The 144,179-nt window shown below is 35.5% G+C and overlaps 8 protein-coding genes and 3 long non-coding RNA genes across 13 annotated transcripts; 6 read left to right on the top strand and 5 right to left on the bottom strand.

Moving 5' to 3' along the window:
- Window positions 1-4,802: 4,802 nt before the first annotated feature.
- LOC146953695 (uncharacterized) lies at window positions 4,803-12,305 on the bottom strand. Its single transcript, XR_015011142.1, has 2 exons — window positions 11,650-12,305; window positions 4,803-10,797 (listed from the first exon to the last, which is right to left on the bottom strand). It is a non-coding gene; the product is annotated as an uncharacterized LOC146953695 (long non-coding RNA).
- A 14,207-nt stretch (window positions 12,306-26,512) lies between these two features.
- LOC146953696 (uncharacterized) lies at window positions 26,513-51,940 on the top strand. Its single transcript, XM_085742291.1, has 3 exons — window positions 26,513-26,953; window positions 27,068-28,784; window positions 51,573-51,940. The coding sequence occupies exons 1-3, from the start codon at window positions 26,615-26,617 to the stop codon at window positions 51,938-51,940; spliced, it is 2,424 nt and encodes an 807-aa protein (XP_085598417.1). The 5' UTR covers window positions 26,513-26,614.
- An 11,965-nt stretch (window positions 51,941-63,905) lies between these two features.
- Window positions 63,906-65,558, bottom strand: LOC146953697 (uncharacterized). Its single transcript, XM_085742315.1, has one exon. The coding sequence runs from the start codon at window positions 65,556-65,558 to the stop codon at window positions 63,906-63,908; it is 1,653 nt and encodes a 550-aa protein (XP_085598441.1).
- Window positions 65,559-66,790: 1,232 nt separating this feature from the next.
- LOC146953698 (uncharacterized) lies at window positions 66,791-68,005 on the bottom strand. The gene is made up of 3 exons (XR_015029969.1): window positions 67,721-68,005; window positions 67,181-67,281; window positions 66,791-67,074 (listed from the first exon to the last, which is right to left on the bottom strand). It is a non-coding gene; the product is annotated as an uncharacterized LOC146953698 (long non-coding RNA).
- A 31,020-nt stretch (window positions 68,006-99,025) lies between these two features.
- Window positions 99,026-101,634, top strand: LOC146953699 (geraniol 8-hydroxylase-like). Its single transcript, XM_085711501.1, has 2 exons — window positions 99,026-100,029; window positions 100,826-101,634. The coding sequence occupies exons 1-2, from the start codon at window positions 99,151-99,153 to the stop codon at window positions 101,438-101,440; spliced, it is 1,494 nt and encodes a 497-aa protein (XP_085567627.1). The 5' UTR covers window positions 99,026-99,150; the 3' UTR covers window positions 101,441-101,634.
- A 3,843-nt stretch (window positions 101,635-105,477) lies between these two features.
- LOC146953700 (uncharacterized) lies at window positions 105,478-106,523 on the top strand. The gene is made up of 3 exons (XM_085711504.1): window positions 105,478-105,571; window positions 105,655-106,074; window positions 106,159-106,523. Exons 1-3 carry the CDS (start codon window positions 105,503-105,505, stop codon window positions 106,411-106,413), a joined length of 744 nt encoding a protein of 247 aa, XP_085567630.1. The 5' UTR covers window positions 105,478-105,502; the 3' UTR covers window positions 106,414-106,523.
- A 1,070-nt stretch (window positions 106,524-107,593) lies between these two features.
- On the top strand, window positions 107,594-110,038 carry LOC146953701 (uncharacterized). Its single transcript, XM_085742330.1, has 9 exons — window positions 107,594-107,743; window positions 107,835-108,099; window positions 108,242-108,338; window positions 108,427-108,639; window positions 108,731-108,860; window positions 108,948-109,102; window positions 109,216-109,330; window positions 109,447-109,695; window positions 109,796-110,038. The coding sequence occupies exons 1-9, from the start codon at window positions 107,594-107,596 to the stop codon at window positions 110,036-110,038; spliced, it is 1,617 nt and encodes a 538-aa protein (XP_085598456.1).
- A 1,098-nt stretch (window positions 110,039-111,136) lies between these two features.
- LOC146953702 (uncharacterized) lies at window positions 111,137-115,827 on the bottom strand. Of its 2 annotated transcripts, XM_085711512.1 has the most exons (4): window positions 115,552-115,827; window positions 114,304-114,393; window positions 113,563-113,909; window positions 111,137-111,634 (listed from the first exon to the last, which is right to left on the bottom strand). In XM_085711512.1, exons 3-4 carry the CDS (start codon window positions 113,674-113,676, stop codon window positions 111,380-111,382), a joined length of 369 nt encoding a protein of 122 aa, XP_085567638.1. In that variant the 5' UTR covers window positions 113,677-113,909; window positions 114,304-114,393; window positions 115,552-115,827; the 3' UTR covers window positions 111,137-111,379. The 2 variants fall into 2 exon arrangements, with proteins under 2 accessions (XP_085567638.1, XP_085567635.1); XM_085711509.1 differs by lacking the exons at window positions 113,563-113,909; window positions 114,304-114,393; window positions 115,552-115,827 and adding an exon at window positions 112,555-113,531.
- Window positions 115,828-116,898: 1,071 nt separating this feature from the next.
- LOC146953703 (uncharacterized) lies at window positions 116,899-124,996 on the top strand. Its single transcript, XM_085742346.1, has 9 exons — window positions 116,899-117,060; window positions 119,042-119,252; window positions 119,604-119,717; window positions 119,803-119,865; window positions 119,972-120,410; window positions 120,503-121,428; window positions 121,540-122,395; window positions 122,508-122,854; window positions 123,333-124,996. Exons 1-9 carry the CDS (start codon window positions 116,899-116,901, stop codon window positions 124,994-124,996), a joined length of 4,782 nt encoding a protein of 1,593 aa, XP_085598472.1.
- Window positions 124,997-126,816: 1,820 nt separating this feature from the next.
- LOC146953704 (geraniol 8-hydroxylase-like) lies at window positions 126,817-129,639 on the top strand. Its single transcript, XM_085711519.1, has 2 exons — window positions 126,817-127,921; window positions 128,824-129,639. The coding sequence occupies exons 1-2, from the start codon at window positions 127,043-127,045 to the stop codon at window positions 129,436-129,438; spliced, it is 1,494 nt and encodes a 497-aa protein (XP_085567645.1). The 5' UTR covers window positions 126,817-127,042; the 3' UTR covers window positions 129,439-129,639.
- Window positions 129,640-130,871: 1,232 nt separating this feature from the next.
- Window positions 130,872-135,798, bottom strand: LOC146953705 (uncharacterized). 2 transcript variants are annotated; one of them, XR_015029980.1, is made up of 3 exons: window positions 135,673-135,798; window positions 131,262-131,362; window positions 130,872-131,155 (listed from the first exon to the last, which is right to left on the bottom strand). It is a non-coding gene; the product is annotated as an uncharacterized LOC146953705 (long non-coding RNA). The 2 variants fall into 2 exon arrangements; XR_015029977.1 differs by lacking the exon at window positions 135,673-135,798 and adding an exon at window positions 131,799-132,096.
- Between the last annotated feature and the right edge of the window lie 8,381 nt (window positions 135,799-144,179).

The following is a 144,179-nucleotide window of genomic DNA, read 5'->3' on the forward strand; positions in this document are numbered from 1 at the left end:
AAGGCATGTGCATTCAAAGGTGGCAATTTCACAACTAATATTTGTTTCAAAGGTGTTCTTCATAGGACAACAACCAAATCAGGCAAAAGATCATTGGTGAAAGATCAAGCTTCAACAACGAATCTTTTGATGCGCTGACAATTTCACAACGTCTCTTTCACACCTCTATATAAAGGAGTGAAGACTTAGAGTTTTGGTAATGCTGAACGAAAGACTCACAACATTTTTACAAGTGCCAAACCTCTGCTGAAATTGTTCTGCATTCACTTATAATTTCTGTGTCTCAAAGTTTCATCTTAGAAATTCTTAAGTTATTGAGTCTGTATCTAATTTGTATTGTGAGCACCTCTGATTGTATATCAAGTGTTCAACCTTAAACAATTTTCTGTGTAATTTTGTTTAGCTAGAAGTCTCTTGCAGTTGTGCTTGAGAAGGGAAGTCTCTTGATTGTGTTCTTGAGCATAGGAAGACTCTTGCAAAGTGTGCTTGAGCAAAGGAAGTCTCTTGCAGGTGTGCTTGAGCAATTGTAATCAGATATTACATTATAGTGAAATCTCCTTGGAAGTGCAAGGGGACTGGACTACTTCTGGATTGTGGAAGGAACCAGTATAATTGATTTGTGTCTTTCTTCTTCTCTCTCTGTTTTATTTCGCTGCGTTCAGATTCTGATTATCACTTCAGAAGCTGTTTCACTTAGCTTTTGATCAGTGTGTTCAGTTTTTAGAGAAATGAAGAATTTTTCAAAATACAATTCAACCCCCCTTCTTGTGTTTTTCTCACCTTCAATTGGTATCTAGAGCCTTGGTTCTGTTGATAACACCTAACAGTGTAACAGTCCAAAATCTGAGAAAAACATGTCTACTCCTACTCCTACTGGATCTGGTCATACTAGCTATAATAATCTCTCACATGATTATAGTGACAGTAAGAAATCTAGTGTTGGAAAGATTCCAAAGTTCAACGGAGATGCTGAAGAATTTTCTTGGTGGAAAACCAACTTCTATAGTAATATCATGAGCTTAGATGAAGAACTATGGGATATACTAGAATATGGTGTTGGTGACTTAGTTCTTGATGAAGAAGGAGCTGCTGTGGATAGAAAGAAACATACTCCTGAGTTGAAGAAACTCTACAAGAAGCATCATATTATTAGAGGAGCTCTTGTCACTGCCATACCCAAAGCAGAGTACATGAAAATGAGTGACAAATCCACTGCTAAAGCTATGTTTGCTTCTCTCTGTTCAAACTACGAAGGCAGCAAGAAGGTCAAAGAAGCTAAAGCTCTCATGCTTGTACATCAGTACGAGTTATTCAAGATGAAGGATGATGAAACTATTGAGGAGATGTACTCAAGGTTTCAAACCTTAGTCTCTGGGCTACAAATTCTAAAGAAGAGCTATGTTGCTTCTGACCATGTGAGCAAGATACTCAGAAGCTTGCCTGCTAGATGGAGACCAAAGGTGACTGCCATTGAGGAAGCTAAATATTTAAACACTTTAAGTGTCGAAGATCTTGTTAGTTCTCTCAAAGTTCATGAGTTAAGTCTTAATGAACATTAGTCTACTAAGAAGAGTAAATCAATAGCTCTTCCATCCAAAGGCAAGTCATCAAAAGCTCTCAAAGTGGTTGAATCTAAAGAAGAAGAACAATCAAGTTCAGATTCTGAACCAGATGCTGCTGAAATGGCCATGCTCTCCAACAGACTTCAGTATCTGGCCAAGAAGAACAGAAAGCTTCTAGCTAGAAGGAGTAACTCCAGAAGCTCAAGGAGAGAAGATCAGAAGGGATGCTTCAACTGTAAGAAGCCTGGACACTTCATTGCTGAATGCCCTGATCTTCAGAAGGAGAAGTCAAAGGACAAGTCAAAGAAGTCAACATTCAAACCAAGCAAATTCAAGAAGCAGATTAAGCAGAGTTTAATGGCAACCTGGGATGATTTGGGAAGTGAATCTAGATCTGATAAAGAGGAAGCTGATGAAGATGCAAAGGTAGCTGTTGGGTTAGTTGCCACAACAACTTCAGAAACTGGATCAGAATCAGATGCTGAAGATGAAAATGAGGTATATTCTAAGATTCCCAGAGATGAACTTGTTGAGTCACTTAAAGAACTTCTTACACATTTTGAAGTAAGAACCAATGAGTTGAAGGATTTAAAAGAAAAATATGTTGATTTGGTAAAACAGCAAAAATCAACTCTATTGGATCTGAAAGCTTCTGAACAAGGACTTAGGGGCATTGAATTCATGTGTAAAACTTATGAAGATCAGCTCAGGTTCTTATGTCAGAAGCTACAAGAAAAGTGTAATGAAAAACCTTTAAGCAACCATGAAATTGCTCTTGAAGATTTTATCATATCTGGAATTGACAGAAGCAGATTGGCTTCTATGATCTATAGCATTTACAGAAACAATGGCAAAGGGATTGGTTTTTCAGGAGGGAAACCAAATGAAATCAGTCTCAAAGCATGTTGTGAATGCATCAAGGAAGGATTGAAAACCTTCTTTGTACCTGAAGGTGCTGAGTTGGAAACTGTTATTCAATCAGAACCTGAAGATTCAATCAGAACCTGAAGATTCTAGCTCTAAGGCTAAGATCACCTCAAAGCTAAAGAACTCTAAGCCAAAGGCTATGATCAAATCTGAATCCAAGACTTAAAAGATCAGGATCCTGAAAAGATCAGAACCTGTTCCTCAGAGTCTGGTGAAACCAAAATCTGAGGTTCTGAAGTCCAAGTTTCTGAAGAAGACAGTTACTGCTTCTGAGGTACCAAAACCTAAGGTGATGGTTAATCAGAAGCAACCCAACTTACAGCACAAGGTACATGAAGCGAAGAGTAAAGCCTTAAGTACTAACCTTTCAGGACCCATAGGACAATGGGTACCTAAATCTGAAAATGTTAATGATGCAGGTATGTCTAAGAGCAGTGCCAAAGCAAAGATCATGATACCTAGACAGCGGTTGCTCAAGACACATGACAGGAGAAAAGTCCAGCTTCCTCAGCCTAACAATGAAGGAAGGAGGAAATGTGAAATTTGGAGGCAACCAGTCTGTCAAGATCATAGGTACAGGAACTATTGGTAATTCCTCTACCTCAATTAATAATGTATGGTTGGTAGATGGTCTTGAACATAACCTTTTGAGCATTAGTCAATTTTGTGATAATGGTTATGATGTGCTTTTTGAGAAAACCAACTGTATTGTAATCAACAAGGAAGACAAATCCATTGTGTTCAAGGGAAAGAGAGTTGATAATGTCTACAAAATCAATTTTTCTGAATTGGCTGATCAGAAGGTGATTTGCCTTCTATCAGTGAATGATAAGAAATGGATGTGGCACAGAAGGTTGGGACATGCTTGTTATACCCTAATTTTGGACCTAAAAATACTGGCTCAATTCTTCTTTTCTTGCATGTTAAACCATCCAAAGGGTTTTTCTTGCATTTCAAGTCATTTGAATTTGTCTCTGATCAATTGCATCTTTCTCTGCATTTTATTTCAATGTTATTTGCAAAATTCATGAAAAAGGGTATTTTAGTCATTTCCTGCATTCAAACTCATTTTGGTCCTTGAAAATTGTTTGAGTCTTTTCATTTGGTTTGTATAAGTCTTTGTTTCAATCTCATGTTAAAATCCATTTCAAAGATTGCATCTGAGCCATTTTTGGGCCAATTTGGTCCCTAGGGGCATTTTAGTCAATTCCTGTGCTAAAACTCTTTTTACCCCTAAAAATTGTCTCCGAGTCTTTTAATTTACTTGTATGAACTCTTGCTTTGATTCCCTGCTAAAAAACCATTTTAAAATTGCATTTGAATCATTTTGAGTCATTTTAGTCCCTAGGGGCATTTTGGCCATTTCACATGAAATTTTGACAGAGAGAGGTTACTTTTAAGTACCTCATTTATGTAATTGGTTCGTTTTAGTCCATTTTATTTTTTTTTATTGGTTTCACTTTACGTTTTTTCCAAATTACCAATTTTATTTCAATTTTATTATTAATTGCATTTCAGTCCTTCAAGTCTTAAAAATTGCACTTTAGTCCTTTCTTCCATTTTATTTTTCTTTTAAAATCTTTCTCAATTTAAATTTTAGTCCTTTAAGTCAAACTTTTGTTTTTAGTCCTTTTTAGGTCAATTGCAGATTGGTCCCAAAGTCTTAAAAATTGCAGAAAGGTCCTTAAGTCCCAAATTTAGTCCAAATTCGAATCAGACAAGTCCAGTCCAGGTGTCAACTTTCCATTGGATTACAAGTACACATGTCGGCTATAAATACGACACATTGACAGACTTTTAGCAAGTGTACTAAAAATATATCGAAGTAATAAAATTTATAAGATTCGTATCCACAGGGACTGTTTCAACTTCTACTCGGTAATAACGTTATTATTAAGGATGTATGTAAAATAGGGGTTGCCCTAGGCAGTTGGTTTGGTTTGCAAATGTAAGGAAAAATTGGTTAAAGAAATGATATGGAGAGATGATTAGGTCATTCGATTCATCTATTCATCGCTCATATTAGCAACCTGTTTCTTAAGTCTACGAATAATATTCAGTTCACGACAAATTAACAAAATAGCTTAGGTCAATCCCTTGATCCTAAACCCTCTTTTCTAATTATAATTCCCTAATCCCTTAGGTGAACCTATAATCATCAAAGGTTTTAAGTCCGTTAATTCACTTATCACAACCTAACAACGCTCTATCCCTAGATTGTCCGTTAGATTGAACAGTATAAATATGTCAGAGTTACACGCTAGTGTCAGTAGTCATATAAACTCTAGAATCAATTATATTGGGTCAGAATCATAAAAGCATTAAGAACAATTTATACTGAATAAACTAGAATAACATTCATAACAATTAAGAGTTACAGGTTACATAAACATGAGCTAGAACAGAATCATCTCTTGACCTAATCACAAAGGATCTAGCTATTCATGGCTAAAGCATAAATAACTAATATGAAAGAAGGATTCATTACATGAAATTGGTTACCGGATATGAGTTTTGATGGTCTCCAACCTTCTATCCATGGTTCCTGCTCCAAAAGTCTGTTTCTTTCCCAAAATTTTCCTTCCTCTCTCCAGAAAACAGCATTGGCTTTTATAGAAAATTGCAAAGCTAAGCACCCATCGTAGTACGATCTAAAGCATAGTAGTACGATACTTCATTTTGCCAAGTCAACGTTTAAAGATACTATTCCATCGTAGTACGATGCTTTACCATCGCACTACGATATTTCCAGTGCATGCAGCCTTCCAAAACGTGACAGACCTTGTCTTGTGCGGCTGTTTTTTTATTGTTTCAAACCATTTCCCTTTCTTTTCCTTTCAGCCGTTCCTTTTTATCATGACAGGCCAATTGATTTTTATTTTATTCATTGTGGGCAGCTAGCACTAAGACCCACATATTCCTTGGTTCCATTGTCCAACATACACGCACACAAAGATATAAATAATACTATAGTATATATAATAATATATTATATCACATACATATATGTATATCATATAATATATATAAATATATGCATAATATTATTTGCAACTCTCTCAATTAAAACTAACATAAACTCATCTAAAGACTCACAAAATGACAATGAAAAGACTCTAAAAATAGTGTATGACTGACTGTCATCACAACCCCAAACTTGCATCGTTACTTGTCCTCAAGGAACTTACTTTAAAATGAAAATTAACAGTAAAATAACATTTACCTCAGCAATGGTAATATCAAAAGTTCATCTTCTAGTTAGCATTAGAGGGCTAACTTGCTTGCCAAAACATTCACTCCACAACTTCACGCAACATCATAGAACAGACACAAACAGTCGACACACTAATCACTATATTGCCAAAACTTGAAAAGCTTCTAAACATCAGTTAAAGTTACATTACAATACACACTTTAAGGACTTTCAGGGTGTAACGGGGCTAAGGACACAGGTGGGATTATTTGGGAAGTATGCTTAAAATAACAAATTGGAGTAATAAAATTTATAAGATTCGTATCCACAGGGACTGTTTCAACTTCTACTCGGTAATAACGTTATTATTAAGGATGTATGTAAAATAGGGGTTGCCCTAGGCAGTTGGTTTGGTTTGCAAATGTAAGGAAAAATTGGTTAAAGAAATGATATGGAGAGATGATTAGGTCATTCGATTCATCTATTCATCGCTCATATTAGCAACCTGTTTCTTAAGTCTACGAATAATATTCAGTTCACGACAAATTAACAAAATAGCTTAGGTCAATCCCTTGATCCTAAACCCTCTTTTCTAATTATAATTCCCTAATCCCTTAGGTGAACCTATAATCATCAAAGGTTTTAAGTCCGTTAATTCACTTATCACAACCTAACAACGCTCTATCCCTAGATTGTCCGTTAGATTGAACAGTATAAATATGTCAGAGTTACACGCTAGTGTCAGTAGTCATATAAACTCTAGAATCAATTATATTGGGTCAGAATCATAAAAGCATTAAGAACAATTTATACTGAATAAACTAGAATAACATTCATAACAATTAAGAGTTACAGGTTACATAAACATGAGCTAGAACAGAATCATCTCTTGACCTAATCACAAAGGATCTAGCTATTCATGGCTAAAGCATAAATAACTAATATGAAAGAAGGATTCATTACATGAAATTGGTTACCGGATATGAGTTTTGATGGTCTCCAACCTTCTATCCATGGTTCCTGCTCCAAAAGTCTGTTTCTTTCCCAAAATTTTCCTTCCTCTCTCCAGAAAACAGCATTGGCTTTTATAGAAAATTGCAAAGCTAAGCACCCATCGTAGTACGATCTAAAGCATAGTAGTACGATACTTCATTTTGCCAAGTCAACGTTTAAAGATACTATTCCATCGTAGTACGATGCTTTACCATCGCACTACGATATTTCCAGTGCATGCAGCCTTCCAAAACGTGACAGACCTTGTCTTGTGCGGCTGTTTTTTTATTGTTTCAAACCATTTCCCTTTCTTTTCCTTTCAGCCGTTCCTTTTTATCATGACAGGCCAATTGATTTTTATTTTATTCATTGTGGGCAGCTAGCACTAAGACCCACATATTCCTTGGTTCCATTGTCCAACATACACGCACACAAAGATATAAATAATACTATAGTATATATAATAATATATTATATCACATACATATATGTATATCATATAATATATATAAATATATGCATAATATTATTTGCAACTCTCTCAATTAAAACTAACATAAACTCATCTAAAGACTCACAAAATGACAATGAAAAGACTCTAAAAATAGTGTATGACTGACTGTCATCACAACCCCAAACTTGCATCGTTACTTGTCCTCAAGGAACTTACTTTAAAATGAAAATTAACAGTAAAATAACATTTACCTCAGCAATGGTAATATCAAAAGTTCATCTTCTAGTTAGCATTAGAGGGCTAACTTGCTTGCCAAAACATTCACTCCACAACTTCACGCAACATCATAGAACAGACACAAACAGTCGACACACTAATCACTATATTGCCAAAACTTGAAAAGCTTCTAAACATCAGTTAAAGTTACATTACAATACACACTTTAAGGACTTTCAGGGTGTAACGGGGCTAAGGACACAGGTGGGATTATTTGGGAAGTATGCTTAAAATAACAAATTGGAGTAATAAAATTTATAAGATTCGTATCCACAGGGACTGTTTCAACTTCTACTCGGTAATAACGTTATTATTAAGGATGTATGTAAAATAGGGGTTGCCCTAGGCAGTTGGTTTGGTTTGCAAATGTAAGGAAAAATTGGTTAAAGAAATGATATGGAGAGATGATTAGGTCATTCGATTCATCTATTCATCGCTCATATTAGCAACCTGTTTCTTAAGTCTACGAATAATATTCAGTTCACGACAAATTAACAAAATAGCTTAGGTCAATCCCTTGATCCTAAACCCTCTTTTCTAATTATAATTCCCTAATCCCTTAGGTGAACCTATAATCATCAAAGGTTTTAAGTCCGTTAATTCACTTATCACAACCTAACAACGCTCTATCCCTAGATTGTCCGTTAGATTGAACAGTATAAATATGTCAGAGTTACACGCTAGTGTCAGTAGTCATATAAACTCTAGAATCAATTATATTGGGTCAGAATCATAAAAGCATTAAGAACAATTTATACTGAATAAACTAGAATAACATTCATAACAATTAAGAGTTACAGGTTACATAAACATGAGCTAGAACAGAATCATCTCTTGACCTAATCACAAAGGATCTAGCTATTCATGGCTAAAGCATAAATAACTAATATGAAAGAAGGATTCATTACATGAAATTGGTTACCGGATATGAGTTTTGATGGTCTCCAACCTTCTATCCATGGTTCCTGCTCCAAAAGTCTGTTTCTTTCCCAAAATTTTCCTTCCTCTCTCCAGAAAACAGCATTGGCTTTTATAGAAAATTGCAAAGCTAAGCACCCATCGTAGTACGATCTAAAGCATAGTAGTACGATACTTCATTTTGCCAAGTCAACGTTTAAAGATACTATTCCATCGTAGTACGATGCTTTACCATCGCACTACGATATTTCCAGTGCATGCAGCCTTCCAAAACGTGACAGACCTTGTCTTGTGCGGCTGTTTTTTTATTGTTTCAAACCATTTCCCTTTCTTTTCCTTTCAGCCGTTCCTTTTTATCATGACAGGCCAATTGATTTTTATTTTATTCATTGTGGGCAGCTAGCACTAAGACCCACATATTCCTTGGTTCCATTGTCCAACATACACGCACACAAAGATATAAATAATACTATAGTATATATAATAATATATTATATCACATACATATATGTATATCATATAATATATATAAATATATGCATAATATTATTTGCAACTCTCTCAATTAAAACTAACATAAACTCATCTAAAGACTCACAAAATGACAATGAAAAGACTCTAAAAATAGTGTATGACTGACTGTCATCACAACCCCAAACTTGCATCGTTACTTGTCCTCAAGGAACTTACTTTAAAATGAAAATTAACAGTAAAATAACATTTACCTCAGCAATGGTAATATCAAAAGTTCATCTTCTAGTTAGCATTAGAGGGCTAAATTGCTTGCCAAAACATTCACTCCACAACTTCACGCAGCATCATAGAACAGACACAAACAGTCGACACACTAATCACTATATTGCCAAAACTTGAAAAGCTTCTAAACATCAGTTAAAGTTACATTACAATACACACTTTAAGGACTTTCAGGGTGTAACGGGGCTAAGGACACAGGTGGGATTGTTTGGGAAGTATGCTTAAAATAACAAATTGGAGTAATAAAATTTATAAGATTCGTATCCACAGGGACTGTTTCAACTTCTACTCGGTAATAACGTTATTATTAAGGATGTATGTAAAATAGGGGTTGCCCTAGGCAGTTGGTTTGGTTTGCAAATGTAAGGAAAAATTGGTTAAAGAAATGATATGGAGAGATGATTAGGTCATTCGATTCATCTATTCATCGCTCATATTAGCAACCTGTTTCTTAAGTCTACGAATAATATTCAGTTCACGACAAATTAACAAAATAGCTTAGGTCAATCCCTTGATCCTAAACCCTCTTTTCTAATTATAATTCCCTAATCCCTTAGGTGAACCTATAATCATCAAAGGTTTTAAGTCCGTTAATTCACTTATCACAACCTAACAACGCTCTATCCCTAGATTGTCCGTTAGATTGAACAGTATAAATATGTCAGAGTTACACGCTAGTGTCAGTAGTCATATAAACTCTAGAATCAATTATATTGGGTCAGAATCATAAAAGCATTAAGAACAATTTATACTGAATAAACTAGAATAACATTCATAACAATTAAGAGTTACAGGTTACATAAACATGAGCTAGAACAGAATCATCTCTTGACCTAATCACAAAGGATCTAGCTATTCATGGCTAAAGCATAAATAACTAATATGAAAGAAGGATTCATTACATGAAATTGGTTACCGGATATGAGTTTTGATGGTCTCCAACCTTCTATCCATGGTTCCTGCTCCAAAAGTCTGTTTCTTTCCCAAAATTTTCCTTCCTCTCTCCAGAAAACAGCATTGGCTTTTATAGAAAATTGCAAAGCTAAGCACCCATCGTAGTACGATCTAAAGCATAGTAGTACGATACTTCATTTTGCCAAGTCAACGTTTAAAGATACTATTCCATCGTAGTACGATGCTTTACCATCGCACTACGATATTTCCAGTGCATGCAGCCTTCCAAAACGTGACAGACCTTGTCTTGTGCGGCTGTTTTTTTATTGTTTCAAACCATTTCCCTTTCTTTTCCTTTCAGCCGTTCCTTTTTATCATGACAGGCCAATTGATTTTTATTTTATTCATTGTGGGCAGCTAGCACTAAGACCCACATATTCCTTGGTTCCATTGTCCAACATACACGCACACAAAGATATAAATAATACTATAGTATATATAATAATATATTATATCACATACATATATGTATATCATATAATATATATAAATATATGCATAATATTATTTGCAACTCTCTCAATTAAAACTAACATAAACTCATCTAAAGACTCACAAAATGACAATGAAAAGACTCTAAAAATAGTGTATGACTGACTGTCATCACAACCCCAAACTTGCATCGTTACTTGTCCTCAAGGAACTTACTTTAAAATGAAAATTAACAGTAAAATAACATTTACCTCAGCAATGGTAATATCAAAAGTTCATCTTCTAGTTAGCATTAGAGGGCTAAATTGCTTGCCAAAACATTCACTCCACAACTTCACGCAGCATCATAGAACAGACACAAACAGTCGACACACTAATCACTATATTGCCAAAACTTGAAAAGCTTCTAAACATCAGTTAAAGTTACATTACAATACACACTTTAAGGACTTTCAGGGTGTAACGGGGCTAAGGACACAGGTGGGATTGTTTGGGAAGTATGCTTAAAATAACAAATTGGAGTAATAAAATTTATAAGATTCGTATCCACAGGGACTGTTTCAACTTCTACTCGGTAATAACGTTATTATTAAGGATGTATGTAAAATAGGGGTTGCCCTAGGCAGTTGGTTTGGTTTGCAAATGTAAGGAAAAATTGGTTAAAGAAATGATATGGAGAGATGATTAGGTCATTCGATTCATCTATTCATCGCTCATATTAGCAACCTGTTTCTTAAGTCTACGAATAATATTCAGTTCACGACAAATTAACAAAATAGCTTAGGTCAATCCCTTGATCCTAAACCCTCTTTTCTAATTATAATTCCCTAATCCCTTAGGTGAACCTATAATCATCAAAGGTTTTAAGTCCGTTAATTCACTTATCACAACCTAACAACGCTCTATCCCTAGATTGTCCGTTAGATTGAACAGTATAAATATGTCAGAGTTACACGCTAGTGTCAGTAGTCATATAAACTCTAGAATCAATTATATTGGGTCAGAATCATAAAAGCATTAAGAACAATTTATACTGAATAAACTAGAATAACATTCATAACAATTAAGAGTTACAGGTTACATAAACATGAGCTAGAACAGAATCATCTCTTGACCTAATCACAAAGGATCTAGCTATTCATGGCTAAAACATAAATAACTAATATGAAAGAAGGATTCATTACATGAAATTGGTTACCGGATATGAGTTTTGATGGTCTCCAACCTTCTATCCATGGTTCCTGCTCCAAAAGTCTGTTTCTTTCCCAAAACTTTCCTTCCTCTCTCCAGAAAACAGCATTGGCTTTTATAGAAAATTGCAAAAAGCTAAGCACCCATCGTAGTACGATCTAAAGCATAGTAGTACGATACTTCATTTTGCCAAGTCAACGTTTAAAGATACTATTCCATCGTAGTACGATGCTTTACCATCACACTACGATATTTCCAGTGCATGCAGCCTTCCAAAACGTGACAGACCTTGTCTTGTGCGGCTGTTTTTTTATTGTTTCAAACCATTTCCCTTTCTTTTCCTTTCAGCCGTTCCTTTTTATCATGACAGGCCAATTGATTTTTATTTTATTCATTGTGGGCAGCTAGCACTAAGACCCACATATTCCTTGGTTCCATTGTCCAACATACACGCACACAAAGATATAAATAATACTATAGTATATATAATAATATATTATATCACATACATATATGTATATCATATAATATATATAAATATATGCATAATATTATTTGCAACTCTCTCAATTAAAACTAACATAAACTCATCTAAAGACTCACAAAATGACAATGAAAAGACTCTAAAAATAGTGTATGACTGACTGTCATCACACATCATCAATGCACAGTGTTATACCCTAATTTTGGACCTAAAAATACTGACTCAATTCTTCTTTTCTTGCATGTTAAAACGACCCAAAGGGTTTTTTTCTTGCATTTTAAGTCATTTGATTTGTCTCTGATCAATTGCATCTTTCTCTGCATTTTATTTCAATGATATTTGCAAAATTCATGAAAAAGGGTATTTTAGTCATTTCCTGCATTCAACTCATTTTAATCCTTGAAAATTGTTTGAGTCTTTTCAATTGGTTTGTATAAGTCCTTGTTTCAATCTCATGTCAAAATTCATTTCAAAAATATCAGTTGAGTCATTTTTAAGTCAGTTTAGCCCCTAGGGGCATTTTGGTCATTTCCTATGTTAGAATTTCTTTCAATCTTTGAAAAGTTGCCCCTGAGTCATTTCAATTGGTTTGAATAAACTCTTGTTTAGTTCTATGTTAAAATCCGTTTTAAAATTGCATCTGAGACATTTTGAGTCATTTTAGTCCCCAGGGGCATTTTGGTCATTTCACATAAAATTTTGGCAGAGAGAGGTTACTTTAAAGTACCTCATTTAAGTAGTTGGTTCATTTTAGTCCTTTGCTTTTTAGTTAATTGCAGATCAGTCCAAAAATTAGTTACAAGTCGAGTGCCACATGGCATCAGCAGATTGGTCCAGGGTGCACAAGTGTCACCTATAAAAGTCCAGTCATAGTCAATGGTCAAGGGACTAATCACTTTTTGCCAACTCACAAAAACACTTTCACTTTTTCTCTCTCTGATCATCAAAGATCAAACTTCACAAAATTCCAGAAACTGAGATGAATGTTCAAGAACATTCATCCCCTTTCTGAACCCTAACCACCTAGAACCACCGTAACAAACTTTTCCGGCCACCCTAACTAACCAAAACAACCGCAAGCCACCGTTCCAGAACACCAAATTCACCTCAAATCATCACCAATTCACCACTGAAACATCAATTCTCAACAATTCTACCACAAACGAATCCGATTCAATAATCATTTCATCAAATCAGTTTCGAATTCATCGTTTTCCACAAGGTTCAACATCACAGAATACTCAACAACCCCGAAATCACCAGAAGAGCTCAAGAAAGTTCGCGAAAGTGAGAAGAGGAACAAGAACGAATTCAAAGAAAAAGGAACAGAATCGCAAGATTCGACGAACAAAAAGGGAGGAAGACAGCAACAGATCGGAACTACTTCCTTGAAGTATTCCCGTCGTTCTTCTTCTCCGTTTTCGAACCAGAGGTAACCATTCATCATCCTTACCGTTTCGTTTGAATACCAAATTTTCCTAGCCTAAAACTTTAGATCTGCTCCGATCTGCTCATCATCTTTGAAAACTAATTGTGGATTTGAAAAGAGGAGAGAAAGAGCTGTTTAAAACCGTAAAGAAAGTTCATATCGGAGCAGATCGGAGCTCCGACACGGCGGCGCCACCACCGGCCACCGTGTCGGAGAAAAGAGGCCTCGTCGGAGAAGAGAGAGTCACTTGCAGACTCTCTCTCTCTAGATTTCGTTTTAGTGAGAGAAGGAGAGGGTGGAAATGAACCAAAACCGGTTCAAGGCCTTATATAGGCCAATGAACCGGTCTGACCCATGGTTTGTATCCAACCCGGCCTGTTACTCTCCCCAGGCCCACTCTGCGTGCTTGTATGCCTTGGTGCTACGCGCACCTCCCTGCTTCCTGCATTTCTTGTTGAAAATTGCTATGTGAACCCCCCTGTTGTGTTAATTTTTGCATGATAAAATTCTAAAAAGAATTCCTATTATTTTCCTTTGTCATTTTTGTTGATTCTTGATAATTCTTGCATGTTGATACTAAAAAATATGTGGAAAATATTTTGTGGTTTTTGTTAACTCAATGAGTCGAGATGTGGTAAAATTTTCTAAGACTTGTGTGAACCTTTGGCTTATGATTGTGGACACTTGATGTTTGCTTGTGAAATGTAAACTCATGCTGAAATTCACTTCAAAATTATGTGCAACCTTCTTGTATTTTTGGCTCACCTTTTCTTGTAAAACTTTGTGCAATTTTGAATTGATTTTGGCTCTTGAATTTGGCACATAATAGTAGGCTTTGAATATGCATTCTTTTAGTGAGTTGGCTTCTTGATTTACTATATACTTGCTGTTTGATTTGGTTTCATGTTGTGGATTTTGTACCTTGTGAATAATGTGTATTTCTTGTGCTAAATAAAGTGTAAATAGACTTGAAAATATTATGATTGTATTGCATGCTAATTTCCCTTGATTCCTCACATCATGATTGAATTAAAACTTTTGTAATGTTACCATTGATATGAGGATTCTAGGCCTTAGTGTTGCCTTAGAATTTTAGTAATCTTTCAAGTACTATTTCATCATGTGTTTTTGATTAAGTTCTTGGTTATCTCTCTGTTAATTTCTAGTTACTTTAATTCCATTTACTTGGTTCTATCTCTTTTCTATATTTTTTGTGCTACTAACCCCTTTTATGTCATGCTTCATACATCCATAAGCATCTCACACTTCATCTCCTCCTTCACTTTATTTCTTGCACTTTAAATTTTACCAAAACTTAGTTAGAATGTAAAAGCTTAGGAATTTTTGTACTTTACTTTTATGCAATTTTAATTTCTTGCAAGACCATAGCATGTATCTAGGCCAATGATGTAATATGGACAATGGACTCTAGTGACGAACACCGACACAAGCACCGACACATGCACACCCATCACATAGATAGGTTTAGATGTATGGCTAGGATATGCATGTTTAGATGTATGTTTAGGATTGAATGTTTAGATGAATGCTTAGGATTTACACTTAGAAAAATCAATTTTCCAAAAAACTTGAACAATATCACTCAAATCATTCTCTTAATAAACCTTGGGATCAAAATCCCATTGCATTTTCTCTTTTATTTTCTTAATCAAATTTCAATGAAAATTAATCATACTTGACTTTTTTTCCAAAATCACTAATCAAACCTCACTTTTTCCTAAAATCTCATGCCTTTAAGGCCTCTCAATCTCATTCTTCAAATTCCAATTTTCAAACTTAAAATCAACCAACAAAAACAAAAACATTTTTTGGAAGAGAACTACGGTGGATTTGATCCCTTAAAAGGGTACGTAGGCAAGGAACCAAAATTCCTTCAATTCAAATAAAACAAAAATTCAAACACTTTCTTCTCCCTCCAATTCTTCACTTAGTAAACTCTTAGGTGTAGATAACATTTTTTCAAATAGCATTTAAAAATAAAGCGCGCGCGTAGAAAGTAAAGACGGTTCCTATAGGATACTATAGTCGTTATGGGTGCCTAACACCTTCCCGTAGCGAAAACAACTCCCCGACCTTGATTCTCAAGGGTTTTGCTTATTTTTCCCTTCCCAAGAAAAAATGAGATATCAAAGGTTAAAAAGGTTCAAACTTAATCAATGTTTGACGCCCGAAAACCAAGATAAAACAGCTGGCGAATTCACTGGGGAGATTCAAGAGTTACGCCTAGTTTTTATTTTCCACGCTTGCGCTTTCTTTTTACTTGCTTCTTTTACTTGCTTTCTTTTGTGAATAAATGTTTAAATTCTTGCAAACGTGTGGGGGTGAGAATATCAAAGCCCTGCACCCGGGCTGAGTGAACTTAGGATTTAGGGGGGATATAATCGACAATTCAATCCGGGGGTTGCCTCGTGTATTGGATTATGCGATCAATCCCACATAGCTAAGGCATTTTGGGGGTGATGTTGTCGGCGCGTGTTGTCGCGTTTAGGCACTTTACTTCCAATTGTTCTATGACGCTATGGACCGTAGATAACCGAACCCATCCATGGCCATTTTCTAGGATGTAGTGCGGAGGCTAAACCGAGTGTTGTCTCGAGTTTTAGTCGTCACACGATACTACACTCAAGTTAGACCTTCTTACGGATAATCATGGAGCGAGTGTTTGTCTCGTGGCACCATGATATACGCAAGAGAGGTTGCAACTTGGGAACCTTTTTTAGAACCCGGTTACTATTTCCTAAAGCCCTAGTTTCACCGGACACCGTGTCCACCCATGACTCCTTGACTTTGAATCTCAAACCCTCCATGTTTTCTCCGTACTTGAATGTGATCATGCATACATGCATACATGCATACATGCATAAACTTTTTTTCAAGCATTTATCGAAGGGCTTAGACAATTTGAATTTGTAAACATTGTAGGAATGGGGAAGACTAAGTCATACAAGTTCATGGAAGTGGATTTGGCTAGCTTGAGAGATTTGTCACTCAAGGTTAAGGATCCAAATGGTTTCCGACACCGTTATGGGGATCTACTTACTATTCTCCGGACTAATGTGGATGAGAAGCTTGTGCACACTCTAGTGCAATTCTATGATCGAGATTGTCGGTGCTTCACTTTTCCTGACTTTCAGTTGGTGCCTACTCTAGAGGCTTATGCTTCCTTGACAGGTTTACCTATAGCCAAAGGCATACCTTTCGCGGGACTTGAGAATCCCCCTACTCCATTGGTTATTGCTAAAGATCTCTATCTCAAGACCACTGATGTTTCCAAGAATCTTGTCACTAAGGATCACATCCGAGGGTTCACTTCAAAGTATCTACTTGAAAAAGCCAATCTTGAAACCACTTGTCAAGACACTCTTGAGGCTATTCTTGCACTACTCATCTATGGGCTTATTCTCTTTCCACACCTTGATGACTTTGTGGATATGAATGCTATTGTGATCTTCCGCTCCAAGAATCCGGTTCCTACCTTGCTAGCTGACACATATCATGCCGTTCACGATCGATCCGGCAAGGGTCGTGGATATATTCTCTGCTGCATACCTCTCCTCTATAGGTGGTTTATTTCGCACCTTCCAAAGTCTTTCCATGATAATCTGGAGAATTGGACTATTTCACAGAGTATCATGGCTCTCACTCCTAATGAAGTGGTTTGGCTTACTCCCGCTGCTAGAGTCAAAGAAATTATCTTTGGTGGTGGAAAGTTTCTTAATGTACCTCTTCTTGGTACCCGGGGTGGAATCAACTACAATCCGGAACTCTTTTTCTATTCCTAATAATGTTTACAAAAGCTCTAATTTGTCTAAAACCCTTCGATAACATAAAAAAGAGTCTTTTTGCATATGCATCTGTATATATCATGCATCATTCTGCATTCATAGCTTCTCGTTCGTGTCTCACATGTTTCTCTTTCCTACAAGAGGGTCGTCTCTGCCGCCTAAAGTCAAGCTACAACTGTAAAATGCTCGGGCTAAACAAGAAATCAGAATGAGTCCATTTGAACAAGAAATTCAGGAGCTTCGCGAAGAAGTAACAACACTCCGTGGGGAGGTGGAGAGGTTAAGCGCCTTGGTGACAATATTGGCAGCCGCACAGGGTCAGCCGACACTCTCATCACCAGCCAGCTTTCAAGCTCAAACGCCTGATGTTACTGTTCCAATTCTGACAAAGGTTGCCAATACTCCCCAACATATGCATGTGCTCTATGGTCTTGATGAAGTACCTCTTCCCCATGTCTCTGAGGTTCCAACGCCTACGCACCTGATCAGAAGAAGTGGTCCCACTGATGGTCCTGGAGAGAAAGAACAAAGAGTGAGTATGGTGAACTTCAATGCTGCCACTGTTATACCTATTATCAAGGCTGCCCGAAACCTGGGTCATCAATCTACTGGAACTGTGATACCTGTCTTCCATGCTGCTCAGAAACATGTTGCTACTGTTACACCTGTAATCAAAATTGCTCAAAGTCCCAGTTATCAGACCCAGTTTCAACTTTACCAGCATCAAGGACAACAGAATCTCCAACAATCTCAGCAGCCTCAACGACAACATCAGGGTCCCCAACCTAAGCAAATATTTCCTCCTATACCGATGCAATATGCTACACTGCTCCCATTTCTTATTGCTAAAGGGCATTGTCAGACTAGGCAGGGCAAGCCTCCACCCAATCCCATGCATCCCGAATTCCGTACCGATCTCAGGTGTGTTTTTCACCAAGGTGATATGGGCCATGATGTTGAGGGATGCTATGCTTTGAGGTATATTGTGAAGAAGCTGATAGACAAGGGAGAGTTAACTTTTGAAAATAATACTTCTAATGTCCGAGACAACTCCCTTTCAAATCATGCACTTGTTGTTAGCAAGACACGGCCATTATTACACCTTACACCAAGGGGGACGAAACCTTGAGCTCGAGCATTGTTTTTTCTGTGAAAATGGAAGTCCAGAAATTGATTGAGGATTACATCTTTCTGTCCATATATGGAAGTCAATTTGAAATCAGGGGCATGGCGCCTATTGCTGATACATGGGATATTCAACTGCAACTGAGATGTTTTGTTGATGTTTTCTACTAGTTGTTTGTTTGATAATTGTGTTTGTTTGCTGTTTTTCAAAAATAAAAACCTTTCGTCTCGCCCGAGGACGAAAGTGAACTTATTTAGGGCACTTTGCTTCATGTGTTTGCATCACTAATAAAAAGTCGTTTCTATCACGGCTTTGTTTTTTTACTTTGTGCTTTCTTTGGAAAGAATGGTAATACCAAAAAAACCATAAATTTTTTTTTTACTTTACTTTGATCATTTCTGAATACCTGCATAATCATAATTTCTATTCAAAATCAAAGCATGCATTGATAAACCCATTGAACACTGTAACACTGTGCTCTCTCTCGACTTTGAGTTCCTATGTTCGAAGTTGAAGGAGTTGGAGATGAGAAGTTTTCCAATAAGATCTCTCGCCCACTGGAACATTCTAGTCATCTGAGCTGCAAATATGAGCATCAAGAAGATTATCCCACAGGGACATTTGCTTACAAAAACTAATTCAGGGAGCTACCACTAGTCTGGCATGGATATCGTACTTCAATACACATTAGCAAGAGCAAAGGGATGCCTAGTTCCAAATGATAATGACAAGTTTGCATGTCTATGAACCCCAATGCAGTCAATGAATGCTTCGTCAAAAAAAAAAAATCAAAAAAAAAATTTCAAAAAGCTCGACAAGTTACCCACCTAAAAGGTGGCTTGGGCAAAAAAGAGCGTCTCGATGGACTAAAGCAGTCCATGCAAAAGTTAGAGACACAAAAAGTTTATCCTCATAGATCGAAGACCCGCAAGGGCAATCTATGCAAAAATTAAGGATTTATGACAAAACAACTGCATCGGGTCCGACAAGATTCACCTGAGGCAATCCTTTTATCTCTGGTATATGGAATGGAATCAGTACTCCCAGTGGAAGTCATGATCATGTCAGTGAAAATTCTCATGGAAATCAAGTTTGTCTGTGTGTAAATGATGCTCAAACAAATGTGATCTGTTGAATTTGAATGTTAATGCTTTGTGCCATGGTCAACTATATCAAGAGGAGGATGGGCCAAACTTTCGACAAGAAAGTCCATCCCGGTGCTTTTCAAGAAAGAGATCTCATGTTCAAGTATGGTCTTATATTTTCAAGCCCACTCCAGGGGCAAGTGGATGCTGAGCTATGAAGGCCCATATATTGTCAAGATGTTTTTCTCCAGTGGTGCAATGACTCTTACAATCATGAATAATGTTGAACTTTCTCGTCTTGTGAATACTGATGCAGTTAAGAAATACTTTGTCAAAAATAATGAAAAGAATAGCGTGGTAGGTCGAAAACCCGAAAGGGCGGCCTAGGCAAAAATGCGCTTCCTGGTGGATCGAAAACCCGCAAAGGCGATCCAGGCAAAAATTAGGGACAAAAAAAAATGAATATAAAAAGCTCACTGAGATTGTACGCAACTCAGGCAAGAATGAGCGTCTCGATGAACCGAAAACCCGAAAGGGCAGTTCATGCAAAAATGAGATTGAAATGGAAAGACAAGTAACTGTATCAGTCAGTCACGACTCACTTGGGGCATCACAGCTGTTATACCCTAATTTTGGACCTAAAAATACTAACTCAATTCATCTTATCTTGCACTTCAAGCCATTTGAACTGGCTCTGATCAACTGCATCTTTCTCTGCATTTTATTTCAATATTGTCTGCAAAATTTACACAGAAGGGCATTTTAGTCATTTCCTATGTTAAAATTTCTTTCAATCATTAAAATTTTGGTTGAGTCTTTTCATTTGGTTAGAATAAGTCTTTGTTTCATTCTATGTCAAAATCCAGTTCAAAAATTTGCATTAGAAGTCACTTTAAGTCAGTTTTGCCCCCCCAGGGGCATTTTAGTCTTTTCATGTGTCAAAACCCTGTTTAAACTCTCAAAATTGTCTCTGAGTCTTTTAAGTTGGTTTAAATAAACTTTTGTTTCAATTCTCTGTTAAAAAATCATTTTAAAGTTGCATCTGAGTCATTTTTAGTCGTTTTAGCCCCAGGGGCATTTTGGTCATTTCACACGAAATTTTGGCAGAGAGAGGTTACTTTAAAGTACCTCATTTAGGCCATTGGTTCGTTTTAGTCCGTTTTGTCAAATTTTAATCGTTTCGCTTTACGTTTAGTTAAATTACCATTTTTATTCCAATTTTATTTTTAGTTTTTTTTTCTAAGTCCAAAGTGTCCAAAATTACATTCTAGTCCTTTTTAATTTTCTTTTTTAGGCCTTTTAATTTCGCATTTTTTGCATATTAGTCCTTTTTTGTTTCAATTTTTTCCTCAAGTCTTAAAAATTGCATATCAGTCCAGTCCTCTTTATTGCAGGAAAGTCCCCAAGGTCTTAAAATTTGCAGGAAGGTCCCCAGGTCCAAAATAGGCCAAGGCCGAGCCATTTCAAGTCCAAGTCCAGGTGTCCAATTCCTATTGGTCCAGTCATTACACTTGGCACCTATAAATAAGGGCCAACTCATCATTGCACAAGGAGAATCACCATACATCAGATTACACATCATCAACAACACAGTCACATTTCTCTCTCTTCCAACTCTCTCCACCGTAACAAACTATTACGGCCACCACAGTCACCACCGTAACCGAATTAAACCACCATAACAAACACTCAAATTAGCATCAATCTTCATCAAATTCATACAGAAAATCACTACGAATTCTCAGAAAACAAGAACTGAAGCATCCAATTCGAAGAAGTGTTTCATAGAATTAAGCTTGTTCTCAGTTGATTTTCCACGAAAATCATCATCATCGAACGTTCTTTTTCGCATCTTCTTGCAATTCAAGTTAGAAACGATCACAAGAAGAATTGAACCAGTCAAGAGAGAGAAGAAGAAGAACTGAAGGAGAATTGAACCAGTCAAGAGAGAGAAGAAGATTCACCGATTTATTTTCGGTTGCAAAGGTTTCGAAGGCTTACCAGAACAATCAAGAACGAACGCAGGATCCTCTTGTTCGAATCTCCAAACAAATCCAGGTAAACTCATGTAAACCTTCTCGTTTAGTTCGTAAATCATCATCGAAGGTTCTAATTGAAAAATTAAACGGTGAATTGAAGTGGAAATTCGAAGAGTTTCGAAAACTGAATTGAAACCCTAATTTCAAAAAAATCATGAAGATTCACCGTTTATTCTTCGAAATAAAGCATAGATTCATCATCAGCATGTAAAATAAGTCAAGATAGGGTTTAGTTTCGAAAAGATTGAAGAAAATTTTCGAAACCCTAAAACGAAGAAACAAGTGTAGATCTGCTCAAATCCATGCCTTATTTTGAAAAACGAGTGTAAGAATCGTAAAGAGGAGACTCAAATGAACACGATGGTGCAAAAAGTTTCGAAAAATGTCCAGGTGTGGTGGCGCCGCCGGCGAACCACCACACCTCCGCCGTCGTGTTCATCGGAGAAGATGAAGAGAGATTGCAGAGCATCTCTCTCTAGAATTTTGTAGTGAGAGAGAGGGAAAGAAGAAATGGACTGGACCGGTCTCTTTGTGCTTATATAGGCACTTGAACCGGTCTGGTTCAATTCGGCTCATTCCATCTCCCAATCTCCTTCGTTAGATCCTCAATTCTCCACGTGGACGATCCTGATGCGTTGTTTCTGTGTTCCTGTTTGGTCTTATGGTGTGCTGCGTGTTTATGTCCGTTTGATCTGCTTTTCAAAGACGTGTATGGTGTAGATTCAATTCTTGTGCGTGTCTGTTATGGCTTATGGTATGCTGTACGTTCTTGACTGTTGGATCCAGGTTAAAACTGATCTGGATCAATCCAACGCCTCTGAGGCACTTGGATGATCCAGAATCCGTTTTCCCTTTGGGCCTGGGCCTAATATCCTTACAGTTTTCGTTTTGCCCTTATTCTTTGCTATTTTGACACTATAATTTGTTATTTGCACCACTGCAGGTTTGAAATTTTTTGATAAGATCCTAGAAAAATTTATAGAATTTTCTTAGTGTTTTTGTGATGTTCTTGTGTTGTTTTTACCCTAAAAAACTTGATAAAAAAATATATAGACATTTTTAGAGTATTTTCTTGAATTTTCTTGTTAAAAATTAGTGGAAATTGGTTTAATTTTGTTTCTAAGTCTTGATGTGCATTTGAGATTCATGATGTGTGTTTTTGTGAAGAATTTACCATAGCTTGAATGTGTTTTCTACTGGTCATATGCATATGTGGTTTACTTACTTGTCTTGCAAGTAAGGTTAGTGTAAAATAGGTCTAAGTTCACCTTAAAGTGTGAGGCTCACTATGACTCTTAGATTCTCATTTCTTTTAAGTCTTGAATTTTATATCTAAAAATGTGATGAACCATGGGAATTATAGGTCATGGTTAAGCCTTGCCTTGATGAGGAATTTTAGGTCTATTTTACACTACTTTTGTTTTTTTATATATCCATTCTTTTCCTCCTTTTGGTTATAATAGCTTTACTTGCTTATGTCTCTCCTTTTTATGCCTCATATTACTAACCATTTCCTCCATTGTGTTTCATACATCATGAGCATTTCTCTTCCCATCTCACATCTTCATTCTTTTATTTTTCTACCCTTTAGAATTCATGCCAAGTTTAGAATGTAAATACTTAGGAGTTTTGTAATATTTTACTTTCATGTCACTTTTAATTTCTTGGCAAAGAGGCCATAGAATGTATCTAGGGTATGATGTAAAGGACAATGGACTCTAATAATGTACACCGACACAAGCACCGACACATGCACACACACCACTTTAGGTATATAGTTAGAATATGCATGTTTAGATGTATGTTTAGGATTGTATGTTTAGATGAATGTTTAGGCTCCATACTTAAAAAAACCAATTTTCCAAAAATGTGAACAACGTCACTCAAATCATTTTCAAAATAAACCTTGGGATCAAAATCCCATTGCATTTTCCCTTTTTCATTTTCTTAATCAAATTTCAATGAAAATTAATCATACATGACCTTTTTTGCAAATAACTAATCAAACCCCACCTTTTCTTAATTCTCATGCCTTTAAGGCCTCTCAATCCCCATTCTTCAAAATCCAATTTTCAAACTTAAAATCAACCAACAAAAACAAAAACATTTTTTGAGAGAGAACTACGGTGGATTTGATCCCTTAAACGGGTACGTAGGCAAGGAACAAACTTCCTTCAATTCAACTAAAATAAAAATCCAAAAACATTCTTCTCCCTCCAATTCTTCATTTAGAACATTCTTAGGTTTAATAAATACTTTCAAAATAGCATTTAAAAAATAAAGCGCGCGCGTAGAAATTAAAGACGGTTCCTATAGGATACTATAGTCGTTATGGGTGCCTAACACCTTCCCGTAGCGAAAACAACTCCCGGACCTCGATTCTCAAGGGTTTTGCTTACTTTTTCCCTTCCCAAGAAAAAATAAGATATCACCGGTTTAAAAGGTTCAAACGTAATCAATGTTTGACACCCGAAAACCAAGATAAAACAGCTGGCGACTTCACTGGGGAGATTCGAGAGTTACGCCTAGTCTTTATTTCCACGCTTGCGCTTGTATTTTTACTTGTTTCTTTTACTTGCTTTCCTATGTGAATAAATGTTTAAATTCTTGCAAACGTGTGGGGTGAGAATATCAAAAGTCCTGCACCCGGGCTGAGTGAACTTAGGATTTAGGAGGGATATAATCGACAATTCATTCCGGGGGTTGCCTTGTGTTTTGGATTATGCGATCAATCCCACATAGCTGAGGCATTTTGGGGGTGATGTTGTCGGCGCGTGTTGTCGCGTTTAGGCACTTTACTTCTAATTGTTCTATGACGCTATGAACCGTAGATAACCAAACCCATCCATGGCCATTTACTAGGATGTAGTGCGGAGGCTAAACCGAGTGTTGTCTCGAGTTTTAGTCGTCACGCGATGCTACACTCAAGTTAGACCTTCCACGGATAATCATGGAGCGAGAGTTGTCTCGTGACACCATGACATACGTCGGAGAGGTTGCAACTTGGGAACCCTTTTAGAACCCGGTTACTATTATCCTAAAGCCCTAGTTTCACCGGACGCCGTGTCCACCCATGACTCCTCGACTTTGAACTTCAACCCACCATGTTTTCTCCGAATTTGAACATAATCATGCATTCATGCACACATGCATTCATGCATAAACCTTTTGTCATGCATTGTTATCGAAGGGCTTAGACAAGTTGAATTTGTAAACATTGTAGGAATGAAGATGACTAAGTCCTACAAGTTCAAGGAAGTGGATTTGGCTAGTTTGAGAGATTTGGCACTCAAGGTCAAGGATCCGACGGGTTTCCGACACCGTTACGGGGCTTTACTTCCTATTCTCCATACTAATGTGGATGAGAAGCTTGTGCACACTCTAGTGCAATTCTATGATCGGGGGTATCGGTGCTTTACTTTCCCGGACTTTCAGTTGATGCCTACTCTAGAGGCTTATTCTCACTTGATGGATCTATCTATTGCTAAGGGGGTACCTTTCTCGGGACCTGAAAATCCTCCTACTCCATTGGTTATTGCTAAAGATCTCTATCTCAAGACCACCGATGTCTCCAAGAATCTTGTCACCAAGGCACGTATCCGAGGGTTCACTTCAGAGTATCTTCTTGGGAAAGCCAACCTCAATACCACTTGTCAGGACACTCTCGAGGCTATTCTTGCACTCCTTATCTATGGGCTTATTCTCTTTCCGAATCTTGATGACTTCGTGGACATGAATGTTATTATGATCTTCCGCTCCAAGAATCCGGTTCCTACCTTGCTAGCTGACACATATCATGCTATTCACGATCGTTCCGGCAAGGGTCGTGGATATATTCTTTGTTGTGTACCTCTACTCTATAGGTGGTTTATTTCGCACCTTCCGAAGTCTTTCCACGACAATCCGGAGAATTGGTCTATTTCACAGAGGATTATGGCTCTCACTCCTAATGAGGTGGTTTGGCTCACTCCCACTTCTAGGGTCAAGGAAATCATCTTTGGTGGTGGGAAGTTTCTTAATGTACCTCTTCTTGGTACCCGGGGTGGAATCAACTATAACCCGGAGCTTGCTTTGCGACAGTTTGGTTTCCCGATGAAAGATAAGCCCATCAATCTTGCTACAGCTCCTTACTTCTTTCACTACTCCAATGCTCCCACCGGAATAAGAGAGGATTTCATGGAAGCTTGGTCTAAGCTTCGGAAGAAAGAGGTGAAGCATATGGGTGTAAGGTCCGGTATTGCTCACGAGGCCTATACACAGTGGGTGATAAACCAAGCTGAGGAGATTGGTATGCCTTACCCCTCTATGAGATATGTGTCTGCATCTATTCCTACCATGCCTTTGCCTCTACTCCCACCTACCCAGGAGATGTATCAGGAGCATCTAGCTATGGAGAGTCGGGAGAAGCACCAGTGGAGGGCTAGATACTATGAGGCTGAGAACTTGATCATGACTCTGGATGGAAAGGATGAGCAGCAGACTCATGAGGTCTTGACACTGAAGAAAGAGTTAGCTAAGGCTAAGAGAGAGATTGAAGAGAAAGATAGGTTGCTTATGAGGGACTCCAAGAGGGCTAGGAGTGCCCGTGACTTCTATGCACGATACTGCGACTATGAGTCTGAGTCTGAGGATGACGCCTCCACTTCCTACGCTTGAGGATTTCCTTTTCCTGTTGTTATTTCCATTTGTTTATGTTGGAATTGTCTTGTAAAACTATACGTTAATTGTTTGTTTCCCGTTCATGTTAATTGTTGTTTAGTAATGTTTACAAGTTTCTAGTTTGTCTAAAAACCCTTCGATAACATAAAAAAGAGTCTTTTTGCATATGCATTAATACATTTCATGCATCATATGCATCCACTGGTCACAAAAAACTTCTCTCGTGCTCATTGCCTCCTGGTTTTGTCCGCCGCAGTCTGAAAAGTGGCTCGTGTTCGCAAAGTCTACCAACCAGATAGAGTTCATCAAACAAGATTTCACAAGAGAAGGATGATGGCTAATTTTGAAGAAGAAAATGCTCAGCTCCGTGCCGAATTGGCTGCTATGAAAGAAGACTTGGCTAAGGCTCATGACGCTATGTCCACTATGATGGCTGCACAGGAACAACCAGCCACTTCTGTTCCAGTTACTGCTGAGGTGATTCCCTCTATCCCACTGTCTACTGTGGCTACTGATGCTCGGTTTGTTATGCCCAACGGCCGTCCTTATGGACTCCCACCTTTCTATTCTCCTAATACTGCTGCTGGTGTCTCTGGTTTTGCTGGTCAAGGACAGATTCCTGTGTCCACTGATATGCCTCAGGTGACTACTGTTGTTACCGACCCTATTGTACACACTGTGCAACAGGTGATTGATGTTGACACTCCTCGTGGACAAGATCCCGCAATGGAAGCTATGAAAAAACAGTTAAGGGAGTTGGCCGGAGAACTCCGTGAGGTCAAGGCTAGCCGGGGAAGCAATGGTGCTCCTACTAAAGCTCGTGATCTATGCTTGGTATCCCGATTTGAGGTTCCTAAGAAATTCAAAGAGCCAGAATTTGACAAATACAATGGAACTTCTTGTCCGCACAACCATGTTATCCGGTATGTCCGAAAGATGGCTAACTACGCAGACAATGATGCACTGATGATCCATTGCTTCCAGAGTAGCTTGACAGATGATGCAGCAGATTGGTACACCAGTCTGAGCAAAGACAACATCCATACTTTTGAGGAACTCGCTGCTGCTTTTGAAGGTCAATATGAGTTCAACACTCGTCTGAGGCCAAACAGGGACTCTCTTAAAGCCCTATCTCAGAAATCAGGTGAAACCTTCCGAGAATATGCTCAAAGGTGGAGAGGGGCAGCTGCCCGCGTTTCTCCTCGACTTGACGAGGAAGAATTGACACAGACATTCCTGAAGACTCTGAAGAAGGAATACAAGGAGAGAATGATAGTCTCTGCCCCAAACAACTTCTCTGATATGGTTACAATGGGAACTCGCCTAGAGGAGGCTGTCCGAGATGGTATTATTGTCCTTGAGAAGGGTGAATCTTCATCCAGTGCACCGAAGAAATACGGTAATGGTCATCATAAGAGGAAAGAATATGACGTAGGGATGGTATCTGGTAACCCGTCTGCAGCAGCCATGCAACTACCTTTGCCCTATCACTACATGCAATACTCTCAACATCCTTTCTTCCCACCATTCTACCAGCAATATCCTCTGCCACCGGGTCAACCACCAGTGCCCGTCAATGCTATTGCTCAACAAGTACAACAACAGCCTCCTGCTCAGCAGCAACGGCAGCAACAACAGGGTCCCCGACCCAAACCTTCTTTTCCACCAATACCAATGCGGTATGGTGAGCTGCTCCCAACTCTACTGGCCAAGGGGCACTGCGTCACCAGACTAGGCAAGCCTCCGCCTGATCCATTGCCTCCCAGGTTCCGACAGGACCTAACATGTGAATTCCATCAGGGTGCTCAAGGCCATGATGTTGAAGGTTGCTTTGCTCTGAAATATATTGTGAAAGACCTGATAGAAAAGGGACGGTTGACTTTTGAGAACAGTGTTCCTCATGTCCTTGACAATCCGCTTCCAAACCATGCTGTTGTTAACGTGATTGAGGCTTTTGAAAGAGTCCCCGTTCCTCAAGAGGATCCCGTGCTGGATATCCACAATGTTGTTACCCCCTTGGTACCGCTACATGTCAAACTTTGCCAGGCCTCTTTGTTCAATCATGATCATGCTTCCTGTTTAGGATGTCTGCAGAATCCTATGGGCTGTTGTGTAGTGCAAGGTGATATCCAGAGCTTGATGGATGATAAACACTTGATTGCCAGTGATGTATGTGTGATTGTGCCAGTGTTCCATGACTCTCCTGTTGAAAGTGTGTCTCAGACAAGGAATATTGAGCCCTTAGTGATCAGATTACCTGGTCCGGTGTCTTATGCCTCTACAAAAGCAATTCCTTACAAATACAATGCAACCATGATTGAGAACGGAGTGGAGGTGCCTCTGGTACCCCCAGCTACAGTTGATAACGTTGCCGGTGAAATTACAACCCTGAGAAGCGGAAAAATCCGTCCACCCTTGTTTCAAAGGACGGTGGTGACACCTATTGCCGCGATAACTCCGCCAGTTGCTCCTCCTGTTGACAAGAGCCCCGGCCCAACAGGTCAATCTATCGAAGAGTCCAATCTGGACGAAATCCTGAGGCTTATCAAGAAAAGTGACTATAAGATTGTTGACCAGCTGCTACAAACCCCATCAAAGATATCCATCCTGTCTCTGCTCATGAGCTCAGAAGCTCATAGGAAGGTGTTGATGAAGATACTTGAGCAAGCTTATGTTGATCATGAAGTCTCTGTGGAGCAATTCAATGGAATAGTGGGTAATATTACCGCTTGCAATAGCTTGGGATTCGGTGATGATGAACTCCCCGAAGCAGGGAAACACCACAACTTGGCTCTACATATCTCGGTGCACTGCAAGTCTGATATGATATCCAACGTGTTGGTGGACACTGGATCATCGTTGAATGTAATGCCTGAGTCCGCACTAAGGCAATTGAGTCATCATGGAATTTCTCTGAGGGGTAGCAGCTATCTGGTTAAAGCTTTTGATGGATCCCGCAAGGATGTCCTCAGGGAAGTAGACTTGCCAATTACCATTGGTCCTGAGACATTTCAGATCACATTCCAAGTCATGGACATTAATGCTTCCTACAGTTGTCTCCTCGGAAGGCCGCGGATTCACGACGCTGGAGCAGTCACTTCTACTTTGCACCAGAAGCTCAAGTTCATGAGGAACGGGTCCGCTGAAGGGACGTCATTTCAAGGCTTGACTGTTGAGGGTGCAGAACCCCGGAGGGCTGGTGCTAGCATGGCTTCACTGAAAGACGCCCAGAAGGCTGTTCAAGAAGGGCAGGCTGCTGGCTGGGGCAAAGTGATTCAGATTTTGGAAAACAAGCGTAAAGAGGGCCTTGGATTCTCCCCGACATCTGCTGTTTCAAAGGGAACTTTCTACAGTGCTGGGTTCATTAATGCTATTGCTGAAGATGCTGCTGGAAGTAGTCATGTGCCTACATTTGTTATACCAGGAGGCACTGTGAGAAATTGGGAGACCATTGATGTTCCTTTAGTCATGCATGCTTCCATGTAATGTGTCTTGTTGCTCATGTTTTTTTTTTCGTTTTGTTTTCAAAATAACAATCCTTTCGCTCTGCCCAAGGCGAAAGTGATATCATTGTAAGGGCGTGTTTGTTTCGGCATTGCCGTTATCAATAAAAAGTTGTCGTCTTTTCCGCGACTCTTTGTTTTTTACCTTTTTAGTGCCTTTTCTTGGAAATAATGGTAATGCCAGAAAAAACCAAAACATCTGTATTTTCTTATTAATTTCAAAAATCTGCATGAAAAAACTTTTTTCTAAAATCATCCCAATCATATTATGCAGATTGAACCATAATAAACCCGTTGAACACAGTGACCCTATGGTTCCTCCAAATTTTGAATTCCCTGTATATGAAGCTGAAGATGAGGAGGATGATGAAGAGATACCAAATGAGATCACTCGACTGCTTGAGCAAGAAAGAAGAGCCATTCAACCTCACCAGGAAGAGATTGAACTCATCAACCTGGGTACTGAAGAAAACAAGCGAGAGATCAAGATTGGTGCTGCACTTGAGCCAGAAGTGAAAAAGAAGATTACTCAGCTTCTCCATGATTATCCAGATGTCTTTGCATGGTCCTATGAAGATATGCCGGGTCTAGATCCCAAGATTGTGGAGCATCGGATACCGACAAGACCTGAATGTCTTCCTGTCAAACAGAAATTAAGAAGGTCTCGTCCAGACATGGCTCTTAAGATCAAGGCTGAAGTACAAAAGCAAATTGATGCGGGTTTCCTCATGACAGCTGAATACCCTGAGTGGATTGCCAACATCGTACCAGTACCAAAGAAAGATGGGAAAGTTCGAATGTGTGTTGATTACAGAGATCTGAACAAAGCCAGTCCAAAAGATAACTTCCCATTGCCTCATATTGATGTGCTTGTTGACAGTACTGCTCAATCCAAAGTGTTCTCCTTTATGGATGGTTTCTCTGGCTATAATCAGATACGGATGTCACCTGAAGATAGAGAGAAGACGTCCTTCATCACTCCATGGGGAACATTCTGTTATAAAGTGATGCCGTTCGGCCTGATAAATGTTGGTGCTACCTATCAAAGGGGTATGACCACTCTGTTTCATGATATGATTCACAAAGAGATTGAAGTATATGTTGATGATATGATTGTGAAGTCAAGTGATGAAGAGCAGCATGTTGTGTATTTGAAAAAGATGTTTGAAAGACTGAGAAAGTACAAGCTGCGGTTGAATCCTAACAAGTGCACATTCGGTGTACGATCTGGAAAGTTGCTAGGCTTCATTGTCAGCCAGAGAGGCATTGAAGTTGATCCTGACAAAGTCCGAGCCATCAGAGAGATGCCGGCCCCTCAAACTGAGAAGCAAGTCAGAGGTTTCCTCGGACGTCTGAATTATATTTCAAGATTCATATCTCACATGACCACTACTTGTGGACCAATTTTCAAATTGCTCAGAAAGAATCAGCCTGTTGTATGGAATGATGAATGTCAGGAAGCTTTTGATAGCATTAAAGAATACCTGTTAGAGCCACCTATCCTTGTCCCACCAGTGGAAGGAAGGCCTTTGATTATGTATCTATCAGTGTTAGATGATTCAGTGGGTTGTGTTCTCGGTCAACAAGATGAGACTGGTAAGAAAGAACATGCTATCTACTATCTGAGCAAGAAGTTCACCGACTGTGAGACTCGGTATACAATGCTTGAAAAGACTTGTTGTGCTTTAGCCTGGGCTGCCAAACGCCTGCGTCATTATATGGTGAATCATACAACTTGGTTGATATCCCGAATGGATCCAATCAAGTACATCTTTGAAAAGCCTGCTGTTACTGGAAAGATTGCACGGTGGCAAATGTTGTTGTCTGAATATGATATTGTGTACAAAGCTCAGAAAGCAATCAAAGGAAGTATCCTTGCTGAGCATCTTGCTTGTCAGCCTCTTGATGATTACCAGCCAATTAAGTTTGATTTCCCTGATGAAGAGATTATGTATCTGAAAGCAAAAGACTGTGAAGAGCCACTGATCAATGAAGGGCCGGATCCCAATAGCAAATGGGGATTGGTGTTTGATGGTGCTGTTAATGCTTATGGTAAAGCAATTGGAGCCATCATTGTAACTCCACAGGGGCACCACATTCCTTTCACCGCTCGAATAACTTTCGAATGCACAAACAATATAGCTGAGTATGAAGCATGCATCTTGGGTATTGAAGAAGCCCTTGACCTGAGAATCAAACACCTTGACATCTATGGAGATTCTGCACTTGTTATCAATCAGATAAAGGGTGAATGGGAGACTCATCATGAGAAATTGATCCCATACCGTGACTATGCAAGACGTCTGTTGACATACTTCACAAAGGTTGAGCTGCACCACATCCCTCGGGATGAAAATCAGATGGCTGACGCTCTTGCTACTTTATCTTCCATGTTTCGTGTCAATCACTGGAATGATGTGCCTGTAATCAAAGTGCAGCGTCTTGACAGACCCGCTCATGTGTTTACTATTGAAAATATGCCAGATCAGGCTGATGAAGATGTGAATGATAAAAAGCCTTGGTACTACAACATCAAGCAATTCTTGCAGAATCGTGAATATCCGCTTGGTGCTTCCAACAGGGATAAAAAGATATTGAGGCGATGGGCTAGTAAATTCCTTCTGGACGGAGAAATCCTATACAAGAGGAACTATGACATGGTCTTGTTGAGATGTGTTGACAAACAAGAAGCTGAGAAATTGATGCATGATGTACATGACGGTACCTTTGGGACCCATGCTTCGGGTCACACCATGTCAAGAAAGCTGTTAAGAGCCGGCTATTACTGGATAACTATGGAACGTGACTGCCACAAACATGCCAAGAGATGCCACAAATGTCAAATTTATGCTGATAAGATTCATGTGCCTCCACATGCCCTCAATGTTATATCTTCCCCATGGCCTTTCTCTATGTGGGGTATTGACATGATCGGAAGAATTGAACCAAAAGCTTCCAATGGACATCGTTTCATTCTAGTGGCAATTGATTATTTCACCAAGTGGGTTGAAGCTGCCTCCTATGCAAATGTGACCAAGCAAGTGGTTGTCAAATTTATCAAGAATAACATCATCTGTCAGTATGGTGTTCCCAACAAGATCATCACTGACAATGGTTCCAATCTGAACAATAGTATGATGCAAGCTTTATGTGAAGAATTCAAAATTGAACATCACAACTCTTCTCCTTATAGACCTCAGATGAATGGTGCAGTTGAGGCCGCTAACAAGAACATCAAGAAGATTGTTCAGAAGATGGTCACTACTTACAAAGACTGGCATGAGATGCTACCTTTTGCCTTGCATGGTTACCGTACTACAGTGCGCAGTTCAACCGGGGCAACTCCTTTCTCTCTGGTGTATGGTATGGAAGCAGTTTTCCCTCTGGAAGTGGAGATTCCATCTCTTCGAGTGATCATGGAAGCAAAGTTAACTGAGGCTGAATGGTGTCAAAGTCGGTACGATCAATTAAATCTGATTGAAGAGAAACGTATGGATGCTATGGCTCATGGGCAGTTGTATCAAGTACGAATGAAGAATGCTTTTGACAAGAAAGTCCGACCTCGAGAATTCAAGGAAGGCGAACTTGTATTGAAAAGAAGGATAAGTCAGCAACCCGACCCAAGGGGCAAGTGGACACCTAACTATGAAGGTCCTTATGTTGTCAAGAGGGCTTTCTCTAGTGGTGCTTTGATTCTTACACACATGGATGGTGTTGAACTCCCAAATCCCGTTAATGCCGATATAGTCAAGAAATACTTTGTCTAGAAAGAAAAGAACAGCGTGGTAGGTCGAAAACCCGAAAGGGCGGCCTAGGCAAAAATGCGCTTCCCGGTGGATCGAAAACCCGAAAGGGCGATCCAGGCAAAAGTTAGGGACAAAAAAAAAATGAATATGAAAAAGCTCGCTGAGATTGTACGCAACTCAGGCAAGAATGAGCGCCTCGATGAGCCGAAAACCCGAAAGGGCGGTTCATGCAAGAATGAGGTTGATAAAAGACAAGTAACTATATCTGGCAAATCACCATCACCCCTTGGGGCATCTGCAACTGTCAATGATCGTCTTCATCAGAGGCTTCTGTGCTTGTGAATTCAAAATTTCTATGAAATGTAGCGGTCATCGTGTTCAATGTATCACCAACCAATAAAATTACCATTTTCCAAGCTTTGTAAATCCGTGAAGTCATGCCTTTGGCTGACTTTCACTCTTCTACATCAATTTGAGCCTGTGCTATTGTTTGAAACTCTATTTTTCTTTTCTAATTTCAATGCCATGTACAAAACAATTTCTTTCTATTTGATAATGTCAATGTCTGAAACAAACATCTTTGAGAATTGAAAAAAAATTTCCTGTCTACTTTGAAAGCAAACCTGAGCAATAGGGTACATTTCAATGAAACATGCATGAATGAATGAATGTCAATGTCTATTTTCAATACATGTTACAAGCAGGTTACTCCCCAGGATGATCTGTGGTCAATGGCAAGAATGAAAAACAGAATGAAAAATTGAAAAAAATACAAATGAAAAGCTCGCTAAGTTGAAAACCCGAAAGGGCGGCTTAGGCAAAAATGAGCACCCCGCTGATTGACAACCTATGAAGGCAATCTAGGCAAAAATGGGGCAATGAAAAGAATCTATTCCCCGGTGAATCGAAAACCCGAAAGGGCGGTTCAGGCAAAAATGGGGTTTGAAAATGAAAGAATGGAATAAATAAAAGCATTGACCACAGATGCGAACATCCAATGGTTACCCAGCACTGACACGCCTAGCAACGGCGACCTGTATCCAAGAACCTTCCAAGGGTCCCTCCTTTACAAGTTTTATTGCCCTCAGCCATGGTTTTGACACGTCTCTCAACGACGGTCTCTCCAAAAGAGGTTTTCCCCTGTGAATATGTTGCAGCACGAGCCACTACGTGCCCAATCTTCCAATGTTTTGTCTGCCTTTGTGAAGCTTCTCTGTCAAATTACAAACCAATCATGCATTTCAAGCATTCATACATGCATAATCATGCATTTTATGTGCTCACACATTCAATAATCTTGCTATACCGTACATACATGGTGCATATCCAACTGTCAACTGTCAAATTCAATGTTAATTTCAATTTCCAACTCAATTCCAATTCCTATTCCAATTTCAATTGTCAAATTCGATGCAATCTCAACTTTCCAATCTCAATTTCAAACCATGTCAAATGTCAAATTCGAAGCAATCTCAATTTCAATCCAATCTCAACGTCAATGTCAATTTCCAATTTCAATCCAATCTCAATGTCAATGTCAATGTCAATGTCAATGTCAATTTCCAATTTCAATCCAATCTCAATGTCAATGTCAATGTCAATGTCAATTTCCAATTTCAATCTAATCTCAATGTCAATGTCAATGACAATGTCAATTTTCAATTCAATTCCAATCCAATTTCAATGTCAATTGCAACTCTCCAATCCAATGTCTATGTCTATGTCTCTGTTCAATCTCAACTTTCAATCTCTCTTTCAATGTCAACTTTCAATTCAAATCAATGCCAATTCACTCTCAATTTGCTTTTGGGCCAACAAAAATGGTCATGTCTATTTTCAAATCAAGTCAATAACAATTTACCCTCAATTGGTATCTTGTTAAGCCAGACTCTCAATTTGTATCTTGTTACTGGTCAAGTGCCAGGTTCGATCCAAAAAAAGAACCACTTGTACCTGCTCATATGCCTATGCTTCCGGACAAACGACAAGTTCGATCTGAAGAACAGTTTGTACCCAGCTTATGCTTTGTTATCGGTCAAACGGCAAGTTCGATCTAAAGGAACAGTTTGCACCCTCCCACATGACGTGGTGATAATCCAACAAGCAAGTTTGATCCAAAGAACAGCTTGTATCAACCCTTTTGTCTAGGTCTCCAGCCAAACGGCCAGTTCAATTCAAAGAACAGTTTGTGTCTGCCTATCTGTTTGTATCTTCAACCAAGTGTCAAGTTCGATCCAAAGAACAGCCTGTATCTGCCTATATGTCTATGTTTCCGGTCAAGCGCCAAGTTCGATCCCAAGAATAGCTTGAACCTATCTCTTGTTTTATATTCCTCGGTCAAGTGGCTAGTTCGACCCAAAGAACAACTTGTACCCTATCTTCTATCCCTGGTTTGTCTACCCTGTCAGTGTCTATCTGAATCCCCAGTGACATGACAGGTTCCATAGACTCCAGTTGGTTGTCTTGCATTCATAATCAAAGTATTGCATGACATTCATGTTTTGAAAATCTAAGAGCGTATTTTTATGTCCAAAAGCAGTGCAAATGTTAATATTTAAGTATCTTTGTCCTGTCAACTCTAAGACTTCATCTCTTGACTCTCCGGACAAAGAAACTTAAATAGGGCAGCTGTTATACCCTAATTTTGGACCTAAAAATACTAACTCAATTCATCTTATCTTGCACTTCAAGCCATTTGAACTGGCTCTGATCAACTGCATCTTTCTCTGCATTTTATTTCAATATTGTCTGCAAAATTTACACATAAGGGCATTTTAGTCATTTCCTATGTTAAAATTTCTTTCAATCATTAAAATTTTGGTTGAGTCTTTTCATTTGGTTAGAATAAGTCTTTGTTTCATTCTATGTCAAAATCCAGTTCAAAAATTAGCATTAGAAGTCACTTTAAGTCAGTTTTGCCCCCCCAGGGGCATTTTAGTCTTTTCATGTGTCAAAACCCTGTTTAAACTCTCAAAATTGTCTCTGAGTCTTTTAAGTTGGTTTAAATAAACTTTTGTTTCAATTCTCTGTTAAAAAATCATTTTAAAGTTGCATCTGAGTCATTTTTAGTCGTTTTAGCCCCAGGGGCATTTTGGTCATTTCACACGAAATTTTGGCAGAGAGAGGTTACTTTAAAGTACCTCATTTAGGCCATTGGTTCGTTTTAGTCCGTTTTGTCAAATTTTAATCGTTTCGCTTTACGTTTAGTTAAATTACCATTTTTATTCCAATTTTATTTTTAGTTTTTTTTTCTAAGTCCAAAGTGTCCAAAATTACATTCTAGTCCTTTTTAATTTTCTTTTTTAGGCCTTTTAATTTCGCATTTTTTGCATATTAGTCCTTTTTTGTTTCAATTTTTTCCTCAAGTCTTAAAAATTGCATATCAGTCCAGTCCTCTTTATTGCAGGAAAGTCCCCAAGGTCTTAAAATTTGCAGGAAGGTCCCCAGGTCCAAAATAGGCCAAGGCCGAGCCATTTCAAGTCCAAGTCCAGGTGTCCAATTCCTATTGGTCCAGTCATTACACTTGGCACCTATAAATAAGGGCCAACTCATCATTGCACAAGGAGAATCACCATACATCAGATTACACATCATCAACAACACAGTCACATTTCTCTCTCTTCCAACTCTCTCCACCGTAACAAACTATTACGGCCACCACAGTCACCACCGTAACCGAATTAAACCACCATAACAAACACTCAAATTAGCATCAATCTTCATCAAATTCATACAGAAAATCACTACGAATTCTCAGAAAACAAGAACTGAAGCATCCAATTCGAAGAAGTGTTTCATAGAATTAAGCTTGTTCTCAGTTGATTTTCCACGAAAATCATCATCATCGAACGTTCTTTTTCGCATCTTCTTGCAATTCAAGTTAGAAACGATCACAAGAAGAATTGAACCAGTCAAGAGAGAGAAGAAGAAGAACTGAAGGAGAATTGAACCAGTCAAGAGAGAGAAGAAGATTCACCGATTTATTTTCGGTTGCAAAGGTTTCGAAGGCTTACCAGAACAATCAAGAACGAACGCAGGATCCTCTTGTTCGAATCTCCAAACAAATCCAGGTAAACTCATGTAAACCTTCTCGTTTAGTTCGTAAATCATCATCGAAGGTTCTAATTGAAAAATTAAACGGTGAATTGAAGTGGAAATTCGAAGAGTTTCGAAAACTGAATTGAAACCCTAATTTCAAAAAAATCATGAAGATTCACCGTTTATTCTTCGAAATAAAGCATAGATTCATCATCAGCATGTAAAATAAGTCAAGATAGGGTTTAGTTTCGAAAAGATTGAAGAAAATTTTCGAAACCCTAAAACGAAGAAACAAGTGTAGATCTGCTCAAATCCATGCCTTATTTTGAAAAACGAGTGTAAGAATCGTAAAGAGGAGACTCAAATGAACACGATGGTGCAAAAAGTTTCGAAAAATGTCCAGGTGTGGTGGCGCCGCCGGCGAACCACCACACCTCCGCCGTCGTGTTCATCGGAGAAGATGAAGAGAGATTGCAGAGCATCTCTCTCTAGAATTTTGTAGTGAGAGAGAGGGAAAGAAGAAATGGACTGGACCGGTCTCTTTGTGCTTATATAGGCACTTGAACCGGTCTGGTTCAATTCGGCTCATTCCATCTCCCAATCTCCTTCGTTAGATCCTCAATTCTCCACGTGGATGATCCTGATGCGTTGTTTCTGTGTTCCTGTTTGGTCTTATGGTGTGCTGCGTGTTTATGTCCGTTTGATCTGCTTTTCAAAGACGTGTATGGTGTAGATTCAATTCTTGTGCGTGTCTGTTATGGCTTATGGTATGCTGTACGTTCTTGACTGTTGGATCCAGGTTAAAACTGATCTGGATCAATCCAACGCCTCTGAGGCACTTGGATGATCCAGAATCCGTTTTCCCTTTGGGCCTGGGCCTAATATCCTTACAGTTTTCGTTTTGCCCTTATTCTTTGCTATTTTGACACTATAATTTGTTATTTGCACCACTGCAGGTTTGAAATTTTTTGATAAGATCCTAGAAAAATTTATAGAATTTTCTTAGTGTTTTTGTGATGTTCTTGTGTTGTTTTTACCCTAAAAAACTTGATAAAAAAATATATAGACATTTTTAGAGTATTTTCTTGAATTTTCTTGTTAAAAATTAGTGGAAATTGGTTTAATTTTGTTTCTAAGTCTTGATGTGCATTTGAGATTCATGATGTGTGTTTTTGTGAAGAATTTACCATAGATTGAATGTGTTTTCTACTGGTCATATGCATATGTGGTTTACTTACTTGTCTTGCAAGTAAGGTTAGTGTAAAATAGGTCTAAGTTCACCTTAAAGTGTGAGGCTCACTATGACTCTTAGATTCTCATTTCTTTTAAGTCTTGAATTTTATATCTAAAAATGTGATGAACCATGGGAATTATAGGTCATGGTTAAGCCTTGCCTTGATGAGGAATTTTAGGTCTATTTTACACTACTTTTGTTTTTTTATATATCCATTCTTTTCCTCCTTTTGGTTATAATAGCTTTACTTGCTTATGTCTCTCCTTTTTATGCCTCATATTACTAACCATTTCCTCCATTGTGTTTCATACATCATGAGCATTTCTCTTCCCATCTCACATCTTCATTCTTTTATTTTTCTACCCTTTAGAATTCATGCTAAGTTTAGAATGTAAATACTTAGGAGTTTTGTAATATTTTACTTTCATGTCACTTTTAATTTCTTGGCAAAGAGGCCATAGAATGTATCTAGGGTATGATGTAAAGGACAATGGACTCTAATAATGTACACCGACACAAGCACCGACACATGCACACACACCACTTTAGGTATATAGTTAGAATATGCATGTTTAGATGTATGTTTAGGATTGTATGTTTAGATGAATGTTTAGGCTCCATACTTAAAAAAACCAATTTTCCAAAAATGTGAACAACGTCACTCAAATCATTTTCAAAATAAACCTTGGGATCAAAATCCCATTGCATTTTCCCTTTTTCATTTTCTTAATCAAATTTCAATGAAAATTAATCATACATGACCTTTTTTGCAAATAACTAATCAAACCCCACCTTTTCTTAATTCTCATGCCTTTAAGGCCTCTCAATCTCCATTCTTCAAAATTCAATTTTCAAACTTAAAATCAACCAACAAAAACAAAAACATTTTTTGAGAGAGAACTACGGTGGATTTGATCCCTTAAACGGGTACGTAGGCAAGGAACAAACTTCCTTCAATTCAACTAAAATAAAAATCCAAAAACATTCTTCTCCCTCCAATTCTTCATTTAGAACATTCTTAGGTTTAATAAATACTTTCAAAATAGCATTTAAAAAATAAAGCGCGCGCGTAGAAATTAAAGACGGTTCCTATAGGATACTATAGTCGTTATGGGTGCCTAACACCTTCCCGTAGCGAAAACAACTCCCGGACCTCGATTCTCAAGGGTTTTGCTTACTTTTTCCCTTCCCAAGAAAAAATAAGATATCACCGGTTTAAAAGGTTCAAACGTAATCAATGTTTGACACCCGAAAACCAAGATAAAACAACAGCTATCAAAGGACCCCGATTCAAAATGTCATCTATCAGAGGACTCCAGTTCTAAATACCTCTAATATAAAGTCTCTACTATGCAAGGCGTATCAAATTCAAGACATCTCCAATGCAAAGTCTCTGTGGTTCAATGTATCTGTAAATTTAAAGCATCCCCAGTTCAACATACTTACAACTCCAAAACATCTGTGTTTCAAAGCATCTGCAATCCGGAAGTGTCTACCATTCAAGCATTCGAACAAAGGAATTCAAAGTTGCCAGTGAGAACAATGTTATTGTGTTCAATGTATCCTTTCAAATATGATTACCATCTTCCAAACTTTTTAGATCTGTGGAGCTGCGCCCTCGGCCGGTTACCACTCTCCTACATCAATTTGAGCCTGTGCCCATTTATTTGGAACTCTCATTTCTTCTACTTGCAAAATTTCTTCTATTTGTGATGCTAATACTTAAAGCAAAATTTCAAAAATCTTTTTTCAAAAAAAATCTTTTTATGCAAACAACGAACATGCACTATCTTTGAACTTATGAACAGGTGAAACATGCATCAACATCCATCTCAACATGCAATATGTACATACAATCTCTCCAGGACAAACTGTGGTCAATGGCAAGAATGAAAAAACAGAATGAAAAATGGAAAAAACGAAAAATGGAAAAATGCAAATGAAAAGCTCGCTAAGTCGAAAACCCGAAAGGGCGGCTTAGCCCAAAATGAGCGCCCCGCTGATTGACAACCTATGAAGGCAATTCAGGCAAAAATGGGGCAATGAAAAGAATTTATTCCCGGTGAATCGAAAACCCGAAAGGCCGGTTCAGGCAAAAATGGGATTGAAAAATGAAAGAATGAAAATGAAAATGAAAGCATTGACCACAGGTGCGACATTCAAAGTCTACCCAACACTAGTTCTGGAGAACTGGCGACCTCTGCCAAAGTCTTGTCAAAAAGATTTCCATGTGAAACATTCAATGTATATCCATTACTAATTCCTGAGAAATGGCGACTTCTGTCCGAGTTTGTTCGAAGAATTTTCAGGGGCAATTTTCAAAGTCTATCCAGCTTGCGACTTCTACCAAGGTTTTGATCAAATGGCCTCCCCCAAGAAGCATGTACTATTGCAAGTATGATATGATCAGGTTCTCTCAGTTATGGTTTTGATACGTTTTTTCAACGACGTCATCCCCTTTGAAGATAGCCGAGTGCGTATGTTGTAGCTCAAGTCACTACGTGCCCAATCTTCCAATGTTTTGTCTATCTCTGTGAAATTTTCTTGCCAAGTTAAAAGCCAATCATGCATTTCCAAGCATTCATACATGCATAATCATGCATTTTATGTGCTCATACATTTGATGATTTTTGATATACCATACATACATTTCGCATTTCCAATTTTAACTGTCAATTCAACTCAATCTCCACTTTCAATTCAATTCAATTTCAACTTTTAGTTCAATTCAATCTCAACTCTCAATTCAAATTCTATGCCTATGTCTATGTCTATGTCTCTGTTGAACCTTCAATTCAATTCAATTTCTATGTCTATGTCTCTGTTAAACTTTCAATTCAATTCAATGTCTATGCTTATGTCTATGTCTCTGTTAAACTTTCAATTCAATTCCATGTTTGTGTCTCTGTTGATCTCAACTTTCAATGTCTCTCTCAAATGTCAACTTTCAATTCAAATTCAAATCAATGTTAATTCACTCTCAATTTGCTTTTGGGCCAACAACAATGGTCATGTCTATTTTCAAGTCAAGTCAATGTCAATAAACCCTCAATTTGTATCTTGATTAAATCAAACTTCCAATATACCTTGTTATATGGGTCAAGTGGCAAGTTCGATCCAAAGAACAGCTTGTACCTGCTTATATGCCTATGTTTTCGGTCAAACGGCAAGTTCGATCCAAAGAACAGTTTGTACCCTTGCTTATGTCTTGTTTTCGGTCAAACGGCAAGTTCGATCCAAAGAACAGTTTGTACCCTTGCTTATGTCTTGTTTTCGGTCAAACGACAAGTTTGATCCAAAGAACAGTTTGTACCCTTGCTTATGTCTTGTTTCCGGTCAAACGGCAAGTTCGATCCAAAGAACAGTTTGTACCCTTGCTTATGTTTTGTTATCGGTCAAACGACAAGTTCGATCCAAAGAACAGTTTGCACCTACTTACATGTTGTGGTACTGATCAAGCGGCAAGTTCGATCCAAAGAACAACTTGTATCTACCCTTTGTCTATATCTCTGATCAAGCGGCAAGTTCGATCCAAAGAACAGCTTGTATCTGCCTATATGGCTATGTCTTCAATCAAGTGGCAAGTTCGATCCAAAGAACAGCTTGTATCCGCCTATATGGCTATGTTTTCAATCAAGTGGCAAGTTCGATCCAAAGAACAGCTTGTATCCGCCTATATGGCTATGTTTTCAATCAAGTGGCAAGTTCGATCCAAAGAACAGCTTGTATCTGCCTATATGGCTATGTTTTCAATCAAGTGGTAGGTTCGATCCAAAGAACAGCTTGTACCCATCTCTTGCTTGTATCTCTTGGTCAAGTGGCAAGTTCGATCCAAAGAACAGCTTGTACCCATCTCTTGTTTGTATCTCTTGGTCAAGTGGCAAGTTCGATCCAAAGAACAGCTTGTACCCATCTCTTGTTTGTATCTCTCGGTCAAGTGGCAGGTTCGATCCAAAGAACGGCTTGTACCTCTCTTTTGTCCCCTGGTTTGTCTACCCTATCAATGTCTACCTAGATCCCCAGTGATATGACGTGCTCTGTAGACTCCAGTTGTTAGTCTTGCATTCATAATCGAAATGGTGCATGGCATTCATGTTTTGAAAATCTGTGAGCGTATTTTTACGTCCAAAAACAGTGCAAATGTTAATATTTAAGTATCTTCGTCCCGTCAAATCAAAGACTCCGTCTCTTGACTCACCGGACAAAGAAACTTTAATAGGGACAGCTGTTATACCCTAATTTTGGACCTAAAAATACTGACTCAATTCTTCTTTTCCTGCATGTTAAAACCACCCAAAGGGTTTTTTTCTTGCATTTTAAGTCATTTGATTTGTCTCTGATCAATTGCATCTTTCTCTGCATTTTATTTCAATGATATTTGCAAAATTCATGAAAAAGGGTATTTTAGTCATTTCCTGCATTCAACTCATTTTAATCCTTGAAAATTGTTTGAGTCTTTTCAATTGGTTTGTATAAGTCCTTGTTTCAATCTCATGTCAAAATTCATTTCAAAAATATCAGTTGAGTCATTTTTGAGTCAGTTTAGCCCCTAAGGGCATTTTGGTCATTTCCTATGTTAGAATTTCTTTCAATCTTTGAAAAGTTGCCCCTGAGTCATTTCAATTGGTTTGAATAAACTCTTGTTTAGTTCTATGTTAAAATCCGTTTTAAAATTGCATCTGAGACATTTTGAGTCATTTTAGTCCCCAGGGGCATTTTGTCATTTCACATAAAATTTTGGCAGAGAGAGGTTACTTTAAAGTACCTCATTTAAGTAGTTGGTTCACTTTAGTCCGTTTTGTTATTTTTAACTGTTTCACTTTACGTTATTTTCAAATTACATTTTTTTACCAATTTTATTTTAATTACATTTTAGTCCTTTTTCCATTTTTGCATTTTAGTCCTTTGCTTTTTAGTTAATTGCAGATCAGTCCAAAAATTAGTTACAAGTCGAGTGCCACATGGCATCAGCAGATTGGTCCAGGGTGCACAAGTGTCACCTATAAAAGTCCAGTCATAGTCAATGGTCAAGGGACTAATCACTTTTTGCCAACTCACAAAAACACTTTCACTTTTTCTCTCTCTGATCATCAAAGATCAAACTCCACAAAATTCCAGAAACTGAGATGAATGTTCAAGAACATTCATCCCCTTTCTGAACCCTAACCACCTAGAACCACCGTAACAAACTTTTCCGGCCACCCTAACTAACCAAAACAACCGCAAGCCACCGTTCCAAAACACCAAATTCACCTCAAATCATCACCAATTCACCATTGAAACATCAATTCTCAACAATTCTACCACAAACGAATCCGATTCAATAATCATTTCATCAAATCAGTTTCGAATTCATCGTTTTCCACAAGGTTCAACATCACAGAATACTCAACAACCCCGAAATCACCAGAAGAGCTCAAGAAAGTTCGCGAAAGTGAGAAGAGGAACAAGAACGAATTCAAAGAAAAAGGAACAGAATCGCAAGATTCGACGAACAAAAAGGGAGGAAGACAGCAACAGATCGGAACTACTTCCTTGAAGTATTCCCGTCGTTCTTCTTCTCCGTTTTCGAACCAGAGGTAACCATTCATCATCCTTACCGTTTCGTTTGAATACCAAATTTTCCTAGCCTAAAACTTTAGATCTGCTCCGATCTGCTCATCATCTTTGAAAACTAATTGTGGATTTGAAAAGAGGAGAGAAAGAGCTGTTTAAAACCGTAAAGAAAGTTCAGATCGGAGCAGATCGGAGCTCCGACACGGCGGCGCCACCACCGGCCACCGCGTCGGAGAAAAGAGGCCTCGTCGAAGAAGAGAGAGTCACTTGCAGACTCTCTCTCTCTCTAGATTTCATTTTAGTGAGAGAAGGAGAGGGTGGAAATGAACCAAAACCGGTTCAAGGCCTTATATAGGCCAATGAACCGGTCTGACCCATGGTTTGTATCCAACCCGGCCTGTTACTCTCCCCAGGCCCACTCTGCGTGCTTGTATGCCTTGGTGCTACGTGCACCCCCTGCTTCCTGCATTTCTTGTTGAAAATTGCTATGTGAACCCCCCTGTTGTGTTAATTTTTGCATGATAAAATTCTAAAAAGAATGCCTATTATTTTCCTGTCATTTTTGTTGATTCTTGATAATTCTTGCATGTTGATACTAAAAAATATGTGGAAAATATTTTGTGGTTTTTGTTAACTCAATGAGTCGAGATGTGGTAAAATTTTCTAAGACTTGTGTGAATCTTTGGCTTATGATTGTGGACACTTGATGTTTGCTTGTGAAATGTAAACTCATGCTGAAATTCTCTTCAAAATTATGTGCAACCTTCTTGTATTTTTGGCCCACCTTTTCTTGTAAAACTTTGTGCAATTTTGAATTGATTTTGGCTCTTGAATTTGGCACATAATAGTAGGCTTTGAATATGCATTCTTTTAGTGAGTTGGCTTCTTGATTTATGCCATGCTTCATACATCCATAAGCATCTCACACTTCATCTCCTCCTTCGCTTTATTTCATGCACTTTAAATTTTACCAAAACTTAGTTAGAATGTAAAAGCTTAGGAATTTTTGTACTTTACTTTTATGCAATTTTAATTTCTTGCAAGACCATAGCATGTATCGAGGCCAATGATGTAATATGGACAATGGACTCTAGTGACGAACACCGACACAAGCACCGACACATGCACACACATCACATAGATAGGTTTAGATGTATGACTAGGATATGCATGTTTAGATGTATGTTTAGGATTGAATGTTTAGATGAATGCTTAGGATTTACACTTAGAAAAATCAATTTTCCAAAAAACTTGAACAACATCACTCAAATCATTCTCTTAATAAACCTTGGGATCAAAATCCCATTGCATTTTCTCTTTTATTTTCTTAATCAAATTTCAATGAAAATTAATCATACTTGACTTTTTTTTCCAAAATCACTAATCAAACCTCACTTTTTCCTAAAATCTCATGCCTTTAAGGCCTTTCAATCTCATTCTTCAAATTCAAATTTTCAAACTTAAAATCAACCAACAAAAACAAAAACATTTTCTGGAAGAGAACTACGGTGGATTTGATCCCTTAAAAGGGTACGTAGGCAAGGAACCAAAATTCCTTCAATTCAAATAAAACAAAAATTCAAACACTTTCTTCTCCCTCCAATTCTTCACATAGTAAACTCTTAGGTGCAGATAACATTTTTTCAAATAGCATTTAAAAATAAAGCGCGCGCGTAGAAAGTAAAGACGGTTCCTATAGGATACTATAGTCGTTATGGGTGTCTAACACCTTCCTGTAGCGAAAACAACTCCCGGACCTCGATTCTCAAGGGTTTTGCTTATTTTTCCCTTCCCAAGAAAAAATGAGATATCAAAGGTTAAAAAGGTTCAAACGTAATCAATGTTTGACACCGGAAAGACCAAGATAAAACACACAGTACAACAGAACCATTCATTCAGTGCCAACTAAACAAACTCCAGTCCTATTTCTCTCTCTTCTCCACAGAATCAAACCCTAACCGTTTCAGAAAAATCTCAAGAACACGATGAAGTTCATGAAGAACTTCATCCCCAAATCCTAAACCCTAATTGTCCAGAATCAAAATCCACCTCAATTCATCACAAAATTCATCACAAAATCCATCGCGATCACGAAGGATTCAGAAAGAGAAGAAGAGGATCGAAGTGGAAACGAAGAGGAATCAAGCATCAGAAAAGTTCAAAAAAGACGAAGAGTGAGAAGACGAAGAATCTTCGATTTATTTTCGAAGATTGAACCAGAACACTTACCGGAAGCAAAAGCAAGGCACCAGAACTCTTTTCACTGTTTCTTTGCTCGAATCTCCGAATTACAACGAGGTAATCCATTAATCCTCCTCTGTTTCACAGTTTCATTCGTATAAGTGTGATTTCTTCACGAAACGATGTAGATCTACAATGTTTAAAACGTTTAGTCACAAGTTTCATTGAAATCTTTTGAAAAGAGTTTAAAACCGAAGGATTAGGAGTAGATCTACGTCGTTTTGTGGCTTATTTGTGTTTTTTGGTTATGAATTTGTGTTTAGCGTAAAGAAACAAGTAGAAAGATGTTTAGATCAGGCTTTTTTGAGCCAAGAAAGTGGTGGTTAGGTTTCCGTCACCGGAATCTTCGCCGGTGGTGGTCAAGTCCGCCGGAGAAGACAACCGGCATCTCAGAGAGAAGGGAGAGCGTGTTAGGATTTAGAGAGAGAAAGAAAGGGAAAAAAATGAAGAAAACGTTGGGGAAGGGTTTATATAAACATCTAGATTGTGTTTCCACCGTCAGATCTAGGGTTAGGGGGAACTGGATTAATCCAACGCCCCTGATGCGTTTGGATAGTCCAGATCCCTGTTGGATCTTGGGCATGGGCTTCAGTCTGACTGGACTTCGTATTCTTGTGTTTTTGTTGCTATATCAATACTGCTTCTTGCTGTTTGCACCCCCTATGTGTTCAAAAGCTTTGATAAAAGTCCTAGAAAAATTCCTATGGGTTTTCAACGTGTTTCTTGATATTTTTGTGAATGTTTTACATATTAAAATTGATAAAAAATATATATGATATCACTTGTGATTTGTTTGTCTTTCTTGTGAATTTTTGCTATGTTTTGATATGATATTTTGTCAAATTGATACTTGTACTTGTTGTGTAATCTTGTGATATGCTTGCCTCTGATTTGTGTCTTTTTTTTTACTGTTTGTGAATGTAATTTGTCAATTTCTTGTGTTGCAAGTTATGTGGATATTTGTTTGTGAAAATAAAGTGCCAAGTGTGCCAAAAAGTATATCATGATCCTTGAATTGAATATGCCCTTATAATTCTCACATTCTTAATGCAATGAAGCCTTTGAAAAATTGTTATGATATGAGAATTATAGGTCATGTGCATATTGAGAGGTTATGGTGAATTTTTATTACATTTTGACACTTTATTCTTGTTATTTTTGCTATTCTTTGTTTAGTATTTCCTTGCCTATCTTTCTATCATCCTATGCCTATTATTACTAACCACTTTGTTCATTGTTTCATAAGCATCCCTCATCATCTTCACCTCATTCTCCGTTTCTTTTCTATTGCACTTTATTTTGGCTTTAATTCATTTTATGTGAGATTAAGTTCTCACAAGGGAAGTAGTTTGTATTTAGGCAAATGATGTAAAGGACAATGGACTCTAATGATGTACACCGACACAAGCACCAACACATGCACACACATCACATAGATACTTTAGATGTATGTTTAGGATATGCATGCCTTAGATGTATGTTTAGGGAATGTATGCTTAGATGTATGTCTAGGAACTTCGAAACTTAGGCAAAAATCCTTTTTCCAAAAAAATATGAACAATTTCACTCAAATGATTTTCTAAATAAACCTTGGGGTCCAAGATCCCATTGATTTTCCCTTTCTTTTCTTAAAAAACCTTAATGAATTTTAATCATACTTAGACTTCTTTTGCAAAACAATTAATTCCACCTCACATTTTTTAAATCTCATGCCCTTGAGGCCTCTCTCTCTTATTCTTTAAAATTCCATTTTTCAAAATTAAAATCAACCAACAAAAACAAAAAAAAAAATTTTGGAAGAGAACTACGATGGATTTGATCCCTTAAAAGGGTGCGTAGGCAAGGAACCAATATTCCTTCAATTCCAATAAAACAAAAATTCAAACATTCTTCTCCCTCCAATTCTTCACTTAGTAAACCCTTAGGTGTAAATATCATTTTTCAAATAGCATTTAAAAATAAAGCGCGCGCGTAGAAAGTAAAGACGTTTCCTATAGGATATTATAGTCATTATGGGTGCCTAACACCTTCCCATAATGAAAACAACTCCCGAACCTCTATTCTCAAGGGTTTTTCTTATTTTTCCCTTCCCAAGAAAAAATGAGATATCAAAGGTTAAAAAGGTTCAAACTTAATCAATGTTTGACACCCGAAAATCCAAGATAAAACAGCTGGCGACGTCACTGGGGAGATTTGAGAGTTACGCCTAGTCTTTATTTTTACGCTTGCGCTTGTATTTTTACTTGCTTCTTTTACTTGCTTTCTTATGTGAATAAATGTTTAAATTCTTGCAAAACGTGTGGGGGTGAGAATATCAAAAGTCCTACACCCGGACTGAGTGAACTTAGGATTTAGGGGGGATATAATCGACAATTCAATCCGGGGGTTGCCTCGTGTATTGGATTATGCGATCAATCCCACATAGCTAAGGCATTTTGGGGGTGATGTTGTCGGCGCGTGTTGTCACGTTTAGGCACTTTACTTCTAATTGTTCTATGACGCTATGAACCGTAGATAACCAAACCCATCCATGGCCATTTTCTAGGATGTAGTGCGGAGGCTAAACCGAGTGTTGTCTCGAGTTTTAGTCATCACGCGATACTACACTCGAGACAACACTCAAGTTAGACCTTCTTATGGATAATCATGGAGCGAGTGTTTGTCTCGTGGTACCATGATATACGTAAGAGAGGTTGCGACTTGGGAACCTTTTTAGAACCCGTTTACTATTTCCCAAAGCCCTAGTTTCACCGAACACCGTGTCCACCCATGACTCCTTGACTTTAAATCTTAACCCTCCATGTTTTCTCCGTACTTGAATGTGATCATGCATACATGCATACATGCATAAACTTTTTTCCCATGCATTTATTGAAGGGCTAAGACAAATTAAATTTGTAAACATTGTAGGAATGGGGAAGAATAAGTTCTACAAGTTCATGGAAGTTGATTTGGCTAGCTTGAGAGACTTGGCACTCAAGATTGAGGATCCGACTGGTTTCCGACATCGTTACGGGGACTTACTTACTATTCTTAGGACTAATGTGGTTGAGAACCTTGTGCACACTTTAGTGCAATTCTATGATCGGGATAATCGGTGCTTCACTTTTCCTGACTTTCAGTTGGTACCTACTCTTGAGGCTTATTCTTCCTTGACTGGTTTACCTATAGCTGAGGGGATACCTTTTACGGGTCTTGAGCATCCTCCTACTCCCTTGATTATTGCTAAGGATCTCCATCTCATGACCTCTGATGTCTCCAAGAATCTTGTCACTAAGGCTCGCATCCGAGGGTTCACTTCGAAGTATCTACTTGAGAGAGCCAATCTCAAAACTACTTGTCAGGACACTCTTGAGGCTATTCTTGCACTACTAATCTATGGGCTTATTCTCTTTCCAAATCTTGACGACTTCGTGGATATGAATGCTATTATGATCTTCCGCTCCAAGAATCCGGTTCCTACTTTGCTTGCTGACACATACCATGCTATCCACGATCGATCCAGCAAGGGTCGTGGATACATTTTCTGCTGTGTACCTCTCCTATACAGGTGGTTTATTTCGCACCTTCCGAAGTCTTTCCATGATAATCCGGAGAATTGGTCAATTTCACATCGGATTATGGCTCTCACCCCTAATGAAGTAGTTTGGCTTACTCCCGCAGCTAAAGTCAAAGAAATTATCTTTGGTGGTGGGAAGTTTCTTAATGTACCTCTTCTTGGTACCCGAGGTGGAATCAACTATAACCCGGAGCTCGCATTGTGACAATTTGGTTTCCCGATGAAAGAAAAGCCCATCAATCTTGCTACATCTCCTTATTTCTTCCATTACTCCAATGCTCCTACCGGGATAAGAGAAGACTTCATAGAGGCTTGGTCTAATATTTGGAAGAAAGATGTGAAGCATATGGGTGTGAGATCCGGTATTGCTCATGAGGCTTATACTCAATGGGTGATAAACCAAGCTGAGAAGATTGGCATGCCTTACCCCGCCATGAGATACGTGTCTGCATCTACTCCATCCATGCCTTTGCCTCTACTACCACCTACTTAGGAGATGTATCAGGAGCATCTAGCTATGGAGAGTTGGGAGAAGCATCAATGGAGGACTAGATACTATGAGGCTGAGAATTTGATCATGACTTTGGATGGAAAAGATGAGCAGAAGACTCATGAGGTTTTGACATTGAAGAGGGAATTGGCTAAGGCTAGAAAAGAAATTGAAGAAAAGGATAGGTTGCTTATGAGGGATTCCAAGAGGGCTAGAGGTGCCCATGACCTCTATGCCCGATATTGCAGCTATGAGTCTGAGTATGAGCCTGAGGATGATCCCTCCACTTCCTATGTTTGAGGATTTCTGTTTCCTGTTGTTATTTCCAGTTGTTGTTTACATTTCAAAGTCTATCCTTGGCTTGGCATTTCAAAGGGAACTGTCCTGTAAAACTATATGTTGATTTGTTTGTTTCCCATTTATTTTAATTGTTGTGTGGTAATGTTTACAAAAGTCCTAATTTGTCTAAAACCCTCCGATAACACAAAAAGAGTCTTTTTGCATATGCATTTACACATCTCATGCATCATATGCATTCATTGGTCACAAAAAACTTCCCTCGTGCTCATTGCCTCCTGGTTTTTTCCGCCGCAGTCTGAAAGGTGGCTCGTGCTCGTAAAGTTTACCAACCAGCTAGAATTCATCAGACAAGATTGTACAAAAGAAGAAACATGGCTAACTTTGAAGAGGAGAAAGCTCAGCTCCGTGCCAAATTGGCTGCTATGAAAGAAGACTTGGCTAAGGCTCATGAAACTATGTCTACTCTGATGGCTGCACAAGAACAACTAGCCACATCTGTTCCAGTTTCTACTGAAGGGATCCCATCTATCCCACTGTCTACTGGGGCTTATGATGCTCGTTTTATTATGCCCAACGGGCGTCCTTATGGACTCTCAGCTTTCTATGCTCCCAATACTGCAGCCGGTATCTCTGGTGTTGCCAATCAAGGACAGATTCCTACAACGACTCTTATTCCTACAACCACCTCTATGCCTCAAGTGACTACTATTGCTACCGAACCTGTTGTACACACTGTGCATCAGGTGATCGATGTTGACACTCCACGTGGACAGGACCCTGTAATAAAGGCTATGAAAGAACAGTTGAGAGAGCTAGCTGGAGAGCTTCGTGAAGTCAAAGCTAGCCGTGGGAACGGTGTATCTGCCAAGGCTCGTGATCTATGCCTTGTATCCCGACTTGAGATTCCTAAGAAGTTCAAAATGCCAGATTTCGACAAGTACAATGGATCTTCTTGTCCACACAAGTGCACGGTTCCTAAAACAAGATAGGCCAAACCGCAAGTGCACGGTCTATCAAAGTAAGCGCAAAACCCTCAATCTTCTTCAAATCTTCTTCAATCTTCATCAATGGCAACCTCAAGTTCAAGTGCTCCATAATCTACTTATGACTACAGAGGAAGAAGCATGAAACTAGAAGAATGGGAACTGCAGGTTCAGATAGAAAATCCGGTGGATTTTGAATCACTAGCTTTTCATAAGTGTTGGATAAGAAGTTACTGCGAAGAGCAAGGCCTTACACCATACTTCAAAATGTTGAATGGACCAACATACGAAGCCATGGTTAGGCACTTTTGGGTGAGAGCTAAGGTATATGACAAAGCTGCGTCTATAGCTGAAGAAAGTCAAATGGTTTTGCTTTATCCAAAACTGGAAGGGAAGACTAGAGAAGAGATGGGACTTGAGTCATTTACTGGCGTTGAAATCAGGTCAAGTATCTGTGGTATTCCAGTAAGGATTGCAGAATGGCAGATAGAAGTTGTACTTGGTGTAGAAGCCTCTGCAAAATATTCTGGAATTGATCTTTCAAGCGCTGCTGATGAACACTTCTGGGAAGAAAAAGCAAACATGATTATATACAATTCCACGAAGGAAGGAAAGTATGCTGATTTGGGCATGGAAACTAAGTTGCTTCTGAAGATTCAGAATGAGAATTTACTGCCTTGTGGTGGAATTGATAAACCCAATTTAGCACAGAAAGTCTTTCTCCAGCACTTCATCAAAAAGGAAAAGGTGAATGTGCCAAAATATATGTTCAAATATTTGATAGAGTGTCTGAAAAAGAGTCAGTTGCAGGATAAACCATGGGTACCTTATGGAAGGCTTTTATCAGAGATATTCTATCAAGGAGGTGTTTTGGACAGACTAAGCAGTGTTGAAGCCTACACAGATGAACTGCTCGACACTAAGACTGGGAAGTTCATAAATGCTCAGACACTCAAGAATATGAAGCTAATCAGTGAGGTCACCAAGCTTCAAACTAACTTGAGTGAATCCAATGTCAGGTCTGATCTTATGAGAAACTTTCCACCTATCTGCAAGAAGGATCCTCTTGATGTACAGATGTACTATATCAAGGATCACTATGAGGCTACCAACAAAGTCATCAGGATGGAGGATGTACCTGAAGAGATGTATGGTGGTGTACTGCCACGAGCAAGAGGCAAAAGATCAAAAAGGAAGATGACTGCAGAAGAGTATCTGGAGGTGGAAAAGTCTGTTAAGAAAGCAAAAGTTGCTTCTGACAAGCTCAAGATTGGTGGTTCCTCAGTACCATCAATTGAAGAAGCTATTGAAGACATGGATTCAAGTTTGATCCTGGATGTTGGTGTTGCTCTTGATCAACCTGCAATACCAAAGAAGAAGAGGAAGCCAGCAGTAAGGAGGACCAAGGATTTTCCTCATGTTACTAAGAAAGCAGAAGCTGTTACTGCTGCATCTGAAGCTATTGGAAAAGCTGTGAAGATTGCTTCTGAACTTCAAGAAATGGTAATGACAGAAGCTTCACAACTGCTTACAATAACTGTACTGCTGAAGATGATCAGAAGAGGACTGCTGATTGTTCAGAAGCTTCTACGACAGGTAATGTCTCCACACATTCAGAACCTGTAATACATGAGATATCCAGTGACTCTCCTTTAACCTCTTTAGAAACCACATCATCATCTTCTGATTCTGATGATGATAAACCCCTAGGTCACCGCTACCCAAATCTAATAAAACGCCAGTCAACATCAACAAAAACTCACACAAAGTCTTCTCAGACAAGCACCTATGAGCCAGTTGGTCATCTTATTAACGAAAAGTTAGCTGAAATAGCTGTACGAAGAGACCAAGTCATTGACAGTATCCTTCGCCCTCACCCTCAACCTCTTAACATTCAACCACTCAACATGATTGTACCTGAAAATGTTGAGTCAAACTCACAAACAGCCTCTGAAATGGCTCCTGAAGCAACTGCTTCTGAAAAGGTCATTTCAGAAAGCCCCCAACAACAACAATCTGAACCTCAAACCTCATCACAACAACAACAACCTGAACCTCAAACCTCATCACAACAACAACAACCAACAAATACACCAGCTGAACCACAAATAACCAAATCAACAAGTCCTAAACCTGATGTTCCTGAACCTACTGTTCCTGAACAAACAGTTTCTAAACCTATTCCTGAGCCAACCAAATCTTTAACAGTTTCCCTTCCTGACCAAACTATCCAAATAAACCGCTATGATGGTATATCTTTAACCTCTGATATGGATTTAGATTCTGAGGATGATCAAGATGATCATTCCTCTGACATGGTTATAGATCCCATTGCTGACCAACCATCAACCAGTCAACCTTTAACCATAAATGACCAACCAATAACAAGCTAAACCATTGTCCCCATAGCCCCTCATAAACCTTCCAAACAACCTTCACCACCCACCATTTTCCTAGACTCTCGTGTATTACAAGATGTGTGGGAGGACATTACTTCTGAAGTGCATAGGCTGATTAAAAGCAGAAGTGACTTGGGTCACAAAATCAGTTATCAGAAGCAATGAATGAGGATCAAGGAAAGGGTCATCAATCTAATTTCAACTATGCATGATTCATGTCTACAAGCTCAAGAGGAGGCCAAGCAGAAGTTGGAAAACTGGATCAATGGGATTGATGAGGACATGGAAGATATAGAAGTCCTTGGAACTTGGGTGAAGCATCCTATGAGCATCAGAGGAAGAAATCCTGAAGATTTTCTTCCCAATTATATTCATCCCAAGGATCTGGACTTAACTTTCCTTTCCAAGATCAATTTGAAGAATGTTGCACCTGACCTGGCTCTAGTTCAGGAGAACAAGGTGCTGAAGGAAAGAAATAGAGAGCTGGAGCAGAAGCTACAAGAGCAGGATCAGAAGTTGTTAAAACTGGAAGCTGAAATGGAGAAGAACATGTCAAATATGAATCAGAAATATGCTGAAACTCAAGAGCTTTTGAAGAAGATTTTAGAGAGCCAAAATAAGTCAAACCTTTAGTTGCACACCTTTAGCTTATTTTTTTTTCTCTTTAGGCTTCTGATATAGTTTGTTTCTGCCTCTGATTTAGTCTTCGCTTCTGAACTATTATCTGCTTTTGAACTCTTTTCGCTTCTGAATATAATTAACTGTTTATATCATGTGTGTATTAGTTTTGCTCTGATTATATTGTTTGATATGCTCTATTTAGTTTGTTTTAGAAGATGGTTAATATGCTTTATTTATATGGTTTATATGCTCTAAACCTTTATATTATGTTTTTCTCATCTCTTCTTTTTGTTTAATTCTTTTTGCTAATGACAAAAGGAGGAGTATATGTGATAGTATTTAAAGGCTCTGAGCCCCATTAATAATATTTGAAAATTTTGAAAAACTTCTATCTTTTTGTTTTACCTAAAAAGGGGTGTATCAAAAAGGGGGAGTATCAAATTTCAAATAAAAATTAATTGAACCATTCTTCTTATCTATAAGACAATTCTTTCAATTTTTTTTAAGCTCTGATATTATTATGCGTAAAATGAATTTAATTAACCTGAATAGAACTTAGGGGGAGCTTACAAACCTCACCTTAAAGACTATCAGACTCAGGGGGAGTTAGAGCTTACAAACCTCAGACTCTGAGCTTACAAACCTCAGAACCCCAAAGTCAACTCGTTAATTAGATTAACAACAATTGATCAATTTTAAATACTATTGTTTGTCATCATCAAAAAAGGGGAGATTGTTGGAACAAAATGTGTTTAACAATGAACCTTAAAGAGTTTTGATGATAACAAGGTATTAAAAATTGTAAATTAGACTAGCTAATATTTGTTCAAGTGTACAGGACCACAACTATATTTTTACATCATTAATTGGTTCTGAATGAGCAAATAAAGAGCAAAAGAAATCAACAGAATTGAAGCTTAGACGCTCCTGAAGGCAATATGCTCCTGAAGACGAAAAGCGCTCCTGAAGTCAAGCCGCTCCTGAAGTGAGTAAAGTGCTCCTGAAGACTAAAGCGCTTCTGACGAAATAAGTGCTCTTGAAGGTTAGTGCTCCTGAAGACTAGAGGTCCAGAAGCACCACGTCATCATCAGAAGCTACATTATCAGAAGCTGCCTCATCAGAAGCCATTTCACCAGAAGCTGAAGATCAACTGAATTTGAGAAATTCAAGGATTCAAAAGTTGTTTCATGGATCAAAATTCTTCAAAGGACAGCAAAAGATTAGTGGAATTTTGCAACGGTCATTTCAAAGATGTTTGAAGGCATGTGCTTGCAATTTTGGACGAAAGCGTTGACATTGTACTATTGTACGAACTGTACAACCACCTTCTCCACTACTCTGTTTTGTGTCCACGCTACAAGACAAGAAAACAGCTCCATAATACGGCTTCGCCTACAAAGATGTTCCTTTGGATAAGGATTGGATTTCAAATTTGTTCTTCATAGGACAACAACCAAATCAGGCAAAAGATCATTGGTGAAAGATCAAGCTTCAACAACGACTCTTTTGATGCGCTGGCAATTTCACAACGTCTCTTTCACACCTCTATATAAAGGAGTGAAGACTTAGAGTTTTGGTAATGCTGAACGAAAGACTCACAACAATTTTACAAGTGTCAAACCTCTGCTGAAATTGTTCTGCATTCACTTAGAATTTCTGTGTCTCAAAGTTTCATCTTAGAAATTCTTAAGTTATTGAGTCTGTATCTGATTTGTATTGTGAGCACCTCTGATTGTATATCAAGTGTTCAACCTTAAACAATTTTCTGTGTAATTTTGTTTAGCTAGAAGTCTCTTGCAGTTGTGCTTGAGCAGGGAAGTCTCTTGATTGTGTTCTTGAGCATAGGAAGACTCTTGCAAAGTGTGCTTGAGCAAAGGAAGTATCTTGCAGGTGTGCTTGAGCAATTGTAATCAGATATTACAATATAGTGAAATCTCCTTGGAAGTGCAAGGGGGACTGGACTACTTCCGGATTGTGGAAGGAACCATTATAATTTCTTTGTGTCTTTCTTCTTCTCTCTCTCTGTTTTATTCCGCTGCGTTCAGATTCTGATTATCACTTCAGAAGCTGTTTCACTTAGCTTCTGATCAGTGTGTTCAGTTTTTAGAGAAACGAAGAATTTTTCAAAACACAATTCAACCACCCTTCTTGTGTTTTTCTCACCTTCAGATTCATCATCATTCCACCATATAAACATGATTACAAACCATTCACAAGTTTTGAAAGTCATAAAACTCAATTTCGATAAAATTCGTATATTTTTCACAAAACACCGATTTTGACATTTTCATACAATTCATCATATCTCAAGCGTATAAATCCTCAATCATAAACTATCATATTATCATGAATGCAAGTCATTGGAAAACTAACAAGTCTTAATTCAAGATTTCACTAAAATTCGCCTATGAAAATCCCAAGTTTTCGTCTATTTCACCTTTTTACCAAAAACCAAGTTTCATACTCTTATGGTCCTTTATAAAGCCTACATACATCATTTAAGTTCATTATTACAGTAGATAACTCAAAACATAATCATCGCTCTTAAGAAAATATCATGGTCCAGTTATTTCAAAATCAAGTTCGTCTCAAATTCAAGTTTCTTCCCATATTAACAAAACCAATATAAGTGTAAGCATACTATGTTCTAGCAATAATTTTAATCAAAATAGCAAAAGAACATCACCTAAAGATCGCCTAGGAACCCTACGCGTCGCCCCCAAGCACTCGGAACAAAATGCAAGTAGAAACTTGCACTGTCCAGGGCGCCTAGCACCAGAGGGGTCAGGGCCAGGCGCTGGCTCTTTGTAACTGGGCGCCTAGCCCTCAAGTGCAGGGGCCAGCACCGCGATAAAAGCCCGTTTGGTGTGTTTTGGACTCGGATATTTGTCAAAAACACCCCAAAAGTGCTTATTTAGATCCCCCTTTATCCAAAAACCATTAAAGTCATGTTCCAAGGTTCAAACACATCAAATAAGCTCTTTTTCACAACCCTTAAAATAGCTTACATAACAATTCAATTAGTTTTCACGAAAACACCAAAGTTCTAACAACAAAATTTTGACTTATTTAAAACCAACGCAACAACAACAACTTAAACTTATCATCATCCAAATCATGAATTATCATCACCAACAACATCCAAGAATATTCATAGCATGTAATCATGAATTCATCAACAATAAACAACAACTTCATTTTCACCATTTTAAGCCAAAACTTCAACATAATCATTTTAACACATAACAACCATGAAGTTTAAGCACAAACAACCAATTTATGACAAATTTCACATACCCAAATTAACCACATAAACATGAGCACGAAAATAAACATTTAAAATCAACAAAATCATAATTCATACAAAAGTGATTAGGACCCAAAAGTGAAAAATGAAAATTCTAGCTTATTTAATGGAAAGGGTCTATCCCCCTTACCTCTAAATCTTGAATCCACTCGCTTCATCTTCAATCTCTCCTCTAGCTCCCAAAACCTTAGCTTCCTCTTCTTTCCTCTTCACCAAGTTTATGATCTACTTTCTCTCTCTACCTCTCAAGTTTGTGAAATGAAATAATGAATGTTTTAACCTAATTTTTTCATAAGAGTTAAGTTTATACCACTCTCCAGTTGGGCTAGGTTTTTACCAACTAATTCTCAAAAGTTACTACTCAATTAAACCGCTAAAATACCGAATAATTACCATATCGAAATAATTACCCCAACTCACTAGTAACTTAGTAAAATAACTATTATTACTAAAACACCAAAAATAACCTTCTTAATAAAATGACTAATTTACCCTTACTCGCCAAATGACCAAAGTACTCCTTAGTCTAAAAATGACTAAAATACCTTCTAGGACAAAAATTCACTAATCCCGAATTAAATACACACAAAGACAAATAATCACACACAAGCACATATAAACACACATAATAATTAAATGCAATAATTCTAGCGAAAAATGGGTTGTTACATAATTATATATACTACATTGTATAATACACTCGTATTAGCCTCTACAAAATAGATGTGCCAGCTCTACAAAATTTTATTGAAATTACATGCTTTACAAAATTTTATTGACTTCCTTAAAAAAAATGTTTACTACCCTTTTTATAAATAGATCAAATGTTATATTTAAAATTATTAGTACAAATTATGCTTTTAGACAGGATAATATGTCAGGTCGGGCTTTTAAAAAGGTCAGACCAAACTTAAAGTAAAGACTTTGAGAGACTAATAGGTCAAGTTTAGGTTTTAGTTTTTTCAACTATGCATGTCTTACTTAAGCAAAGTCTAACTCGATCTAGCTTATTCTGACCATTAATATGATAGCTTTTTTTTTTTGACAAAAAAGGAATGATTTTTTTTTGTGGTGGTCAGGATTCGAACCCCGGACCTTGCATATATTATGCATTGTTCATAACAACTGAACTAAGCTCACGAGGACCTTAGTATGATAGCTTGAAAGTTGCAATTAATGACGTTCAAAATAACTTCTTTTTTTGGTCAAGGGTCAAAATAACTTTAATTATGTTTAATTTGTAATCGATGAGTTACGACACAATATATACCATATTCACTAAACATAATCCTCTATACATACAAAATAGAATGGTTAAAATGACTAATCCACTTGGCAAACCATAATCCTTTATGCTTTTGCCTGCCACGTGTCCTAATTTGGAGTAAAACATCACATGAATGATTTGGTTGTAGGAATAAAATGAACTATTGACTCTGGCTAATAAATTGGCATTAAAATGGAATGACAATTGACATTTTTTTTTTTTGGTTACAAAAATGCAAACAGAACCAGAAAAACAGAAAAAGAAAGACTCAAACAGCTAGGTCCTCATGAAGACAGTGCCTAGCGCATCAGCTCTGATCAGGGGGAGGAGATCAGCCGGGGGCGATTGGTGGACAACCAGGTCAACATCTGAAACAGCTCCGAATTTAGCAAAAAAGTCCGCACATTGATTCCCCTCTCTTAGAGTGTGATGAAGAGAGATGTTCCGGTTAGCTAGTAAATCCTTGATATTCTAAAGAAGAACAGCGTAAATGTGGTATCTCGGTGTATCGTTCTTGATAAGATTAATGGCTAGGAGGGAGTCCGAGTAGCACATCAACTCGATCATGTCTATGTTCAGTTCAATAACCAACTTCAGACCTTGGTAAATAGCTGTTAGTTCAGCAAGCAGGATGTCCGTCGAATTTGGGATAAAGCCAGAGAAGCCTGTGATGTAAAGGCCTGCACTATTGCGAAGAACGCCACCATAACCAGTGCGGGGAGGGGATCCTAAGCAGCTGCCATCAACGTTAAGAATGTAATCATGGTGATTTTCGCTGTTCCATTTCACAAATCTGTCTGGACGGTTGGAGTTGCCATCACTCCTAAACGTTGAACTGATTGCGTCTGCTGCTGTCAGGATGTTGTTGCACAGCCGAAAAAGAGACATGGTCTCGTTGTTAAGGGACATTAGGTTGCGATGCCTCCAAACCCACCAAAGACCAGCTAGGAACAGATTGGTACAAGAGCCAGAAATGCCGAAATTAATCCAATCAAAAACTGATGCAGTAGTGTCGAATTCAATACCTGAGAAACCGATTTTCTGCCAAACAATCCTAGAAAACCAACAGTCTCTGAGACAATGAAGGATAAATAGTGGGCCATATTTCTGTGGTGAAGAAGAGAAATAGTGGGCAACGCATTATGACAGGCAAGCCAAATGAAGAATTTAAACTTTTCCGGGGCCTTTAATCTCCAAATCCAAGACCAGGAGATGTTAGGATTTGGATCAGTTGTCGGAACCTTGCAGGTAACAAGCCAATTGTAGCCGCTTTTTGTAGAGTAGATGCCATTTTTGTTTAGAGACCAGATAAAAGCATCGTCGATGCTGTCATTAAAATGAATGAGGATATTGTTTATGTGATTCTCGACTGCCGATGGAAGGTTTGTGTAAAGCATCTGCGCGCGGTTGCCAGGAGCAGAGAGAACATCTTTGACAGATAAATGGAGATCATGAATATCAATGACAGGGACATAATTACCAATAGGCCCGAGAGAGTTCCAATTGCTGAACCAAAAAGATGAGGATCCCGAGCCAATACGCCAAGTGTACCCCTCCTTTAGTATATTTTTTGCACGGATGATAGAAGACCAAATTGAAGAGCTATTGCTGTTTGCACTTGCGTGAAGGGTGTTGTGGCTTCCTGTGTATTTGTTAGAGAGGAGAGACACCCAAAGTTTATTAGTAGACTGAACCATGTCCCAAACAAGCTTACCCAGGAGACTAATATTTGTTTCTCTAGCTGCTCGAATACTCAGACCGCCAAGATTTTTTGGGAGAGAGATTTTCTTCCAATTTACAAGGTGGATTCCCTTATTATTAGTGCCCCGCCAGATAAAGTTTCTTGTGGTTTGATCTATGCTATCACAGATGCTTTGGGGCAGCCAGTTAATTTGCATAACATAGGAAGGAATAGAGGATAACACAGAGTTAGCAAGAGTCAATCTTCCTGATTTATTAAGAAGCTTATTCTTCCAAGAAGCAAGTCTATTTTGCATTTTTTCAATGATGAAATGAAAATCACTCCGCTTAGGCCGCCCTTTTAGGATGGGGAAGCCAAGATACTTATCAAGGGAAGTAGTGCTCCGGATGCCAGTAATAGCTGTGAGGCTATTGATTTTCCTCTGAGGGGTACCTGTTGAATAAAAAGCTCTAGACTTTGAAAGATTAATCTTCAAACCAGATGCCTTGCTGAATCTATCAAATAAATCTGTGACAAATCGAAGTTGAGAGTTTCTGGCTTTGATGAAGAGGAGAACATCATCTGCAAATAGAAGGTGGGATATTTGGGGACCTGTGCCTGTGATTTGAATTGGTTCCCATTCTCCTTGAAGAACAGCATCATTGATAGCAAGGGAGAGCTTCTCCATACAAAGAATAAAGAGGTACGGGGATAGAGGATCACCTTGTCTGAGGCCATGAGATGGCTTGAAAGGAGGCATTTTGTTCCCGTTCCAAAGTATAGAGAAAGTAGATGAGGAAACACAATGCATGATTAGCTTTATGGTTATGTCAGGGAAACCAAAATCTTGCAAACATGAATTAAGAAAATCCCAATTGACGTTGTCAAAAGCTTTTTCAAGATCCAGCTTGAAAGCCACAAATCCTTTTTTCTTCTTGGATCTTCTCATGAAATGAATAGTTTCCTGCAAAACAATAGTGTTATCAGAAGTTCCCCTACCAGGCAGAAAACTGCTTTGGTAAGGGCCAATAATATTATTAAGGATAGGTCTGAGACGCTGAACCAAAACTTTAGTGATGATTTTGTAAATAGTGTTGCACAAACTGATAGGCCTGAAGTCTTTGAAGGTATTAGGTGAATCCACCTTAGGAATAAGTGCAATGAGAGTGTTTGAAATCTCCGGATCAAAGTGACCTGTATGGAAAGCTGAGTGTACCAATTGGAAAATATCATCTCCAACTATATGCCAGAACTGTTTGAAGAAGATACAATGGAAACCATCTGGGTCGGGGGCTTTATAAGGCTTCATGGTGTTAAGAGCTGCGAAGACTTCGTTCTTTGTAATAGGTTTGGTGAGGGAAAGCTTGCCGAGTTCATCAATGATTGGTTGGTGGCCGTGAGTGAAGGTTCGGTTATGATGGGGTTGAGTTTTGGTAAAAAGGTTCTTGAAGTATGCTTGGGCTTCTTCTTGGAGGACAGAACTATCATTTGTCCAAATGCCATTAGGGAGCTGAAGTCTATGGATTCTATTTTTCTTTCTCCTAATGATTGTTTGGGCATGGAAGAAAGAACTGTTTTTGTCACCAAATTTGATCCATTTTTCTCTAGATTTTTGGTACCAAAGCATTTCTTCTTGAAAAAGAATATGGTTATATTCATTTTGTAGCTCTTTCTCAAGAATAGTATGCCTAACAGAATCAACTCTCTCTAGGTAGTGTTGGATCCCCTTAAGCCTTTTTTCTATCTGTTTCTTTCTTTTGAAAATGTTTCCGAAAACTTCATGGTTAAAAGTAATAGAATTTTCCATGACATTTTTCAAGGCAATGATGGTGTCATGGTTGGAAGAGGTCCAAGATTGACTTACCAAATCTGCATAATCTTTGTGATCAATCCAGGCAGCTTCAAAGCGGAAAGGCCTAGGACCTCTAGCAAGAGGGAGACCACCAAAACGGAGAAGGAGAGGATTATGATCAGAGTGTGATCTACAGAGAACTTCCACGAATGCTTCTGGGAAGCAGATGCGCCAGTCCACATTTGCTATTCCTCTGTCCAGTTTTTTTGAAAGAATTCTGATACCATTTTGGTTACGGTGCCAAGTAAATCGACCGCCTGTGGTTGTAAGGTCAAGAAGATTGCAATTTTCCATGAAATTTGAGAAGAGGGTAGCTCGATTGTGGTTAAAGATTCCCCCTCTTTGATCACTTGGGAGGAGAGTTTCATTGAAATCACCAATTAACATCCAAGGGCCGTTGATAGTGTGGCTGATGGTTGTGAGGTAAGTCCAAAAATTGGGGCGCATGGTGAAGTTCGGGCTAGCATAGACACAAGTGCAGGTGGTCAGAGCATCTCGATTAAGGAGGGAGAAGGTTATTGAGTACTGGTTTAAGTGTAGGACAGAAGGGATAATGTTAAAGGCTGATTGTTGCAGGAGCCATAAGCCCCCTGAATGTCCGGAGGCTTCTATGATATGAACAGGAGTATAACCATTGTTATTCCAGAAAGTAGAAAGACTAGCAAAAGGAGTGTGGGTCTCAAGTATGGATAGAAAAGTTGGGTTGAACCTTCTAATCAAGTCCTTCAAATGTCTTTTAGCATTGCTATTTTGAGCCCCTCTGATATTCCAAGAGAGGATTGAAGTATCTTTGAAAGCTTCCATAACAAAACTAAAAAAATTTGAGTGTCTCTGGAAGGGCAGATTAAGTAACCATATCTTCATCAGTCTCAGAAAGTGATTCATGAATTCCAATACTTGAAGTGATGTCCCCCTGAGTATCATCATTCTTATTTTGGGCTACCATTGTTTCCTCATCAGTTTGGTTGATGTTGGTATCAGTGGCAGAAGCTTTCGGTTGGCCTTTGGTAGAGTTGGAATGATTAATGGCATTTTCGTAATTGTTTTCATGTATGAGGTTGTGGTTGATTTGTGTTTCATGAGTGTGTGGGGTCGCATGGCTTTTTGTGTTAGCATAGGAATGTTTCACTTGGGAGTCAGTGTACTGGGAATTGTTCAATGTGCCAATGATTTTGGTGGGGTCCTGCTGGTCTGCTATGACTTCAAGGGGGGTCTTGACTTTGTGAGTGGTTGATGATTGCTTAATAATTGGGACATGTGGGAAATCTTCCTGGCGGTGCCTTTTGGGAACAGACGGGCCACGTGAGACATCATTAGGAGTGGGCTTAGGTGGGAGTTTATAAGTGGATGGGTTAGGCTTATTTTGTTGGGTCAAGTTGGATAAGGCAGAATATTTATTTGCTCTTTGTAGTACGGTTTTGTTGGCATTAATTGGGGGGTTAGAAGTTGTTTTCTTTCTTCTAGTGACAAGAAGCCAGTCACCATGTAATTCTTTAATTCCTTCATCAATGCTAATTAAATTTCCATTAACTGTTGATAAATCATTTTGATTGGGAATTAAGACGTTACCGTTACTGGCAGCCGGAATTGATTGTGTGGGCATGGTGGTTGAGTGTTGTTGGTGGACGCTTTCCTGGTTGCTGGCTGCGCTATTGTGGTGGTTCAAGTTCGGTTGTTCAGAATTGGCTGTTGTACGAGGGCAGTTTCTTCCCAAGTGACCGTAGCATCCACAGTTTGTGCAAATCAAATGCAACCCTTCATACTGGACCTTGTACCAATGACCGTTCACCCAAATTTTTCCGACCACCGGTACTGTAAGATCGACTTCTACACAAACTCTCGCAAATTTTCCTCTTTCCACTTTCAGAGTGTTTGTGTCCACTTTTACTGGACGACCAATTGCTGAAGCCATGGCCAGAAGAAAGCTTTCGTCATAATACACAAGATTCAATCCAGGAAAACGAACCCACACCACCGTGCTTTTCACTTTGGCGTCTGGTGATGCGAATTCAGGGGACCAATGCGTTACAGCTAGGCAGTGATCGAATATCATCCATGGCCCACCAGTGATGACTTTTTCCTTGTCAGCAGCTTGGTCGAATTTAACCATGAAGAAGCCGTTGTCGTTGTCCATGATTTTGAAGCTACCTTGAAGTTTCCAAACTTTGTGTAGTCGTTCCTTCATGGTGTTGTAGCCGAGATTTTTCCCTAAGAGTTTTACAACCAGCGCATCTCTCCATGGTGTACACAGCTCTTGAAAGATTGAAGGTTCCACGTAGACTTTAGGAAGCAGACGGTTTCCATTTTCATGTTCGATGCGGACAAGCTTTTTCTCAATCATGTCTTGTTTCTCACGGATAGGAATCTCTTGAGAGGATCCCAAGAGTTTGTCACGGAATGAAATCTTGGGGATTGGAGGCTTAGATGGATCGGGGGGTTTCTTTGAGTGTAGTAGGTTGGGGTCACTTTGAGCGGAGAAGACAAACTCAGAGCCCATTTATGTTTAAGAATGAGTGTTAGAAAAAGAATTACTATATGGAATGACATTTTAAGAACAAAAAAAAAAAAACCGATCTTTCTATATATGATCTTTCTATTAGGAAAATTAGAATGGAAAGACTATTTCCTATTGTTTGAAACCGTTGACAAAGTTAATAATAATATGATCTTCCTATTGAAACCGTGTAAATGCCACACTAAAATATCATTCAATGCATTTTACAAACAGTTACTTTCGAATTTGCAGGGTCAACGAAAATATGATTGGCACTTGTGGTTTAAATATTATTCATGCTCAATGATGCTTTGCCATTCACAAAATCATTTTGTGCCACTCAATCATTCTTATCAAAATTCTTTCTTTTCTAAATTTTTAAATGGCTCCTAACTATGACTCTCTTATTTATATTATCGACAATAAGAGTGAGTGGTACTCTTTTGCGACAATAATAGTGACATGAAAATGTTTTTGGTATATTTTAGTTATCGATTCAAGTGTATTCTAAATGTTTTTTACAACATGATCGCAAATATGTTATAAGAACTTCATACCATGGTATATTTGAAAAATGGCCATGGTTTCACATCACAATTATATATAAAATTAAAATTTAAGAATGTAGTAATTGATTCATTATCAGTGAAGATAATGTGAAGAATAGAAAGAAAAAAAAAATATCTATAAACCATTGTTAATGACGTGTCATTTATTTTATCAAAAGAATAAGAATAATGTGTCATACAATTTGCAGATGACATTCAAAAAATTATTCGATCTGTGCAATAAATTCACATGGAAGTTGACATTTGAATAATTGTGACAAAAATCAACGACCAATCCCACTCTAATAGAATAGTCCCTGATGCAATGAAAGGTGCTAACCACCAAAAAAAAGTCATTGGCTTTGGTAGAAAATAATAGACTGCCAAGTGGATTAATTACTACTTGGAACATGCTCAAATGTATGTATGTATGTATGTATATAGATGTATATAGATATAGATAGGAGATATAGGAGATAGGAGATAGGAGATATAGATTATATCTGTTTATTAGAAGAAATGTCTAATGTTTCACTATATTCCTACTTTTTTATTTACAGCACTAGTACATTCCAATTTCTTTATTATTAGAATCGACCAATATTAATATTTAACTTTAAATAATTATTTGGAATTGATGAAAAAACACTTCAAAATTTACATCAAAACAATAAGAAAAAGGAAATATGATGGATAAATTCAAATTCTTGTTAATATATCATGTTTTTATTTAGTTGCAATGAAGCTTAATTATTTTTGAACAACGTTACATTTCATATAGAAGAATAGCTCAAATATTAAAGCTAATCATTAATCAAGTATACAACAACAATCCTGCTGCTTCGGTAGAACACATTCCCCTCTCGCATAGCCGTTGTGTTTGCAATCATCATTACAAGCATGAGACCCATGTTGACATGGACCGATGCAGGTGGTACGTACGACATTTCTACACTCACTGTTGCGTATTCCTAATTAAAAGAACATCATTAGTGAATTTATATATAATATATATAAGGAATATTATTAGTGTACAGGAGAAAAAAATTCAGACTAATATGTTAATTGTCCACATACCTCCTGCAAATACAAGAAGAGCAATCAAGGTTGCGATGAAAAACTTTTGATTTTGAGCCATTTCTTTGTATCTTCTTGACATACTAATGAACATGTTCACCCTGTTTGTGTGAATATATATATTGAAATGACAGAAACTTGGGTAAAAACGTTTCTATTCAAAAGAGAGGTCATCGCTTTATTTTAGAAAAACAATTAAATCTTATTAACTATACAATCAAATACAATAAATCAAAATAAATCAGAATAACTCTAATTCATTGACTAAGTCATTGACACAAATAAATGTTAAATCTGACACAATAAAATACAACACATTAATATATGTGTGTATGCACAAATAAATTTTGTCAAAAGCATGATAATTTATAGTAGAGCAATATTGCTATATAACGCGAAGATTATCTCGCGAATCTCCCACGAACGCGCGCACTTGCTTACTGCTTTTTTTAGGCAAAGTAAAGCTCTCTACTTACAAACCCAACCTTATAATTTAGTGTCTTAAAAATAAAGTAAATTCAAAATATCTCATTCACTTACCACAAAGTGCAAAGTATATTCTAGGATAGGAAGTAGGAACCACTGCTATCACCAGTGTCATCTTCACTACCATTGTGGGTATCATGGTTAATTGACACATCTTTCATTTTAATGCAGCAGCAGTGATGATGTAGCACCGCAGACATAAGATATATATAATAAAGTGGATACAATATTTAGCATATATTTTTCTTTTCAAATGGAAAACTAGAAGAAAATGAATTGCAAATGGAAGTAAATCACACACATTCGTGAAACTCTTGTTCGGATATCAAGTATTTCCGTTTAAAAAATGTAATAAACTAGATGAGTTTGTTTATACTTTTTCATTATCCCAATTATATCCTTAAACAATATTTTATATAATAAAAATTGTTGTTAATGTCATTCAAAAAAATTCAGATTATATTTTTTTTGTTATATTGTTGTCATTGAAATAAATAATCATGGTTAGTTTGGTTTGTTACAACTTGAAAGCAATAAACATTCATATTTTTAATTTTAATCGAAATTTCATAAAAAAAACACCGTTCTTAATTTTCAAACGTTAGCGTAATAAAAAGAGTGGAAAACATATGTCCGTCTTTTCGCTAGTAAACAATAACAATTGTAATGTTGTGCTGCCTCAAAAATAAATAATAGTAATTTTGTATTGAATGCTACTTCAATTTTGGGCGAGTTTTGAAAAACCCCATGTAAAAAAATAAATTTTATATCCACCTTGCCATTTAAAGATTCCATCAAAAACAACCTTAACCCCATCTCACAAGGCAAATAAAATGATGTGGCACACTCATTAGCCAAATTAATTTCTTTTTTTTTTTGAACAAATCAAAATGGAATATATTGCATCAACCAAAAGTGAATCACCCCGCACAAAGTGTGCTAAAAGTGATGACTCACTCACAATCAGTTACAGAGACATGGCCCCTATGTAAAGGACACCAACCACCAAGGGAAAAAAAACAAAAATTACATGACATCAATACAAAGGAGAGGGTGTCGCCACCAGTCATGATAACAATACCCTAAAGGGACACGATTCTAAGACATCCATAAAAAAGAATTTAGCTTAATTTTTTCAAGTATAATGAAAGAGTCAGACACCACATTGTTAAAGATACGGATGTTTCTTTCCTTCCATATTGCCCAAGCACATGCAAGCCAAATAACCTTTAAATAATGATGAACAGATCACGGCATTCCCGCCAAGTGAGTAACTATAAGAAGTGATCAACAAGAGATCCAGGAAAAGCAAAAGCCAAATTAATTTCTCTTTTAAGAAAATTTTGAATGAAAAGAGTTAAAACTATGCGATCAAATTATTGGAATCACCCTAAGCATAAATTATAAACAAATATGTCATCGTAAGTTTAGTTCAGTTGGTAGGAACAATGCATAATAAATGCAAGGTCCAAGATTCAAACCTCGACAACCAAAAAAAAAAGTTATAAACAAATAATAATTTATGTTACGACTATGAAGGAAAATTAAGGTTAAAAACAAGCCCTTGGTAGGAACAATGCATAATATATGTAAGGTCCATGATTCAAACCTCGACAACCAATTTTTTTTTTTATAAACAAACAATAATTTATGTTACGACTATGAAGGAAAATAAAGGTTAAAAGCAAGCCCCAACAGAGATCTATTCAGACTGCAACATATGGAAAATGCATTACAGAGCAGCAATCAAATTCTATGTACCATAATTTGAACCCATTGTTTTTCTAAGACAGTTGGAAGAGGTAATGACCATGAAGTTAGCAAGAGGTAATTAATCAATACCTAAATAATTATTTTACAAAAGAAAATGACAGATTAGAATGACCATGAAGCTTCGTTTGTATGCATAATTAATCATCTGACGGAAGAAAATGATGGATTAGTGTAACCAAAATAAAATAAAATGATAGTTTTTTTTTTTTTTTGGTTACAATAAAATGATAGATTAGAATCCTATTCTTTTCCCAATAATCCAGATGTTACTGATAAATTGGGAAGGTTACTGATCCTAATAATTCATGGTTACATACAAGTTGTCAAAATCGAGATTTTGCTTCAGGACGAAAGAGAAAAGCAAAATCGACAATCGTAAAATTGCAACTAAATCGAAGGATTTTACTCAATTACTTCCGTAGAATTGATATAAGAATTCGTAAAATCGAAATCAAAATTGATGGATTTCACAAAAAAAAAAAAAAACTTAATATATGTTATAAATGGTATATCTATACTATATATAAAGAAAACAACCCCCCGTCCTCGTGAGCTTAGCCCAGTTGTTTAGGACAATGCATAAAATATGCAAGGTCCGGGATTCAAACACCGACCACTACCAAAAAAATGCTCTTAATTTTCAATACAAATAACACATCTAACAAATAGATAAGAATAAATTTAAATATTAAAATAAAAGTGCAACAAACATAAATATTTAGTTTTTTTCCTTTATCACATAAAAATTGTAACAAAATAAATGAGTATATCTATACTTACCTTTTCATTATCTCAATTATACTCTTAAACGAAAAAAAATCTATAATAAAGATTGTTGTTGGTGTCATTGAAAAAAATAAGAGCTCTATTCAGACTGCTTAATATTCGACATTGATTCATCATCATTCCACCATATAAACATGATTACAAACCATTCACAAGTTTTGAAAGTCGTAAAACTCAATTTCGATAAAGTTCGTATATTTTTCACAAAACACCGATTTTGACATTTTCATACAATTCATCATATCTCAAGCGTATAAATCCTCAATTCAATCATAAACTATCATATTATCATGAATGCAAGTCATTGGAAAACTAACAAGTCTCAATTCAAGATTTCACTAAAATTCGCCTATGAAAATCCCAAGTTTTCGTCTATTTCACCTTTTTACCAAAAACCAAGTTTCATACTCTTATGGTCATTTATAAAGCCTACATACATCATTTAAGTTCATTATTACAGTAGATAACTCAAAACATAATCATCGCTCTTAAGAAAAAATCATGGTCAGTTATTTCAAAATCAAGTTCGTCTCAAATTCAAGTTTCTTCCCATATTAACAAAACCAATATAAGTGTAAGCATACTATGTTCTAGCAATAATTTTAATCAAAATAGCAAAAGAACATCACCTAAAGATCGCCTAGGAACCCTACGCGTCGCCCCCAAGCACTCGAAACGAAATGCAAGTAGAAACTTGCACTGTCTAGGGGTCAGGGCCAGGCACTGGCTCTTTGTAACTGGGCGCCTCGCCCTCAAGTACAGGCGCCAGCACCGCGACAAAGCTCGTTTGGTGTGTTTTGGACTCGGATTTTTGTCAAAAACACCCCAAAAGTGCTTATTTAGATCCCCCTTTATCCCAAAACCATTAAAGTCATGTTACAAGATTCAAACACATCAAATAAGCTCTTTTTCACAACCCTTAAAATAGCTTACATAACAATTCAATTAGTTTTCACAAAAACACCAAAGTTCTAACAACAACATTTTGACTTATTTAAAACCAACGCAACAACAACAACTTAAACTTATCATCACCCAAATCATGAATTATCATCACCAACAACATCCAACAATATTCATAGCATATGTAATCATGAATTCATCAACAATAAACAACAACTTCATTTTCACCATTTTAAGTCAAAACTTCAACATAATCATTTTAACACATAACAACCATGAAGTTTAAGCACAAACAACCAATTTATGACAAATTTCACATACCCAAATTAACCACATAAACATGAGCACGAAAATCAACATTTAAAATCAACAAAATCATAATTCATACAAAAGTGATTATGACCCAAAAGTGAAAAATGACAATTCTAGCTTATTTAATGGAAAGGGTATATCCCCCTTACCTCTAAATCTTGAATCCACTAGCTTCATCTTCAATCTCTCCTCTAGCTCCCAAAACCTTAGCTTCCTCTTCTTTCCTCTTCACCAAGTTTATGATCTACTTTCTCTCTCTACCTCTCAAGTTTGTGAAATGAAATAATGAATGTTTTAACCTAATTTTTTCATAAGAGTTATGTTTATACCACTCTCGAGTTGGGCTAGGTTTTTACCAACTAATTCTCAAAAATTACTACTCACTTAAACCGCTAAAATACCGAATAATTATCATATCGAAATAATTACCCCAACTCACTAGTAACTTAGTAAAAATAACAATTATTACTAAAACAACAAAAATAACCTTCTTAATAAAATGACTAATTTACCCTTACTCGTCAAATGACCAAAGTACTCCTTAGTCTAAATATGACTAAAATACCCTTCTAGGACAAAAATTCACTAATCCCGAATTAAATACACACCAAGACAAATAATCACACACAAGCATATATAAACACACATAATAATTAAATGCAATAATTCTAGCGAAAAATGGGTTGTTACATAATTATATATACTACATTGTATAATACACTCGTATTAGCCTCTACAAAATAGATGTGCCGGCTCTACAAAATTTTATTGAAATTACATGCTTTACAAAATTTTATTGACTTATTAGACTTTTAAAAATATATGTTTACTTCCTTAAAAAAAATGTTTACTACCCTTTTTATAAATAGATCAAATGTTATATTTAAAATTATTAGTACAAATTAGGCTTTTAGACAGGATAATACGTCAGGTCAGACTTTTAAAAAGGTCAGACCAAACTTAAAGTAAAGTCTTTGAGAGACTAATATGTCAAGTTTAGGTTTTAGTTTTTTCAACTATGCATGTCTTACTTAAGCAAAGTCTAATTCGATCTAGCTTATTCCCACCCTTAATATGATAGCTTTTTTTTTTTGACAAAAAAGGAATGATTTTTTTGGTGGTGGTCTGGATTTGAACCGGATCTTGCATATATTATGCATTGTTCATAACAACTGAACTAAGCACACGAGGACCTTAGTATGATAGCTTGAAAGTTGCAATTAATGACGTTCAAAATAACTTCTTTTTTTTTGGTCAAGGGTTAAAATAACTTTAATTATGTTTAATTTGTAATCGATGAGTTACGACACAATATATACCGTATTCACTAAACATAATTAACTATAGATGTAAACTACGTCAATCATCTAAATTGTTGTTGAAATATTTTATTGTCAAATATTTTGTCTCAAAATATTTCTTTACAAGAAAATGAAATATCAAAATTAAACATTTTTTCACTTATTTTTTAAGGAAACATTTTTCCACTTGTTCATAAAAAATGTTTTTTCACTTCAGGATATGTTGTTGATGTATTGTCGGAAGGAAAAAAAAAATTGAGGGACGGTCGGAAGAACTTTTCAAAAAAAAAAACAAAACAAAAGCATAAAACAACCAAAGTTTTGTTTGTTTCTTTAAAAAAAAACCGAAGTTTTGTTTGTAAAATAAACAATAAGGTGGTTAACGAACTTGAGCAAATTGTTTGTGAGTTAGGTTTTGAAAGAGAAAACTTTTAAAAATAAAATGAGAACATTATAAAATATTTTTAAAAATAAATTAAGTGTTGTTGAAGTATTATATTATCATTTATGATGTTGTTCTTTCACTCTTTTTAAAATATCAAAATACAAATTTAATCCTGCAAAACCTTTCAAAACTTCATTCACAAACAAAACTTAAGATTAATCTGGAATTTACATCTTTTTTAAAATGATTTTCTAGTCAAATTTTATTTACCTTTAACGTCAAACTTCATATTATTAAGGCTTAATTACACTTTTGGTCCTCGTGTTTTGCCAAACTCGCGAAATTGGTCCTGCCCTTTTAAAAGCTGACAAAACTGGTCCTTCAATTATCATTTTTTTGCACTTTTGGTCCTACCCCCATTTTTTCCCCCAAAAACGCTGATGTTGCCCATGAAGGCCTATGTGGCACGTGACGTCAGCAAATTCTGCTGACGTGGCGCGCTGACTGTATAATTATTTTTATTTTTTTATTGGGGTACACGTGGCATTTTTTTTAAAAAAATTAAAAAAATATTAAAAAATTCTGAAAAATTGAAAAAATTAATAAAAAATTAAAAAATTCTGGAAAAATGAAAAATCAATAAAAAATTTGAAAAAAATATTAAAAAATTCTGTAAAATTGATAAAAATATTAAAAAATTCTGGAAAATTGAAAAATTAATAAAAATGAAAAAAATTGAAAAAATTCTGGAAAAATTAATAAAAATAAAAAAATCTGAAAAAATTTAAAAATTCTGGAAAAATTAATAAAAATAAAAAAATTCTGGAAAAATTAATAAAAATATGATCAAAAAAATAAAATAATCTAATAAAATGAAAATTTATTAATTCAAAAATTTTAATTTTTTGAGAAATACTAATGAAAATTTCAAAAATTCGAGAAAATTCACAACTACTAATATGTGAGAAACTTTGGCAACAAGTAATTTACATATTAGGTCTAGTAAAGAAATATCTCAAATTGAGTACCAAAATATATGTTTTTGGTACTTAATAGTATTTTTCATGTAATTTGTCAAAAAAATGATCAAATAGCGGTCATACTATGTAATTTTTCATGTAATTAAGCCTCTCTCTCTCTCTCTCTCTCAAGGTTTACATCTGATACAAGGTTTATATTTATAGTAAAAGCATCCCTCAAAATCTGGAACAAATCCAAGCCATAAAAAATTCATTTTATTTTTATGCTGAAGTGAGAAATCGAGCGCCGGTTTGCACCATTCGGGCACCGATTTTTGCTGAGACAAAAGTCTTAAAATTGAGCAAAAATCGGGCCCCAATTTCCATAATTCGGCCACCGATTTTTGTCTCTCCTGCAACCAACAATTTTGAGTCACTTTCAACAAATACATTATAAACTTGTGATAAGATGACATTTTCCAAATACGACTTTTTTAAAACGAAAAACTTATAAGTTTTTGAGTTCATCAAACACATCCTAAATGTATTCCTTTTGCATATTGAGTAGTGTTGACTAAGAACTGAAGGTGAGAAAAACACAAGAAGGGGGGTTGAATTGTGTTTTGAAAAATTCTTCGTTTCTCTAAACAACTGAATACACTGATCAGAAGCTAAGTGAGATAGCTTCTGAAGTGATGATCAGAATCTAAATGCAGCGGAATAAAACAGAGAGAGAGAAGAAGAACGACACAAAGCAATTATACTGGTTCCTTCCACAAACCGGAAGTAGTCCAGTCCCCCTTGCACTTCCAAGGAGATTTCACTATGAGTAATATCTGATTACAAATGCTCAAGCACACAAGCAAGAGACTTCCAATGCTCAAGCACACAAGCAAGAGACTTCCTTTGCTCAAGAACACAATCAAGAGACTTCCTGCTCAAGCACAACTGCAAGAGACTTCCTAACTAAACAAAATTACACAGAAAATTGTTTAAGTTTGAACACTTGATATACAATCAGAGGTGCTCACAATACAAATCAGATACAGACTCAATGGACTTAAGAATTTCTAAGATATGACTTTGAGACACAGAAATTCTAAGTGAATGCAGAACAATTTCAGCAGAGGTTTGGTACTTGTGAAAATCTTGTGAGTCTTTCGTTCAGCGTTCTTGCATTACCAATTCTCTAGGTCTTCACTCCTTTATATAGAGGTGTGAAAGAGACGTTGTGAAATTGCCAGCACACCAAAGAGTCGTTGTTGAAGCTTGATCTTTCACCAATGATCTTTTGCCTGATTTGGTTGTTGTCCTATGAAGAACAAATTTGAAATCCATTCCTTATCCAAAGGAACATCTATGCAGGCGAGACCGTATTCTGGAGCTGTTTTCTTGTCTTGAAGCGCAGACACAAAACAGAGTAGTGGAGAACGTGGTTGTACAATTCGTACAAAGTACAATGTCAACGCTTTCGTCCAAATTGCAAACACACACCTTCAAACACCTTTGAAATGACCGTTGCAAACTCCACTAATCCTTTGTTTGTGTTTTCGAATCCAATAGACAGCTTTTGCATTGATAATTCTTCAATTCTTGATTCTTTGCAAATCCAGTTGATATTCAGCTTCTGGTGAAATGGCTTCTGATGAGGCAGCTTCTGATGATGCAGCTTCTGATGGTTCAGCTTCTGATGAGATGACTTCTGCAGCTTCTGATGATGCGGCTTCTGATAATGTGGCTTCTGGACCTCTTGTCTTCAGAAACACTATTCTTCAGGAGCAGCTTACTTCAGGAGCGCTATTTCTTCAGGAGCAGCTTGACTTCAGGAGCGCTTTTTCTCTTCAGTAGCAAGTTGCCTTCAGGAGCGTCCAAGCTTCAAATTTTTTTGTTGTTTCCATAGCTCTTTATTTGCTCATTCAGAACCAATGATGATGTAACTTTATAATTATGGTCCTGTACACTTGAACAAATATTAGCTAGTCCAATTTACAATTTTTAATACCTTGTTATCATCAAAACTCTTTAAGGTTCATTGTTAAACACATTTTGTTCCAACAATCTCCCCCTTTTTGATGATGACAAACAAAAGTATTTAAAATTGATCAATTGTTGTTAATCTAATTAACAAGTTGACTTTGGGGTTCTGAGGTTTGTAAGCTCAGAATCTGAGGTTTGTAAGCTCAAACTCCCCCTGAGTCTGATAGTCTTTAAGGTGAGGTTTGTAAGCTCCCCCTAAGTTCTATCCAGGTTAATTAAATTCATTTTGCGCGCAATAATTATTATCAGAGCTTAAAAGCAAAATTGAATCATTGAAAGAATTAACTTATAGATAAGAAGAATGATTCAATTAACTTTACTTGAATTTTGATACTCCTTCGTTCATTCATAGCTTATACCAATAAGGTAAAAAGATAGAAGTTTTTCAAAAATTTCAAATGCCATTAATGGGGCTCAGAGCCTTTAAATACTTGTCACATATACTCCCCCTTTTGTCATTATCAAAAAAAATTAAAATAAATCTAAGCACAAAAGACAAAAAGATATGAGAAAAAAAAAACTCAAACATGAGAGAGTATACTAAGCAATAAACTAAAATAAATCAGAGCAAAAAAAATGTATATTCAATTGTCAGAAGCAGCTAAACAGTCAGAATCAGTAAGCATTCAGAAGCAAAAGAAATAAGACAAGATGATTTCAGAAGCAAGGACTAAGAAAATAAAACAAACAACAAACAAAGAAAAAACACAAGGGTGTGCAACTAAGGGTTGGTTTGTTGTTGTTTCTTCATCTCTTCCATTTCTTCAATCTTCTTCTTCAACAATTCTTCAAGTTGTTGTTGCCTCTGAAGAAGAGCTTGTTCCCTTTCTCTAGCCTCTTGCTGCTGCTGTGCCATCTGTTTCTTCAGAAGCTTACACAGCCTTGCTTCTCTGGTCAAGTAATCCGTTTCAAAGAAGAAAGGCTGGTTTGCCAGGAGCAGTGTAGAGCTTCTTACTCTCAGACTCTGATTCACATGCTCCATTACCCTTCTGACTGAAGCTTGCTTGACTCTGATGCATTTGGTCTTGATTTCTTCAATAAGCCCAGCTGCCCGGTTCTGAAGAGATGCCCAGGAGTCTTCATATGCACCTGTGAGATCAATTGTCCTTCTTTGATCCACCAGATTGTGCATCTGACTCAAGATTGTGAGAAGCTCAGAATTAATATATCCAGATTCCAGGATGTTTGTGGGTGGATGTTCAAGGATTTCAAGATCAGAATCACTGATTTCTAAATCTTGAATAGGGTTAGGAACTGGAATGGTAAGGTGTGTTTGTGTGTTTGAAGATGAGGGCTGGTCAGAATCAATGTGTGTGGTGGAGGTTGAGGCTTGAACATTGACTAGAGAGATGTCAACATCCATGGGAGTTGGTTCTGGGGAGTGTTCAGGTAAAGGTTGAAGTTCAGTTTCAGTTGGTGGTTGTTGTGGTGAAGTTATTGTTTGAGTGTTGAGTTGGGGGTCAGTGGTAGCTATTGGTGATTGAGGGGGTGTTGTGGGTTTATGTGGTTCAGGTGTTTGTTGATGGGGGTTTTCTGAACCAACGTTTTCAGAAGCAGTTGCTTCTGGAGTTGTTTCAGAGGCTTTTTCTGAGGTGGACTCAACATTTTCAGGAGGAATCATGTTGAGAGGTTGAATGCAAAGGGGTTGAGGGTTAAGGCGAAAGATAGAATCAATGACTCTTTCTCTCTGCTCAGCCAGTTCAGCTAACTTCTCATTAATTATGTGGCCAACTGGTTCATAAGAAGTTGACGAAGAGGGCTTATCGTTGGTTTTGGTTGATGTTGATTGGCTTTTTACTGGTTTTTGAAGAAGTTGAGCTAGGGGTACATCATCATCAGAATCATCAGAATCTGATAATGATGCGGATGCGGAATCTGATGATATATTAATTACCTTTTCTGGTTCAGGATCAGAATCCTCTTTAGCAGATTCACTGGACATCTGCAACAGTTGCTTGGCTTCTGAAACTACAGACTCTCGTAGCTCAGCAGCAATTTCCAGAACTTTTTCAGCGGCTGCTTTCTTCTCTTGTAACTCTTTTAACTTCAAATCAGAAGCAGCTTGAGCTCTTAAGGTGATGTGAGGAAAATCCTTGGTTCTCCTCAAGGCTGGCTTTCTCTTCCTCTTTGGTATAGCAGGTTGATCAAGAGAAATGTCAACACCCATGATCATCCTGGAGTCCATGTCTTCAATGGCTTCTTCAATAGAAGGTACTGATGAACTACCAATTTTGAGCTTGTCAGCAGCAACTTTTGCCTTTTTAGCAGGTTGTTCAACCTCTAGATATTGCTCTGCAGTCATCTTCCTTTTTGACTTTCTGCCTCTGGCTCGTGGCAGAGCACCACCATACATTTCCTCTGGAATATCTTCTAATCTGATTCTCTCATTGGTTGCCTCAAAATGTTCCTTGATATAGTACATCTGCACTTCAATGGGATCCTTCTTGCAGATGGGTGGAAAGTCCTTCATAAGATCAGACTTAACAAGTGATTCACTTAAATCAGTTTGAAGTTTGGTGACTTCACTGATTAGCTTCATATTCAAGAGAGTATGAGCATTAATGAATTTTCCAGCTTTTGTGTCAAGTAACTGATCTGTGAAGCCTTGTGATTGACTGAGACTGTCCAAGATACCTCCTTGATAGAATATCTCTGAGAGTAGTCTTCCATAAGGAACCCAGGGTTTATCCAGTAGCTGACTCTGTTTTAAACACTCTACCAAATACTTGAACATGTATTTGGGCACATTCACCTTTTCCTTCTTGATGAAGTGCTGGAGAAGGACCTTCTGAGCTAGATTTGGTTTCACACAGTCACCACTTGGAAACAGGTTCTCATTCTGAATCTTCAGAAGCATCTTAGTTTCCATGCTCAATTCAGCATATTTCTTCTCCTTCTCAGACTTGTATATCACCAAGTTGGCTTGCTTCTTCCAAATGCGTTTTTCAGCAGCATCTGAAAGATCAATTCCAGAGTAGTATCCAGAGGCTGCAGCCTTGAGAACATACTCTATGTGCCATTGTGCAAGTCTTACTGGAATACCACAGATGCTGGACCTGATTTCATCTTCAACAAATGGCGCAAGACCCATTTCTTCTCTTGTTTTCCCTTCTAATTCAGGATACATTAGCACCATCTGACTTTCCTCAGCTAAGGATGCCGCTTTGTTGTAGAATTTTGCTCTTACCCAGAAGTGTCTAACCAGAGCTTCATATGTTGGTCCATTCAACATTTTAAAATAATCCATGAGTCCTTGCTCTTCATAGTAGCTTCTGATTGAACACCTATGAAAATTCAGAGAATCAAAGTCCACTGGGTTCTCTATCTGAACCTGCAAATCCCATTCTTCCAATTTCATGCTTCTTCCTCTGTAGTCATATTCAGGTACCATTCGTGAAGTAGATACTGAATCTTCTCGTTGCGAGCTTGATGATGCCATTTGATGATTGACGAAGATTTGAAGAAGATGAAGATTTTAGGGTTCTAAGGTTGAGAGAATGCGCTTACTTCGCAAAAGGTTTGAGAGCAAATGTGTTTGTTGTGAGTGAGTAGTGTGTGAATTGACAAAGTGTTAAAAGTAAAACGATTGCAATTCAAAAGAGACAAACAAACATAACATTAATGACAAAATTGGGGGCGTGTGAAAAGTACTTTCAAAGCTTTTAAATCATCATTGCCCTTTTTAGTTATACACCAACACATACAGGCCACGTAAGAAGTTCACAGAGTAACTACCAAGTTAGTGGGCCAGAAGTTACTTTAAAAAGTAACTCCCAACGTTTCCACTAATTCAGCTATTCAGAAGCAACAAATCCAGCTTCTGGACTTCAGATGCTGATGTCATCATCAGAAGCGAGTTTTCCTCAGAACCTCAATAAAGAGCTTCTGATGGACTACCGCTTCTGAACTAACTTCAGAACCTAAAATCCTATTCAGGAGCAAGCAAACATTTAATCAGACACGAAGTGCATGTTCAAATTTTTCTTTATAAAATCAAATCTTTCAACAGTTAAAGGCTTAGTAAATATATCAGCCCATTGATTTTCAGTATCAATGAATTGTATATCTAAAATTCCTTTTTGAACATAATCTCTGATAAAATGGTGTTTGATTTCAATGTGCTTAGCTCTTGAATGCAAAATTGGATTTTTAGACAAACAAATAGCAGCAGTATTATCACAATAAATGGGAATACTGTTAGCAGTTATCTGATAATCTTCCAACTGATGTTTCATCCAAAGTAGTTGTGTACAACAACTTGCAGCTGAAATGTATTCTGCTTCTGCTGTAGACATAGCAATAGTTGTTTGTCTTTTGCTAGCCCAGGATATAAGATTATCACCCAGAAATTGACAATTGCCACTGGTTGATTTTCTTTCAATCCTATCACCAGCATAACCAGCATCACAGAATCCAATCAGCTTATAATCTAAGGATTTCCTATAAAGGAGTCCAAGATTAGTTGTTCCCTTCAAATACCTGAAGATTCTCTTGACAGCTGTCATATGAGATTCTCTAGGATCTGATTGGAATCTTGCACACAAGCATACACTGAATAAAATATCTGGCCTAGATGCAGTGAGGTATAACAAAGAACCAATCATACCTCTATACAACTTCTGATCTACTTTAGCTCCTTCATCTTCTTTGCTTAAGGTGCATGTAGGGTGCATTGGAGTGTTCATCACTTTACAATCTTCAAGTTTGAACTTCTTCAGAAGCTCCTTTGTGTACTTTGATTGATGAACATAGACTCCATCTTTGCATTGATTGATTTGAATGCCCAGGAAGAACTTCAGCTCTCCCATCATGCTCATTTCAAATTCATCCTGCATTAACTTAGAAAATTCCTTGCAAAGAGATGCATTAGTAGAACCAAATATTATATCATCAACATATATTTGCACAACAAGAATATCTTTCCCAAGGGTCCTTCTGAAGAGTGTAGTGTCAACCTGTCCTCTCTTAAAATCATTTTTGATTAAGAAATTACTTAGTCTATCATACCAAGCTCTGGGAGCTTGTTTCAAACCATATAGTGATTTCTTCAGTTTAAAAACATGGTCAGGATATTTAATATCCTCAAATCCAGGAGGTTGCTTAACATACACTTCTTCTTCTATGACACCATTGAGAAATGCACTCTTGACATCCATCTGATATAATATTATGCCATGATTAACTGCATAGGAAAGAAGTAACCTGATTGCTTCCAATCTTGCAACTGGAGCAAACGTTTCAGTGTAATCAATGCCTTCTTGTTGACTATACCCTTGTGCAACAAGCCTGGCTTTGTTTCTTGTTACTTCACCTTGCTCATTCAGCTTGTTTCTGAATACCCATTTTGTTCCAATAATGTTCTTGTGCTGAGGTTTGGGTACCAGATCCCACACATCATTTCTTTGAAATTGATTCAACTCTTCTTGCATAGCTAGGATCCATCCATCATCTGAAAGTGCTTCATCAACTGTTGTAGGTTCAATCATTGAGATTAGTCCAATCATTGACTCTTCTTGTCTGAAATGTGATCTCGTTCTTCTTGGACTATCTTTGTTTCCAATAATTAGCTCCTCAGGATGTGAAGACTTGTGTTTGAATGTGTTTCTGGGAGGATCTTCTTGATGTGAGCCATCTTGTGCTTCATCAGAAGCAGCTTCATCTTGTGCTTCTGATGTGGGTTCAGCTTCTGGACTGTCTTCAGACTCAGCTATCTGATCAGGTTCTGGAGTAGCTTCAGGAACCTGTATCTCTGCAAAACTTTCACCTTGCTTTGAAGTTTTATCTTCAAGCTCCTTGTCATCAAATTTAACGTGCATAGATTCTTCAACACAGAGTGTTTCTGAATTATACACTCTGTATGCCTTTGACCTTTCAGAGTAACCTAAAAAGATTCCTCTTTGGGCCTTGGCATCAAATTTCTTTAGGTAGAGCTTGTTGTTCAGAATGTAACAAGTACATCCAAATTGATGAAAGTAAGAGATATTGGGTTTTCTTCCTTTAAAGAGTTCATATGCTGTTTTCTCCAAAATAGGTCTAATATAGATCCTGTTTTGAACATAGCATGCTGTATTCACTGCTTCTGCCCAAAAATGTTTTGGTAAATTGTTTTCATGAATCATGGTTCTGGCCATTTCTTGTAAAGTTCTATTCTTTCTCTCTACAACTCCATTTTGTTGTGGTGTTCTAGGAGAAGAGAATTCATGGAAAATTCCATGTTTTTCACAAAAAGCTTCAAATGGCTCATTTTCAAATTCTCCACCATGATCACTTCTGACTTTCAAAATTTTTGATTCTTTTTCAGATTGAATTTGAGTGCAGAAGCTACTGAATACATCACACGCAACATCTTTACTCTTAATGAATTTCACCCAAGTCCATCTGCTGTAATCATCAACAATGACTAATCCATATCTACTTCCATATAAGGATGCAGTACTCACTGGTCCAAATAAATCAATATGGAGTAATTCTAAAGGTCTTGAGGTTGAAACAATGTCTTTGGTTTTAAAAGATGATTTCACAATTTTCCCTCTCTGACATGCACCACAGAGTGCATCTGAATGATAGTCAATGTTTGGTAGCCCTTTCACAAGTTGTAACTTACTAAGCTTAGAGATTAATCTCCAGTTAGCATGTCCCAACCTTCTGTGCCACATCCATTTTTTATCATTCACTGACAGTAGGCAAATCACCTTCTGATCAGCCAGTTCAGAAAAATTGATTTTATAGACATTGTCAACTCTCTTTCCCTTGAACACAATGGATTTGTCTTCCTTGTTGATTACTGTACAGTTGGGTTTTTCAAAAAGCACATCATAACCATTATCACAAAATTGACTAATGCTCAAAAGGTTATGTTCAAGACCATCTACCAACCATACATTATTAATTGAGGTAGAGGAATTACCAATAGTTCCTGTACCTATGATCTTGCCTGACTGGTTGCCTCCAAATTTCACATTTCCTCCCTCTTTCATTGTTAGGCTGAGGAACATGGACTTGTCTCCTGTCATGTGTCTTGAGCAACCGCTGTCTAGGTACCATGACCTTTGCTTTGGCACTGCTCTTAGACATACCTGCATCATTGACATTTTTAGATTTAGGTACCCATTGTTCTATGGGTCCTGGAAGGTTAGTACTTAAGGCTTTACTCTTCACTTCTTGTACCTTGTGCTGTGAGTTGGGTTGCTTCTGATTAACCATTACCTTAGGTTTTGGTACTTCAGAAGCAGTAACTGTCTTCTTCTGAAACTTAGACTTCAGAACCCCAGATTTTGGTTTCACCAGACTCTGAGGAATAGGTTCTGATCTTTTCAGGATCCTAACCTTTGAAGTCTTGGAATCAGATTTGATCATAACCTTTGACTTAGAGTTCTTTGGCTTTGAAGTAATCTTAGCCTTAGAACTAGAAGCTTCAGGTTCTGATTGAACAACAGTTTCCAACTCAGCACCTTCTGGTACAAAGAATGTTTTCAGACCTTCCTTGATGCATTCACAACAAGACTTTAGATTGGTTTTATCAAGTTTCACTTCTGGAAAACCAATTCCTCTGCCATTGTTCTTGTAAATGCTATAAATCATAGAAGCTACTCTGCTTCTGTCAATGCCAGATATAATGAAATCTTCAAGAGCAATTTCATGATTACTTAAAGGTTTTTCATTACACTTTTCTTGTAGCTTCTGACATAAGAACCTGAGCTGGTCTTCATATGTTTTACACATGAAGTCAAAGCCCCTAAGTCCTTGTTCAGAAGCTTTCAGATCCAATAGAGTTGATTTTTGCTGTTGTACCAAATCAGCATATTTTTCTTTTAAATCCTTCAACTCATTGGTTCTTACTTCAAAATGTGTAAGAAGTTCTTTAAGTGACTCGACAAGTTCATCTCTGGGAATTTTGGAATATACCTCATTTTCATCTTCTGAGTCTGAATCTGATCCAGCTTCTGAAGTTGCTGTTGCTACCAACCCAACAGCTACCTTTGCATCTTCATCAGCTTCCTCTTTATCAGATCCAGATTCACTACCCAAATCATCCCAGGTTGCCATTAAACTCTGCTTAATCTGCTTCTTGAATTTGCTTGGTTTGAATGTAGACCTCTTTGACTTGTCCTTTGATTTTTCTCTTTGAAGATCAGGGCATTCAGCAATGAAGTGACCAGGCTTCTTACAGTTGAAGCATCCCTTCTGATCTTCTTTCCTTGAGCTTCTGGAGTTACCCCTTTTGACGAGAAACTTTCTGTTCTTCTTGGCCAGATATTGAAGTCTGTTTGAGAGCATGGCCATTTCAGCAGCATCTGGTTCAGAATCTGAACTTGACTGTTCTTCCTCTTCAGATTCAACCACTTTCAGAGCTTTTGATGACTTGCCTTTGGATGGAAGAGCTATTGATTTACTCTTCTTAGTAGACTCATGTTCATTAAGACTTAACTCATGAACTTTGAGAGAACTAACAAGATCTTCGACACTTAAAGTGTTTAAATCTTTAGCTTCCTCAATGGCAGTCACCTTAGGTCTCCATCTGGCAGGTAAGCTTCTGAGAATCTTGCTTACATGATCAGAAGCAACATAGCTCTTCTTCAGAATTTGTAGCCCAGAGACTAAGGTTTGAAACCTTGAGTACATCTCCTCAATAGTTTCATCATCCTTCATCTTGAATAACTCGTACTGATGTACAAGCATAAGAGCTTTAGCTTCTTTGACCTTCTTGCTCCCTTCGTAGTTAGAACAGAGTGAAGCAAACATAGCTTTAGCAGTGGATTTGTCACTCATCTTCATGTACTCTGCTTTAGGTATGGCAGTGACAAGAGCTCCTCTGATAATATGATGCTTCTTGTAGAGTTTCCTCAGTTCAGGAGTATGTTTCTTTCTATCCACAGCAGCTCCTTCTTCATCAAGGACTAAATCACCAACACCATCTTCCAGAATATCCCATAATTCTTCATCAAGGCTCATGATGTAACTGTAAAAGTTGGTCTTCCACCAAGAGAACTCTTCAGCATCTCCATTGAACTTTGGAACTTTTCCAACACTGGTTTTCTTACTATCACTATAATCATGTGAGACATTTTTATAGCCAGTATCACTAGAACCAGAACCATTAGGAGGAGGAGTAGTCATGTTTTTCTCAGATCTTTGACTGTTGCACGGTTAAGTGTTACACAACAGACCAATGCTCTAGATACCAATTGAAGGTGAGAAAAACACAAGAAGGGGGGTTGAATTGTGTTTTGAAAAATTCTTCGTTTCTCTAAACAACTGAATACACTGATCAGAAGCTAAGTGAGATAGCTTCTGAAGTGATGATCAGAATCTAAATGCAGCGGAATAAAACAGAGAGAGAGAAGAAGAACGACACAAAGCAATTATACTGGTTCCTTCCACAAACCGGAAGTAGTCCAGTCCCCCTTGCACTTCCAAGGAGATTTCACTATGAGTAATATCTGATTACAAATGCTCAAGCACACAAGCAAGAGACTTCCAATGCTCAAGCACACAAGCAAGAGACTTCCTTTGCTCAAGAACACAATCAAGAGACTTCCTGCTCAAGCACAACTGCAAGAGACTTCCTAACTAAACAAAATTACACAGAAAATTGTTTAAGTTTGAACACTTGATATACAATCAGAGGTGCTCACAATACAAATCAGATACAGACTCAATGGACTTAAGAATTTCTAAGATATGACTTTGAGACACAGAAATTCTAAGTGAATGCAGAACAATTTCAGCAGAGGTTTGGTACTTGTGAAAATCTTGTGAGTCTTTCGTTCAGCGTTCTTGCATTACCAATTCTCTAGGTCTTCACTCCTTTATATAGAGGTGTGAAAGAGACGTTGTGAAATTGCCAGCACACCAAAGAGTCGTTGTTGAAGCTTGATCTTTCACCAATGATCTTTTGCCTGATTTGGTTGTTGTCCTATGAAGAACAAATTTGAAATCCATTCCTTATCCAAAGGAACATCTATGCAGGCGAGACCGTATTCTGGAGCTGTTTTCTTGTCTTGAAGCGCAGACACAAAACAGAGTAGTGGAGAACGTGGTTATACAATTCGTACAAAGTACAATGTCAACGCTTTCGTCCAAATTGCAAACACACACCTTCAAACACCTTTGAAATGACCGTTGCAAACTCCACTAATCCTTTGTTTGTGTTTTCGAATCCAATAGACAGCTTTTGCATTGATAATTCTTCAATTCTTGATTCTTTGCAAATCCAGTTGATATTCAGCTTCTGGTGAAATGGCTTCTGATGAGGCAGCTTCTGATGATGCAGCTTCTGATGGTTCAGCTTCTGATGAGATGACTTCTGCAGCTTCTGATGATGCGGCTTCTGATAATGTGGCTTCTGGACCTCTTGTCTTCAGAAACACTATTCTTCAGGAGCAGCTTACTTCAGGAGCGCTATTTCTTCAGGAGCAGCTTGACTTCAGGAGCGCTTTTTCTCTTCAGTAGCAAGTTGCCTTCAGGAGCGTCCAAGCTTCAAATTTTTTTGTTGTTTCCATAGCTCTTTATTTGCTCATTCAGAACCAATGATGATGTAACTTTATAATTATGGTCCTGTACACTTGAACAAATATTAGCTAGTCCAATTTACAATTTTTAATACCTTGTTATCATCAAAACTCTTTAAGGTTCATTGTTAAACACATTTTGTTCCAACAAGAACTTGTGCATTCCATATCTAAATGATTGACTTATTCTAATTTGTCTTTCCTTTCCTTTCCTTTCCTATTTTAAAATATACTATCTCGATAAAGATGAATTATGGCTTTATATAAGGGAAATGCTACTTATAGCGAGAAGTTGTATCACGACTATATAGCGAATGACGTGTCCCTTCTCTATACCCACCGATTGACTTTATTTTTTCTTCTCTCTCATCATCCTTTCATCTTTCATCCCAACAACTGTTACTTTCTCTCTGCATCCTCCTCCTTCCAAATTTCATTTTCAATTTTCTCTTGTTCTTTCCAAATCTCACTCTCTCTCTCTCTCTCTCTCTCTCTCTCTCTCTCTTCTAGGAAATAGCATCTGTAAAAGCTGAGATGGCGGATGTACAGAGATTTTGCTTTGTTCTGTTGTCTCATCATTGACAGCCTCTTCTAGATCATGATGCTCCCAAGACTTTTTCAAACAAATTAGTTCTCTATCTCTTCAATGAATCACACCAGTTCATGATGTTTCTCAGCACAAACTAAAAGTTTAATGTTTTATTCTCAACTCTGTCCAAGGAAGCCGAAGTAGTAGAGAACAGGAACTTGTGCGGTTGTGTTACACATCAGAACAGAGCAAACACAATTTTTTCATTATTTTGTTGTCTATAAAAAAATGAAAAATGACTAAAACAACACGTTCGTGAAATTCCGCGAATTTTTCTTTCGCGTTATATAGCAGTACTCTTTTTTTATAGACAACAAAATAATGAAAAAATTGTGTTTGCTCTGTTCTGATGTGTAACACAACCGCACAAGTTCCTGTTCTCTACTACTTCGGCTTCCTTGGACAGAGTTGAGAATAAAACATTAAACTTTTAGTTTGTGCTGAGAAACATCATGAACTGGTGTGACTCATTGAAGAGATAGAGAACTAATTTGTTTGAAAAAGTCTTGGGAGCATCATGATCTAGAAGAGGCTGTCAATGATGAGACAACAGAACAAAGCAAAATCTCTGTACATCCGCCATCTCAGCTTTTACAGATGCTATTTCCTAGAAGAGAGAGAGAGAGAGAGAGAGAGAGAGAGAGAGAGATTTGGAAAGAACAAGAGAAAATTGAAAGTGAAATTTGGAAGGAGGAGGATGCAGAGAGAAAGTAACAGTTGTTGGGATGAAAGATGAAAGGATGATGAGAGAGAAGAAAAAATAAAGTCAATCGGTGGGTATAGAGAAGGGACACGTCATTCGCTATATAGTCGTGATACAACTTCTCGCTATAAGTAGCATTTCCCTTCTAAAAATACGATAAATGGAGCACACCTTAAATGGAGCATAACCAAACTCCACAATCTACCACCAGTTCCCATCATATGGCGTACACAGAATGCCTTGTTTTTTAAATCGACGATACTGATCTAAGAAAGATGCTCTTCATGTGCTCTCCAAGGTTTTACCAATCTATCTTTTATTCTTTTGTCCATTTTTAAAATCTTTCATTGTATTTAATTAAAATCTTGAGGGAGTTGTTAGATCTTTTACCGTGATTAAATTGTGTGTGTGCTCCTCTGTCAACATAGATTTGTATAACTACACTATGATACCAGCCCTTTTACCGTGATTAAATTGTTTTTCTATTTTTTTATTAAACAAATGTCGATTTTCAAAATATAATCATGACCATTGAATTGTTTTTTTTTTTTGTGACGTGTCACGCATCCATTCACCTAAATAGGATAAATGGAGCACACCTTAAATGGAGCACAACCAAACTCCACAATCTCCCACCATTGCCCATCAGATGGCGTACATGGAACACCTTCTTTTTGAAATGGGTGATACTGATCTCAGAGAAGATGCTCTTTGTGTGCTCTCCAAGGTTGTACCAATCTATCTTTTATTCTTTTGTCCATTATTAATGTCTTTCATTGGATTCACAATTAATCAAAATCTTAAGGGGGTTGTGAAATGTTTTACCGTGATTTAAATTGTTTGCGTGCTCCTCTCTCAACATAGATTCATATATATAACTACACTATGATACTAGTACTTTTTCTAGAATTAATAGCTTTTTATGTTTTATTGTTCGACAAAGTAGAAATTTGTTCTCTATTTTTTTTTTAAACAAATGCTGATTTTCAAATTTTAAATCATGGCCATTGAATTGTGTTTTTGTAACGTGTCGCACATCCATGCACCTAAATAGGATAAATGGAGCACACCTTAAATGGAGCATACAACAAATCTAGATTCGGCAGATGAACCGAGAGAATCTACAAATGATGCATCGTTCTTTTTTGAGAGAGATTGAGGAGAAAAATTTGTCGTCTATCGGGTAAGGTGCTATTGTTTGATACACACTCAATTTTATCACTTTAGTTTGGGTTTTATCTATCTATGTGATGATATCAATTAAAGTGATCAAATTCAGTCTGTATTTGACAATACCACCTTACCCGATAGATGACAAATTTTTCTCCTCGATCTCTCTCAAAAAAGAACGATGCGTCAATTGAAGATTCTCTTGGTTTATCTACCCAATCTACCACCACTGCCCATCAGATGGCATACACAGATTGCCTCGTTATTGAACTCAGTGATCCTGTTCTCAGAGAAGATGCTTTTTGTGTGCTCAACATGGTTTTACCAATCAATCTTTTATTCTTTTGTCAATTTTTAATGTATTTCATTGGATTCACAATTAATAAAAATCTTAAGGGGGTTGTGAAATGTTTTACCGTGATTTAAATTGTTTGTGTGCTCTTCTCTCAACATAGATTTATATAACTACACTATGATATTATCCCTTTTTCTAGATTTAATAGCTTTATATGTTTCATTTTTCTACAAAGTAGAAATTGTTTCTCAAATTTTTTTTTATTAAAGAAATGTTGATTTTCAAATTTTAAATCATGGCCATTGATTTGTTTTTTTGTGACGTGTCACACATACATGCACCTGAATAGGATAAATGAAGCACAACTTAAATGGAGCATAACCAAACTTCACAATATACCACCACGGCACATCAGATGGTGTACACGGAACACCTTGTTTTTGAAAGCGGCGATACTGATCTAAGAAAAGATACTCTTCACGTACTCTCCAAGGTTTTACCAATCTATCTTTTAATCTTTTGTCATTTTTAAAGTCTTTCATTGTACTCACAATTAATCAAAATCTTAAGGGGTATGTTATATCTTTTACCGTGATTTAAATTGTTTGTGTGCTCCTTTGTCAACATGTAAACTACACTATGATAGCAGCCCTTAGTTTCTTATGTTTTTTTTTTCTTTCAACAAAGTAGAAAATGTTTTTTTTATTTTTTTTATTAAACAAATGTTGATTTTCAAAATATAATCATGACCATTGAATTGTTTTCTTGTGTGTCTCACACATGCATTGTAACATCCCAGACTGCTTTTTAGGATTGCCGACTAACCCCACAAACCAACACGAGTCTTTTCAGCGTGTTTTGTCCTCACTCGCACGCTTACCGGGAAACTTCCCGGTAGGTCACCCATCCTAGTACTACTCCAAGCCAAGCACGCTTAACTGTGGAGTTCCTATGGATTGAGCTACCGAAAAGAAGATGCATCTTGTTGATATGAGTAGTACCTAACAATTCTTATAAGCCTTCATTCAACCATGTAGTCTCATACCTACACGGCCTCCGGATCCCTCTCATTCCGATGTGATTCGGTTCCTCTTATTAATGTGGGGTCATCCTTACGGATAGTGCCCGTTCCAACTGGCGGGAACCTTTCGTATCCAACTGGCGGGATATCGAAAGCCACGTTGTGGGTGTTACATGCCCACTAGCTTCCGCCTGGTTCGTTCCCGAACCACACCGTACTGGGAGAGGTCTGCTCTGATACCATTACTGGGAATTTGGTATCAGAGCCTGGTCGATTCAGATCGTGCCTTGGGTCATTAGAATTCAATAAAATGCAGTGGGACCATTGGGTTCCGGATGTTTATTCTAAATGTCATATCTACCTGAGCCTGATCAACTCAATCTAGTATATGACAGTTAGAACGAATGTCTGAGAGCTGAATAGGACCTAGGAGGAATGAAGCATAAGAAGAAGGAAAGTCAGGGTGTCAGGTTTATAGAGAATTTTGCTAAGGAAGTATTCGACGCCAGATGGTGGCTAATAAACTGTGAAGCTGAAGATTCTTCAAGCACATAAGGGAAATGTTAAGATTAAGACGGAGTACTATGTATTGTTGAACGACACTTTTTATGTGGATACCGTAGAAGTAAGATATTCAGGGTGACAAAGGGATAATTGCAACTTTGACAGGAGCCGCAATATAAGAGGCATAAGTAAGGTATAGAAGAAATGAGTATTTCTAAAGGCGTAACTAGAACTGCGGGATCAGAAGATGAACTTGATATGAGAAAATTATCTGATGAACAATGGAATTCATAAACTCTCGGTGGGTGTAGAGTATGTAAGAAGTGAAAGACTTGAATGCCGAAACGAGCTGGATTTTGATGCTTGAACTGTTAAGTGAACTAATTAAGGAATAAGTAAATTATTTTGGAGCAGACAAGGAAACCCCGATGTGAGCAATGAATGGACGACGTAAGTTAGATAAATTATGTCGGGTTAGTCAAACCTCCCGAATCTAAAGTGCTAGATTTATGAATTAGAAAGTGAAGATGCTATGCAGCATAAGAGTCAAGAAGGATGAATAAATAGTAGTGGAAAGATCCTTACGGATTAGAACACGAATTGGATGCATTTTTTAGCAAGGAATTGCAGAAAAGTTAAACTAATAAGGATTGTACGCTAAGGAAATTGAATAAGACCTCTTGCATTTATCATGATATTAAGTTGTTCTTCGAACTAAGAAATACAAGTATAACAGTAAGTGGAAAGAGATCCCAGTAATGGTATCAGAGCAGACCTCTCCCAGTACGGTGTGGTTCGGGAACGAACCAGGCGGAAGCTAGTGGGCATGTAACACCCACAACGTGGCTTTCGATATCCCGCCAGTTGGATACGAAAGGTTCCCGCCAGTTGGAACGGGCACTATCCGTAAGGATGACCCCACATTAATAAGAGGAACCGAATCACATCGGAATGAGAGGGATCCGGAGGCCGTGTAGGTATGAGACTACATGGTTGAAGGAAGGCTTATAAGAATTGTTAGGTACTACTCATATCAACAAGATGCATCTTCTTTTCGGTAGCTCAATCCATAGGAACTCCACAGTTAAGCGTGCTTGTCTTGGAGTAGTACTAGGATGGGTGACCTACCGGGAAGTTTCCCGGTAAGCGTGCGAGTGAGGACAAAACACGCTGAAAAGACTCGTGTTGGTTTGTGGGGTTAGTCGGCAATCCTAAAAAGCAGTCTGGGATGTTACATGCATGCACCTAAATAGGATAAATGGAGCACACCTTAAAAGGAGCATAACCAAACACCACAATCTACCACCATTGCCCATCAGATGGCGTACATGGAACGCCTTCTTTTCGAAATGGATGATACTGATCTTAGAGAAGATGCTCATTGTATGCTCTCCAAGGTTGTACCAATCTATCTTTTATTCTTTTGTCCATTTTTAATGTCTTTCGTTGGATTCACAATTAATCAAAATCATATAGGGGTTGGGAAATGTTTTACCGTGTAATTTAGCCTATCTAATAATTGTACGGTTTGTACCATCTAGTTTTATTCTATTTTGGAACTTTTATATTACAATTTGGTTAGTACCCAATAATGTTGCTAGACCTCAAACAATTAATACATTATTTTTATTTTTCATATTTCAATAGGACCGAGTTATTTCAGGAAACTAGCACCTTTATAGTGGAATTCTTTTGGCACTATTTCAGTAATTTTACAGGTCTGTTATAAGTGATTGACATTGTACATTGTTTGATGGTTGCCTTTCTTTGGTATAGTACCTTCTGCAAATAGTAAATCTTTAAAATAATATTATAAAAATAAAGAAAGAAATTTGCAAGAACTACTAAACTAAAAAAAAGACAACCAGCAAATAGTTGTATATTAACGTCAATCCCTTATGACATACCTGTGAAATGATTGAAATAGTACCAAAAGAATTTCACTTTAAAGGTGCAAGTTCCTGAAATAACTCGGTGCTCTGAAATATGAAAAATTAAAAATAATGTATTAATTGTTTGAGGTCTATCAATTGTGTATTAATCAAATTGTAATATAAAAGTTTTAAGGAGAATGTTAACCGGTGCCCCCGGGACATTGGTTAAACAGTTAAAAGAGGTAAGATTTTATTAAAAAGTGATGTAATAATTAGTTAGTCAAAAGTAACAATTTATATTTCAAGACAACTTTTCTACTTTTGGATTCCTTCACCAGTGCCCCGGGGCACTTGTTAACAAGACCCAAGTTTTAAAAATAGAATAAAACTAGATGGGACAATTAGGGTCAAAATCCTCTCCATTTATGTCTTCCATTTCTACCATTTGGAGAGATATAGACACGCAAAGTTTTGAAAAAAGTGAAAAATAATTAATGATGATGGGACCCACTAGTGGTAGGACCCACAATCTATTCTTCTGTGTCTATCTCTCTCGAAATTGCAAAATTCCATTTATTTTAGCAAATGGAGAGGATCTTAACCCGGACAATTATGAGATAGTAATACTATTTTTTCCATAAATTAATTTGATGTGACCATCATTATTACAATAAATAAATAATTTAGGCTGTTAAAGAATATCAAGAAATTGAGATGTCGGTTTCCAGGTTTGTCGAAATCACAACACTAATCACTTGATTTCTTCTGCATTCATGGTGGCTTACTCCTCTATCTCCTTATACTCAACCTGAAAATCCATCACCACTTCTTCCATGGAGAATGGCACCGTCGTTCCTACTATTACGTTGTCTTTTCGATATGTGATTCTCCAACCCAATGATTTTGTCGATGTTGATTATCCGACAACCATTTTTGTTACTTGAATAATGTATTCCAGTTCATTTCCGCACAAAAATAGGCACAAAGTTTCAGCACTACTTAATTACTAGAATAATGTATTCAAGTTAATTTTATGATTTCTGTGATGTTTCTATCTTTCTCCATGGAAACAAGGAGCAAGTAGTGATGGTTTCAGCCGGAAAAGAGATAGTAGCATTTACCTTGACTGCGGAGAGGAAGATGGAATAAGAAAGGTTTCAAGGAAAAGAAGTCGTACGTGAGAAAGAATGAGAAGAGAGTCATGTGACTCATTAAAGCTCTCTTTTATCACATCCATCTAGGTTAATCCAATGGTCATTATTTCTCCCTCTCATCTCTCATTTTAAAAGGTCCTCTCAATTGATATATATGAAGGTGAGTTAGAGAGTATATGATGATGGTATGATTCAATTTAGAAGATTTTTAAAATAATTTTCTAAGTAGTGTTATTTCAATAGTAAGAATTTTGTTTTGTAACCTAAGGGAAGAAGTTCAAATCTCCTTAGATGGTTGACCGGTTGTTTCACTCTTATTAATACTATTTTTTTTTTGAGGGATTTAATACTATTTTTTCTTGATATGTTTATGTTTTAAGAGTATTTCACAATGGTGTTCATTGATTTCTATACACTTATCAGGTAATGATATTTTTTCCACGAATAATTTCAAAATATCATACTCTTTCACCATTAAATCTTATTGTTGCACAATCAACTTGAGTGTGCAATGTTTTTGCACTACTTAGGTGAGATGAGATTGTCCTGACAAATTTTGAATATCGTATATAGGCTATAACATATGGAAACTTTCATTATACCCATAAAATACATGACAATCAATCTTGTTAAAACGACTACATCATAATAATAACATAAAATTAATTCTTCTAAAACTTTTATGTTTTTATTACAATGTGTGGCATTTCACCCTCATCCAAAGATGTCATTCGGCAATGGTGACATCAATATCTGCTCCAAATACGATATATATATATTGTGATAGAACTAAGGCTTTGTTTGGTTGGAGAGTGAAAGTGAAAGGAATGAAAGATAAAGGAAAGATTGTGTAAGGAAAGAAAGAGAGTAGAAAGTGAGAGGATTGTTATGGTTGTTTGGTAGAAGAGAAAGTAAAATAGAAAGTAAGAGGAAAGAAAGATTTATGTTTAGTAATTGACGTAAATACCCTTGTAACCTTAACAATTTTCTTTGACTTTTATTCAATTTTCTTATCAATTAAATCTTTAGTGAAGCTTTTAAAATTTTAAATTAAACAATGCTGACAATTTTCCAACTTTAGCAGAAAAAAAGGGGTAGTATTTTGTACATAAAATAAAGGCCAATTACTTTTTTAATGCACTGCAGTTTTAAATAATATATAATATTTTGCATATTGTTGATATTACATTAAAAAGGGTTATTTTTGTCCTTTTCTAAAAAGCATGGTCTCCCTCATGCTTCCCTCCATTCTAGTGCAGAAAGGATTTATGTGTGGGTCCTACCTAAAATTTTCTTTCCTTTCTCATGTGTAGGAGTTCCAAACTATGGAAAGGTAATCTTTCCACTAACTTTCTTTCCTCTCTTCTTATCTTTCCACTGAACCAAACACACCATAAAGGTTCAGTTTAAAATAATAGTTTATATTGTGAGTGTGCCATAGAGGTATAGAAAATATTATTGAGATTTTTTCATGTCATATGAGTAATACTAATGTGGAAGACTGCTCCAAATACGAATCAAAATTTTCTTAAGATTAGTTTATCAACATCGTGAGAGAATCAAAATTTCTTAACTAGTTCTTCTTTTTAAATGAATGCATAATTCACTTTATGTTTTGTGTCTTACATACTATATTTAACTGTATTTTCTCAATTTTAATAACTTCTCTTTGTCATACATGATATTTATGAGTTCAAACCAAAGAAGGGAAAATTCTACTATGGACACAAATATAAACAAATAGTGTTTGGGCACACATACATTAAAATATTTTTTTTAATAACAAAAAACAAATTGATAATAAATTGATTTAGTAGTTTGAGGAAAAGAGTTGTGATGTGTGTGTGACCAAACACTATACATTTATGTTTGTGCCTATGTAAGAATACCTCCCAACGAAGTCATATGTATCTTTCTTTCAAAGGAGATAGCCCATTGGATCATAGTTCTCTTTCAATGCTAAGTGCCCTACCAATATTTTGTTTTCTGAAGCCATTCTATTCTACATCACCATTTCATGTGTGTAGTACTGGTATCATGTGGTTTAATTTTATTTGTGTAATTTTTTAATTTCTCTCTGTTTATCCTTAATTGTGTTTTATTTTTATAGTAGATATACATCTTGAATATAATGCTCTATTTTCCTCACTATAAATATTTGTTCTATAAGAATATATTTTCTTCTAGGTAAATACTCTTCATATTTGAGTTTTGAAAATTTGATCTTACTTTTACACATCATTTTGATATGTTTCCTATAACAATTATTAGGGTTTTAATTGCATTAAAGAATAATTAGTAGTTTAGAAGTGAATTAGAACTAAGACACTTGGGTACGTTAATAATTAGATACAAGATCATGAGGGAGTTATAGTAAATCATTTACTTTCAAATCACCTATAAATAGGATTTAGTCAACCTTTTTGGTCCGAATTTCATTTCCTCTCCCTATTTTCTCCTCTATCTTACCTATGATATTCCCTTGTGTAATGAGGATACCCTTGCTTATCATACCTGCCCCACACTAATTCCATCAACAACACATTTAATGTAGACATTGAAGTTCATGCATTAGCTTTGAATTCTTAGGATATATATTTGGCATGTTACATTAACTCTTTACAAAGAGTGATATCCATATGAATTCTACTTGAAGATTATAGCCATTGAGAGATGAGATAAGATTTGTACAGAGAATTGTTGAAAGAATTGTATGATTCTGCAGAGACTTGCATGCATAATTGTGCAAATGGACAAGTGTCTTGAATTCAAATTTCTAATATAAAGACCAATGGACAAAGCTCATTTTTCTTCATACAATAACCTCTCCCAAGGAATCTTTGATGAAGACTACTATAAGAGGATAAGTTCTTTGATTAGAAGGTTATCTTTTGGATAATCATATGCTTATTTAATCAATGGTGTCTTTGACGATCTTGAAGTATCCTATTAGAAGCAGACGTTGATGGATAGTTGACTCGTGTTTCTTTGACAAAAGGATGAGCTTGATAGGAAGGGTAAAACATATCTATTTTATTTTAAATTATAATGGGTAAAACTGGATTTTAGATGAAATAATAAGGGTAGAAATGGTAGAAAAAATAATAAGTTATAAGTTCAAAATGCTACTTGAAATAGCGTTTGAAAAATAAACTATAAACTCGTAAAATACTGTTATGAATTCGTTAAAAATCACACCAATAAAACTTGATGTGTGGAGCAAATTAATCAAGCAACCAATATCAATGTGGGTATCAACGTGGGTTATGAATTCGTAACAATTATAAACACAAGCAAAAGTAGAAAACAGCGAGAGAAAGAGAGAGAGAACACACGAAATTTGTTTACCTAATTCGGTACAATACTGACCTAGTCTGAGAGAGAGAGAGCAACTCTACGTTCCACTATAATGATGAGTAACTTTACAAAAGAGATATTAAAAAGGGGTTACAAGAATTAATCTTCAAACCTAATTCTACCCAAAGTCCAATCTCTTCCCCTGACAGCCTCAATCCTAATAGTGTTTCTCCAAGGTGAATCAATCACAACCCTAGTGTTTGTTGCCAAGAGAATTCTCTAAAAACCCTAGTTTTGATGTTACCTTCTAAACCCTTGTTTTCTTGCTCTCTACACACCTCTCTCTCAAGGTTTACATCTGATACAAAGTTTATATTTACAGTAAGCATCCCTCAAAATCTGGAACAAATCCAAGCCATAAAAAATACATTTTATTTTTTTGTTGAAGCGAGAAATCGGGCGCCGATTTGCACCCTTCGGGCACCGATTTTTGCCGAGACGAAAGTCTCAAAACTGAGCAAAAACCGGGCCCCAATTTTCATAATTCGGCCGCCGATTTTTGTCTCTCTTGCAACCATCAATTTTGAATCATTTTCAACAAATACGTTATAAGCTTGTGATAAGATGACGTTTTCCAAATAAGACTTTTTTATTACGATAAACTTATAAGTTATTGAGTTCACCAAACACATCCTAAATGTACTCCTTTTGCATATTGAGTAGTGTTGACTAGGAACTTTTGCATTCCATATCTAAATGATTGACTTCCTTTCCTTTCCTTTCCTTTCATATTTTAAAATCTACTATCTCGATAAAGATGAATGATGGCTTTATATAATCCGTGCTTATATCATGCACACTTGAACCGTTGAACGCATAGTCGGTAGAACCCTTTTTCCACTTGTGTTAATAAAAAATGTTTTTGATATTTGGACAAAAAAAATTAGAACGGTCACAATTATTGTACTTTTTCTGAAGGAAAATTTATTGTACTTTTATTTTTAGTTTAATCACTCGTGCTTCAAAGTTCACACCATATGAGTTCGAAAATGAATAAAATATGGGTCTTGCTAACAAGTGCCCTAAGGACATTGTTTAAGGAACCCAAAAAAAGAAACTATGTCTTGAAAATACAAGTCAAACACTTTTAAAAGTCATAACCGTACAATTTCCAATGCAAAAATTGTCACTTTTAGATGTTTAAACAATGCCCTTAGGGCACTTGTTAGCATTTTCCATAAAATATATACTATTACTATGATACCTTAGACTCCATCCAGTATTGGATACAGGCACGGATTTATTTACTCATTGGAGCAGCTGTCCCCACTATTTATTTGAAGATTTTAAGTAATTTTATTTTGTTTCCACTAAAAAACAAGTAATGCCTTCACAAAAAAATGAAATACTCTTGTTTATGAATAATTAAACATACAATGTTAAAAGATTGTTTGATCACATAAAAAATATGCTTGTGGTAAAAATGAAAATTGATACGATAATTTTAAAATATGGTAATACGTAGAGATTTTTTTTTTTTAGGGAATCTATACATGTTTAAGTGTCTTTAATTTTTAGTTGTAAGTAAGTAATTTTTTTTACACAATCTTTAATTTTTTGCTCAACAATAACTATGAAATTATTTTATCACAAATGCATTGGCATATTTTTTATATAAAAATATTGACCCGTTAATAAAATTTTCTTGAACAATTGCTGATTGAACACACATTTAAAATATAAAATAGTTATACATCGAGAGAGAACTAAGTAAAATAAAAAAATAAACGTGTCCTCTTAACACCAAAGAAAAACCTCACCCTCTGTGTGTGTATATATATATACACACACATACACGTATATGTATATGTTTCCATTTTTCTTCAAATTCTCACAACAAACAACTAAAAATGGACACACTCATATGCATATTCCTCTTTATCTCCTTCTTCATCTTCCTTCAAATCTTCCATACACTTCTCTCAAAACACAAACCTCGACTTCCACCAAGTCCACGTGGCCTCCCCATAATCGGAAACCTCCATCAACTGGGCCAAAAGCCCCACCAAACCCTCGCAAAACTCTCCAAAATCCACGGCCCAATAATGTCCTTAAAATTGGGCCGAATAATCACCATAGTTATGTCCTCCGCAGAAACTGTCAAATCAGTCCTTCAAATCAACGACCAATCACTCTGTAACAGAACAATTCCGGATGCAATGAAAGGTGCTAACCACCACCATTACAGTTTACCATTTATACCTATCTCTCAACCCTGGAAAGACATTAGAAAAATCTGTAACAACCTTTTATTCTCGAGCAAAAACCTTGACATGAATCACACATTCAGACGTAAGAAGATTCTCGAACTTTCAAACGATATAAACAATAGCATTGCGAAGTCTGAAGCAGTTAATATCGGAAAACTTGCTTTCAAAACGACGATTAACATGTTGTCGAATACAATTTATTCAGTTGATTTGGTTAGTTCAAGTGATAAAGCTGGGGAGTTTAAGGAATTAGTTACAAATATTATGAAGGAAGTTGGAAGAGCTAATGTTGCAGATTGTTTTCCTGTTCTTAAGGTTTTGGATCCAATTGGTATTAGAAGAAGGAGTGGTGAATATTTTGGGAAGTTGTTAGGTATTTTTCAAGGGTTGGTTGATCAACGGTTGAAGATGAGGGAGTTGAAGGGTTATTGTGGGAAAAGTGATATGTTGGATGCTATGCTCAATGATGGGAAGAATACTGGGAATATGTATAAAGATAAGATTGAACGTTTATCTGTGGTATGTGGTTTTTATGAATTTTGTTTCCTTTTTTCATACATTTCGTTCCTACATCACCAACACATAAGTTTCATTTTCTATATTTAGTGTTTGCATGTGTCATATAAATAGCCCATGTGTTAATTTTGATTCTTTATAAATAGACTACTTTGCTCTTTTATTAAAATGTCATATACTATTTTGAGTATCTAAAGTGTCCTAGAGAATATTTTTTTAAGGATGCCCTAGAGAAAATTTTGAGGGACAAAATTATATTTTAGTCTAAATTGAAAACAAAGTGTTTGAGATCCAACACTCAAACATATGATTATAAACATAAACACTCTTCAGATTAGACGTGTTTCAGTGTTGGACACGCGATAACACCGACACATATAATTATATTGAATTATGTTATTTTTTCAAATTATTATTGGTATTGACATGTCACTGTTCGTGTCTATATTTGTGCTTCATATTTATATCTAATTGGTTTCATTTTATGAGAAATGTTAACTTGTTCCCTTAAACACAATTTTAGAAGTCAAATATAGAAACTTATTTTTGAAAATTATGCATTCAATTCAACGTCTTAAAGGTTAAAAACTTATTTTTATAATAAAAAACTTATGTTTTAATTTTTTTATTAGATCCTTAACTTGTGCCCTAGGGCACAAGTTAGCATGACCTTTATTTTATTACATTATTATTTGTGTTACATGTAAATGTCCATGCGTTCTATAGATACAGTCTCTACTATTAATTTCTTTTACACTTTTGTTGTCTGAATTTTTCCTTTTGTTGTTACTGCTGCTAGGACTTGTTCGTGGCAGGAACTGACACAATTACTTCAACAATAGAATGGGCAATGGCTGAATTACTTCACAACTCAAATATTATGTCAAAAGCAAAAGCAGAATTAAACCAAATTATTGGCAAAGGAAATTTAGTTGAAGAATCAGACATAGGAAAGCTCCCTTATTTACAAGCAATAATAAAAGAAACTTTCAGATTACACCCACCAGTTCCATTTTTAGTTCCAAGAAAAGCTGAAACTGATTTAGAAATAAATGGCTATAATGTCCCAAAAGGTGCACAAGTTTGGATCAATGTTTGGGCTATTGGAAGAGATCCAAATTTATGGGAAAATCCAAATGAATTTTCACCAGAGAGATTTTTAGGGTCAGATATTGATTTTAAAGGTAGAAATTTTGAGTTGGCACCTTTTGGTGGTGGGACAAGACTTTGTCCTGGTTTACCATTGGCTATTAGGGTTTTGTTTTTGATGTTGGGTTTGTTTATTAATTGTTTTGATTGGGAACTTGATGGTGGAATCAAACCTGAGGATATGAATATGGATGATAAATTTGGACTTACTTTGGAGAAGGCTCAACCTTTGCTAGCTGTTCCAATTAAAGTAAGCAATAATTAAATTGAATAAATCTTGTGGCCAAATAAATATTGTATTATTGTTTTTTGTTTTATCATCTATTGCATCATGTAAGTTTGTTATTGTTTTTAGAATTTATCTAAGAGAACTTGAATTGATTCAAGAACTTTAAATGGATGCTAAGAGACCTTGAAGTGATTCTATGATAGGGTCGGCCTAAGGGTCAAGCAACTCAAGCAAGGGATATAGGCCTCAAAAGTTTAGGTGGAAAAAAAAAAGGTCTGTAAAATTTGATGATAAGTATATTATACGACAGATAAATTACAGACATTTGCATAGCTTAACTAATTACCAAAAAGACTTTAATTACTCTTGGTCATGAATTCAAATTTTGGTCTTCACAAAATTGATTTTTAAAGGTTATATTAATTTTTTTGCTTTAAGCCTCTTAATTTGTTGGGTCGGTCCTGTTTTAAGAATACTTGAGTCAATTGAAAGACACCTTGAATTTATTCCAAGAGTACTTAATTGAATAAGAGAGCCTTATATAAATTCAAAAAGTACTTGAATTGATTAAAGTACCCACCCTGAGTAGATTCTAAGAGTATTTGAATTCATTCAAATAGACTTTGTTGAATAGATTCAAAGAGTACTTGACTTGATTCCATATCATTGGGGTTATTTTCCTGAAAATCAACATCATCTTATCCGTCCTTAGGGTGCGTTTGATGGTCAGGATAGGGAGACAGGATATGATACATTAATCATATCCTGCTTAAATCTCATGTTTGATGCACCAAAGGGATAGGATAAAATAAACCATTTTTCTATCATATCCTGACTTTCCTTTGTAATTTCTATCCTGAGTATAGGCTGGGTTAGAAATTGTCCTGATGAGATTAGAAGATCATTCCTTATTTATTATCCTGATATTTTGCCATTTTTAAAATATTGTCATTTTTAAAATAATAATAGCATGCAATTTTTATTATAATTAATAACATTCCATTTTTATAATATTTAATTAATTATGAGAGCAATTTTTTCATTTAATTATAATGATATCATGTTTGTTATCATGTGCGCATCAAACACATGATAGGATTAATGTTTATCATGTCCTTATCATATCATATCTCTATCCAACTTTATATCATATCATGCCTCTATCCTATCCTGACCATCAAACGAGCCCTTAACGTTTGTTTTAGTCATTGTCATCTCACCTCAAAATATTTTTTTCTTCTTCACCTAAACCTTTGTGTCTCCTTCAATTTAAAGGACTCAATCTTTGATTGTTGACAAACCGTCAATTGATCATGAGATGTTGGATGAAGAAAAATCCCTAATTCCCCAAAGGAGGTGAAGACATTAATCTTTCCTTTAGGTTTCAATTGCCCTCTATTGCAAAACCATAGAATATCACAATCTCTGAAGTACAAAGAAATCATATCTAAGTAAATCAAAAGATTTTCAACTTCACTATCAATATATAGAGTTTTCAAAGATTAGAATGCACAATAAGATGAGTGTTTGAGAGAATAGATTGTGAAAAATTCATTATTTCAAAATATAGTCTTATGTTTCTTATATCGTTTTTGGAAAGTAGTAGAGTGCAGTGGTGGTTTCACTACCCGGCGACCCTGGGCATGCGCCCGGGCTCCGGCCCAAATTTTTTGCAATTTCTTATGTAAATTTCTCTGAATTTCTTATATAAATATCTATAAATTGGACAATTTCTTTAGATTTTTTGATTATTTGCTTGCAATTTCTTATATAAACACCTATAAATGTGTTGCAAATTTTTTTTTGCCCAAACTTTGTAAAAATTATGGCTCCTTCACTGGTAGAGTGAAACGATTGTTTCAATAAGTGAAACAATTCAGAAAAACTTCCTGTATGTATTAAATGATTCAAGAGATCATATGGCTATGAAATGGGCAAGTTTAGCACAATTTGGAGAAGACTTTGGAAGCTTGAGATGTTGGAAATTTCGTACAACGATGGACCTGAATCGTGGAAAGTCTGTAGGAGCATTAGAATTAGGGTTTTGCAGTTTTGTGACCATCGTGGCATGTTGGACCTATATCATGCCACAATGGGAGTTTGTTTGCATGCCGCGTAGGATTAATAAGGCAATCATGCCACGATGACCCCGAAACGTGGCACAATGCAGTTGTTACAGAAATTTGTCTATAAAATCTAGATGCAAATTCATAAAAAGGGTTCGATTTTCAGAAGACTTGAGAGCATAGGAGGAGGCTAGAGACCTAGAAACACGTAGAGGATCTCACACCAACTCATAGTTGGTTCTGATTTATGTATGTTTCATTATTCCTTTGTTATTGATTATCCTAGTTAGTAGTAGCTAAGATTTTTGTTGATTAAGCCATGAGATGAAACTATTGTAAGTTGTAATCATGTAGTTTGTTATGAACTCTCTTTGACATCAATGGAATTGTAGTATTATTCATTTTTATTTGTGTTTAATTCCTTTTATATGACTATGCATGACTACTAGCCCTAACTTCTTAATTATATCAATTGATTTTATAATTAATTATATCAATTGATTTTATAATTTAATTGACTACTAGCCATAGTTGTTAAATCTGACCTATTAAATATGTTTGACTTAACATATTAAGCTAGATATAGAAAATTGTTGAGTTATGACAGGAATTAACGGACTAGTAATACTTCCAACAGTTATGAATCGACTTAAGAGATTAAGGGATTATAATTTAGGAAAGGGTTTTGACTGAAGAGATTGATCAAAACAATTTTGCCAATTCGTTGTAAAACTAGGTGAACATTGAAAAAGAATAGGAGCAAATTATTTTACAATGAGCAATAGACATTTCGAAGGCTTGATCATCTATTTAACCTAAATTTCAAACCAACTTAATCACACTTTCTATTTTTTTATGCAATCAAACGAACTTCCTAGGGCAACCCAAAATTAATACATCATTTACATTGGAATTGCTAAGTAGAAATTAATCACATTTCTCGCAGATACAATCATTTGATATTATTAATTCGATAGTTTTGGTACACTTGACAAATATTTATCAACTCGCAACAACTAATGGAAACATTGTTTTAAAAACAATATCAGATGTCAAAGTAGTGAGGCCTCAGTATCATGGTTTAATTGCTTTGTAGTTCAACTAGTCTAGTACCCGTGCGCAACACACTGGTGGAAATAAGATGAAAAAAGACAGTACGCAAAAGACAGATACAATGAACCAAAAAGACTATGATTACTTGAACAAATATTTGTCATAGAGAAGTCTTAGAGAAGCGGTTAGTTTACTTCTTCGTCAAACAAAAGCAGTTGGTTAGAATAAAAAATATTAAAAAAGATATTCGAGCTATATCTATATTATATCTAATCCAAAGCTTTATTTGCAAACCCTAAACCTACTTTTTTGGCTCCAAATCATCCTGACCTTAGGATGGATCGATACTAATCTCAACCGTTGATTGATTATTTTTTGGCTCCAAATCATTTTACTCTTCATTTGAAATTTGAATCCAACAATGCATTTAACCCGTTGATTTAAAAAATATTTCTGAAAAAATTCTTTGTATGGGGGAGTTGAACCCGCAACCTACTGCATCCATCCAAGCACTTTGACCACTTGACCAATAGCTGTTTTGGTGTTAGAATTTCGCTTCCGCTGTTTGATATCCAACACGCTCCTTTCATAAATCACTCCTCTGAAGAATCCTTAAAAATAGCCATTTCCATTCTTTAACTACCCACTACTGCACTCTTCTAATTACCCACGTTTAGTGCTCAATGACTCATTATATAATTTCAAATTTATTGAACTAACTGGCCTGCCACTCTATATATTCTCATGCAAAGCACCACTACTCCCCTACCAACATCTATACATCCCGTAAACACAAATAATGGCACACAGCAGCACGACAACCATGCTCGCACACAATCTTCTTGCTGGTAAAGATTGTTGACGAAATTGTTTTCTATTAATTCAACCCCCTTACATGTATTTTTGATTTAGTCCTCATCTAATATGTATGTCATTGTTGTTCAATCCAGGACCCTTGATACATAATCCTGTGGGTGAAATGGAAAGGAGAGCCAACAGGCTAAAGTTGCGGTTTAGGACGTTTATGGTGACTTTAGATATTAACTACGTGAGTTGTCTGACATACATATTCTATTTACCTGCTTAATCAACGTTTTAGGTGTAATGCTCACACATTTTTTTATGTTGCAGGGCGCTGTTATGTTGCCAACCAATTTTGCTTACGACTTTGGTGATAGTGTTGATAGGTATGCTACATTGGTGGATCACAACCATAATTCCTTCGAAGTATTGGTAGAGAGAAACAACCAGGGAATATTTTTCACCAAAGGCTGGCTTGCATTGCGTGACTTTTATAACGCATCACTTGGTGCATGGATAACATTAGTATTTGTTGGAAATGGGAGGTTCAATATCCGTGTCAGAAATAGGTTGGGTAAGAGGATACGATGTCCCAGGTTCACACCTCCTATGCAATTCGCTGTTGAGAGGAATGACAATCAAATGCATTTGTTCAATCCTTTTCCTGTGCCATTTGTGCATAATGAATTTAACTTTCAACTGACATATGAGAAAAAGCTTGACTTTGTTGAGATCGATTCTGAATTCTTGGTATGTTTTATGTGTTAAAAAGATATTGACTTGGTGTTGCAATTGATTCGACTTCAACTAATATATGATGTTTTGATTATGCAGGATTTGGCTCATATTGGGTTCTGTCAGCTTGCTTTGAACACTGAAACTGAGAATCTGAGTTTAGTTGATGAATGTGGTTGTATATGGGATTGCACCCTCCAGTTTGTTACACGCCCTCATGCTCACTTTAAGATTGGCGGTGGCTGGAACAGGATGGTCAAGGCTAGAAGGTTAAAGGACGGTGACAGTGTCGTTATCGGTGCTCCATATATCGGTGTCAATGAGAAGCTCTTTTTTTTTGTTGTTTGTTATTAGGACGTTGCTATCTATTTACCTTTTCTGTCGTTTTTTGTTTCACAGATCCTTGCTATCTGTCTTAGGATTTGGTCTTATGTTGTTTAATGTCTTTTTTTATTGTACCATGTTGTAAGCTCTTAAACTTTATGATTTTCTTCTAATGAAATTATGTTATCTTTGTTTGCCTATGTTACTTTGTTTCATAAGATATAATTAAATTTCATCAAGTGTTATAACTAAGGATAAATTTCAATAACAAAACAATGATGGACAAAGTGGTTATCCTCTCAATGAAAGTCATTATTAAGCACAAAAACAATGCCTCACACGTATTTCATTTGTTACTGTCATAGTTTATACTAAAATAATCCCTTTAACATGAATTTTATGCCAAAGCTGCTACATCAGCCACATGAGATATTAATTTTAGAATAACAGAAATTACTTACGGGGAAAGTCACAAAAATACAACTTATAGTTTAGTTATATCAACTTAAAACCAAATATATTGAATTGGAACGAAAAGAAAATCTCGGAATGTAAAAGAGGTTTATACATGTTAATTACACTACAATACAATCTGTCGAGAAAATGCATTTATGGAATCCATATAAAGGATCTGATTTTTAAAACAGATATGCATTCACAATAATAAGGATTACAAGTTGGTTGGTGAAATCAATTTTCCTAATGAAAAATGGATATCAATATAATAAGTTCAGATTTATTTTACCATATTAAGTTTTAAAAAATCATGTCTTTAGTCCCAAAAGTTTATATCCGTATACTTTATGTTTTATTTTTCCAAATTTACATATACACCAATATTAGTTTCTTTTAACTCTTTGAATTTCTATTTATCCAAATTTTTTTTTAGTACAGAAATAATAAAGTATTTATGGGGATATTAGTCCAATGTTGTCCTCTACAAACACCACTAATTTGATAGTGTCTACTATGTAGTGGTAACTGCCAGATCGTGTATACTATGCAGTGGTAACTGCCAGATAGTGTACCTCTTAAAAAAAAAAAACTGCCAGATAGTGTATACTATGTAGTGGTAACTGCCAGATAGTGCACCGTCCAATTTTTTCCCTTATATATAGTCCATTGTATCACTACTTCTTTCCCACACTCTTATCAGTAACCTTTCGAAATATAGAAGAATTCTTTTAAGTTGCACACGCAAAAACTTCAAATGGCTCCAATCATCACACCTGTTTCCGGAATCGTGGCTGGGAAAATTAACATTAAGCTCCACGTCCGTGTGGTCCACATGTGGACTGTGCCTGATTACAACAGGCCTCAAGAAGATGGCTTCCTTCATCTGCTTCTCCTCGACGAAAAGGTTTGTTTCTTATGATTTTTTTTATAGTAATGCATATTCTGGTTATTTTAGTTAGTTGTGTTATTAACTTAGTCTACCGTGTTTTTAACAGCTTGGTAAGATTCAAGCATCAGCCAAGAAGAATTTGATACCAAAAGTGAGATCCTTGGTTGAGCTTTCATCTGCGTATGAAATTGAAAATGTTTTGGTGACTAAGAATGACCCAAAGTTTGCTGTAACTAAGCATACATTTAGACTTAACCTGATGGATAGAACTGCTTTTACCAAAATTGATGGATCCAAAATTCCTTTGAATCACTTTGATTTCATTTCATTTTCTGATGTTTTGGCATCTGAAAAAGAGGACGTGACTGTGGGTAGGTCTTTTAATCATTTGCATAACGGATTATTTCTATTTTTAAAGCCTTAGTTTTCATAAACAAATTTTGAAGATGTAAATGTAGTTACTTTTCATAAAATGGATATTTAAGGACGTTTGTTTTATGCAATTTGTTTTAGATGTTATTGGACATGTCGTAGAGAAAGATGATATCAAGGAGAAAGACATTAATGGAAGGCAAAGCAAGCTGATAGACATAACACTTCAGGATTCAGAGTAGTATTCATACATCTATTTATATGTTAAATCGTCACATATGTTAAATGATTTTTACTGATTAATATTTCTGAAACTAATGATGCAGAAGTAGAAGGATACATTGCACTCTTTGGGCTAATTATGCAGAACGATTTAATTCTTTTATGGCATCACATGACATCACTACTCCTGCTGTGATTGTGTTGCAACTATGCAAGTTGAATAAATATCGCGGTGTCATGGGCATATCGAATGCATTTTTTGGAACAAACTTAATTTTGAATGGTGATTTTCCTGAAGTAGTGGACTACAAATCAAAGTAATTTCTGATTATATATTTGTTTAGTTAATAAAATGGTTGGCTTATTATTACTTAATTTTACATAACGTAATTGCTTAATATGGCACAGGATTGAAGGTGGTGATGTACAAGTTACGCAGGGTGTCAGCACACAGACATCGTCAAGCGTTGTATCTGTAGCTGACGATATGCTTCAGTCTCGGATGTTGACTATAGAGGAATTGATAGAATCTACTGATGTAAGATACTTTAGTTATTTATGTCAGATTACTGCTTTCATATGATTTGATGGAATATTTATCTTACATCTTTATAAATGTTGACAGCAAGGTGTTGGGATCGTTCTTGCAACGGTGTGTGACATTGAGTCAGAATATGGATGGTACTACCAGTCTTGCACCGGATGTGCTGGACGTGTGAAGACTGTGGCGGGAAGGCTTTTTTGTTCGAAATGCAACACTGGAAGGAATGCAGTGCCTAGGTAGGTCCATTATATATCCCCCTGCCCATACTGGTAGAATAAAAGGTAATAAACTTACTTATGTTTGTAATATACGATTGCTGAACGTGGTGTTTTATTATGACATGTCTTAGGTTCAAACTACATGTGCAAGTAATGGATAACACTGGCTCCACAAGCTTCATTTTATTTGATCGGAATGTTACAAATTATGTTAATAGGAGTGTCCAAGACATGATCGATGCACAGGTTATAAATTATATGCTTACAAAAATGTAGAAATATTATTGGTTAAGTGATATTCATTTAACTATCTCAGAATGAGAATAAGTCATTTGTATGATGTTGAAATTTCGTTGATGCAGCCTAACAATTCATTTGAATTCCCATCTGATCTGGACACCTTTATTGGAAAACAAATGTTGTTCAAAGTTGAGGTCACTGATGGCAATCTGCTTCATAATTGGCGCAACTACGCGGTAAAGCGCACCACTGCCGATGTTGAGATCATACAACGCTTCATGACACTGCATAATATAAAGGGAATTGAATATGAGGTGGATACCGATGTTCCGAGTCATCTGTTAGCAATTGGTGGTAGTGTCCCACCAGAGGTAAACAAAATTTTGAATGATACTCATTTTTAAATTTACTATGTATTTAGTGATATTCATTCATATTTATGGTCCTGTAACAACAATTATTAACTTTCAGACTCCGTTGATTGAGTGTGGTGATTCTTCAAAATCTCAAGTAAACCAGATTGAAGGTGTAATTCCTGCAAACTGTGATATAATTGACCTCAATGATGATGAAAAAACTCCGTGCAACAAGAAATCTGGAAAAAGGTCTGCAGAAAAAGCCATTGCAAATACCAACGGAAGTGCTGAGGTTGGGAAGGAATCAACTAAGAAGCCGGTGAAGCTCAAGTGTGTTAAGAAGGAACCATCTGAATAAAAAAATGTCTCTCTGATCCCGTCAGCTGATTTATGTTTCGCTGATCCTGTTTTTTTGTAATGTTGTTTGTTGTCGTATTTTGTTTTCCTTTCAATAATGTCTTAAATTTGCTGCCATCAAATGACATTGTGTGCGAGATTGGTGGAAGTGCAGAAACCATTTTGTTGTTTTTTTTTTAATTTCGGTTATGTATGTTTGAACCTTATTATTATGAATCAATATAATTTTTATGAAACCATAGTCTATGGCTTATTTCGGAGATGATGAGTATAAGCATATGCTTTGTGTAGAGGCTGCTAAAATATCGTCAATGTCTTTTAAGCATGAATGTCTTTTAATTCTCTTATGTGTTTAAACCATGATTGTCTTTTAAGCATTTCAACTATTTCATTATGTTGCTGCATATCTGTTATTGCTGCCCTCATTGATTGTTGATTGTACTCCATAAGATAGTTAAATTAAAACCTTGATTCAAAATATACAAATATTATCAGTATAAACTAATATACAAAAAAGTGAACAATCAACTTGGAACCAAGAGATATCGTAACCTGTTGGATATGAATGCTAACTTGGGTGGATTTGCATCTGCTTTAGTTAAGAGTCCTGTCTGGGTTATGAATGTGGTTCCTGTCCAAGCTAAGCTGACACCCTTGGGCCAATATATGAAAGGGGACTGATTGGATCATATCATGATTGGTGTGAAGCAATGTCTACTCACTACACCATTTATCCTTTATAACAACAATCGAAAAATGTTGCCAGAACTATGAAAAGCGTTGCCTAAAGGTATAGGGGACGTTTTCCAGGGGTCTCCTATACGAGCGTTGCCTATAGTCTATGGGGACGTTTTTTCATGATCTTTGGGCACACTTTTTCAAAACGTCGCCTAAGCCCTAGGAATAGGGGACGATTTTTTGGGGATTCTGAGGGGACGTTTTTAAATGTTCCCATAGGTTGCTTCAATTAATAAACGTTGCCTTAAATGTGAATCTTTAAGAAAACCTAAAAACGTCCCCATAGCTTACAGGCAACATTTTTAGAGTGTACTCGTAAAATTTTAGAATTTTCCAATTATTTTAGAAATGTAACTATAGCTTAAAGGCAATATTAAAATTGTCAATTATAACTCAAACAAGATCGAATTTAGCAATACAACCACAAAAGATTTAATATAATAATCCTACCAATCAAAATGTCAAACATTACTTCATAAGTTTAATGCTTTGAAGTATAAGCCTAGCAAAATAACAAAACTATAGTTCAGACAAGTTTAGTGGTTTAACTACAATCCAAAATGTGGTTTAACTACAATCCAAAATAAAACACCATCCAACTCGATCATTCAAGTTTATCTTGTAATTCATCACCCAAATCGTCCACTTCAAATTCATCACCGATGTCATCCTCCTGAATTTCATCATCTAGGTCATTCTCTTGAAATTCATCACCTAGGTCATCATCAAGGTCATCATCCTGAAATTCATCACTTAAGTTGTCCTCAAGAAATTCGTCCTCAAGATATTCATCATCTACGTCTTCCTCTTGAAATTCCTTATCTATGTCATCCTGTACAACATCTTCATTGATAACTTGCTGCATAAGAACAACAAAATACATCAACCATAGATATTGTTGGTTCAAAGGACAATCAAAGACATCAACAAGTGGATAGAAAGTGATATGATACTCTTGTCAAAGTGATTGGGACATAATCAAATGAGCAATTAGCATGAAAGGAGCAAATCACAGGTTTAAATGCATTTTGTCATACAAGACAGAGTCTCTATTAAAGAAATTTTCAGCTGGAATGAGACATTTTCCAAGTTTTAAACCTATATTTTGTCACTATCAATCTCATTCACCATTTACCATTCAATTTTCACAATCCAGATAAAACAAATATTCAAAAGGGAATATAATGTTCAAATCACAGCAAACATGGACAACATATTTAATGATCCCCCGGCAAGGACACCAAAATTACTCAACAAAACAAAAGCTCGTTCTTTTTGTCACATACAACATTAGATTTTTGGCCTAGTTACAAGTAACATGTGCAGTGTTTGGAAAAACAGTACAAACCAAGAAAACACAAGGCAGAATAGTAAATAGAATCGTGAAACAGAAAAATGAAAGTAACCTCTAAATCTTCAGAATCTTAAAAAGGCAAATTTGTACACTGGCTTCTCAAAAGATAGCACCACCTAAGCCATAAGTAATACTCAGCCAACATATATATATATAAGAATTGAATTGAAAATAGACCTATAATTATTAATTAATAACCACTAGCCTATAATTATTAATTAATAACATATATATACTCAGCCAACATATATATATATATATATATATATATATATATATATATATATATATATATATATATATATATATATATATATCCAAGTGATGTCACTACTAACAACTTTTTGCATATATTAACAAGCAAAATATAACTAGTTTAACTCAATTACAGTAACATAATGAATAATATTTCTATATATGGTTACCTTTTCAGGACATGGAGTATGAATTGAAGTAGAGGAATGCATTTGTGCTCTACCATCCTTTGGGGAACTGTTAGCATCTCCATGAGATAATCCTAGCAAATGTTCTATTGACTCCATATTTAATTGAGGATTGCATTGTTGTATGACGGTCTTAAACGCATTTTGCAATCTATCAATCTGATCTTGAAATTCATGCCTTAAAGTAGATACCTCTTGACTATGTGCTTGCATTTCCGGGTGACTTCGGTCCAGGAATAATTAACGACATTAAACAATTTTCAGCCTTTAAGCACAAATTTGCCGGATAATTATATATTGTTAATACAGCAGGCCATGTACTATGTGAAAGACTCATAGTCCTAAACGGATTAAACCCATCACTTGCCAACCCAAGCCTGATGTTACGGGTTTCACGAGCAAAATCTGAATGTTTTGCATCAAAGCCTTTCCATTCTTTGGCATCGGCCGGATGCCTTAATCCCATCCCTTGAACGTTTATCTGAGTGCCACCTTAATGTGTCGGCTGTTTTTGAACACATAAAGAGTCTTTTCAATCTTGGAATCAAAGGAAAATGTCTTAGAACTTTGGCGGGAACCTTGTGAGCTTTTTTAATTTCGTCAAGCTCATTAGTAACTTCAGGATATTCTATCCACCTTGATGCTCCACAAATATGACATGAGTCATCTTTCTCGTGCTCTTTCCAAAACAACATGCAATTTTTGGGACATGCATCAATCTTTTTATAGTCTAAGCCCAAATCTTTTATCATAGATTTTGTTTTATTGAAAGAGACAGGGATGTTCAAATCTGGCATAGCCTCTTTCAACAATTCTAAGAGAGCAGTGAATGATGCATTGCTCCATCCATGGAGGCATTTCAACAATAGATTCGAATAGTGAATGATAACGAGTAAAAACTTTCACATCCAGGATACAACTCTTGATTTGCATCATCAACTAATTTATAAAATTTCTTTGCATCTTCATTTAGCCCTTCATGTACTCTACCTCCTTCAGCGACATCTTTAAACGTCTCAAAAAGTAACACATTAATATCATCATGAGATGATGTTTCGTCATGACTATCACCATCAAGATCCATACGACTTTCATCTTCACCATGATAAATCCATTCCATGTATCCTTTTACAAATCCTTTGCTACATAAATGGTCGTACACTACATCTCTGGTTTCCCAACTATCATTGCAACATACAGCACAGGGGCACAAAATCTCTTCTTCTTCAACCATTCCTTTGGTGAATGCAATATCCAAGAAGTAATTAACACCATCCTTGTAACCTTGACTATGTGGAGGCAACGCCACCCAATCCTTCTTTATCATGTTTGGTTTACTAAAATGAAATAAAAGTTTACTATAAGCCTATTATTAGTTTATTACCGTAAGCCTATAAGGGAATAACTACAATAAGGCATTATGAACCTAATAAATGCATCATAAAAGTATTTTAACTAAACATAAGATTATATATTATATACGTTTTAGAGTTTTTTTTAAATCGACAATTAAAAGGATAAATTCAAATGAAACCAACATACCTGTAACTATTAAAAAATAAAACTACTACTATATAGTAGGAATAGTACCCTTTTAATTTTTAACTATAATACAAGCTGCTGAGGCAAAATCAAATTGAAGCAAACATTTCCATTTTTAGTAAAATAATATCTTAAGCATGTATGAAACATATACATCAGCAAAGAATTTAAAAAACTTGAAAATAATACCTGAACACACCAACGCAAGAAGCAGCAACACAACAACACAGAGAAGCAAGAACGCAACAACCCCGAAAATGCCGTATACGTAGAACAGTGCTGCAATAAACCAAAGACGCGTCAGCACCAATATTACCAATACAACAACAATATTTTACCTAAATTAGAACCTATGAAGCACGAATACGGATACCGACACAGGACACAGACACGCTACTAATTTAAAAAAAATCATATAATTACGTGTAATTATATGTCAGTGTCGGTGTCGAACACAACGCGTGTCTGACAATGGGTCACGCCTAATCCAAACATGGTTCATAAACTGAGTGTCAATTCAGCCTAACAACCAACTAACATCTAGTGACATGGTCATTCAAATCCAAATAACCCTATTTCAATAGCTCACGACAAAACACCCATAAAAGGGTCAACAAATACATCAAAAAAAATTCCAAAACATCTCAGACACTAAAACTAAACCAACTACTAGTTTAAAATTAAACTATAATCATTAAACCTGGGTTATTCACAAACACAAAGCTAATTTCAGAATCGAATTAAAGAAACTTTTTTTCACAAATTAAAAACAACTGCTCAAAGAATACATGACAAAAATTTAAACATCATTAACCCTCGAATCCACCGATAAAACAAATATCATGTATTACAGAAACATTCAAAAACGAAAAACCGGAACTTTAACGATTAAAACAACTTAAATCGATTTTCAATTGAAATAAAAAAATAAAAATAAAAATAAAAATAGAAATGAAGGCTTGGTCCTTTTTAAGTAGTTCCTTTTTAAGTAGTTCCTTAACAAGTAGTTCCTTAACAAGTTAGCTATCAAATTAACGGGTATTGCAGAATTATTAATTGAAGAATTTTTAGTTATAATGAGTAGAGTATCAAGAGTCCGTATAATGGGGAGTTGGGTATTAAACCCTTTCAAAATTTGTTTATTTTTTCGTGAATGAATCGTTTCCATGTAATATATTACTTTTCCTCATAATAAACTCATTTCATATTACAAGTAAAAATTAATAAAATAAGTAGCAGAAGAGATAAGACCAACAAGATAAACATAGCTAGCTATTAAAACCATCAATTAGCTAGCACTCCTAACTTCAAGCATGTAAATTAAAATTTAACAAAATTAATTTTTACAATAAGGGTTTTGGATTCGAATGAAAATGACAATCATCACCATTTCAGTTTCAAATGCAAATTCAACTACATATCAGTGTAAAATCATACCTTGTTTTGTGTAAGATAGCTGGAGTGTTTATCCTTGCGTTCGTCGAAAGTCAGAACCCTTTCGCTGGAGAAGATGAAGTGAGGTTGAAAAACTAACTCTATGCCAAAAAACTAACGATGATAATTTGAAGATGAAGTGAGGTTGAACAACAAGAGCGATTATGGAACGAGGGTCACATGATTCTGGAGAAATGTTGATTTAGGCTTAGATTGAAACGAGGGTGTGAATGGAACAGAGTGAAGAGAAGAGTGATTTGGATTAGGTTTGTGTTGAATGAATTTGGTAAAGTTAATTACGTTGTATTTCTACCATACAAATAAAGATAAGATACTCTTATGTTATATTATTATTATTATTATATTATTATTATTATTATTATTATTATTATTATTATTATTTATTATGTTTTTTTGTCAAAAAAACATTAGTCACTTTGGTCCCTGAATAGGAAAGAAATCGTCACTTTAGTCCCTGAATGCAGATATTATTTTTACCATACAATATAGTCTCTGAATGTATACTTTGTTAGTCAACTTAGTCCCTGAATGCAGACTTTGTTAGTCAATTTAGTCCCCAAATGTAGACTCAGTTAGTCACTTTAATCCCTGAAATTGACTAACAAAGTCTACATTCAAGAACTGTTTTGCAATTTCTCTACATTCATGGACTTAAGTGACTACTTTTTTCTCATTCAGAAACTAAAGTGACTAATTCCAAAAAAAATTATTATGTTATTTTTTTTATTTTACAAAATAAAGATATATTATTATTATTACTATGTGTTACAAAAGAAAAAGCTATATTATTTTTACGTAAAGATATATATTATTATTATTACTATGTGTTACAAAAAAAAAAGCTATATTTTATTTTTTTACGTGCTGTGTTAGCAATATTTTGTTTTGATTTTTTAATTTTTTTAAGAATGATTGGAGGGAAAATTTGTATTTTGGTGAACAAGTTTAGAGGGAAGATTGCCACCAAAAATTTGATGTTGTTGAAATTTTTATGAAATAATAGAGTAACGCTCCAAAAATGTCCCCAAAAGTATTTAAGGGGACAATTCATGATTGTTACCAAAGAAATAATAGAGTGACGCTCCAAAAACGTCCCCAGAAGTATCTAAGGGGACGATTTCCAGGGGTTGCGAATTTATTTCTAGTGACAATCAAAAGACGTTGCCTTAGGGACTTTTAGGGGACAATTTCTGCACGTCCCCTAAAAAAGTGTTGCCAGAGACAACAAATGGTGTAGTGACTTATCCAAAAACATATGATTTAATCCATGATGATTCACTATTCAGTCTTTACAATGGCAGATGTGAATTGCAAGACATTATGCTAGAAATGGATAGAATTCTGAGACCTGAAGGAGCAGTAATAATCAGAGATGATGTATTAGTGAAAGTAAAGAACATTGCTAATGGATTGGAATGGGATAGTTCAATTGTTGACCATGAAAATGGACCACTTGAGAGAGAGAGAGAAGCTTCTATTTGCTGTGAAGAAGTATTGGACTGCTCCTGCTTCTACACCTTCCCACAGGCGTCGCAAGACTAATTAAAAACTTAGATTTATTTTTTTTTTTGTTAGTTTTTTTCACCACATAGTTTAGTTTTTCTCTTTTACACTTTATGATTTATTTTTCCTTTTTCCAATTTATTGCTTGAAACAATTCACACATTTTCATAATAGTTTAATGTACTAATCTACATTTGTATATCATTCATCAACAATTCATTGTTAAGCCAGATTGCTTCTACAATTCTAAAAATGAGTACTATTAATGAGTACTGTCATTTTTTATGCTTTAGAGTTTAGACTCAGCACTATCTTGAAAATTGTAGAAGCAATCTGGTTATGACAAACTAAAGAAAAATTAAACTTAAACTTCTACATAATAGTTTATGGTACTGATGTATTGATCACAAGTTGATAAGCTTCCTTCACCTGACAATGTAGTAATTTCCTTTTTCTTAAGTATAACTCACAAGGCTTGAATTTCTAAGATTCTAGGAAAAACTTAAGCACTAATCCCTCTGAAGATACCAAAATGGCAACAGAGATGTCCATCTATCATCAATGACAATAATATAAAGTAATGAAATCAGCACTTTGAGTCTCCTATTTTATTTTATTTTTTTGCTAAGGATCAAAATTGAATTCACCATAAACTAAACAATCTAACTATCATGATTTCTACCACATAGACTCATACTAAGTTATCAAATATACCATTAAAATTCTTTATATCTTACGTTTAGCTTACCAAATTATATACCTAATAATTAATGTAACCATGCAAACAAAAATTTACAATACTTAGTTACAAGATCATCCCTCTTAAACTAACTATTCTACAAATCCATGGATATTTCAACAACCAATAATAAGGTTTAGTCCCTAAAGTTTATATCTGTTAATTGTTCTTATAACTCACAAGGCTTGAATGGTTAAACAAAGTCTTCAATCTATATCTGTTAATTGTTCTTATTTGCTAAAATCTAAAATTAATGTGATTTATGTTATTGACTACTCCCTCCGTCCCTATATCTAAGCACCTATTGAGATTAAAATTTGTCCCTAAATGTAACCTCCCTTTCAATTTTTTAGATGAATTTATTATTTTTTCCAAACATAACCTTAATTAATACTACTAATTTACCTTCAAATATGAAAAATTCAAATTTAAATACACTAAAACCAAGACAATTTAGTAATAACCTCACACAAAATAGACATATTAATTACGCTTTCACCTTTTCTTAATATTTGTAAAATTTGCAATGGAGGCTTACATTAAGGGACGGAGGGAGTATTTAAGTAGAAACTAATTATAAAAATATGAATATTATATATGTCAAGTAAAGGATATATGGAACAAAACTATACAATAATGTAAGTGGTAGATTAATTTTAGAGGTAAATCTTCCTACAAAGTTAACAGGTGTAGTCTATTGTGATCGTGTCAATATTTAACTAAACAAAGTGAAGATTAATCACATGGGCATCAAGCAAAACTTTGGTATTCTTTGGGAACCAAATATTATTAAAATTAACTCTTTATGTGTCACTGACATAAACAGAACCAATGGTATTTGTTTGATTTGTATTTTAAACTTCCACATCTATTTGGAAGATTAATTTTGGAAGTTTCATTTTGCACCGGTCACACATCTAATATGGAAGTTTATATGTCCTATACGGTTTTTTAATTCATTATCAGTGTTGCAATTGTGGAAGTTTAATTTTGCACCCGTCACACATCTATTTTCATTTTAATTGTGGAACGGTTTTTTAATTTTTCATTTTGCACCCGTCACACATCTATTTGTCTTTTTGAGAACTCATGGTGTTGCACCAGAAATAAACCACCTGTACAATGGAAACCACAAAGAGGCGCAGGATTGACCATAACCGTAGTCCACTGTCGAACATCACTAATGGTATATACTGTTTTAATTTTCTGCTCATTGTTAATATCATTCAGGCAAAATCTTTCTCATTTTTTCTTGCTGATTATGCAGTTTCTCATCCACATATTCAATCACAACTGAGACACAATCCTGGTGTCGACAAACTTACGCCTCTTGGTCCTGGTAGACATGTTTTTAAAAGGGCGAGAAGCTCTCAATTCCAGGATGAGAACGCATTACATATAGGTGATGCAGACACTGACTTGAGCGACCCTGTCTGCAGAGGTAAGTTTGCAAAATTAAAATTAAAGTTCCAAAAAAATTGCTTCAATTTCGTTTATGTGTTAAATAAGTCACAGTATATCAAGTGGAACATAATAGCAAATCAAATTGTTAGTGTATGTAAAGTGCAATATAACTTTGAAATGTTACAACTCTTCTAATTCATCTACTTAAAGTTTTCGAAACATATTATTTTGGTGATTCTTTTACATATTTGTTAAATACCCTGTCCCACTTGATGATTTGATTTTGCAAAATATTATACTATGACTTAGAATAATGTTATAGTGCAATGGTCAGTCCTGTACAATTTTTTTTGCTCATTTTAAAAGCTATAACGGTTACTCTTCACAGACACAATTGGTAGTATGAATGTCCATTTATCAACGGATGAACCTGATAATTCAAATACTGAGTTGATGTGCAACGAGAATGGAGAAATGTATGATGTTCCTGACAACGACCATGGTAAGTAGTTCTGACATACAAATCTCATTTAGATATTGTTTGGTTTTACTGTCATGTGTGTTAACAACTTTCCATTTCCCACCAGTTGAATATGACTCGGCCGATGAAGTCTCAAACGAACCTGATCTAACAGGTCAGATTTGTGTCGGTATTTAACAAATACTTAGAATACACATATGCTACATGCAAATAAGAATTACTTCTGAAATAAGAATGATATTCACCTCTATAAAAAAATGTCTGGAAAATTGCAGATTATATTGACTTTGGGCAGCCACAGATTAAATGCCCAAAATGCAAGGCTCTAATGTGGTATGATGAGAGGGTGAACAAGTCACAAGATACACCAAATCCATTATTTTCGATGTGTTGTAGTCAAGGAAGAGTAGAGATTGCACATTTAAAGCCATTACCTCAGCCGTTGTATGACTTATATCACAAGAATGATAGGAAAAGCAGATTTTTCCTGGAAAATATAAGGTCCTTTAACAGCATGTTTGCGTTTACGTCTATGGGGGGAGAAATTGATAAAACAAAGAATAAAGGTAGGTCTCCGCCTGTTTTTGTTTTAAATGGAGAGAATTATCATCAAATAGGAAGTTTGATCCCAAAACCTGGGCACCAACCCAAGTTTGCTCAACTGTACATATACGACACCGATAATGAATTGAAAAATCGTATGGCAGCTATCAGGTATTGTTTTCAAATATAAATAATGTATTTCAGAGAAAATTTAAAGATGACTCTATGTTGTCCTATATCTAATTTGGTTGTTATGTGCATAGGATGGAAGATGATAAGAACTCTTTGAAAGCCACTATTGTAAAGGAATTGCGCGATGTACTCGACAGCTCAAATGAATATGTTAAATCATATAGAAATGTAAGAGACACAATGCTGCAACAAAATGCACCAACTATTAAACTCCGAATATTAAGCAAGAGAGGTTATGATGGTAGAAGATACAATTTGCCTACAGCATCTGAAGTTGCAGCTTTAGTGGTTGGAGATTATGACGCATCCGAGGGGGAACGAGATATTGTGGTTGAAAAGCAGTCTGGATATTTAAAACGTATTTCTGTTTTTGAGCCGTCGTACTTGCCACTGCAATATCCTTTGATATTTTCTAGAGGAGAGGATGGCTTTAGAAGAGATATCATATTTTCTGATAATCACAAGAAAAAGACCATACAAAGGTTGTATGTTTCAATGAAAGAGTGGTTCGCCTACTACATTCAACAAAGAGAGATTGATCAATCAACACTGGTATTTACACGACGGTTGTTTCAACAGTTTTTGGTCGATGGTTATAGCATGATAGAATCATGGCGGTTAAAATGGTATAGGGACCACCAAAAAGAGGTCAGGGCGGATATGTATAAAGGATTGTATGAAGCGGTGCTAAGAGGTGAAACAGGTCCAGCAACAGCAGGAAAACGTATAGTGCTGCCATCCAAGTTCGTAGGTGGAGCACGATACATGATTCAAAATTACCAAGATGCAATGGCGATTTGTGCTTATGTTGGGTATCCAGATCTTTTTATCACATTTACATGCAATCATAAGTGGCCAGAGTTAGTTGATTTCCTTAAAAAACACAACCTCAAACCAGCTGATAGACCGGACTTTGTGTCACGGTTATTCAAGATAAAGCTAAACCGTCTGATGAAAGAAATTAAGAAAGGGAAAATATTTGGAAAAGTTCGAGCAGGTAATTATTAAGAAACTCTTTCATGATACTAGAGGCACATATTATTATTTTGACAAGCTGTACTATATGAATTTAATATTACGAAATTAATTTGTTTTTGTTCATTTGCAGTTATTTATACTATAGAATTTCAGAAGCGAGGACTGCCACACGCGCATATTTTAGTATTCTTACAACCTCAGTTTCGCTGTGTGCATCCAAATCAAATTGACAAAATCATAAGTGCTGAAATCCCCAACAAAGAACGCGAACCTATTTTACACAACATAGTGTCGACTCTTATGATGCATGGTCCATGTGGGAGTCAACGAGAAGGTTCACCGTGTACGATCGACGGTAAGTGCACAAAACATTTCCCCAAGAGATTTGTAGATACCACTGTTATTGACTCAGATGGTTATCCAGTATATAGAAGAAGGGATAACGGTGTTGTCATAAAAAAGGGTGAATCATTCCTTGATAACAGATATGTGGTGCCATACAACCGGAGTCTTCTTCTAAAGTTTAACGCACACATTAATGTTGAGTGGTGTAACCAGTCACGATCAATAAAATATTTATTCAAATATGTCAACAAAGGACATGATCGTGTAACTGCAACATTTTACAATACTGCTGATCCAACATACGATGAAATCAAGATGTACTATGATTGTCGATACCTTTCAGCATGCGAGGCTGTATGGCGAATATTTTCATTCGATATTAATTACAGGGAACCTTCGGTTGAAAGATTGAATTTCCATCTAGAAGGCGAGGAACCGGTGGTTTTTGAAGATCATGAAGACCTTGAAGATGTGCTCCAAAAACCACATATTAGAGATACCAAGTTTATAGCATGGATGGAGGCCAACAAAATATATCCTGAAGCCAGAGACCTCACTTATAGTGAGTTTCCATTGAAATTTGTGTGGAAGGCATCTGAACATAAATGGACACCACGTAAACAAGGACTTTCAATTGGGAGGTATTTTTCTATTAAATAGATATTACATTCTGTTTTTTTCCCACCACACATTACTTGATATAATATATATATTTTGTTTTTTGTATAATAAGATGTTTCCATTGTTCTGTAGGATTCATTTTGTGCCGCCTGGATCGGGTGAGAAGTTTTATCTTAGGACGTTACTAAACTATGTAACGGGGTGTACTTCTTACGATGATATCAAAACTGTGGATAATCACACATTAAACTCTTTTAAGGAGACTTGCTTCGCATTGGGTTTGTTGGATGACGATAAGGAGTTTGTTGATTGTATTAACCAAGCAGCTCAATGGGGTACTGCCACCTTTTTGCGCATTCTATTTGTTGCTCTATTGGTTTCAGCCCAGTTTTCTAGACCCGAATATGTTTGGGAAAAAACATGGCGTAATTTAGCTGACGATGTCTTAAGCCGTCAAAGACGGATACTGCGTGTGCAAGGTATTTTGTTACATTTTCAACAATTTAATGTTATTATTTATTTTCGTTATAGAGAAATAATTACTATGCAATAGAGTATCAAACTCACCTATGTCATCAGTATTGTGTCGTCGACAACTGCAAGGATGGAAACCAGCACCTAAGAGTTTAAGTGAACAAAATGTTCAAATTTTAGTTCCGAATGGAAGGTAAGTTAAGAAGAATTAGAAGTTAGGGGCAATATAATTCCCTTTCACTGATAATGGGAGTTTATTGATTATTTTATAATGTGAAACACGTTAAATTTAAACAAGCAGAAAAAGAGTATTGTAGCAAGTAGCAATTACATATGGAAAATAGGCAACTACTAAATCAGTAGACTTGCCATGAATGGCTCCAGGAATAGTAGAGGCTTAAAAATATGTTAGGCAAGCATCTAACCATGTGCAAAACTACGCCAATCTTTAAGTTTCACACTAATATAATTATTTACGTGCAGATTTAGTTATGGATGATGATCAATTTCAAAACTACGCCCTTGCGGAAATTGAAAAATTGTTGCTAAGACATGGGAAAAATTTGAAGGATGACTACCCCACCATGCCCCGACCTGATGCCACTTTGATCCAAAGGGCAAGAAATATGCTGATATACGATGAATTGAGCTACAACAAAAGTGATTTGGAAAAGGAGCATCGAAGGCTGATGTCGACCATGACTACGGAACAAAAAAAAGTATATGATACTATTATTTCAAGGGTTAATGCCAACCTTCCTGGTGTATTCTTTGTGTATGGATATGGTGGAACAGGAAAGACTTTCCTTTGGAGGGCATTATCTTCAAATTTAAGGTCTAAAGGTGAAGTTGTATTGACAGTTGCTTCAAGTGGAATCGCAGCTCTTCTTATACCTGGGGGAAGAACAGTACACTCAAGGTTTCATCTTCCAATAACCCCTGATCAACTTTCGACATGCAACATCGATCCTAATAGCCACTTAGCTGAACTCATACGTATGACAAAGCTAATAATTTGGGATGAAGCACCTATGATGCACAAACATTTATTTGAGGCTCTTGATCGGACTCTCCGAGATATACTTAGAAAGCAAAACAACGATCGATTGGATATTCCTTTTGGTGGTAAAGTGGTAGTTCTTGGTGGGGATTTCAGACAAATTCTACCGGTGATACCCAAGGCAACAAGACAAGACATCGTCCATGCAAGCATAAATTCCTCCAAACTTTGGGAATTATGCGAAGTGTTGAACTTGACAACGAATATGAGACTTTTACATGGAAGTTCTGAAAATGACATTCGTGAAAGAACGGAATTTAGTGAGTGGGTGCTTGCCATTGGTGATGGGTCGATCGGAGAAGATAACGATGTAAACATCAAACTGAAAATTCCAGACGACCTACTCCTACAAAGTACAGGTGATCATGTTGCCTCCATGGTTGAATATGTTTACCCATCTCTTTTAGATAGTATGCATGAAACTTCGTATTTCCAAGATCGAGCAATACTAACACCAAGAAATGCAACAGTTGAAGAGATTAATGATTATATGATGTCTCTTATTCCTGGTGAAGAAAAGATATACTTAAGTTGTGATTCTCCAATCCACAAACCATCAATGAATCGTGGGCAGGATGATATTCATACACCGGAGTTCTTAAACACAATTAAGGCGTCAGGTATACCCAATCACAAATTGAGATTAAAAGTTGGAGTTCCTATAATGTTGATGAGAAACTTGGATCCGACTACAGGCCTTTGCAATGGAACAAGATTGATAATCACCAGGATGGGTAGGTACGTTCTTGAAGGGAGGGTTATTACTGGCACGAATATTGGTGATCTGGTATATATCCCAAGAATGGCATTGTCATCATCCGATACAAGGCTTCCTTTTAAATTTCAACGAAAACAGTTCCCGATTTCTGTCTGTTTTGCAATGACCATCAATAAAAGTCAAGGGCAGTCCCTAAAGCAAGTCGGTATCTACCTCCCACAACCAGTGTTCTCTCATGGTCAACTCTATGTTGCAGTATCAAGAGTTACCTCACGCAAGGGTTTGAAAATATTGCTAATTGATGAGAATGGAGATTGTATTGATAGCACCACTAATGTAGTGTATCAAGAAATTTTCCGTAATTTGTAACGTGATATCCAAGACTTTATATTATTATTGACATTACTATTATCATTTTGTTGATTATGACATATTTACATGTTTAAGTACCTTTCTATTATTATTATATTTGCAATGTATATGACCCGGGCGGTAGCACGGGTGGAAGGTCTAGTAACTTCCTAAGGCAAACTGTCAAACCTAAAGTGTGCGCAAGAATTCTTCAATAAGTAGTCAGTTAACCTTCGCATCAAAGATTCAAATAACAGAAATGACTTACAAGAGAAGTTAAAAAAACACATGACATCCGTGCATAAATAGTATAATCAAACTTCATGTAAAAGAGTTCATTTCTGTTTTTTTAACTTCTCTGCTAGAAAAACTTTGGGGGTTAGGTATTGATTTTAAAGGTAGACGTTTAAGTCGACGTCTTTTGGTGAAGAATTTGTCTTAGTTTACTGTTGACTTTAAGGGTGCTGTTTTTTTATGTTGGCTTTGTTTATTACTCCCTCCGTCCCTCAATAGATGACCTAGTTGACAATATACATTATTGACTTAACATACTTTGACCGTATTTTTCTACCAAGTCACAAAGATAAATAATATCATGTAAGATGTTGTTGGATTCGTCTCGATAAATATTTTTAAAATATTAAATTTTCATAATTTTTTTAAGTAGAGAATTGAAGATATCAAAGATAAAACATGTGCATTGGTACGTGTGTCAGAGTCAACTAAGTCATCTATCGAGGGACGGAGGAAGTAATTGTTTTGATTGAAAACTTTTTTGGTGGAATCAAACCTAAAGATATGAATATGGATGATAAATTTGAACTTACTTTGGAGAATGCTCAACATGTTCCAGTTGTTCCAATTAAAGTTAGCAATCGTTGAATATATAGATATTGTATTGTGTTTTGTTTTATCATCTCTTGAATTGTGTTTAGTTTGTTAATGTGATGTGCTCAAGATGTCAAATGTCTATGCCATCAATGTGCAGGCGATGTGAAAATCAATCCGAATCTTTCACTTGAAATTTGTTGGTTTATTCAATTTGTATTTAAACATGGAGTTTTATTATTAACATGTTTTCCGGGCCACTCTTAAAGAATTTTAAAATGAAAAATCATTTTATAAGAAAATTCAATAGTTTAATTTTTATTGCATTTATTACACAAATTTTCATCAAAATTATCATTTAAATGGCTTATAGAGTGTTTTAAGAACATCCGTTAACCTTTCACTGAATACAATTAACTATAAATTTAAGTAGTGTTAACCATTTAAATTGTTGTCGAATTTTACTGTCAATTTTTGTCTCAAAATAAAATATCATTTTTTTTATAACAAAATTAAATATCAAGATTAAATATTTTTTCGGTTGTTAATAAAAAATGTTTATCTCTAAAAAATAGTTTTTATGTACGGTCGGAAGAGCTTCGTATCCCCCATAATTATTTGAGTTTTATTATAATTTCAATCCCTCGTGCTTCTCATGAGTTAGAAAAAGAATTAAAAAAATGATTTATTTGAAGTCCACTTTAATTTTTTTAATTAACATTATCTTAGTATATGCTTTATGCTTAATCAACGGAATCAAGCAAAAGCATAAAACAACCAAAGTTTTGTTTGTAAACTGGACAATAAAGTGGCTAAAGAACTTGAAGAATTTGTTTGTGAGCTGGGTTTTGAAAGAGAAAACAATTAAAAATATAATTAATTGCATGACTTAAGTGTGATTAAATTATTATATTATCATTTATACTGATTGTCTTCTAAATATATAAATTGTCTTCTAAAGTTTTCTTCTCCAAAATCCTATAAAACTCAACTTGCAAAAAATAATCCCTAAGATTAACCGTTCTAAATAACTCAAATTCAAATCATATCTATCTATATATAATAATAACTTTTAATCAAATTTTATTTCCTCTCATTTTTATCTTGAGATTGCTAACTCAAATAACACTATAAAATCTTATAAAATCTTAAGAACATGTGACCTTAGCAATAAAGAAAAACCTTCAATCTCTTCTTCTCCTTCTTCAACTTTCTCTGCAACAACAACAACAACAAATGGACACGCTCAACTCCACACTCCTCATTCTCTTCATCTTCATCTTCCTCCAAATCCTCTATTCCTTTCTCTCAAAACCCAAACCTCGACTTCCACCGGGTCCACGTGGCCTTCCCATCATAGGCAACCTCCATCAACTGGGTCAAAAGCCCCACCAAACCCTCGCAAAACTCTCCAAAATCCACGGCCCAATAATGTCCTTAAAATTGGGCCGAATAACTACCATAGTTATGTCCTCCACAGAAACCATCAAATCAGTCCTTCAAATCAACGACCAATCTCTCTCTAATAGAACAGTCCCCGATGCAATGAAAGGTGCTAACCACCATGACTACAGTTTACCATTTATACCCATCTCTCAACGCTGGAAAGACCTTAGAAAAATTTGTAACAACCTTTTATTCTCAACGAAAAACCTTGACATGAATCACACACTCAGACAGAAGAAGATTCTCGAACTTTCAAACGATATAAACATTAGCGCGGAGAAGTTGGAAGCAGTTAATATTGGAAGACTTGCTTTTAAAACAACGATTAATATGTTGTCAAATACGGTTTATTCAGTTGATTTGGTTCGTTCGAGCGATATAGCTGGGGAGTGTAAGGAATTAGTTACAAATATTATGAAGGAAGTTGGAAGAGCTAATATTGCAGATTGTTTTCCTGCTTTGAAAGTTTTGGATCCAATTGGTATTAGAAGAAGGACTGGTGAGTATTTTGGGAAGTTGTTAGGTATTTTTCAAGGTTTGGTTGACCAAAGGTTGAAGATGAGGGAGTTGAAGGGTTATTGTGGTAAAAGTGATATGTTGGATGCTATGCTTGATGATGAGAATAATGCTGGGGAGATGTATAAAGATAAGATTGAACGTTTATCAGTGGTATGTGATTTTTATGAATTTATTTTCCTTTTGTCAAAAAAAATGAATTTATTTTCCTATTTCATTTTCTAAAATTGGTATTTGGAGGTGCATGTCAGGTGTTATGTGTATAAATGTTTGATACAATTGGTGTGGTCTCGAAATTTTATAAGCAAGATTTACACACACTAACAAAAAAAGAAAAAAGACAGAAAATTTAAATGATAAATTTTTATGTTTGCCCAAATTTACTCCCTCATAATTTTTTGGGTGGGTGGTATTTTTTTGTTTTGTTTCTCTTGTATGGTTGGCTGTTTGTGTTTCCCAATGTAGTGGTGGATTTTTGTAAAGGGTGCTAATTTTTTATCCCGTCCTTCTCAACTTGAGAGGAGTCGGGTTATTTATTAATAAATTCACTGTTGAAAAAATAAAATAACGAAAGGCAGAGAAAAATATAGAGAAATAATGACAAAAAGTTATTACTATTCTGTGGTAAGAGAAAAATAATATACAAATTATGAATAATATCACTTTGAATAATATAGAAATTAATCTAATTAATCATTTTCTTAAGAACCACGCACAACTCTAAACAAATAATTTTTAATCATTTTCTTAAGAACAACACACATATCTAAATAAACAATTTTTACTTTGGATAAAATCATAAGATTCATGTTTTGAATTTTAAATTTGAATGATCATGATCAGGATATGACTCATCTATTGGATTACCTAACTCCAGCAATGCATCATTATTTGACATCAAAATTTATTCTAAAAAAATGATATTTATACAACTATTTTTAGAACAATTACATTTTTTTTGTCCAAAAATGTTGTTCAATAAGTTGTAAAAAAACGGATTTACAAATATCATTTATGATTGCACCTAGCCAATTTCTTTTTTCCATTGTTGCTAGGACTTGTTTGTGGCAGGAACTGACACAGTTACTTCAACAATAGAATGGGCAATGGCTGAATTACTTCACAATCCAAATATTATGTCAAAAGCAAAAGCTGAGTTACACCAAATTATTGGCAAAGGAAACTTAGTTGAAGAATCAGACATTGGAAAACTCCCTTATTTACAAGCAATAATAAAAGAAACTTTCAGATTACACCCAGCAGTTCCACTATTACTTCCAAGAAAAGCTGAAACTGATTTAGAAATAAATGGCTATAAAGTACCTAAAGATTCACAAGTTTTGATTAATGTTTGGGCTATTGGAAGAGATTCAAATCTATGGGAAAATCCAAATGAATTTTTACCAGAGAGATTTTTAGGGTCAGGTGTTGATTTTAAAGGTAGAAATTTTGAGTTGACACCTTTTGGTGGTGGGAGAAGAATTTGTCCTGGTTTACCATTGGCTATTAGGGTTTTGGTTTTGATGTTGGGCTTGTTTATTAATTGTTTTGATTGGGAACTTGAAGGTGGAATTAAACCTGAGGATATGAATATGGATGATACATTTGGACTTACTTTGGAGAAGGCTCAACCTTTGCTAGCTGTTCCAATTAAAGTAAGCAATAATTGAACTTTTCATATGTGACAAAATAAATTGTGTACGTATTGTTTTTTTGTTTGTTTTATCATCTAATGCAGCATGGTGTTATTTCCTTTTGTTAATTTGTTTGTAATGTAGTGACTAGTGAGAATGTTAGTGGAATCATAAGAAAGCAATGTAAAAATGAATTGGAATCATTCACGTGAAGTTTGCATCCACTTTATTCATTTATTCAGTAATATCCTTCTGATCTTGAATGTGAAAAAAAAAAAAGGTTAAATAAAGTTGATATAGTCCCTTTGGTCTCAATTGCACGTAAAACATATGTGTTTACGTTTATTGAATAACTCATGTATCTGGTTTGTAATATTGACTAAATACATCAGTTATTTAATTAACCTAAAACGTGAAATGTTGTTTATACTTGAGATCGATGGAAGTACTTGATTCAAATTTTTAACCAGCTACATTTATACTGTTTGAAATTTTTGTTTATATTTAAGGCTGGAGTAATAATAAGGCTTAATTGCATGTCTCCTTTCAATCCTGAAGAACTCGGTTCGAGACTTTGGCAAAAAGAAAGAAAAAAAAGCTTGATTATACTTTTTTTTTTTTTGAAGGAAGCTTGATTATACTTTTGATCTCCCTATTATATTAAACTGCCAAGTACGGGAAATTAATCGTATTTATAAAATTTAATAGAAAAATATTATTTTTAATTAACATGTAAATGAATTTACACAAAATAAAATACATGATTAAGCAGTATATTTTGGTTACAAAACATTAAGCAGTATATTAAATCGTAAGTTAACAGAAAATATTCAATTCCAATTTAAGAATAAGTCAAAACAAATCCGTTTTTAATGTCATTAAAATTAGATTTGAATGGTCTCCTTTATTATGAAAAACAATTTCATATAAATCGTAAGTTAACAAAAAAAATTCAATTCCAATTTAAGAATAAGTCAAAACAAATCCATTTTTAATGTCATTAATATTAGATTTGAATAGTTTCCTTTATTATGAAAAATAATTTCATTTGAATGGTTTGTAAAACTAATGACAATAGTTTGTACCAAAAAAAAAAAAAAACTAATGACAATAGTCATTGGCTTTGGTAATTTCAAAAATTTCAAAAAAAAAAAGTCATTGGCTTTGGTAGAAAATAATAGACTGCCAAGTGGATTAACTACTTGGAACATGCTCAAATGTATGTATGTATGTATGTATATAGATATAGATAGGAGATATAGGAGATAGGAGATATAGATTATATCTGTTTATTAGAAGAAATGTCTAATGTTTCACTATATTCCTACTTTTTTATTTACAGCAGTGGTACATTTCAATTTCTTTATTATTAGAATCGACCAATATTAATATTTAACTTTAAATAATTATTTGGAATTGATGAAAAAACACTTCAAAATTAACATCAAAACAATAAGAAAAAGGAAATATGATGGATAAATTCAAATTCTTGTTAATATATCATGTTTTTATTTAGTTGCAATGAAGCTTAATTATTTTTGAACAACGTTACATTTCATATAGAAGAATAGCTCAAATATTAAAGCTAATCATTAATCAAGTATACAACAACAATACTGCTGCTTCGGTAGAACACATTCCCCTCTCACATAGCCGTTGTGTTTGCAATCATCATTACAAGCATGAGACCCATGTTGACATGGACCGATGCAGGTGGTACGTACGACATTTCTACACTCACTGTTGCGTATTCCTAATTAAAAGAACATCATTAGTGAATTTATATATAATATATATAAGGAATATTATTAGTGTACAGGAGAAAAAAATTCAGACTAATATGTTAATTGTCCACATACCTCCTGCAAATACAAGAAGAGCAATCAAGGTTGCGATGAAAAACTTTTGATTTTGAGCCATTTCTTTGTATCTTCTTGACATACTAATGAACATGTTCACCCTGTTTGTGTGAATATATACATTGAAATGACAGAAACTTGGATAAAAACGTTTCTATTCAAAAGAGAGGTCATCGCTTTATTTTAGAAAAACAATTAAATCTTATTAACTATACAATCAAATACAATAAATCAAAATAAATCAGAATAACTCTAATTCATTGACTACGTCATTGACACAAATAAATGTTAAATATAACACAATAAAATACAACACATTAATATATGTGTGTATGCACAAATAAATTTTGTCAAAAGCATGATAATTTATAGTAGAGCAATGCTATATAACGCGAAGATTATCTCGCGAATCTCCCACGAACTTGCGCACTTGCTTACTGCTTTTTTTAGGCAAAGTAAAGCTCTCTACTTACAAACCCAACCTTATAATTTAGTGTCTTAAAAATAAAGTAAATTCAAAATATCTCATTCACCTACCACAAAGTGCAAAGTATATTCTAGGATAGGAAGTACGTAGGAACCACTGCTATCACCAGTGTCATCTTCACTACCATTGTGGGTATCATGGTTAATTGACACATCTTTCATTTTAATGCAGCAGCAGTGATGATGTAGCACCGCAGACATAAGATATATATAATAAAGTGGATACAATATTTAGCATATATTTTTCTTTTCAAATGGAAAACTAGAAGAAAATGAATTGCAAATGGAAGTAAATCACACACATTCGTGAAACTCTTGTTCGGATATCAAGTATTTCCGTTTAAAAAATGTAATAAACTAGATGAGTTTGTTTATACTTTTTCATTATCCCAATTATATCCTTAAACAATATTTTATATAATAAAAATTGTTGTTAATGTCATTCAAAAAAATTCAGATTATATTTTTTTTTTTTGTTATATTGTTGTCATTGAAATAAATAATCATGGTTAGTTTGGTTTGTTACAACTTGAAAGCAATAAACATTCATATTTTTAATTTTAATCGAAATTTCATAAAAAAAACACCGTTCTTAATTTTCAAACGTTAGCGTAATAAAAAGAATGGAAAACATATGTCCGTCTTTTCGCTAGTAAACAATAACAATTGTAATGTTGTGCTGCCTCAAAAATAAATAATAGTAATTTTGTATTGAATGCTACTTCAATTTTGGGCGAGTTTTGAAAAACCCCATGTAAAAAAATAAATTTTATATCCACCTTGCCATTTAAAGATTCCATCAAAAACAACCTTAACCCCATCTCACAAGGCAAATAAAATGATGTGGCACACTCATTAGCGAAATTAATTTCTTTTTTTTTGAACAAATCAAAATGGAATATATTGCATCAACCAAAAGTGAATCACCCCGCACAAAGTGCGCTAAAAGTGATGACTCACTCACAATCAGTTACAGAGACATGGCCCCTATGTAAAGGACACCAACCACCAAGGGAAAAAAAACAAAAATTACATGACATCAATACAAAGGAGAGGGTGTCGCCACCAGTCATGATAACAATACCCTAAAGGGACACGATTCTAAGACATCCATAAAAAAGAATTTAGCTTAATTTTTTCAAGTATAATGAAAGAGTCAGACACCACATTGTTAAAGATACGGATGTTTCTTTCCTTCCATATTTCCCAAGCACATGCAAGCCAAATAACCTTTAAATAATGATGAACAGATCACGGCATTCCTGCCAAGTGAGTAACTATAAGAAGTGATCAACAAGAGATCCAAGAAAAGCAAAAGCCAAATTAATTTCTCTTTTAAGAAAATTTTGAATGAAAAGAGTTAAAACTATGCGATCAAATTATTGGAATCACCCTAAGCATAAATTATAAACAAATATGTCATCGTAAGTTTAATTCAGTTGGTAGGAACAATGCATAATAAATGCAAGGTCCAAGATTCAAACCTCGACAACCAAAAAAAAAAGTTATAAACAAATAATAATTTATGTTACGACTATGAAGGAAAATTAAGGTTAAAAACAAGCCCTTGGTAGGAACAGTGCATAATATATGTAAGGTCCATGATTCAAACCTCGACAACCAATTTTTTTTTTTTTATAAACAAACAATAATTTATGTTACGACTATGAAGGAAAATAAAGGTTAAAAGCAAGCCCCAACAGAGCTCTATTCAGACTGCAACATATGGAAAATGCATTACAGAGCAGCAATCAAATTCTATGTACCATAATTTGAACCCATTGTTTTTCTAAGACAGTTGGAAGAGGTAATGACCATGAAGTTAGCAAGAGGTAATTAATCAATACCTAAATAATTATTTTACAAAAGAAAATGACAGATTAGAATGACCATGAAGCTTCGTTTGTATGCATAATTAATCATCTGACGGAAGAAAATGATGGATTAGTGTAACCAAAATAAAATAAAATGATAGTTTTTTTTTTTTTTTGGTTACAATAAAATGATAGATTAGAATCCTATTCTTTTCCCAATAATCCAGATGTTACTGATAAATTGGGAAGGTTACTGATCCTAATAATTCATGGTTACATACAAGTTGTCAAAATCGAGATTTTGCTTCAGGACGAAAGAGAAAAGCAAAATCGACAATCGTAAAATTGCAACTAAATCGAAGGATTTTACTCAATTACTTCCGTAGAATTGATATAAGAATTCGTAAAATCGAAATCAAAATTGATGGATTTCACAAAAAAAAAAAACTTAATATATGTTATAAATGGTATATCTATACTATATATAAAGAAAACAACCCCCCGTCCTCGTGAGCTTAGCCCAGTTGTTTAGGACAATGCATAAAATATGCAAGGTCCGGGATTCAAACCCCGACCACTACCAAAAAAATGCTCTTAATTTTCAATACAAATAACACATCTAACAAATAGATAAGAATAAATTTAAATATTAAAATAAAAGTGCAACAAACATAAATATTTAGTTTTTTTCCTTTATCACATAAAAATTGTAACAAAATAAATGAGTATATCTATACTTACCTTTTCATTATCTCAATTATACTCTTAAACGAAAAAAAATCTATAATAAAGATTGTTGTTGGTGTCATTGAAAAAAATAAGAGCTCTATTCAGACTGCTTAATATTCGACATTGATTCATCATCATTCCACCATATAAACATGATTACAAACCATTCACAAGTTTTGAAAGTCGTAAAACTCAATTTCGATAAAGTTCGTATATTTTTCACAAAACACCGATTTTGACATTTTCATACAATTCATCATATCTCAAGCGTATAAATCCTCAATTCAATCATAAACTATCATATTATCATGAATGCAAGTCATTGGAAAACTAACAAGTCTCAATTCAAGATTTCACTAAAATTCGCCTATGAAAATCCCAAGTTTTCGTCTATTTCACCTTTTTACCAAAAACCAAGTTTCATACTCTTATGGTCATTTATAAAGCCTACATACATCATTTAAGTTCATTATTACAGTAGATAACTCAAAACATAATCATCGCTCTTAAGAAAAAATCATGGTCAGTTATTTCAAAATCAAGTTCGTCTCAAATTCAAGTTTCTTCCCATATTAACAAAACCAATATAAGTGTAAGCATACTATGTTCTAGCAATAATTTTAATCAAAATAGCAAAAGAACATCACCTAAAGATCGCCTAGGAACCCTACGCGTCGCCCCCAAGCACTCGGAACGAAATGCAAGTAGAAACTTGCACTGTCCAGGGGTCAGGGCCAGGCGCTGGCTCTTTGTAACTGGGCGCCTCGCCCTCAAGTACAGGCGCCAGCACCGCGACAAAGCTCGTTTGGATTGTTTTCGACTCGGATTTTTGTCAAAAACACCCCAAAAGTGCTTATTTAGATCCCCCTTTATCCCAAAACCATTAAAGTCATGTTACAAGATTCAAACACATCAAATAAGCTCTTTTTCACAACCCTTAAAATAGCTTACATAACAATTCAATTAGTTTTCACAAAAACACCAAAGTTCTAACAACAACATTTTGACTTATTTAAAACCAACGCAACAACAACAACTTAAACTTATCATCACCCAAATCATGAATTATCATCACCAACAACATCCAACAATATTCATAGCATATGTAATCATGAATTCATCAACAATAAACAACAACTTCATTTTCACCATTTTAAGTCAAAACTTCAACATAATCATTTTAACACATAACAACCATGAAGTTTAAGCACAAACAACCAATTTATGACAAATTTCACATACCCAAATTAACCACATAAACATGAGCACGAAAATCAACATTTAAAATCAACAAAATCATAATTCATACAAAAGTTATTATGACCCAAAAGTGAAAAATGACAATTCTAGCTTATTTAATGGAAAGGGTATATCCCCCTTACCTCTAAATCTTGAATCCACTAGCTTCATCTTCAATCTCTCCTCTAGCTCCCAAAACCTTAGCTTCCTCTTCTTTCCTCTTCACCAAGTTTATGATCTACTTTCTCTCTCTACCTCTCAAGTTTGTGAAATGAAATAATGAATGTTTTAACCTAATTTTTTCATAAGAGTTATGTTTATACCACTCTCGAGTTGGGCTAGGTTTTTACCAACCAATTCTCAAAAGTTGCTACTCACTTAAACCGCTAAAATACCGAATAATTATCATATCGAAATAATTACCCCAACTCACTAGTAACTTAGTAAAAATAACTATTATTACTAAAACACCAAAAATAACCTTCTTAATAAAATGACTAATTTACCCTTACTCGTCAAATGACCAAAGTACTCCTTAGTCTAAATATGACTAAAATACCCTTCTAGGACAAAAATTCACTAATCCCGAATTAAATACACACCAAGACAAATAATCACACACAAGCATATATAAACACACATAATAATTAAATGCAATAATTCTAGCGAAAAATGGGCTGTTACATAATTATATATACTACATTGTATAATACACTCGTATTAGCTTCTACAAAATAGATGTGCCAGCTCTACAAAATTTTATTGAAATTACATGCTTTACAAAATTTTATTGACTTATTAGACTTTTAAAAATATATGTTTACTTCCTTAAAAAAAATGTTTACTACCCTTTTTATAAATAGATCAAATGTTATATTTAAAATTATTAGTACAAATTAGGCTTTTAGACAGGATAATACGTCAGGTCAGACTTTTAAAAAGGTCAGACCAAACTTAAAGTAAAGTCTTTGAGAGACTAATATGTCAAGTTTAGGTTTTAGTTTTTTCAACTATGCATGTCTTACTTAAGCAAAGTCTAATTCGATCTAGCTTATTCCCACCCTTAATATGATAGCTTTTTTTTTTGACAAAAAAGGAATGATTTTTTTGGTGGTGGTCTGGATTTGAACCGGATCTTGCATATATTATGCATTGTTCATAACAACTGAACTAAGCACACGAGGACCTTAGTATGATAGCTTGAAAGTTGCAATTAATGACGTTCAAAATAACTTCTTTTTTTTTGGTCAAGGGTTAAAATAACTTTAATTATGTTTAATTTGTAATCGATGAGTTACGACACAATATATACCGTATTCACTAAACATAATTAACTATAGATGTAAACTACGTCAATCATCTAAATTGTTGTTGAAATATTTTATTGTCAAATATTTTGTCTCAAAATATTTCTTTACAAGAAAATGAAATATCAAAATTAAACATTTTTTCACTTATTTTTTAAGGAAACATTTTTCCACTTGTTCATAAAAAATGTTTTTTCACTTCAGGATATGTTGTTGATGTATTGTCGGAAGGAAAAAAAAATTGAGGGACGGTCGGAAGAACTTTTCAAAAAAAAAAAACAAAACAAAAGCATAAAACAACCAAAGTTTTGTTTGTTTCTTTAAAAAAAAACCGAAGTTTTGTTTGTAAAATAAACAATAAGGTGGTTAACGAACTTGAGCAAATTGTTTGTGAGTTAGGTTTTGAAAGAGAAAACTTTTAAAAATAAAATGAGAACATTATAAAATATTTTTAAAAATAAATTAAGTGTTGTTGAAGTATTATATTATCATTTATGATGTTGTTCTTTCACTCTTTTTAAAATATCAAAATACAAATTTAATCCTGCAAAACCTTTCAAAACTTCATTCACAAACAAAACTTAAGATTAATCTGGAATTTACATCTTTTTTAAAATGATTTTCTAGTCAAATTTTATTTACCTTTAACGTCAAACTTCATATTATTAAGGCTTAATTACACTTTTGGTCCTCGTGTTTTGCCAAACTCGCGAAATTGGTCCTGCCCTTTTAAAAGCTGACAAAACTGGTCCTTCAATTATCATTTTTTCGCACTTTTGGTCCTACCCCCATTTTTTCCTCCAAAACGCTGATGTGGCGCATGAAGGCCTATGTGGCACGTGACGTCAGCAAATTCTGCTGACTGTATAATTATTTTTATTTTTTTATTGGGGTACACGTGGCATTTTTTTTAAAAAAATTAAAAAAAAATTAAAAAATTCTGAAAAATTGAAAAAATTAATAAAAAATTAAAAAATTCTGGAAAAATGAAAAATCAATAAAAAAATTGAAAAAAATATTAAAAAATTCTGTAAAATTGAAAAAAATATTAAAAAATTCTGGAAAATTGAAAAATTAATAAAAATGAAAAAAATTGAAAAAAACGGAAAAAAATCTGGAAAAATTAATAAAAATAAAAAAATCTGAAAAAATTTAAAAATTCTGGAAAAATTAATAAAAATAAAAAAATTCTGGAAAAATTAATAAAAATATGATCAAAAAAATAAAATAATCTAATAAAATGAAAATTTATTAATTCAAAAATTTTAATTTTTTGAGAAATACTAATGAAAATTTCAAAAATTCGAGAAAATTCACAACTACTAATATGTGAGAAACTTTGGCAACAAGTAATTTACATATTAGGTCTAGTAAAGAAATATCTCAAATTGAGTACCAAAATATATGTTTTTGGTACTTAATAGTATTTTTCATGTAATTTGTCAAAAAAATGATCAAATAGCGGTCATACTATGTAATTTTTCATGTAATTAAGCCTCTCTCTCCTCTCTCTCTCTCTCTCTCTCTCAAGGTTTACATCTGATACAAGGTTTATATTTATAGTAAAAGCATCCCTCAAAATCTGGAACAAATCCAAGCCATAAAAAATTCATTTTATTTTTATGCTGAAGTGAGAAATCGAGCGCCGGTTTGCACCATTCGGGCACCAATTTTTGCTGAGACAAAAGTCTTAAAATTGAGCAAAAATCGGGCCCCAATTTCCATAATTCGGCCACCGATTTTTGTCTCTCCTGCAACCAACAATTTTGAGTCACTTTCAACAAATACATTATAAACTTCTGATAAGATGACATTTTCCAAATACGACTTTTTTAAAACGAAAAACTTATAAGTTTTTGAGTTCATCAAACACATCCTAAATGTATTCCTTTTGCATATTGAGTAGTGTTGACTAAGAACTTGTGCATTCCATATCTAAATGATTGACTTATTCTAATTTGTCTTTCCTTTCCTTTCCTTTCCTATTTTAAAATCTACTATCTCGATAAAGATGAATTATGGCTTTATATAAGGGAAATGCTACTTATAGCGAGAAGTTGTATCACGACTATATAGCGAATGACGTGTCCCTTCTCTATACCCACCGATTGACTTTATTTTTTCTTCTCTCTCATCATCCTTTCATCTTTCATCCCAACAACTGTTACTTTCTCTCTGCATCCTCCTCCTTCCAAATTTCATTTTCAATTTTCTCTTGTTCTTTCCAAATCTCTCTCTCTCTCTCTCTCTCTCTTCTAGGAAATAGCATCTGTAAAAGCTGAGATGGCGGATGTACAGAGATTTTGCTTTGTTCTGTTGTCTCATCATTGACAGCCTCTTCTAGATCATGATGCTCCCAAGACTTTTTCAAACAAATTAGTTCTCTATCTCTTCAATGAGTCACACCAGTTCATGATGTTTCTCAGCACAAACTAAAAGTTTAATGTTTTATTCTCAACTCTGTCCAAGGAAGCCGAAGTAGTAGAGAACAGGAACTTGTGCGGTTGTGTTACACATCAGAACAGAGCAAACACAATTTTTTCATTATTTTGTTGTCTATAAAAAAATGAAAAATGACTAAAACAACACGTTCGTGAAATTCCGCGAATTTTTCTTTCGCGTTATATAGTAGTACTCATAAAAAAATGAAAAATGACTAAAACAACACGTTCGTGAAATTCCGCGAATTTTGCTTTCGCGTTATATAGCAGTACTCTTTTTAGAATGCAAAATTTCAGTTACCAAATACTACTCATATCATTATGAGTGGCTTCGTCATTATAAGCAACAAAAGATATGTGCTCCCTGACTAAAAAAAGTAAACGTATATTTTGTGCTAAATTTAACTTGAATGCATTATTCTAGTAATTAAGTAGTGCTGAAACTTTTTTGTGTCAATTTTTGTGCGGAAATGAACTGGAATACATTATTCCAGTAACAAGTAAGCCACCATGAATGCAGAAGAAATCAAGTGATTAATGTTGTGATTTCGACAAACCTGGAAACCGAAATCAGAATTTCTTGATATTCTTTAACAGCCTAAATTATTTATTGTAATGATGATAGCCACATCAAATTAATTTATGGAAAATATAGTATTACAATCTCATAATTGTCCCATCTAGTTTTATTCTATTTTAAAACTTTTATATTACAATTTGATTAATACCCAATTGCTAGACCTCAAACAATTAATACATTATTTTTAATTTTTCATATTTCAGAGCACCGAGTTATTTCAGGAACTTGCACCTTTAAAGTGCAATTCTTTTGGTACTATTTCAATCATTTCACAGGTATGTCATAATGGATTGACGTTAATATACAACTATTTGCTGGTTGTCTTTTTTTAGTGTAGTAGTTCTTGCAAATTTCTTTCTTTATTTATAATATTATTTTAAAGATTTACTATTTGCAGAAGGTACTATACCAAAGAAAGGCAACCATCAAACAATATACAATGTCAATCACTTATAACATACCTGTAAAATTACTGAAATAGTGTCAAAAGAATTCCACTATAAAGGTGATAGTTTCCTGAAATAACTCGGTCCTATTGAAATATGAAAAATAAAAATAATGTATTAATTGTTTGAGGTCTAGCAACATTACTGGGTACTAACCAAATTGTAATATAAAAGTTCCAAAATAGAATAAAACTAGATGGCACAAACCGTACAATTATTAGATAGGATAAATTACACGGTAAAACATTTCACAACCCCTATATGATTTTGATTAATTGTGAATCCAATGAAATACATTAAAAATGGACAAAAGACTAAAAGATAGATTGCTAAAACTTTGGAAAGCACATGAAGAGCATCTTCTCTAAGATCAGGATCACTGAGTTCAATAACGAGGCAGTCTGTGTACACCATCTGATGGGCAGTGGTGGTAGATTGGGTAGATAAACCAACAGAATCTACAAATGACGCATTGTTCTTTTTTGAGAGAGATCGATGAGAAAAATCTGTCATCTATCGGGTAAGGTGGTATTGTCAGATACAGACTGAATCTTATCACTTTAATTGGGTTTTGTCTATCTATATGATGATATCTATCTATGTGATATCATCACAAAGATAGATAAAACCCAAACTAAAGTGATAAAATTGAGTGTGTATCAAACAATAGCACCTTACCCGATAGATGACAAATCTTTCTCCTCAATCTCTCTCAAAAAAGAACGATGCATCATTTGTAGATTCTCTCGGTTCATCTGCCAAATCTAGAGTTGTAGTATGCTCTATTTAAGGTGTGCTCAATTTATCCTATTTAGGTGCATGGATGTGCGACACGTCACAAAAAAACAATTCGATGGCCATGATTTAAAATTTGACAATCAGCATTTATTTAATAAAAAAATAGAGAAACAATTTCTACTTTGTCCAACAATAAAACATAAAAAGCTATTAAATCTAGAAAAAGGGCTAGTATCATAGTGTAGTTATATATACGAATCTACGTTGATAGAGGAGCACACAAACAATTTAAATCACGTTAAAACAATTCACAACCCTTAAGATTTTGATTAATTGTGAATCCCAAGAAAGACCATAAAAATGGACAAAAGAATAAAAGATAGATTGGTAAAACCTTGGAAAGCACACGAAGAGCATCTTCTCTGATATCAGTATCGCTAATTTCGAAAAGAAGGTGTTCCGCGTACGCCGTCTGATGGACAATGGTGGTAGATTGTGAAGTTTGGTTGTGCTCCATTTAAGGTGTGCTCCGTTTATCCTATTTATGTGCATGGATGTGTAACAGGTCGCAAAAAAAAAAACAATTCAATAGTCATGATTGTAAAATTGACAATCAATATTTGTTTAATAAAAAAATAGAAAAACAATTTCTACTTTGTCGGAAAATAAAACCTACAAAACTATTAAATCTAAAAAAAAGGGTTGGTATCATAGTGTAGTATACGAATCTATGTTGACAAAGGAGCACACAAACAATTTAAATTACGGTAAAAGATATAACAGCCCCCTTAAGATTTTCATTAATTGTGAGTACAATGAAAGTCTTTAAAAATGGACAAGAGAAAAAAAGATAGATTGGTAAAACCTTGGAGATCACACGAAGAGCATCTTTTCTGATATTAGTATCGCCGCTTTCAAAAACATGGTGTTCTGTGTACGCCATCTGATGCGTAATGGTGTAGATTGTGATGTTTGGTTATGCTCCATTTAAGTTCTGCTCTATTTATCCTATTTAGGTTCATGGATGTGCGACACGTCACAAAAAAACAATTCGATGGCCATGATTTAAAATTTGACAATCAGCATTTGTTTAATAAAAAAATAGAGAAACAATTTCTACTTTGTCGAACAATAAAACATAAAAAGCCTATTAAATCTAGAAAAAGGGCTAGTATCATAGTGTAGTTATATATACGAATCTACGTTGATAGAGGAGCACACAAACAATTTAAATCACGTTAAAAGAATTCACAACCCTTAAGATTTTGATTAATTGTGAATCCCATGAAAGACCATAAAAATGGACAAAAGAATAAAAGATAGATTGGTAAAACCTTGGAAAGCACACGAAGAGCATCTTCTCTGATATCAGTATCGCTAATTTCGAAAAGAAGGTGTTCCGCGTACGCCGTCTGATGGACAATGGTGGTAGATTGTGAAGTTTGGTTATGCTCCATTTAAGGTGTGCTCCGTTTATCCTATTTAGGTGCATGGATGTGTAACAGGTCGCAAAAAAAAAAACAATTCAATAGTCATGATTATAAAATTGACAATCAATATTTGTTTAATAAAAAAATAGAAAAACAATTTCTACTTTGTCGGAAAATAAAACCTACAAAACTATTAAATCTAAAAAAAAGGGTTGGTATCATAGTGTAGTATACGAATCTATGTTGACAAAGGAGCACATAAACAATTTAAATTACGGTAAAAGATATAACAGCCCCCTTAAGATTTTCATTAATTGTGAGTACAATGAAAGTCTTTAAAAATGGACAAGAGAAAAAAAGATAGATTGGTAAAACCTTGGAGATCACACGAAGAGCATCTTTTCTGAGATCAGTATCGCCGCTTTCAAAAACATGGGGTTCTGTGTACGCCATCTGATGCGTAATGGTGCAGATTGTGATGTTTGGTTATGCTCCATTTAAGTTCTGCTCTATTTATCCTATTTAGGTTCATGGATGTGCGACACGTTACAAAAAAACAATTCAATGGCTATGATTTAAAATTTGAAAATCAGCAATTCTTTAATAAATACAAAATTGAGAAACAATTCTACTTTGTAGAAAAATGAAATATAAAAGCTATTAAATCTAGAAAATGGGCAAGTATCATGGTGTAGCTGTATGAATCTATGTTGACAGAGGAGCAAACAAACAATTTAAATCACGGTAAAACAATTCACAACCCGCTTAAGATTTTGATTAATTGTGAATCCAATGAAAGACATTAAAAATGGACAAAAGAATAAAAGTTAGATTGGTAAAACCTTGGAGAGCACACGAAGAGCATCTTCTCCGAGATCAGTATCGCCGCTTTCAAAAACAGGGTGTTCCGTGTACGCCATCTGATGCGTAGTGGTGGTAGAGTGTGATGTTTGGTTATGCTCCATTTAAGTTGTGCTCCATTTATCCTATTTAGGTGCATGGATGTGCGACACGTCACAAAAAACAATTCAATGCCCATGATTTAAAAATTGAAAATCAGCATTTGTTTAATAAAAAAATAAAGAAAGAATTTCTACTTTGTCAAACAATAAAACATAAAAAACTATTAAATCTAGAAAAAGGGCTAGTATCGTAGTGTAGTTATATATATATATATATATATATATATATATATATATATATATGAATCTATGTTGACAGAGGAGTACACAAACAATTTAAATCACAGTAAAACATTTGACAACCCCCTTAAGATTTTGATTAATTGTCAATCCAATGAAAGACATTAAAAATGGACAAAAGAATAAAAGATAGATTGGTAAAACCTTGGAAAGCACACGAAGAGCATCTTCTTTGAGATCAGTATCACAGATTTCAAAAAGATGGCGTTCCGTGTACGCCGTCTGATGGACAATGGTGGTAGATTGTGAAGTTTGGTTATGCTCCATTTAAGGTGTGCTCTATTTATCCTATTTAGGTGCATGGATGTGCAACACGTCACAAAAAAAACAATTCAATGGATATGATTATAAATTTGAAAATCAATATTTGTTTAATAAAAAAATAATAAAACAATTTCTGCTTTGTCGAAAAATAAAACCTACAAAACTATTAAATCTAGAAAAAAAGGGTTGGTATCATAGTGTGGTTTTCGAATCTATGTTGACAAAAGAGCACACAAACAATT

The sequence above is a fragment of the Medicago sativa genome, chromosome 1 (assembly GCF_051527215.1).
Source record: "Medicago sativa cultivar Bolivia chromosome 1, Bolivia_mono, whole genome shotgun sequence".
In the NCBI taxonomy this organism is placed as follows: domain Eukaryota; kingdom Viridiplantae; phylum Streptophyta; class Magnoliopsida; order Fabales; family Fabaceae; genus Medicago; species Medicago sativa.

Coding starts and splice junctions, on each gene's coding strand:
- LOC146953701 (XM_085742330.1), top strand. CDS start 107,594: ATGGCTCCAATCATCACACCTGTTTCCGGAATCGTGGCTGGGAAAATT. Junction 107,744..107,834: donor TGCTTCTCCTCGACGAAAAG/GTTTGTTTCTTA, acceptor TGTTTTTAACAG/CTTGGTAAGATTCAAGCATC. Junction 108,100..108,241: donor AAAAGAGGACGTGACTGTGG/GTAGGTCTTTTA, acceptor AATTTGTTTTAG/ATGTTATTGGACATGTCGTA.
- LOC146953703 (XM_085742346.1), top strand. CDS start 116,899: ATGGATAGAATTCTGAGACCTGAAGGAGCAGTAATAATCAGAGATGAT. Junction 119,718..119,802: donor TGTTCCTGACAACGACCATG/GTAAGTAGTTCT, acceptor ATTTCCCACCAG/TTGAATATGACTCGGCCGAT. Junction 122,855..123,332: donor ACGGATACTGCGTGTGCAAG/GTATTTTGTTAC, acceptor ATTTACGTGCAG/ATTTAGTTATGGATGATGAT.
- LOC146953697 (XM_085742315.1), bottom strand. CDS start 65,558: ATGGGCTCTGAGTTTGTCTTCTCCGCTCAAAGTGACCCCAACCTACTA.
- LOC146953702 (XM_085711509.1), bottom strand. CDS start 112,785: ATGCAAGCACATAGTCAAGAGGTATCTACTTTAAGGCATGAATTTCAA. Junction 111,635..112,554: donor ATACTCCATGTCCTGAAAAG/GTAACCATATAT, acceptor GTTCTTATGCAG/CAAGTTATCAATGAAGATGT.
- LOC146953704 (XM_085711519.1), top strand. CDS start 127,043: ATGGACACGCTCAACTCCACACTCCTCATTCTCTTCATCTTCATCTTC. Junction 127,922..128,823: donor AGATTGAACGTTTATCAGTG/GTATGTGATTTT, acceptor CATTGTTGCTAG/GACTTGTTTGTGGCAGGAAC.
- LOC146953696 (XM_085742291.1), top strand. CDS start 26,615: ATGATGGCTAATTTTGAAGAAGAAAATGCTCAGCTCCGTGCCGAATTG. Junction 26,954..27,067: donor CTGTTGTTACCGACCCTATT/GTACACACTGTG, acceptor CGTGAGGTCAAG/GCTAGCCGGGGAAGCAATGG. Junction 28,785..51,572: donor CAAGAGCCCCGGCCCAACAG/GTCAATCTATCG, acceptor CCAATACTGCAG/CCGGTATCTCTGGTGTTGCC.
- LOC146953700 (XM_085711504.1), top strand. CDS start 105,503: ATGGAAAGGAGAGCCAACAGGCTAAAGTTGCGGTTTAGGACGTTTATG. Junction 105,572..105,654: donor TGACTTTAGATATTAACTAC/GTGAGTTGTCTG, acceptor TTTATGTTGCAG/GGCGCTGTTATGTTGCCAAC. Junction 106,075..106,158: donor AGATCGATTCTGAATTCTTG/GTATGTTTTATG, acceptor TTGATTATGCAG/GATTTGGCTCATATTGGGTT.
- LOC146953699 (XM_085711501.1), top strand. CDS start 99,151: ATGGACACACTCATATGCATATTCCTCTTTATCTCCTTCTTCATCTTC. Junction 100,030..100,825: donor AGATTGAACGTTTATCTGTG/GTATGTGGTTTT, acceptor TACTGCTGCTAG/GACTTGTTCGTGGCAGGAAC.